The sequence below is a fragment of the Phyllostomus hastatus genome, unplaced genomic scaffold (assembly GCF_019186645.2).
Source record: "Phyllostomus hastatus isolate PE091 unplaced genomic scaffold, TTU_PhHast_1.1 phas_contig_210, whole genome shotgun sequence".
Lineage (NCBI taxonomy): Eukaryota > Metazoa > Chordata > Mammalia > Chiroptera > Phyllostomidae > Phyllostomus > Phyllostomus hastatus.
Genome location: NW_025333737.1, coordinates 3,541,932 through 3,663,827, shown reverse-complemented (window position 1 = coordinate 3,663,827; position 121,896 = coordinate 3,541,932). Strand labels below are relative to the sequence as shown.

General features: G+C 50.1%; 4 protein-coding genes across 13 annotated transcripts; all 4 read right to left on the bottom strand.

Moving 5' to 3' along the window:
* Window positions 1–546: 546 nt before the first annotated feature.
* Window positions 547–17,732, bottom strand: FLOT2 (flotillin 2). 6 transcript variants are annotated; one of them, XM_045836439.1, is made up of 11 exons: window positions 17,536–17,732; window positions 11,043–11,124; window positions 7,972–8,062; window positions 4,272–4,395; window positions 3,714–3,832; window positions 3,482–3,595; window positions 3,261–3,380; window positions 2,962–3,176; window positions 2,377–2,560; window positions 1,948–2,097; window positions 547–1,832 (listed from the first exon to the last, which is right to left on the bottom strand). In XM_045836439.1, exons 1-11 carry the CDS (start codon window positions 17,582–17,584, stop codon window positions 1,794–1,796), a joined length of 1,287 nt encoding a protein of 428 aa, XP_045692395.1. In that variant the 5' UTR covers window positions 17,585–17,732; the 3' UTR covers window positions 547–1,793. The 6 variants fall into 6 exon arrangements, with proteins under 6 accessions (XP_045692395.1, XP_045692394.1, XP_045692396.1 ...); XM_045836438.1 differs by lacking the exon at window positions 7,972–8,062 and adding an exon at window positions 5,396–5,486; XM_045836440.1 differs by lacking the exon at window positions 17,536–17,732 and adding an exon at window positions 5,396–5,486 and having other exon boundaries at window positions 11,043–11,084.
* Window positions 17,733–17,787: 55 nt separating this feature from the next.
* DHRS13 (dehydrogenase/reductase 13) lies at window positions 17,788–22,458 on the bottom strand. Its single transcript, XM_045836444.1, is given in 6 exon segments — window positions 17,788–18,544; window positions 18,546–18,864; window positions 20,168–20,479; window positions 20,667–20,790; window positions 21,936–22,054; window positions 22,145–22,458. Coding segments are annotated over 6 exon segments (1,089 nt in total). The 5' UTR covers window positions 22,272–22,458; the 3' UTR covers window positions 17,788–18,456.
* Window positions 22,459–24,612: 2,154 nt separating this feature from the next.
* PHF12 (PHD finger protein 12) lies at window positions 24,613–66,110 on the bottom strand. Its single transcript, XM_045837107.1, has 15 exons — window positions 65,480–66,110; window positions 64,675–64,856; window positions 43,447–43,519; window positions 40,105–40,498; window positions 38,566–38,686; window positions 37,252–37,384; window positions 35,382–35,546; window positions 32,544–32,702; window positions 31,143–31,938; window positions 29,588–29,713; window positions 28,780–28,923; window positions 27,778–27,876; window positions 26,978–27,060; window positions 26,226–26,364; window positions 24,613–25,864 (listed from the first exon to the last, which is right to left on the bottom strand). The coding sequence occupies exons 1-15, from the start codon at window positions 65,543–65,545 to the stop codon at window positions 25,530–25,532; spliced, it is 3,015 nt and encodes a 1,004-aa protein (XP_045693063.1). The 5' UTR covers window positions 65,546–66,110; the 3' UTR covers window positions 24,613–25,529.
* A 3,486-nt stretch (window positions 66,111–69,596) lies between these two features.
* Window positions 69,597–114,171, bottom strand: SEZ6 (seizure related 6 homolog). 5 transcript variants are annotated; one of them, XM_045837623.1, is made up of 17 exons: window positions 113,968–114,171; window positions 92,884–93,549; window positions 92,286–92,419; window positions 82,197–82,392; window positions 77,763–77,948; window positions 75,113–75,281; window positions 74,816–74,982; window positions 74,054–74,248; window positions 73,680–73,818; window positions 73,372–73,568; window positions 72,568–72,762; window positions 71,985–72,176; window positions 71,687–71,884; window positions 71,377–71,415; window positions 71,011–71,128; window positions 70,825–70,927; window positions 69,597–70,659 (listed from the first exon to the last, which is right to left on the bottom strand). In XM_045837623.1, the coding sequence occupies exons 1-17, from the start codon at window positions 114,020–114,022 to the stop codon at window positions 70,627–70,629; spliced, it is 2,982 nt and encodes a 993-aa protein (XP_045693579.1). In that variant the 5' UTR covers window positions 114,023–114,171; the 3' UTR covers window positions 69,597–70,626. The 5 variants fall into 5 exon arrangements, with proteins under 5 accessions (XP_045693579.1, XP_045693580.1, XP_045693581.1 ...); XM_045837624.1 differs by having other exon boundaries at window positions 69,597–70,643; XM_045837625.1 differs by lacking the exon at window positions 71,377–71,415.
* Between the last annotated feature and the right edge of the window lie 7,725 nt (window positions 114,172–121,896).

The following is a 121,896-nucleotide window of genomic DNA, read 5'->3' as shown; positions in this document are numbered from 1 at the left end:
CAGTTTCCCGCAAGTGTAAGCTCTGAAAGGTATGGATTTGCTCTGTTCGTTGCAATCTCCCCAGCATTTAGGACAATGCCTGGCACATAGCAAGCATTAGATAAATTTGCAAAATGAACAAGAATATTGAAGCCCAGAAAATGAAGTTACTTGTCCAAGACTTCATAGGTAATAAACAATAGAGCTAAAATTTAAACCCAAGCAGACTGAGTCCAGAGTCCATGCTCTTAAACCTGGGAAGTGGACTGTTACTGAATGGGACATAGGATGGGCGAGAGGTGCAGTGAACCTGAGAGCCTGATCCATCTTTGGCCTGCAATGAAGCCAGGTCTTGCAGGGTTCAGGTCTAGCCCCAGCAGCTGGGCCGGTGGCCACCTTGCCCCAGTATACTATTGGAGGCAAAGCCAGTGTGCTGACACCCCCCAGTGGCTAGGGTGGGAAAGACAGGCAAAATGTAGACTTCAGCCTGAAGGGGTATATGGGAGGGAAACCTGGTTGGTTCTTGGTTCCCAGTCTTTCCCCTCACAGAAGATACAACACGGGGTGTAAGCATAACAGATCTTTATTTTACCGGAAGGGACAGGCAGTGGGGCAGTGCAGCATTCAAGCCCCAGACCAAACATGCAGCATCCACATGCAGGAACAGGCTGGGGAAAAGCCCAGGCCTGGGGTGGGGGATTGGGATCAGAGGACAATCAGAGCACCCTTGCCACGATGCTTGGGCCCTGGGCTCGTCTGCCTCCACTAGAGAGAAGAGACAGACGACTGGGCTGCTTCCCCATGGCTGGAATGCTATCATTCCAGCCAGGAAGAAAGGTGGCACAAGGAGTATGGAGTTTGGCCAGTCTATAGCACTCGATTCAACAGGGGGTCGGCACAGCCCTACCCCCTGGCCCAATACCCAGGACACTGCAGCCCTTGCAGGAAGAGGATCTACAGACTTTCTAGTTCCCAACAGAGCTAGACCCCGATCCCAGAAAGACTTAGCAGAGTTGGGACTAAGTCTCACTCCACCCAGTAGGGGCATGTCCATGAAGGGGCTTCCCTGAGCACAGCAGGGGCCTCCTAAGGCAGTAGTAAACTGAGAGCTGCTATAGACAGGAGGCCTTGCTTCTGTGCCCCTGGGGTGGGGGAGAGAGGTAAGGTATGACAGCAGGCCCGGGGCTGAGGAGGAGTGAAGTAAAGGGCAGTGGCCTGGACCTATAGGCCACTGCTACCTAGGCCTAGAGGGGCTAGAGCGGGTGGGGCTGAGGGCTTCCCAAAGTAGGGTTTAGGGCTGGGAAGACCAGGCCAGGAGAGGGGTGGGTGACCATCCCACTCAGACCCCCTGCACCCATGCAGAGGTCTGGCCAGGGCCACAGGGGGGACGGACAGATGCACAGGGAACTTCAAGGCACCAGGATTCTGAAGAGCAGCAGCGCCACCCTCCACAGACAGTGATTACAATAAACATTTTCAGCTTAAACTACATAATATGTGTGGAGGGTGGGTGGCAGGAGAGACAAAAAGAAAAGCACAGACAAAGGAAGAGACATATGGACAGGAAGATGAAGGTGGAAGAAACACACCAGGTGAGTATGGCAGTGAAAGTGAGGGTGCTGTGTAGAGAAGAAGAAGGAGACAGAGACCGGGGAGAAGGGAAGACAGCCAGAGAAGGCCTGAACACGCAGCACTTCTGGTCCCTACAAAATAAGGCACCAGAGTCAGTAACATTCCTGTTGTTCCTGTGGTATCAAAACAGGTGCTGAAGGGTGGAGCGGGTGGCTGCTGAAGGGCGTGGGCCTTCAGGAACCTCACACTTGTGCACCGGTGGCCTTCTTGATCAGGGGTATCTGCAAGGGTGGGAGAAAAGCCATGAGGCCATGGCTCCGGGGCCCACGACTGCTCCACCTGCGTCAGTCCAGTGGGCTACCCAGGCAACCCCACCCGAGCTGGTGAAGTACACACCTTCGATAAGTCCACGCCTGTAAGGGCATGCACAGAGGCAGGCAGCTCGGCCAGCAGTCGATTTACTTCTGATGTCACTTTATTGTTGTCCCCACTGAGGACCACAATCTCATCGACTTTGCTCAGTGGGGCGGCGACTTTGGCAGCAATCTAGGAGGTTGGGTGGGAGAACAGCTTGGTTGATTCTGACTCCATCCCCTTGTCCTGTCCAGGATCTCTCCCTCCCTTCTCTATCTCACCTAAACCCCAAACGGCCTGGGTGGCCCTTACTTGAAAGCCATACTCTGGGTGTCTGTTGCAGGGTTCCTGCCTCCTGCCGAATACTCCCCCATTTAATTCTTCTAGCCAGCCTGTCCCTGTGCTCCTGACAAGGTCCAGAGAAGTTCCTGCATGTGCCTAGCTAGTCCCAGCCTGGGATGGGGGCCTCACCTGGGGCAGGGCCTCCAGCACCAAGGCCATCTTGGCTGAGTCCCCATATTTCTGGTAGGCCTGAGCCTTGAGCTTCATCCGCTCAGCCTCTGCCTTGCCCATCGCCTCGATGACAGCTGCCTCTGCCTCGCCGATTTTTCGGATCTTCTCAGCCTCTGCCTGAGCCAAGAGGACCTGCTTCACTCTGGGGGAAGTCCAGGTAAGTGGAATTAGTGGGAAGTGCCAGGGACCCCTCAGGCCTTGCCTGGGGGGCCAGCAAACCCTTAAGCCCTCTGTTGGGCAGGTGGTGACAGTAGTGGTGGTGGCGGGGCCCTGGCATTCTGGCTCTGGCCAGAGAGGGATTATGGGCTCCCAGATGCAAACTGAAGATGGGATTAACCAGGACGCCCTCTCTACCAAGGGCCATACTAGGCCCTCAAACCTCCTTTATTTAATTCAGTCTTCCTAACAATCCCATGACTTCACAGTAAGTAAGGACGGATGGAGGAGAACGGGCTTCTAAGCTGTGATCAGGAGAGTGGAGGAGTGCAAGCAAGGCAGAGAGCCTGACTGACGCCCCAGCCCCTGGCACCGAGCAGCACTCACTTTTCGCCCTCAGCTATCTCCTGTATGCGGTGTGCCTCTGCCTCAGCGGGGCGGCGCACCGTGGCAATAAGCTCCTTGTCTGTGCGCAGGATCTCCTGCTCCTCCACTGCAATCTGCTTCTTGCGCTGCACGACCTCAATCTCAATCTCTTCTTGCCGGATCTTCTGCTGCTCACGGGCCCCTTGTAGCTCATAGGCCAGCTGGGCCTCAGCTGTCTGTGGCAGAAGTGTCGTCACCATGAGGCTAGTTGCCAAGTCTTAAGCCCTGAGCCCCAACCCGGGTGACCTATGGATTCTCACCTTAATATTGACTTCCTCACTGAAGGCTGACTTTTGCAGCTCAAAGGCTCGCTTTGAGTCAGCGATTTTGGTGTCTGCCATGAATTTCACGTCCAGCATCTCCTTCTTGCACTCAGCTTCCTGGCAGCAGGAGGGGCAGGTGCTGAGGGTCCTCTGAGAAACTGTGGTCCCACCACCCCTGAGTACCCTGTCCCTGGGGGCAAGAAGGAAAGCCCACATACCCGGATACCTGCGTCCCGCTCAGCCTCAGCCACACCAATGTCAGCATCTCTCTGTACCACAGCAGTCTGTGTCTTGCCCAGGGAGCTCAGGTAGTCCACTTTGTCATACACATCCTGGGGAGGGAAGGGGAATCATCCCTAGGAACAATTTTAAGCACAGCGTTTCCCCTCCTGTCAAGCACCCCCACTCCCAGATGGTCACGGGGGGCTATAGCCTTCCCATCAACTGCACCTTGATGGTAAAGCTGAGGATCTCAATGCCCATTCGGCCGACATCAGGGGCTGCTACCTCCCGCACCAGCTTGGCAAACTGGTCCCGGTCCTGATAAATCTGCTCCACAGTCAGGGTTCCTGGGGGCAGAAGGATCATGAGCTGGCTCTCCAGGGACCTAGCCAGTTAGGAAAGGGAGGAGGCATGCAGGTTGAGGTCTGTGTGTATGCAGGGGTTGTGCAGTCTAAGCAGGGTCTTCCTGGCTTCTTACAGTGTTTAGCGTCATGCTTCCTTCTGTAAACTCCAGGCTGAGTGAGAACAGTCTTCCAAACAGCACTAGGTGCCTGACCAGACTACCAGCCCCTCATCCTCCTCCCCAATGCCCTTCCCTTCACTCATGTCACCTGAAGTTCTGCAAGGACAACCTGAAGGAAAATGTTTCAGCTTTCCATCTAGAAACCTCTTTGGGCCTGGAGGACCCCCCTGCCCCATCCTGCCCTCCTCCCTGGCTCTGGCCTGGGGACCCTGTGAGGCTCCTCGAAGGCAACAGAGGGGACCCTTGGTTGGGCAGGGTCTCACCGAGGATGGAACGCAGGTGCCCCTCCAAGGTCTGCAGGACGACATTCTTGATGTCCTGCACATTCTTGCCCAGGAACTGCTCACAGGCTACAGCTAGGAGCTCCTTCTCCGTCATGATCTTCACCTGCCAGTGGGCACAGAGGTGCCTGAGCCAGGCTGGAGGGAGGCAGATGGAGGGCCCAGACCCAGGTGTGGAGGACAGTGTCTATGTCCCTCCCCTCCTCGCTCAGAGCAGAGGCCTAGGGGCTGTGGGAGGGGGTGAAGTCTGTCTGAGGCCTCTAGTGCAGATAGCACACAAGAATTTTCACACTTAGAAGTTTCATCCTCATTGGCAGCTCCAGACCCTGATATGGCCTCTCTCCTGGGCATGTGGGGCTTGCCTCTCCAGCCCATTTGTTATTCCCTCATGAGCCAATTCCTCCCTTGCTGGCTCCCCACAGGTGGGAAACGTGAAGACTGAGGGGCAGAGAATGCAAAAAGGACAATGAGCAATAGGGACAGAGACAGACAGACCAGGAAAGAGCACCTAGGCAGGCAGGGGACAGGTCCAGGGGGTGCCACCCAGGGTGGGTATTCTCTTGCCTTTCCTTCCCGAGGTAGGGGGCCAACAATCTCCACACCAGAGGCCTACAACTTTGTTGAATCTCCTGGCCTGTGAAGTTGACAGGTGCACTAGGGCAGGAAGGCCCTCACCCAGGCACCGAGCTGGGAATATAACACAGTCTCCGACTCTGAAGTCCAGAGTCTGCCTCACATGGCCTCACCCTCTGGTCCCCACACCTCCAGCCCCTGACCCAGGGAATAGGATAGGGCCTGGATTCTGGGGCTTGGCATTTCCGACACCTGCAAAGAATGGGGTTGGGTTAGTGAGACAGGAGCCCCAGCACCGGTTCTGTCCCTCGCGGCCCGCTGAGGAGAAAAGGGGTGTTCTGTTAGTTCTGCTGAGTGGCCAAGCGGCCAAGAGAGCATGTTCCAGTGGTGATGACTCTCTTTTGGAAGGGGGGGTGGGGGCAGTGGTGCTGGAGAGAGACTGCCCCTGGCTGCCGTCCTCTCCTCCCGCCCCAAATCCCAGCACAGGATGAGGCAGCTCAACGGTCATGCGCAGGGCTGCTGAGTTACTATACCTGGGCGACACCCGTCACAGTTAAAGCTACCCCCTCGGCCGTCTCTACGTCCTCGCAGCGGGGCTGTAACGTCATAATCTCTAGGGAAATCCTGCCAAGAAATGCAAAACAGGGGCATAGGTCTGGGGGCCCTAGGGCCTAGGGTGAGAGGAGAGTCCAATACCTCACTGCTGCAGCTGGGATGGGCCAGGGATGTTGTTGCAGAGGAAGGTGGGGAGGATTCCCCAGGGGTTAAAGCTGGGAGTATGTGTGAAGGGGATGGGTGGGAAAGCAAGGCAGAGTGGTGCAGGTGGCTGCAGTGGAAGGAGTGTGAGTGTGCTACCCAAGTGTACACATGTCCTCTGTTGAAACAGCCTGGCTTGAAGAATGGGAAGAAGCAGCGGAGAAGTGTTTATGGTTGTCTGGGCTGCTGGGAGGGTGGGAAGAGTCCAGGAATAGCTGTGTGTGTACGTCATAGCACAGCACGTAAGTGCTGATACTCCAGGCTGTGCTATGTAGACTGCCCAGGGGTGCCATCTGAACCTCCCCGAGGGGCCCTCACCTGTTCCCTGGGTCTGCTCAGTACTCTAGGACACTCCAGCAGGCTACCTAGAAAGCTCTGCCTGGTAGCCTGGCCGGCTGGGAATATACCCTCTGCTGGGCCAAGACGAGGGGATCCTGCATCTGCCCCTTGCTAGGGAAGCCCTGCCTGATCTCTCCACCTGCCAACAAGCTATGAAGTGAAGCCTAATCTCTGGGTTGGGCCTAGGTGGTCAAGTTGGGAATGGGGTCACTGTGGAGCTTCCTGGCCCAGACAATCTGAAGCCTCAAGGGTCCGTATCACCCAGCTTAAAAATGGATCTGGGCATCTGCAGTTATTCCAAGTACAGTAGTGGATTTGGAGGTGCACAGGGCTGCTCTCGGCTGGATGTTGAGGGAGGCCAGGGCCCTCCCCACTCCACATAAAGTGCTCCGAGCTTCTCAGGCCTCTGCACTGAAGCCCACCCTCTCAAAGCTGCAAGGGGCAAATGAGATGGGGTGGTCCCCTTCCTAATCAGAGATGGCAGGATGGGTGAGGAAGGGACTGGTGGTAGTTTTTGCCTGAAAAGGCTGAAGGGCATTGACATGCAGAGGGAAGGGGATGGGCAGGATCACACTTAGGTCTCTTCTAGCCTGGGGACCCAGCAGCATGCAAGCTCTGAGGGAGCAGGGGCTTTGTAATATAAATTTTTTCTTTTTTTTTTTAAAGATTTTATTTATTTTTTAGAGAGAGAAGGGAGAGAGAAAGAGAGGGAGAGAAAGATCGATCAGGTACCTCCTACAAGCCCCCAAATGGAGACCTAGCCCGCAAACCAGACATGTGCCCTCACTGGGAATTGAACTGACAACCTTTTGGTTTGCATGACAGTGCTCAACCCACTAAGCTGCACCAGCCAGGGCTCTTTTTTTCTTTTATAAAATTTTTTTTCTTCAATGAATCTATTAATCTTAGAGAGAGAGGGAGAGGGAGAGAAAGAGAGAGAGAGAGAGAGAAACTTTGATTGCCTTGCGTAAGTGCCCTGACCGAGGATCAAACCCCAACACTTTGGTGTATGAGATAATGCTCCATCTGAGCCACACTGACCAGGGCAGGGGCTTTCTGATAGTCACTGCAGCATTCACAGTGCCTGGAACCAAGAAGGTGCTCAGTAGAGTTGGTGAATGAAGCAATGAAGATGGGAACTTGCACATTACAAAGAGAGCACTTGGAGTTACTAAATGCTCTGGTCTAGGAATGAATTTCATCAGCTACACCCGCATGGTAATAAAGAGTGAGACACCATGTCACTTGCTTTTCAAAGTGAGATTATATTCATAATAAAGCTTGAGTTTCTCTAGCACTTCCTTTCCAAAAATCCCAAAGGGCCATCATACTGTTTTACTTGCCTTTCCAATACCCCTACAAGGCACAGAGAGGGCATGATCCTCTCCATTTCACAGATGGGGAAACTGAAGCCCAGTGACAAGAGATCTGCTCAAAGGCCTTTCAACAAAGAATTAGGGGCAGGAAATGGCCAAGACTCTTTTGCCCAGGCTTGTCAAGGAGATTGAAGGGGACCAAGGGGCTGAGTGAATAGAACTCCCCATGGGACCCATCTTCTGGCTATTCAGGACAGGGGGCTAGGGCTTCATACTAGGGTGTCGGCCTGGAGAAGAGGCTAGCAAGGGGCTTCCTGGACCTGGAGGACTAGGACTTCATCAGCTGTAGATAGGACTGAACCTGCCCCAGCTGTACAACCCAACTCTGTCACCTAAGGGCATGTGTCTCCTGCCTAATTACTCCCACTTTAGGCTTGGAATGTAAGGACACCCACTGGCAGACTTTGGCAGAGCTGCCAGAATCCCTCGCTCTTTTCCCACTAGCAGCCCCAGTGGGTGAGGGCAAGGGAGCTGGGATCTATAGGGACCTATCCTGGCACCCAGGGCAGCAGAGGTGGGAGCAGAGGGGAGAGAGGCACACTCTCAAGAGGGGAGTCCATCCAGTTCCTGCCTGCCAGGCCCCACAGGGCATGAAGAGAGAAAGTTAGACACAGAGGAGGAAGCAGGTGGGTTATTACCTGTGCAACCCCTGTTACGAATAGCGGGACCCCCTCCGACGTCTCAATATTCTCACAGCGACACAGGATGGTCATAACCTCCAGAGACAGTCTGAGGAGCAGCCAGGGGTAGGGAGAGGTAGGGACAGGAAGGGGTAGGAGGGGACACAGCAAACACACACAGTGGTTACCAGATAAGCATGGATGCCTGATGTCTAGGGGCAGGGTTGCTCTCCACACTTCATCCCCCCACTACCAGTTCAGCCTAGAGCTGTAGGAGAGCAGAGACACCCACTTGCTGGCCTGAGGCCTCTGGGTCTCTTCTCTAGCCCCTGCACCCTCCCAAGGAGTTGCTGCTGGGCTGGGGAAAAAGCCTGTTAATGCCCTGGACCTATGATGTAAGGCTTGTGCACAGGACACCCAGTTTGCTCACTACCTGTTCCCCACGAGATTTCTAGCATGATCTGGGAGACTTGGCCTCAGCTCCAAACCCCAAACACAGGCCAACCTGTTTTCCCAGAAATTGGGAGGGGGAGGCCACTCTGGGGATGAATGAGCCACAGCAAATACCAAATCCTGTTTGGGGCGTATGCCCTCAAGGTCTGTGCTACATATCACTAAGAAGGCAATTCAGCGCCAAAAAAGCCCAAAGAAAAATTTGGATTTTCTTATTTGGGGGTGGGGTGGGAGTGTCTAGGAAGGCTGGGGGAGAAAGTATGGCCCTGTCAGAATATTCACAGGGAAAACTAGGAGATGACAGAGCAATTGACTTTGGAAATTTCCAATGCTGGACTTAGGAAGAGAAGAGTCATGGCAAAGAAAACAGGGCACCTGGAAGCTACTTGGCCCACCCTGGCTGGGCCTCCCTGGGGCAGCATGTATGAGAATGTGTGTAGGGCAGTGGTCTAGGCAGAGGCCAGGCTGTGGACAGCGTGGAAGGTTTCCCTCAACCAGAGGAAGGGAGGACAGAGACTGAGGCTGGAGGAGCAGAAGCAGGTGGGCTGGGATGAGGGGTGATGGGGAGCCCCAACCTCAATTCTCACATGCCAGCCCTGGGGGCTCCAGCCATGCAGGTGTGCAAAGGCTGCCTTCTTTCAAGCCCCTACATCCAGCACCCTTGGGCCTGAGAGGACTCTAGACCTGGCTCAGACAGGAACCCACCTAACTCTCTTCTGGGGAAGGAGAAGAGAGGGAGGGAAGGAGGGAGGGGAGGAGGGAGGGAAAGAAGGAGGGAAGGAAGGAGGGAAGGAGGGAGGCTGCAGCTCAGATGCCAGAGTTGGAGGAATTGCTCAGGTAAGGAGAGAGCTGCCTACACTGTGATAGTACAGGAAGTGGCAGCAAAGTGCAGCAAGAGGGACTTTAACTGAGCAGTCTGGAGAAGAAAAGCTGACACTGAGAGTCAGTGACATGTAGGTTGGCTATGGAAAGTACCTTGAAAAGGACACTGAGGATGTAGGCTAGCTTAGAAGTCTGTACTCTGACCTGAGAGGCTCTTGCTGGCCTAGGGAAATAAAGGCCTCATCTTGTAGATGTCCCCCAGGCAGATTAAGGGTCGGGGAAGGGTATGTCTCCAGAACAGGGCCCAAGAAGAGGGGCTGCAGACTCAGACTGCCCAGAAACTGGGACCACAGAGAGGATGCTGAGCCTGGATGTGTGAGATCAGTTTCCTAGGACAAAGTGCAAGGCCCTCCACCCCTTACTTCCAAACCTGCTGTCAGAGAAGCTTGGCCCTGTCTTGGGAAGGGCACCAAGAATGTGGAGAAAGAGCTGCAGAGTTGTTGCCCTAGCAGTGGATGCCCACACAGGACTGGTCTCTGGGCAAGTTGAAATTCTCTGGGTCTGGCTGTACATGGAGGTGTTCAGACAAGATATTCTATTGTCCCAGGACTGCATGGCATATGGGATGGGCTGGCAGTGCCTCTGGAAAGGACAACCCATGTTTTCTGGCAGGCCAGCTGGAAGCCAGTCAAGAGTGCCTAGGAGCCTCCTGAGAGAAAGTTGTGACCAGTATTGACTATTATCTGACACCTTTGGACTTGGGCCAGCAGAGTGCCCCAGGATCCTACCCAGGCAGAGCAAAGTGAGGGGAGAGATGGGAGAGTGGAAGGGGTTACTAGGCAATCACTGAAGTTAAAAAGCTGTGACATGCTTCCCATGCCCCTGACCCTAGCCAACAACCTCAGACTCCCCAGAGCCCTACACACTGATAGCTCGGTGCAGCCACGGGACTTCTCTCTGCTGTCCGGTGGGGCTGGGGTGGAAGGGGATTTCCACTGGAATCTCCATCATTTCCCCTTCAGGATGACACCCCCTGCCCCTACATGCCATACCTTCACAGCTATGCTGCCCTTGTTGCCTGGGTCCTGGCCTGGAAGGATCTGGGCCCCTCCCCCAATCTCCCATAGTCAGAAAGGGTGTGATGGTGGAAAGGCGGCTGGCATGCCTCATCTCCTCCTGGGTCAGCAGTGAGGGTGGCAGGAAAGGTCCAGTCAAATCTGGCCCTGCCAGGGGATCTGGGGGAGCCAGCAGGTGTAGTCTGATGGTGGCCCCTCTGGGGAGCTGAAATATCCCTTCCACACTGATTTAGGAGGGTCTTTCCACAGTGATTTAGGAGGTCCAGACCCGTCTTGCATACCCTGGCACTAATTCCTTGGATCTCCATCCCTCTCTAACCAACAACTGCCTGCACTGTCCTGAGGCCTGCAAAAGTGATGGTGCACGTAAGGGATCTCTTCAGCCTTTCTTCCCTCCATATACCCACTCTGAACAGGGTGTATCATTAAGACTTCACAATTAACTTTGAGCTAGAATCAGGGCATTAGGATTCTTCCTGGGTAGGACCCTGAATTCTCTGGGACAGAAATAATACCTCCATTGGAAAAAAAGCACACCCACTAAGGAAAAGGTACCCACAGACAAAACTCCAGCATCCCCCTGCAACCCATTTTGCCTGTTTCTTAGGAGATCCTCCACCCCCAGAATGAAATGTGGCGTCTGAGTGGTAGATGCCCTAGCTGACCTGTGGGGTGAAAGAGGAAGGCTGGAAAGGCCTTTGTCCACCAGATAGATTCCCTGAGCCCCCAGACCCTTACCTCTGAGTGTCGGAGATACACCACCAGGCCCAGGCCCAGCCGCCAAACACGTACTGCTTATAGTCTGAACCACAACAGCCCCCTGGAGAGCAAAGCAAAACATTGTGGGTCAGCTGGCTCTTGGGTTTGTCTACCCGGCTCTGTCCAACAGCAACCCTGGGCCTTTACCTGCTAGGACACTTAACAAATCCCACTGTTGGATGCCAGATACTGAGGTTACACAAAAAGGGAGATATGCTCTTAAGGGTCTTGGAATCTAGTTTGGCAGACAGGCAATTTGCATAAAAAGGAGGCTACCCAATGAGTAGGTCAGAATGTAAGTGCTTTCAGAGAACTGAAGAGGTCAGTGGGCAGGAGTGAGCAAAAGAAGCCTCCATCTCCCATTCAACCATTCATTTAATAAAGAATGAGAGTATTTTCTGTGCTAAGAGTACAGAAATGAAGATTAGTCCTGTCTTGAAGAAGGTGAGACTAGGAGGGACCTTTTCCTGAGATGACTATAATACCATGCTATTCACCCATTATCAGGGCGAATGCACATGGAGAGGGAACGCAGACCCCAACCCCCGTCCCCCCTACTCCACACACACACACACACACACACACACACACACACTGGGAGAGGGAGGGAGGGAGTCTTGAGCCAAGATGGGAGCCTTGTTCAAGCCTGGCAGACAGATCTCATTGAGGCTGGTCCTCTATTCCCAGAGTTTCAGAGTGACTTTATTCCTCTGTGGGAGCAGATGGGGAAGGCAAGACCTCAAAACAAAGGTATACTCATAATACCAGTGGGAGAAGTGAAGAAAAGGGCAAAGGTCTAAAATAGAAGTAGTTGGCCCTGGCTGATGTGGCTCAGTGGATTGAGCACCACCAGCCTGGAAACCAAAAGGCTGCTGGTTCGATTCCTAGCCAGGGCACATGCCTGGGTTGCAGGCCAGGTCCCCAGCTGGGGGTGTGACAGAGGCAACCAATTGATGTTTCTCTCCCTCTCTTCCTCCTTTCCTCTAGCTCTAAAAAGTAAATAAATAAAATCTGAAAAAAATTTTAAAAAGGAAGTGGTTCCCGGAAACTATGTATCTAGGTATCAACTACAAACAGAATATTGAATCTGGCCTGGATCCAGGTTCTTGCTGCAGACATGTTCGGCATGCTGTCTGTACAGAAGTGAGAAAAATCAATTCCTGAATTCTTGTTGTGAACCCTCTGGCAAATGCCAAAGTTATTCAAGTTCATGAAGACCTTTGTAAAAGCTGGAGGGACAGTTCACTTATAGTGCAAATATATGTACGGGAAACATGACTCACAGGAAATGTGACTTGTATATTTGAAAACAAAACAGTTCTGGCTGGCTGGTGTGGCTCAGTGGATTGAGTGCCAGCCTGCGAACCAAGGGGTTGCTGGTTCTGTTCCAGCTCAGGGCACATGCCTGGGTTCTGAGCCAAGTCCAGCCCCCGTGAGGGGTGGCCTGGAGGAGACCACATATTGATGTTTCTCTCCCTCTCTTCTCCCCCCGCCTCTAAAAATAAATAAATAAAAAATATTTTAAAAAACAAGACCAAAACAAAGGAAATGTGATTTGGGAAAAAGCCAGTGGATGCCATCATTTCCATGTTCACAAACTGGGGCTTTCAGAACAGCCTTACGGTATTGCCCCCCGAGGTCAAAGGTCAAGGATAGTTTCCTGTAGCTGAGTTACAGTGTCTGTGAGGACCCATGGCAAGAGACAAGGTGCTGGCAGGGGAGGGGCAGATCACAGGATCACAATTTTCAGGCCAAGGAAAGCCATGTCTGTGTGTATAAGTATGTGTCTGACAATGCCGGGGGCCACATAGGGATTTAAACCAGGGAGCAACAACACTACATTTGCATTTTAGAAATACTACTTTGCACGAGTAAGATACTGGGGTCAGGGAGACTGAGTAGAAGCCTCTTGCAGTGACCTAGGCAAGACATGGTGGCTGAGGGATAACTTCTAGAGAACTTTCTGTTCAAGTGGAAATGTTCTCCAGCTGTGCTGTGCAATAATGGTAGCCACTAGCCACGGGTGTCTATTGAACACTTGAAATGTGGCTGGTATGACTGAGAAAATGAATTTTAATTTAATTTAAATTGAAGTGGCCACATGTGGCTAGTGGCTACAATTATCAGTAGGGCTCTACAGTCCAGGTTTGGGTGGGTGGTGAAGCCAGAAACCAAAAGGGAACCTCAAACTGCAGAGTTTTGAATGAGTGGAGGCGAAGGAGCAAAGTCCCCAGGAATGCAGAGGGCCTTAGGTTTGAGAACCGGCATCTGGGACATTTCACTGAACAGCCAAATCAGTTTCCTGAGGCTGCTGCTGTGCATAGTGGGGAAGTGGCTGGGCCAGAGGTCCAGGGAGCAAAGATCAGCCCCTGTGTGAGCAAAGGTGGGAAGAGGAGGTCTTAGGTCTCTGTTTCCCTGTGGAGAAAATAACTGGTCACAGGGCTGCTGTTCAATGGAAGCTGTTGCAGTGGGGTACAGGAGCTCTAAGGATAAGCAGTCAGTCTGAAACCTAAACCATGCTGGGATTCAGTGAAACTGGAAGAGGGTCAAAAATCAGTTTGTTTCACTTCTGGCCTGGTGGCGGCTGGGGCCTGCTGCCTCTAGCCAGCTCCAGGGCACTTTTCAATGTGCTGGGGGAAGGAGGTGGTAGTGCTGACCCCTAGTGGGCTAGCGGGATGCCAGGGGTGGAGGTTGGAGGAATGTCCACCCTTTACCTTTAATTTAGTTTTTGACCTTGGGAACAGGCTGCCACAGCTCAAGCTGGGTCTTGGCCAAGGGCAACATGGCTAGGCTCCCAGGGGTAGCAACAACAGGAAGTTGGGATTGCCAGACTGCCCTGCCCCCAGAAGCCTCTTCTTCTGGAAGGCAACTTCCTCCCAGCTTCCTGGTTGCACTGAGCCAGAGCACCACTCCTAATACAGGACATTTAGGTGCCCCTTCCTTGCCTGCTTCAGCTCCCACTCTCTTCAGACCTGAAAGTTTTTCCTAATTTTATCTCACTTTGTCTAAGCCAGCTTGCTTTCTTTTGTCTGTCCTTAACCAAGCTGAAGAATCACAGAATGCCCCTAGATAACCTCTGCTCCACTCTGAGTCCCTCTCCAGACATACTTTGCTTTCTCAGGAAAACTCTCTTCCCCTTCTTGCCATTCCCTTTTCCACTTCCTCTTCTTATTAGTACTCATTCTACGGGGTGGGGGGGGCTTTTTTTGGGCCACAAAAGCCCTCAGTAGTCCAGCAATGCTTGAATGTCTATAAAAGCATTTTATGCTAAGCATTTGTTCTGTATAAGAAACAAATTATATTAAGTTACCAAAATATTAGCCCTGGCTAGTGTGGCTCAGTGGATTGAGTGCCGGCTACAAACCAAAGGGTCGCTGGTTCGATTCCCAGTCAGGGCACATGACTGGGTTTCAGGCCAGGTCCCCAGTTGGGGGTGTACAAGAGGCAACCACACACTGATGTTTCTCTCACTCTTTCTCCCTCCCTTTCCTCTCTCTAAAAATAAATTACTTAAATTTACTACATAGTAATAAATTAAATAATGTCTCCAGTATAAATCCAATGATAGGCTTAATTTCTTTCTTTCCTTTTTTTTTTAAAGATTTTATTTATTTATTTTTAGAGAGGAAAGGGAGGGAGAAAGAGAGAGAGAGAAACATCAATGTGCAGTTGCTGGGGGTCATGGCCTGCAACCCAGGCATGTACCCTGGCTGGGAATTGAACCTGCGACACTTTGGTTCACAGCCTGCGCTCAATCCACTGAGCTACGCCAGCCAGGGTAATAGGCTTAATTTCAAAGTAGTGATGAACATAAAGGATTTTTAAGGTATTATGACATACAGTATGGGAGGAAAATATCTGCTAATACTACCATGGACTGTCACTGACATTCATAATCATTGGACATGCTAAATATAAAGGCACTTTTCTCTGCATCCAAATGCACAGACCTCTCAATTCCATCCACAGTCCCTAGGTTAGGAACCTCTGACCTGACCTGGCCATGGGTCAGTTGGTTGGAGCATTGTCCTGTAAACTGAAAGGTCTTGAGTTCGATTTCTGATCAGGGCACATGCTTAGGTTGTGGGTTCAGTCCCCAGTTGGGGCATTCAAGAGGTAAGCAATTATGTTTCTCTCCCTCCCTCTCTCCCTCCCCTCCCCCTCTCTAAAATCAATATGCATGTCCTCAGGTGAGGATTAAAAGGGAAAAAAAAAAGAACCTATGACCTGTTACAGAAATGAGAAAAAGATGTATGGTATTTGGATTCGCCTTTTAAAATCTGAAAATAGAAATAGAGTGGAGGTTTTACAGAATGGAGGAGGAAGGTTAGACAACCAGAAGGACCTCCAGGCTTCTCTGGTGAGAAAGATGACCATGAGCCCTGGCTGGCATGGCTCAGTGGGTTGGGCATCATCCTGCAAAGTGTTGCTGTTTTGGTTCCCAGTCCTGGTTGGGACACATGCCTGGGTTGCATTACAGGTCTGGTCCCTGGTTCGGGCACATGCAAGAAGCAACTGATATTGATATGTCTCTCTCACATCGATGTTTCCCTTTTTCCCTATCTCCCCCTCTCTCTAAGTAAATAAACAAAATCTTAAAAAAAAAAAGATGACCATGAGATAAATCAGCATCCTTCTTCTGAAATTGGGCTTACTTAGATGCTGTTGGACTTAGATATAGGACCAAGGTAGGGCAGGGCTCTCAGTAGTTGCTCTGCTCCATTGGGAGTCTATCTGCAAGAGGGAGCTGCATCTCACTTTGTTCACCTCAGATCCCAAGGTACTGTTATGTTAGGCATCATCCCTCCCTCTTCCCTTGCACCTTCCTTGACTCCAGAGCCCTCAACTTTCAGCATGGCCTCCTCTCCCCACCCCTAGAACAGCGTCCAAACTAGCACTGCACTGGCCTTTGGCAAGAGGGCCAGGTTTCTGACAACTGTAAGGTACAGGTCCAGGGCAGCCTAGCTCAGGTTTTCCTTTCATCCCTCTCTAAAGATTCTGCAAACCGTGAAAGATCGCCAGTTCAATTCCCAATCAGGGCACATGCCTGGGTGCAGGTTCATACAGAAGGCGACCAATCACTGTTTCTCACTCACACCGATATTTCTCTCCCTCTCTTTCTCCCTTCCTTCCCCTCTCTTTAAAATAAAAAAGTAAATTTAATTTTTAAGAAAGAAAGAAAAACAAAGTGCAGATTCAGTTTCTAAAAGACTGTTTTAGGAGTAGGGGCTGGGAGACTGGTCCAGGTCTTGCAGAGGTAGGTGCAAGTTTGGCCTCAGTGTTCTCTGGGGATCTACCTCCTGATCCCAAGTCAATCCCAAGCATTTAGTAAAGTGAAGTAATCGTATCTCCCACACAGGAGTAAGATCCTGATCAGGGTGAGTGGGTATTTCCCATCCCAGTGGAGAGACTGATTTTGAGATTCAGATTAAGCAAAAGACCATGATCTGGGGTAAAAGTTTCCAAAGGATTTATCAATCCTCCCCAAGGGTGGGCAGCTATAATACATGGTTTAGCCTAGCAGCTTCTACACACTTCTGTAGCAAGCCCTAAAATTCTGCACACAGGCTGAAAACTGGCATTGAGAGTGGAAAGACGCCAGGCCTCCAAGCTGTCAGAAACCACGGAGCCTCCCCAGCACCTGTGAACCAGGGCTGCTGCACAAACTGGTGTCTCGAAAGGCTTCAGCCACCTTCCAAAAAACCCAAACATACAATTAAAAAGGCAGCCTTAAAACAAGATGCCTCTTCCCTCCCCAATACTGCAATCCCTAAGCCCGCACCCAAGCGTACAGAAATTATGGAGCCTGCAGCATTTTGCAACGGGAGTGTCACAACCCAGAACTCGGTTTCTCAACCTTTAGGGGCCGCCCCCGCGTCTCCCGGAACACAAAGCCAGGAAACCCCAGCAACCCCCAGCCTACTGGGGATTAACTGGTCAGACAGGACCCAGAGAAATGGTGTGTCCGTGGGCTCCTCCCACGGTAGGCACTAGCTCTCCAGAGCTGCGCGACCCAACCCCAGTCTCGGGCGCTGGAATTCAGCCAACCCGCCGTTCCACTCCCTCCCGGAATCCCAAGGCTTCAGTTTGGAACCCCCAGGGCCATGTGGGGGGGGGGCACCCTGCCTAGAGGGGAGGCGGAGAAAGAAGGGATAAACATGGGAAAACACGCAGTGAGGGAGGAGCCGCTGGTGGTTGCAGGGAAGCTCGGAGCACACAAAACGTGAGTACGGGGGACCCTCGCGGAAGGGTCTCAGATGCGCCCGGAGCGCGGTAGTCTCAGGCCTGACACTCGGCGACATCTCCACGACACTGCCCTCCAACCTCGGGGCCCTTACCTTGCCTACCCTTCCCCGTTGGCTCCCCAGCCGTGGCCTCCGTCCTCATCCACCTTCCCAGGCACAAACCCCTACCCCCTCCAACACCTTCCGGACTGCGCAGCACCGACCCACCTCCCTTGCTGCCCCCTCACCTGAAACCACCAGCGCCTCATTGGGCCCCACCGTGTGGCAATTGCCCATGGCGTGGGCGGGACGGATGGCCCTCAGAGAACTAGGCAGCGGCGGCAGCAGCAGCAGCAGGCAACCCGCACCAGCCCGCACCGCCAGCCGCGCCCAGCCTATCCCACCACCCCCCGCGGCGCCCCTCCGCGGCCGCAGCCCCGCCGGAAGTGTGGCCGCGGAGGGCGGGGCCCGCACAGTGAGAAAGGCAGCAACGCGCGGGAGCCTCCGCAGTCGACGCGCTTTATTTCACACGGGTCGGGATCGTGGGCCCCAGCCCTAAAGCTCCGCGGAAGGCATCCGTCTGCTCCTACGGGTCGCCTCGAAAACAACCGCCCTACCCTGCCTCACCTCCCAGCACCCATCTTTCAGCAGCCGGCCCAGGAGCCGGACTGTGGGGGTCCGCATCTTCGCTGTGAGACCTTGGGTGAGTCCCTCACTGCTGCCTAACCCTGTTTCTGTAGAACAGGGATAATTTAACTACCTAACTACATGGTTGCAAAGGACCCAGTTTAGTAATTCTCAGTGTTAGCAGTACATCAAATTACCAACTCCCAGGCCTTCATCCAGAGTTGATCGGCATCACTGAGAGTGGGGCCTGGAAATATGAAGAGTGGCATGTTACACACACACACACACACAGACCGTCAAACTTGGCTTACTGTCATTCTCAGCAAGAAATAATCACCCATTATTTCCTTCCACTAGGAAAAAAGCTGTCCCAGTCGTACCTTGAAACCTCAGAAAGTAACTGCAGAGGTAAAAATTGTACACTCCTCAATGGCCATGGACTAGCACACAGCTAAAATTTTCAAGGGCCACCAAGTGCCAAAGAAAGTATCCCAGCCTGGGGGTGAGGAAACCTGGGGCTCAGGTTCAGCTTTAAACCAAGTTCAGTGTGTGACCTTAGACAAGTCTGGTGAGCTCTGAGGGCTAGGGTAGGGTTCAGAAACTGTAGGCTCCTCAGGGTGGGGACTGCTCTGGTGGTGTCCTTGGGTCCTCAGGCTGGGAGTTTTCATCGGATTCAGCATCCTCCCTTGGCCCAAACCCTGCCAGCCTTTTGCTGGCCTCCCACAGCCGGTGAGCTGCCCGGTCGTCTCTGGCAGCTGGAGGCACCTCTTCCACATGGCAGTTGGCAAAGTATCTCCCACTGAGGGGCTCAATGCCCTCCTGCAGAGCACAGTACAGAGGGGTCTGGGCACCCCCTCCTGGTGCCCGGAGCACCAGCCAAGCCAGTGGGCGCAAAAGTGGGCACAGCCATCCAGGAATGTGACGCAGGAACAACTCTGAGTTCACGGGCCCTGTAGACAGGAGAAAGGAAGGAGTGGGGAGAACAGTGGGTGAGGGCCTAGGGTAAGAGCCATGAAAAACGGGCTAGAAGGGAGTGGGGAAACAGAGCCTAGTTTCAGGGAGACCAGGGTAGTATATACTGGGCATATTCAGGGCCCCCAGAAGGTGATTCCACTTGTTTCAACAGAAAGCCTCTTTTTTCTCCATCCAAACTCCTCGTACATCCCCATCTCCCAGATTTTGCTCATGCTGTGTCCCCTGTGTGGTACAATTCTGTCTCTCTGCATCTTCTAGCCAATTCCTCTTTCTTTGTCTAACCAAAAAAGATTCATTAACATATACGGTAGACCAGACTATCTTTTAGACATTACAGATATGGAGTATAATAAAGGCTTGATAAAGATTACTTGTGATTATTATAATTATGGATGAGCCACAGGTAATGACTATCTGAAATATAGTATGGTAACATGGTTAGGGCAGATTTTGTTATCCTGTAGCCTATTCCCTAAAGGCAGGGGTGGGTCTTATGATCCAGCCCATCTCTATACTGCATCTCTTGTCATTTTCCTGGTCTCACTCTGCTCAAGCTACACCAGACTCCCTGGTCTTTCTTAAGCACACTAGACACTTCTGCCTCAGGGCCTTTGTACTTGCTATTTGCTCTGTTCTTTGCACACTTCTCCCCAGAAAGCCACACGGCTCATTCTCTCATTTCCTTTAGGCCTCTATTAAAATGTCACCTTTTCAGAGATGTCTTCCTTCACTGCCATAGAGAAAATGGCACCCCGTCATTTCATATTCCCCTTAACCTATTTTACCTTTCTCCATAGCACTTTATCACCACTTGCTGCTGTGTATTTTTATTAGCAGTCTCTCTCTCCCCTAAACTAGAATGTAAATGTTACAAGGATAGGGTCTTTGTTTTGTTCACTGCTATATTCCTAGCACTGGGATTAATATATGGTACATAGTAGACACTCAGTAAATGCTTCTTGAATGAATAATCATTAGCTATCATCATCATCATCATCATCATATTATAGTCAGTTCAGCCATATGGATGATTCCTTGGGGTGAGAACCTGGGGCTTATTCATGGCCATACCCTACCCATTAGTCAGCATCCAAGCTTGTGGTGGAGGAACAAGAACCCAGACAAAGACAGCCTGGTTCTGGGGTCATGCTTGGACCATGCTTCCTTCCTGCTCTGAGATACTGTAACTCAGTGAGAGGCTAGGGGAGCACAGGATGGGTTAAGGATAAGGGAGAGGGAATCAAAGCAAGGCAGAGCAGACAAAGAGCCAGGACTCACCTGGGTGAGCTGCATAGCAGGTGACGCCAGTGCCCTCAAGCTGAGTGGCGAGCTCCCGGGCAAACAATACATTGGCCAGCTTACTATCAGCATATGCCCGCAGCTCCTGCCGCCAGCCCACCACAGGGCGGTCCAGGTGTGTGAAGTCGAGGTGCCCTCGCCGGTGGGCAGCTGAGGATACCACCACCACACGGCTAGGGGCACATGTCTTCAACCGGGGTAGCAGCAGATGTGTCAGCAGGAAGGGGCCAATGTGGTTCACTCGTAGCAGCAGGTTAAAGGGTTCACGGGTCCGGCCACAGGAACTGATCCCTGGGGCGGGGACTAGGTCTGAGCAATTTCCCTGGAGAGATCCCTGTAGGCCTTGGTGGCCCCATCTGTGATATGGTGGTAGGGGGCATCCTTCCCATTTGTCCACTGGCCCCCAGCAATGCCTGGCTGGAGGGGACGGCTGCCTCTAGCCACCCACCGCCCCCCTGCAGGGCCTGCTGCCCCTCACCGGCATTATGGATGAGGATGTCCAGCCGTGGCTCAGAGCTCAGGAAAGCAGTAGCAAAGGCCCGCACGGAGGCCAGACTGGCCAAGTCCAAGGCCATGAAGATGACCTCATTGTTTCCACTCTCCTGTGGAGTAGCAAGGGCTGGGCTTGTTACCAGACAACTCTCTCCTCTCCCTTCTCCCCAGGCACTAAATTCTAAGGGTCTGCCTCCTACTATTACTAAGATCTGTCTCTATGTATTAGAATGACATGGATAAGAGCCAGGGGTGTCCAATCTTTTGGTGTGTCTGGGCCACACATTAAATACATTGAGACATATAATCACAAAAAGTATCTCATTGTGTTTTAAGTAAATTTACAATTTTGTGTTGGGCCGAATTCATATCCATCACTCTGGTAGACTCTGGATTTAATCTTGACTATGCCTCTTACTAGAGTGTGACCTCGGGCGAGATACTTAATCTCTCTGAGCCTCAGTTCTCTCAATGTAAAATGGGAAGCATAATAATTGTGCCTATCTCATACAGTTGTTGTGAGGATTAAATGAGTTAATATATGTAAAATACTTAGAACATTTCCTGGCATACAGCAGTATGTAGGTACTTGCTATTATTATTACTCTCCCCTCTGCCTTACCCTAAAATCTACAACAGACTTCTCACTAGTCTCCTTTCATCCACTCTTGTTCTCTCCAGTCTAGGCACTGCACAGCCATCAAAGGTTGGCTCCAAAAGGCTATTCTGACAGTCCAGAGCCTGCTGAAGGCCTTTCATTGAATCTCCACTGCCCATCCTATAAAATCCGAGCTCTTCAATAAGGTCTATTAGGGCCTCCTGAACCTGGACCTGGCCCCTTCATTTTGCTTCTTTCCCCCATACTCTGTACTCCAGCCTCATTAAACTCCCCAGTTTCTTAAATCAGACTAGCTTCTCTGTCTCAGGGCTTTTGCGTATGCTGTTTTTCCCCTGCTGTTCCCTTCCCTACTGCCTTTCAATAAGGTGTAACAACTACCGATCCTTAAATGTCTTTAGAACAGCAATTAACTTCTTCAGGGAAGTCCATTCCTCAGCTTGGGTCTGATGCCCCTTCCCTGTGTGGATAGAACAACTGTGCATTCTCTCTTTCATACTTAACGAACTGAGCCGCACTCTCTTCTAAGGGACTCGATCCCCCGGAGACAATGTTCAGCCCTCTGTGTTCCGTTGTCTCTGTCCTCTGTAGTGTCTCTGTCCTCTGTGCACCGTCCCACCCGCCCCTGCCATCCCTCACCTGGCGGAGGTCGAAGGCAGCCGCCTCACCGCGTTCCCGGCTCCTGCAGGCCAGCACCACACGCGCTCCGCGGCGCGCTAGTTCCAGCGCCGTCATCTTCCCGATGCCGCTGTTGGCTCCTGCAGAAGGCGGGCGGGAGCCTAGCTGACACACGGGGGCCACCGCCGCCGCCCTCCAGGCCTCCCCACTACCCGCCCGCCCGCACTCACCCGTGACCACGGCCGTGCGGCCCCGCAGGCTCAAGATGCCGCCGCACCGCGGGGCCTTCACCAGGTTGTAGTAGATTAGCACGTAGGCGCCCAGCAGCAACCCGGCGCTCAGCAGCAGAGTCTCCATGCCGGCCGCGCCTCCGGGTTTCCGCCCAGGCCCGGCGTCGCCCCGGTACCCCGCCCGGCAGCTGCAGATCCGCCCCGCACAGGCCAGGAAGGTTGCAGGGAGCGCCTGGATCTCCGAAAAGTGGAGGTGGAGGCTGAGGCTGGCGGGAGGGACAACAGAGGTGTGTGTGCGTTCGTGTGAGCGTGGGCCCTGCTAGCGCCCCCTAGACGTGCGCCTGCGTCCTCTGGATGTGTGCTTGTGTGAACACCTTCTAGGTGCGTGTACATTTTGGTCCCTGGGAGCGCCCTCTAGGTGTGTGCCTGCGTGAACTCGTTCTAGATGCGTGTATGTGTGCACCAGCACCCCGGGAGTGCCTTCTAGGTCTGTACATGCATTCACATACCTTTTGTGTGAATGATTTTTTTGGTACATAGTGTGTCCATGGGCCCTGGGATCACCCTTCGTGCCTCTGGATCCTGTGTGTGAATCTTACGTGTTTGTGTCCATGTCGCTGAGAGCCCCTCCAGGTGTGTGCATGTATCTGTAGTCTCTGCTTGTATGTTCTTGAGTGAACATCAAATGTACCTGTCCTTTGTGTGGTGCCCTGTAGCCAAGGGCTTGCAGGAGGGGCTAATGAAGGGTGTGTGAGTCCTTTGGGTGTATGCTGCAGTGTCCTTCCTTTATGGAGAGGTGTGTGTACATGAATGCCCTAGTGTCTGAGAGTGAGTTCTGTGCTGGATACTTTGCCCTCCATAAACAAGTCCTTCCATTCCTATCCTCATGACCCGTCCTCAGTTTCTAGGATTCTTCTCTATTCTTTCCATTGAGTCCAAGAAGTGATCCAGTGTGTTCAGCATGGCACCATCCGTTAAGAGCTGTCAGGATTCTTTCCTTAGCTGTTTATATCTCCCTGCCTCTGTTCCTCACCCCCTCCACTTCTGATGGGAAGCAGGAAGAGAGTGTAACATTTATGACTTCCAGGAGGAAATTCTGTGGAATGGTTCTCAGAGGTGATAGAAATGGTGAAGCTCCACCATTCAATGGGAGAAGTGACTATGGGTGGGAACAGCTAGTTAGGCAAGGGTAAGGGTATTCCTGTCCAGGTGATTTGCCAGAAGAAAACAGCCTTGCTTAGGAAATCTGGGACAATTTAGTATCCATTGTTTGGCACTTACAATATGCCCAGCAATGTGGTTAGCCTTGGAAATATGGAGCAGGGCATTCAAGAGGCCCTTAAGGGCAAGGGGAAAGCTAGGAAGATAGGTAGAAGGCAGGGATGGACCTCAGATTCCTGGGGAAGTTCCCTGTTTAGCTCCACTGTAGATTCAGGGTTCAATGGCAGGTACTGTGGGATGAGGCTGGGAACGGAATATATGAAGGAAAGAAATGCATTCTCCACCCCCAAGGCAAAATCCTGACAGGTCAACAGGTACTACCTACTTGAGCAATGCTGGATAGGCAGACAGGCACTCTCTAGCTAATGAGTTGGAGGCAGTCTTTAGGAAGACTTCCAGGGTAGTTTCTCATATAAGGCATTTAAGGAGGAAAGGATGGAATTTGGTTTAATGAGCACTCCCCAAGGCCTTACAAGTAAGGTAATGCACTAGATTTGTCTTCCAAGGAGCAGCTGTTGTAGAGAAGTGGTGACTGAAGTCATATGACCTGTGGCACATCTGGGTCTGAAGACTGGGTTTCCTTTTCTTCGTGATGTTCCCCAGAGGCAATGGAGAAATTGCTCCACACTACATTCTAAGTCCCAGGAAGCAGGGGCCACATATGCCTAGTTGACTGCTAATGGCAAGTCAACAAGATCCAAGTCCTAGGAAGGGCCAGACACAGAGTAGGGTCAAGTGGTACTTGAATAAGTGAATTGCTCCAGTCTCAGTTAAGGCCGACAGGGAAAGGACAAAACCAGGTGGTGTGACTTTCCTCAGAACAGATGAATAAAATAGGATAGCAAATAACCGGAACCAAAGGCAGCTCCAACTACTCAGTTAAAGCTTCTAGACCAGAATGCAGAGACCTCATGCCAGCTCATTTGTGTCTTGATTTTGGAGCCAATAGGAGCGGGGGCCTGCACACCCTTGGAATCTTGTGGACTCTGAACATGTCAAATGCTGATGGCCTCTAAACCCCCTTGAGTCACCTGCAAAGCCATACTGACAGCTCCCCTGAGTGGATGCACCTCCACCCTCCCACTTCCACCCACCCACCTTAGGCTTACTTTTCTCCACCACCTCCCCTCTCCTGATGTCCCTTGGGGCATGTGACTTGTTCAATGAGACTAGGACCAAGACCTTGGGGAATAGTCCCTTTCAAGGGTGATGACAGGTAGGACAGACAGGCAGAAAACATAATTTGAAGTATTTTTGTTTTTTTATATACAGAATACAGGAAAGTTTCTGTAAAGTCTAAAACATTACAATTACTATGTACATTGGTACTAGTTGTGGGGTGGGAGAAGAGGAGGGAATTGGGTGGGAAGAGAAGTGGCAAGAGAACAAAAAAAGGAGACACAACAGGCTTACGACAAAAACGTTTTTGCTACAATAGACAATTTGAAGAAAACGCTCTACCACATGTAGTACTGTACACAGTTTTTAAAAACATTGAAAAAATGTCATCACTAGATGTATTTACACAAAATCCAAATACACTTTTCCTTATTTGAAATAAAATAGATGGACAGCCAGAAAAAGGATTCATTTCTCATTTGTCCATAATACACAGTAGCTACCTGTAGTGCAACCGCTGCAGAAAGGGAAAATAACTTGGAGGGTGGGAACCATGGAAGAAGGGTGGGTAGCGATATTTATATTAAATAAAACAATGATATTGTATAGATTTTGCTGTATGAAAACTGTATTTTTTCTTTTAATATAAAACTATTGTCACTGCCACAAAATAGAACAAGTTTCTGATTATTTTACAACGGCGGGCGAGGGGGAGGGAGCAGGTGGGTGGGGAATGGTTTTGTGTCGGAGGAAGTGTCCAGACCATTGGCCTTCCCCTCCCTGCCCACACTGTTCCTCAGCTCGGGTCTGCCGCTTTCCCGTGAAATGTTGAGTACAAATATATGTGCAAATGCCCCCTAGAACTTGAGAAAAGAAAAAGGATTTTTAAAAAACAGTCAAAAGGTTTTCTTCATGTCATGCAAAGATTGTAGTTGAAGGGTTTCTGGTGGAGTATAGAAAAAACCCGGGCTTGGTTTTTGTACATTTTTGCATTGCAGGAGTCTTGGGTCGAGTGGACAGGCGGGTGATGGGGTGGCCGCCAGTCCTAGGGAACGGAGTTGGAGCGCAGCACAGGGCCCTGGTGGGGCTTGAGAGACAGCTTCTCTGCCAAGACCCCATCTTGCAGCAGGCTGGCATCACCTTTGGGCTGTTTGGTCGCAAACTCAGTGATACTAAAGACAAACTGCAGACACCCCAGCTTGATGTAGCTGCCGTGGTGCAGTAAGGCTGTGCCTTCCCAGCCAGCCCCACTGCCCCCAATCAAGCTTGAGCTGCTGGCTTTGCAGTTGCAGGGTCTTCGCTGTGGCCCCTGGGCCTGGGAACTCATCATGGCTGCCTCCTCACTTGGCTCTTCATTCTGTTTCTGGTGCCGGCGGCGCCCTGGGAAAAAAAAAAAAGATGGTCACTGGAGAGGAATAGTGAGCAGCCCAACCATCTGGGCTGTTTGTCAGATGGGTCTCTGCCCTTCCCCACTTTAAGTGCTGCATAAATGGGGTGAGGGATGCTCACAAAGACTGGTGGAGTTGGAAGTCCCCAAATAGATGTGTACACGTAAGTGGGTGCACAGCACTTGGTTCTCCATGGCCTTCCCTGGACCCAGGAGTAAGAACCTGGCCAACGGGACCAGGAAGGGAAGACACAACATATCACCAGCAGCAAGCCAGAGCCACCCTGACCAGAGCCTTAGAAATGTGCCCCCAAATGGCAAGCTTTGTAGCCAGAAGCCTCTGCTCCAACTTACTGATGACACTCTGCACTTTGGCAACAATACTGCTTGGGGGTGTTGGCGGGGTCTTCTCAGAGAAGTCACATGAATACAGCACATTGTCCACCGTTGTCCCATGCTCACTGTAGTTTAACAGCTCATAATGTTTGGTATTCTGAGGAGGAGGAGGGAAGATAAGATGTGTGGTCTGCTGCGTGGGGCCTGAGGCTAAGGGGAGAGAGGACATATGGAGAAAGCTGTGCTGCTCTACTTGGGGAGCTCTCTTTCTTCCCCAACTGTGTCTCCTTTCTCTGTATCTTTGAATACAGAGAAAGATTCTCTGTAGAATCTTTCTTGAGCCTTTCTCTTGAGAAAGGCTCAAGATTCACCTCCTCATGGAAGCCCTCCTTCTTAGTACTCCCCTCCCCCACTCCTTTATTCTGTCTCCTCTACACTGGCATATGGGATGGTGAAACCCTCAGGGTTGCACTGAGGGCTTGGCTTCCTTCTATGCTGTTCCCCTTCCCTGCTTTAGCCCTCCCCCCACCCACTGAGCCTGTGATCAACCTCAGGAGATATGGCAGCCCTGCTCCTGGGGAGCAGGTAGCCATAGCAGAATGCCCCTTTCACACCAAGACACTCCTCCCCCACCCTGGATGACAGGGAGGGAAGAAAAGGAGAATATCCCCAACCATCTTCCCCTCACCCAGGGCACTGAACAAAAACCTAGTGCCTGTGAGAGGCCTGACGTTGGGCGAGCTCCCTCCCACCCCATCAGCACCCCTCACCTCATCATAGAATATGCAGGCGTGTTTCCCAGACACGTAGTTACAGTGACCATAGTTTGTAAGGCACACGTCCATGTCAGCTCCTGCAAGGTGGCAGGAATAGAGGAAAAGGTGGGCGGAGAACAGACTGTAAGGTGTATGTGCAAGGGAGGTAAGGGGGGAAAAAGTTGGCTTCTGGGCAGGCACTAGGAGACCCCGAGGAACAGGTAGTTCAGGGCCCTCTCCTTGTATTTTTGAACTAATACGGATGTCTTTTCCACCTTCTTGCTAAAGAATAGTTGTTGCCATGAGCTGATCTGCTTTAGCACATGTGGCTGCTGTTCACAGGGGAACAGTGGACTACTGAAGAGGATGGGATATCACCTGAAGGTAAGGAAAATGTCTAGGCTAAGGGCTAATCCCTGTTTGTCCCTCTGTACGAGAGAGAGGGCTAACTAAAGCTCAGGTATATGTGATCCCCATATCTTTTTCAAAGACCTCCAGGGATAAAGCATTTGTTCTCTCCTGGGTAGTTCCTTGCAGTGTTTTAAATGCCTCACTGAGTAGCAACAGAGCTTTGAACTCTTCTGATACCACATTAGACACAAAGCAAAAGGGCCTTAGATACCGAAGACAAGCAGTTGATAGTCTCCTTTCTTAGCCCCTCTGGTTGAGACACCCACTAGGTTAAACCAGTCAGCCTTGGAGAGGACTTCCCTTGCCCCTTTCTAGCCTCTGAGGGTAAGAGTGTTAGTCTTTAGGGCTGAACCTCTCCCAGCTGGCTTAGCACCAGCTCTCAGTACCTTCCCCATCTGGCTCACCTGTCCCGATGTAGAGGGTTCGATAGCACATGTTCACAGCTCCTCCCAACCCTAAGAGTGGGTAGAACACAGCTCGGGCCTGTACCTCCTTCCTTTGTACTATAAGACAAACACAGGGACAGGATCATTCAGAAACTCAGAACCTGGCACTCAAACACAAGCCAACAGAACCTGTGGCTCAAACATTAAAGAGAACCTGGACCTTTGGGTTATGACCTAAAGAATATAATCCCACTGTACGAGTAATTTTTCCAAACTCACACCCAACTCGGCTGCTTCAAGGTGAGGCTCTCTCTCACCCCACCCACAGCATTTCCCACATGGGATAAGAGGGACCAGAGCTTTGACAATGGTCACAGAATTTAAGAATGACAGTACTTTTAAGTTCTTGATGCTGGCTGGTTTGTCAGGGATATATTAGCTGGTACTATAGGGAAGCTGTGCCAAAAAACAAAACACAGACCAATGGTTTTGAACTTTAAGGTGCATATAGATTGCCTAAAGATCTTGTTAGAATGCAGATTATGATTTTGTAGGTCTGAGGTGAGGCTCGAGCTCTGCTTGCGTTATGTCTAATAACTTCTCAGTTAGTGCTAATGTTGCTGGTCTGGAGACCACACTCTTAACAGCTAATGCTCAAAGGGATATCCTAAGCAGAATTAACCTCTTGGGAATAATTTCCAGGGGGTTAGCCTGTTACCCTGTTTCTCAACTTTTGGGAACCTTCTAACTTGAATATTTGAAAACAACTGAACAGAAAGCACTACATATACCAAAGGGCACTTGTAGCTGCTTTCTGTGTCTCAAAGTTGGCACATATGATAGAAAGTTACAGCGGACTTCCGAGAATCTGAGCTGAAAGCTGTGGGTGCCACCTGATTCCTATTTTCTGAAAAAAGAAACAGGATCGAAGTACTGAAAGCTGAGATCTGCATGAAGGGAGATAGCCATTCCCATAGAGAGATCTGATGGCACGGTGTGGTGGCAGATGTGTGTGCGCACCTTCTGTGTGGTGGCCTCCAGAAGCCAGCGGATGTGCCCCAACACTGCCCGGTGAAGTCTGGACCCGGGAGGGGAAAAGCTGATGTATTCTCTGCAAGGCCAGAAACTTGATCAGCTTCTCGTCCAGCATATTTATTTCGATTTCTATTAACCAAAGAGAAAGATTAAAAAAGCAGCTGAGGGGAAATGGGATGCAGAAGTAGGCTAAGGGCATAGAGCAAATAGTTCAGCATTTCTAAAGTCCAGCCAAGTGCTTTTTCTCAAATTGCACAACATAAGAAGTGGTGCAAGAATGTTGGGCTGGGCATCTCACTAGCCATTTGCAGTGAGACAGGCCCCAGTGCAGCCTATGCAGGTACTTCCTGCAGCTCGGAAGCTGGATTTTAGGTGAGATGTCCTAGAAAGGTAGAGTAAGATAAACCACTTGCCTGCATGTGGGGGAGGGCCTGGATGTCTCATACTGGGGATTGATTTCTACCCATCCTCTGTTTACAGAGATGGAGTCTGCCCTGGTTCTCCTTGATTTTGGGAATGAGATTCCTCCTGGTTTTATTCAAGTCCAGGTGATCTGCCTATGGTGATTTTCTTCTCACTGGTCAGCTTGGCTTTGTTCTCCCTTCATCTTTAATTATGTGTATATGCATAAGGCAAAGATAGGAGAAGGAGCTTTCTTTCCTACACTACTCCCTTCCCCAGCCCTCTGAGATCAGGGATCCCTTCTGTCCCTTTTTGAAATGACCTAAATGCTGCAAGGGAACAGCACCTTCACCACAGCAGCTGGTGGTAGAGCAGCAGCTCACTTACTCACCTCCATTGCTGTCCATAAATGCTCGAAGTGAGTTGGTGAGGTCCACCATGGCAGTAGAGTTGGCTGGGAAAGAGGGTACGGTTAAAGCGCTTCCTATGGATAACGTGCCGGGGCTGACCTTGCCATCTGGGGACGGAGCAGGAAGACTGTTACTTACGTTGCCTGAGGGAAACCCACCAGTCCAATCCCTCACTGCCGAGACAGGTCTGGATTTCGGACCCAAGGTGATGTTCCCTTCTTGATTCTCACCCCACAGGCTCTGGAACTCCTAGAGCTAAAAACGTGTGGTGAGGAAGGGCAGATGGAACAACTACGTACCCAGGCATGCAGGAGTCTCCAGTGAACTGAGACCCAGTGAAGTCCACTGCTCTGGGGAACGTGGTGGGGCAGCTTCATTCTCTGGGCCATGACTACCTCCCTGCTGCCTCTACTCTTTGGAGTAAGTGGTGCCTGCCCCTACAACTCCTGACTACTGAAGTTCAACCCACAGAGTGCACAGTCTGCCCAGGATAGTATTAGGACATAAATAGAGATGGGAAACAAGCTGGAGAGGAGGGGTCATCCCAGGACGGGGGGTGCCCATGCAGAGAAGTTGGTCACCTTGTTTCTAAGACAGGAGAGACTACAGAGGGTTTCAGCAGCATCTGAAACCTGGTTCAGATGCCAGGGCCGGCAACCTTGAGGTCTTGAGTGCTGACTGGAAATAGCTGGGAGAGGTCCACACTAGGCCACATAAGACATAAGGGACTGCTTTTTGGCACGTGGCCAGAGGGCAAGCTTTTGGGCCAGAACTACCTCTGTGGGCATCCCACTCTGTAGCTATTCGAAAGGCAGTGTTGCTTTCTAGCCCTGTTTTCCCTGACATGGAGATTCCCTCAAATAGTCTGGCTCCGAGTCTGGATCAGATCTCTGGTATGGATCATGAAACACCGAGGCCATTACCCAGAGCCTCAGGCTGACCAGTGATTCTGGAGCACGTGCTGCCTTGTCTAGCGTGATGGAACAAAACAGGCAGAAGACTAGACTTGGAAGGCGTGGGAAGGAAGAATCAGGAGACCTAGGCTTTAGCTCCAATCCTGCTACTGACTTGGTAGATCACCTTTCCCTTAAGCTTTCAGCCTGAGCAGTCCCACTGATAAAATGAAGACAAGTTAACATGTGCTTGTTCTTCTATCATAGAAAAGGAGGGTGGGGTGGGGGGGGGGCAAATATATTGAGATCAAAATCCTCTAAAGAACAGGTGACAAACACAAGGCCCGTGGGCCAAATTCAGCCCTCCACCTTGTTTTATCCAGCCCGGCACCTTGTTTCTACCCAGCACCAGCGCTGAGCTCTTGCTTAACTGTTAAGGGATAATTAGTTAGTTATACAGTCCTAAAATGACATTTGGCCCTTTGAAGGCAACCTCATGGCTGATGTGGCCCTGGTGACAATGAGTTTTGACACTCCTGCTCTAAAATATTCAGAATGTGTTTTTTTTTTTGAAGCTTAAGTCTTATTTGCTATGAAGAGCATAAAATTACTCCAAATCACCCTAAGGCTGAGCAGCACTCACCTGATGATGGCGCTGGTGAGCAGAATCGTTGGTTGGCTCCTGTGGCCAAGATACCGTCTCCTGCTGCTTGGGGGGGAGTAAGCACCCGGGTGGCATTTGGGGGTGAGCCCAGTGGCCTTGAATCTGTCAATGGAGGTCCTATTTGTGATTGGACAGTCTTTCTTTGCAAAGTGCTGGTGTTCTCGATGCTGGCACAAGAGCTGGGGATGGAAGGGGGCAGGCTTGGGACAGGAACCAAACTCCTCTGGGGACAAGAGCTGGGGCCAGTGGCATTCTCTGTCTTCACAATGATGCCGACGGTGTGGTTCTGAAGCCCCCCAGCCGCTGGTGGTGTGAGGGGCCGGGGCCAGCCTTGCCGGTGTGAGAGGCCTGGTAGGGGGGTGTTGGCGCCTGGAAGTCGCCGGGGGTCCGTGGAATCAGTGGGGCTGCTGTAGAGGTGTGGGCCATTGGCTTTCACCTCTGTGTTCATTGGCCCGTTGGTAGTCCCACAGGGGGCTTTCTTGGATTTTTCCGCACAAGAACTGCAGCTGATGTCCTCTAGCGCTGGGGGTTGGTGGGGTGGAGAGCAGCTCAGGGAATTCTGGGTGCTAATCCCTGAGGGGCAGGACAAGGGATAGTGGGAAGGTGTAGGTGCCTTGTCAGCTGTTTGCAGGGAGGTGGTGATTGAGCTGTCAGTCACAATAACAGGCTTAATATCAGCCTTCTCTGTCTGTTCAGAGTCCCAATGCGAAGGCATCTGCTTAGCAGATAAATGTTTCAATATGCTGCACTGGAGCGCAACAACACTACAGAGCCACTGTAATGGAAGGAGAGGAGAGGAGAGGAGGGTAAGAGGCCTGGGAGGCGCTGGTCCTTTCCTGCCACAGTGGCCAGGGCTACAGCAGAGCTGATAAATACTGTTTCCGAGGTCCCATCACGAATGCCCAGAAAAGGTGTGCTTGACTCCTGATAGGATTCCATTTTCATTCCCAAGCAAGACTTGTTGGTATACTCAGCAGACAACACCCTCGTCAGCAGAGCTTGGGATTCCCATTCTGGCTCTGCCCCTAAGGCTCACCTTGTGACTAATATTCAGCAAGTACACTAAGTATTGGCTGTGTGTCCAGCACTATCACCTAGCCTTTCTATGGGTCTACTGAGCTCTTTCTATAAGACAGTTGTGCCCATCTCATAGCGCACTGGCAGACTGACGGAGAGAAGCAGACTGGTTGACTCTGTAGTTCTCTTACTTGCCTCAAGATCTGAGCCAGAGGTTCTCCCTGAAATATTCAACTCTTGGGGGGTTGTATGTGGGGTGGGGGGTGGACTGTAGAAGATAGGGCTGGGAATGAGGCTACTTCCAATAATAGATGCAGAGAGATGGAAGATTAGATTTGGAATCCCAGCCCTGCCTTCACTCACCTCTTGCTGCTCTGCCTGGGTGGCTAAGTGCTCAGAGTTCAAAAGGTGCATCTGTGATTCCTCAGGGATCCCATTGCAGATCAGCTCCCCATCCCGAATGGCCGCGGGTGCAATGAGTGGGGGTGGAAACTGGTACTGAGATTTTATAGCATCAGGAACCTGTTTAGGACAGACAGAAGGAGGAAGGAGAGGAAGATAGTACCAACATGGCCAGTTGATTCTGCTCTGACAATTATCTTCTGTCCTTGGTGCTAATGCCCATGAGACTGTCATCCCCTATGGGTTTCACTGAGGACAAGGTGGCTCAGTAGGCTACAAGTGCTCTGTGCCGTCATCTCTTTGTCAGACACATACACACACTAGCCTGAGAAGGCACAGAACTGGCCACAGCAGACATGGCCTCCACTTTTCTTCATTAAGGTCTAAGGCCTGAAGAAGCCAGAAATTGTTGCATTCTGCCTCTGCTTTGGTCTAAGAAGTGGAAGACTGACACCAAACAGGGCTCCAGAGTGGTATTCTAGGCTCTTATTGCTTAGGGTCAAGTCTGAGAACTGACTAAACAATATCTGGAAGATAAAACATTAAATGACATCACATTCATGATAGAAATGCTCAGCATGAGGCCTGGCTCCAGATAATCTCTCAGCCAAAGTCAGTTTTCTTCAACCATTCATTCATGACTAATGAAACAATTGAAGACCTCTTTGATACATAGAGAGAAGACACACTTTGAGTCACATCACGTAAGAATGAAATAGCCAAACAAGCAAAGAATCATTCATACATTCAACCAACATTTATTGAGCACTCCTGAGTCTGAGCATTGTGCCAAATCCTAGAGATCCAGAGATGAACAAAACTTATGCCTTGCCCTCAAGGAGCTCACAGTCTAGTAGGGGAGATAAACGCAGAAAAATTACAATAAATGTAATGGATCCTAGAATAAAGGCATGTCTAAGTAGCTATAAAAACATGGAGAAGAGTGCTTATTTTTCTCTGGGGACAGGGGACGGGGCGTTGGATTAGAGATTTTATAGGAAGGCAGTATTTGAGCTGAGACTTGAAGATAAGAAAAAACTTCCAGGCAGCACTGGCTCATGTGGCTCAGTGGACTGAGTGCTGGACTGTAAACTGATAGGTTGTCGGTTCAATTCCCAGTCAGGGCACATGCCTGGGTTGTGGGCCAGGTCCCCAGTGCAGGGCGTGCGAGAGGTAGCCAGATGTTTCTCTTAAACATCGATGTTTCTCTCCCTCTTTCTCTCTCCCTTCCCCCCTCTCTAAAAATAAATTTAAAAAACAAACAAACAAACAAAAAAAACCTTCTAGGCAGACCAAGGAGAAATAGGGTAGGGGAGTAGCACATAAGGCAGAGATGTAAATTTGGAACACATCTGGAGAACCAAGATATTTGGTGACCAGGTCCTTAGGGAGGATAAGGGAAGAAGAGCTGAAAATGGTTCCCAGACCTTATTTCACTCTCAGATTGTCCAAACACAACATGCTTTTCGGATAATTTGTGCCCTTGGATTTTCTTCAAGAACTGGGAAGCATTTTAAAAGGAAGCATCATGTGCTCGCTTCGGTAGCACATATACTAAAAGGAAGCATCATAAAATGACAGGATTTTACCAAGGCCTCCAGGCCCATTCATTTCAGTAGCCAGGCTCTCTGCATACCAACATGGTGAATTGTAAGACTAGATTTATTTTAGTTTTGTTTAATTAAGGTATGAGGCATGGCACCTCTAATATAACCTACCACCAACTGAAAACACCTTAATTTTGGGAAACCGGTGTTTCCACTGATGTATAAATATTTACAGAGTTAAGAGTTTGTTATCTAATTTTCAACAGTTAACATCTTGCTGGTGGTGACACTCAGTGAAAGTGATGCGAGTGGTGTGATTTTAAAGTATGGCTGCCACCAAGTGGCCACATTTCAGAATTGCTGGTTTCTATTGGCACTGAGGACAGTCTGTGAGATTACTTCAAGAGAAAAATCCAGTTTATATATGGGTTTATAGTGTTGGGCTCTCTAAGTGAAATGAATCAGGGGATTGAATGGTTTATAAGAAAATTTTTGTCAAATTTTCTGGACACACTTTAGCAACTGTCAAGTACATAAAACGTATTGGTAATATATTCACAGCAGCCTGGAAAAACAGATTTAACTTTCTTTTTCCTCTTAAGTTTCTCAGTTAGGAGAGCTCCTAACTTTCCATATGGTCTTCTGCTTAATCACCCCCACCTTCACCTCACCAGACAACTCTGGGAAAGGGGCCACCTAACAGGAACACATGGCATGAGTGCCAGGCAAGGGGCAGTGATAGCAGAGCACATCTAAATTAGGTGGGAGGGACTAAAGGGAGTTTATCCTCAGGAGAGCTAGAGACTTGCAGTTTGAAGGCCTATACTTTGGGGTCTGGCACTCATAATCCTGACCACCCTCAAGTATTAAAACATACAGTCATGCCCTGACTGGCCTGGCTCAGTGGGTTGGACATCATCCTGCAAAGCAAAAGATCACTGGTTCTATTCCGGGTTGGGGCACATGCCTGGGTTGCAGGCCAGGTCCCTGGTTGGGGGCATGCAAGGGGCAACTGATTGATGTTTCTCTCCCTCCCTCCCTTCGCCTCTCTCTGGAAGAAAAAAAAAATCTTAAAGAAGAAGAAGAAGAAGAAGAAGAAGAAGAAGACGACTCACATTCATTACTTGCTGAGATACCATGGACAAGTCTCAGGGGCTTCAATCTCCCTATCCGTAAAAGTGCGACCATGACCCTGTATATCCCATGAAGGCAATCCAAATCCACTACCTGCAGGAACCGGAGTGTGACTCACCTTCAAGCTTCTTCTTTTGACCGACTGGAGCACGCGTCGGTTAGGAGGGTGCTTCTTGTGAATTCGGTTCAGGAAGTCCACCTTGACGACATGCTGCGAAATGGTGTCCTGGAAACGGTCAAACACCTGGCACCGGTTACTCAGCGTCATATTCTTCTGGTTCAGCTAGGGACAAAGCAGAAACACCCCTGCGGTGAATCTCAAAAGGCATCCCTCTCCCAACTAACTATTTTCTAAGTTTAATGGACCAAATGAAGTTGTCTGTCAACACTCCTGTTAGAGGGCTGGGAACACGCATGAGACTTTCTCCCTCAGCTCTGCCCAGTACAACAAGGGAAAACTGGTGTGTTCCCATTCCCTGAGAGGCTCAAAGGGAAACAGGGAATTAGCCAAGAAATAGCCTTTCAAATTCAGTCTCTGACAGTCTTCTGTCCAGCTCGGACCACCCTTTGTTAGTGTGTCCTAACAGAGCATAGGTTTTCGAGGAGAGGCAAGCCTTGGCCCCTAAGAGACCCAGACTCCATTCCCAGCAAGAGACTCTCCCACAGGAAGCAGGACTGTTGTCTGTACAGGAGTCTGGCTGACGGTTGGGACAACCCGGACTCCTGTGTGCCCTGCCCTATTCCTTTCCCATGGTACCAGGGAGCATTAGGGAACCCATATGGACATCACAGCCTTGTTCTATAGGAGGCAAAAAAAACCCTTGGACTGCTCTAAAAGGCCAATAATAACAAGTTACCCAATTAACAAATTTGCATCTGCTGGAAAGGTGCTCTTTATGATTCATATTTGGGTTAAACTGCTCATGGTTCACTTTTTCTGGTTCAGTAGGAAGCAAAACAAGGTATTCACACTGAGCCTCAGAGAGAAGCTTACTCCTAGATAAACCTTTCTGAGCGGTATTACTCAAATGAAGAGGGCAAAGCAACTAACCATCTTATTCCACGTGTGCAAGCCTATAACCGAAGTTCTTCTCAGTGTAAAGTAGGGAACACACTGTCACGCTGAGAGCCAATAGTCATTTCATGCTTGTCACCATTTGATGTCTTAATCAGTAACATTTCTTTTTTTTTTTTAATTTGGAAAGGCTGTTTTTATAAGGGAGCTGCTCCTCCTGAAGCCCTCCCCTGTTCAGTCTTGTACGTGACCATTCTAAGTGCCCAAGGTCTTAAACCTCCTTTGGAGATAAATGACAGTTCTGTTCTAGACCTAGGAAGTGGTCTGGAAAGTGTACCCGAGACTCCTGGGAAGTAATACCTTCAAACTGTTCACTCAGCGACTTAACTTACTCAACACCTATAAGTGTTATGACAAGGTGATTGTAAAGAATTAAAGTAAGAGAAGGGAAAAAGAGCCTCATTTGGTACCTAGGACAAATAAGGTGTTCAATAAATGGGTTGCCTGGAGTACCATTATAACCATGTCAATTTTTCCAAAATTACTGAGCAATTAACTAATTCCTAGAATATAAAAATAAATATTTTAGAATTTTGTTAGTTTGTTCTCTCTAAAAACAAGGGGCAGGAAAATATGGAAGCAACTACCATGAGGGCATGTATTTCCCTAAGGTTGTATCTAATACATCCTGTTTTAGGGCTGTAACATCAACTGCTTAATTCACTGCGGAAGAAATTATTCACAAACAACCAAGTCTGCTTGTGCAGCTAAAACAAGGCATTGTGAGAAGGGGCAAAATGCACAGCTGAGACATGTCAAAATAACTGAAATTGAGTAGGATGGTCTGCAGAAACCAGCATCTGAGAGATTATAGTGAATTCTCATACAAAGCTGACCTTACTATGGTTTCTATTGAATGAGTCCATGCTCCAGCTGTGCCCGAAGAGGACGGAAGGGACACTGCTGTTCTTACCACCACATGTTCGATGTGATTCGGACACATCCATCTGCCCAGGGGCATGGCAGTGAGTGGTGGCTCGAGGCAGTCCATGTGGAACAGGAGGGGACAATAGTCACACTGGATGAGAGGGGCCACGCGACAACTCCTGCAAAAAAGAGATGTAGGCCATTTCTGTGGCAAGATGGGAGAATTCAAACCAACTCTGCACTGTGGAACAACCTCCCCTCCTTAATCCTAACAATGTTCTCCCACATCCTCCTCCCCCAGTGATTCAGTTACATTAACGATTAGGAAGATGGATGAAGTTGGGGGCTACCACAGGTTCTCCATTATTCTCTCTTCTAAGAGGGCTGTGACTTGTCAGGAAGTGAATGTTTACTTGGAGTACAGCTAAAGCGGCTGTTAGAGTATGATTGATCAACGTGCAGTACACACTGGGGGAAGATAGCCAACCTACTCTGGTATTTCTAGTCCTTAAAAGAAAACAACTGGTTCATTAAAAAAAATTTCACACACACACACACACACACACACACGCACGCACGCAACCTTTCTAAAACCTACTACAGCAAAAAAATTTTGTTCTGCATGAAGCACCCAGAAAAACTGATAGCCAGAGTGCTGCGCTGGGAAAATGATTTTTTAATGTATTCATGTAGTATAATTAAAGGGAGGGGGCCTAAGTAAATGCCAATTATAATTTTTAACTATGATATTCCTTGGGTCCTCAAGATGCATTAGAGCCACAGTTTGGGCCTGGCTCAGGGTTCTGCTGCTCTATCTAGTCCCCTAGAGCTTTTGCTGAGGAATATTTCTTTTTCATATGTTTTTCTCCTGTTATCTTGCCCTTCTAACACATTTAAACAAGTCCATCTTCAGTAAATGAAGCAGCTGGTGTCTGTCACTGAGGAGATCTTATTTGAAGGAAACCAGTGTCCCACGAAGCTACAACTGGGACAACCTAGAGGCTTTTGGATCACAGGCTGGCACAGAGGCTTTTGACAGTCATCCAGTCTGATGCACATGAGCTACCATGCATACCTGCACTACTTTAAAACTCACCTTTAGTGCTTTAACAATTATTTGCTGTTTCTAGGGACTTGCGTCTCTGCTGGCCAGAATTCTTCCTGATAGCTAGTCTAAATATTTCACACTTCAGTTGAAGTCCAACTCCTCTCATTCTAGCCTCTATAAACACAGTTTACAGTACTTTGGTACTGTGGTTCTTCAGGGAATAACACACGTGGTTTGACAGAGGGGAGGGACAAGAGAAAAATACCATTTGCTGAATATGAGGAAGAGCCCCTTAGTATAGAAGAAAAATACCTGTTACACGTGAAGCAGACTTTGACTGGTAAGGGTACAAGACCATTGTGATCTAACTCATGCTGAGTCTTCTTAACATTTTTCCCTGTGGTTTCCTCCTTTCTTCTTCTCTTGCTAGAACCTAGAAGAGAAGTTGGTGGTGCTAAACTTTCTCTAGGTGCCGTGTTCCTAGCCTGAGACATGGAAACAACAGTAAGGGAAAGAAAGAGATCTCAGTACAAGCAGGTATTATGGCCTAGAGATAGATCTCTTTCTGAGGCCCCCTGGGCTGGTTTCAAGTGAGAAAAAGAATTGGAAGGGAGACTGAGACATAAGTCAGAACTTTGATCAGAAGTCACCCGTTCTGTGGCAGAAACACATGTAATTGTTTTACAAACATAACGTGGCTAGAAGCCTAAGTTAGATACTGGCAACCTAAGAAATATAAATAGGTCAAAAAGCCTGTTCTATGGAAGTAGCTGGGGAAAAAGCTACAATTTCACTGGATTTTAACAGAAATCAGAAAAGCTTTAATCCCATATGTAACCTACAGGCCAGTAGGTTTCTCAAGCCTGCAATTTCACTTTCGCTGGAAGAACCAAATAACATCTAGAAGCTTCATGGTATCAAATAGAAGTCATGACTTGATTTTTTTTAAAAAGGGAAATTTGGTAATATTTATCAACACTATAAATTATAGTTTTGACCCAACAATTCTAATATTAAGAATTTATCGTACAGATACACAATCATGTGTGTACAATGACAGAATTATTTGTTGGAGCACTATCTATAGAAATAAAAGATTAGGAAAAATCAGAATGTCCATTAACAGGAAATTAAATAAATTATGGCATATCTATATAATGGATACAACTATATATGCAACTTTTAAGAGAAACTGAGGAATGTCTATATTAATTTGAAAAGATCTCTATCTACAGGGCATTGTGATATTAAAAAAAAGCAAGGTGTAGAACAGTACACCAAGTACACTATTTAAGGGGGAAATAATGAGCATGCATCTATATTTGCTTATATATGCACAAAGAAATTCTAGAAGGAGATACAGAGGAACAAAACAGTGGTTTATCTGCGAGGAGTAGGAAGGTGCAGGCTTGGCAAATGGCAGACAGGACTGGGAGGGAAATTTTTCATATTTCTTTCTATATATATTCTATATTTATTTATTTATTTCTATATATTTATTTCTATATATATATAGAAATATATATATTTCTATATATTTCTATTTCTATATATATTTCTATATATTTATTTCTATATATATTTCTTTCTTTTTATATTTCTTGATTTTGAATCATGTGAATGTATTACCTATTAATTCTTTAAAAAGTAACCCTGGGAAGGTTGGAAAATAGAAAACTGAACAAGAACTATCAAAGCTAAAACCTCCAAAGATCTCTCTAGGATGAACCATGGACAGCACAAGACAGTAGCTACACAGACAGTGACCTCACACGTAGCACTGCCCCTTGGCTGGACGATAACCCTTCAGGAAAGCTGGGGTGGGAGAGGGGAGGTAATGGTTTGGCTAACCTGGTAGTGCAGTGGTACAAGTCAGTTCATTGGGCAACTGGAATTGGGTGGGGTTCCGCTCCATGGCGGCAGCAATCAGCAGCTCAAAAGGCCGCCTCAGCTGGGGCTGCACATAGTCCGGTTCTGCTGCCACTGGCTCCTCATCCACGTCAATGATGTCCTCGTCAACGTCGTTCTGCTCAGAGGTGGGGGTCTCTGTGCTGGCATTAGATGTGGGTGTGCCAGGCCGGCTGGCTCTCCTCTCCAGGATCCGGGCATGGGCAATGGCCTTGAGTTCGGTTTTGCTAGCTGATCTGTCCAACAAGTCAGTGTCACTGCTGGGGGATGTAGTCCGTTTGCTGGATTTGTCCACCAGTCCATTAACATGGCCCAGCTCCTTTTTCTGCTCTCGCTTCTGTGAAAATGAACAGGTGGGTCCATCACATAAAGTACCACAAAATAGAAAGAAATGGATGCTGCAGAGTCTGGCTAGTAACCAAAATTATTAAAGTCACAGACTCATTCACATGGGAACACATGTCTGTTAAAGTTCACAAAACTATAGCTGAATTGAACTAAAGCTGGCAAAACTACTGCAGCAGAGAATTACCAAAAAGCACAGAAAGTTAGAAACTATATAAATCACACATCATTTACTCTAAGTCATGGGTGTCCAACTTGAGGCCTGTGGGCCACATGTGGCTCAGGATGGCTATAAATGCGGCCCAACACAAAATTGTAAATTTACTTAAAACATGAGATTTTTTGTGATTACATGTCGCAATGTATTTCATGTATGGCCTAAGATAACTCTTCTTCCAGTGTGGCCCAGAAACGCCAAAAGGTTGGACACCCCTGCTCTGATAAGTCATCATATGATACACAGTATCTCTATGCAAAGTAGAGGTGCAAAGGGATGAAAAATTAACACGGTGAGAATAAACCAATGAGATCATGGTAGTCTGCCTTGAAGTGGCATCCTGACCTCCTGAATGGTTTTTTAAAGAACTCTGCTTAAAATAAAATATGCAAAAGCAAAGGTAAGAGGTAAAACAGGCGAGCAGAACTCCCTGTCCAGGGAGATTGGGTGCTGGCCTGGAAGGCAACCAATCACATTACAAAGTGGAAGGGTGGTATGTGAAGGGTAAAAACTCAGCAGTTGTCATGGTGGCTTTCAATGTTTCAAATTTAACTAGTACTCTGAAAGTGACGCTTCTTTGGAAAGGTGAAGAAATGGAAAAAGACTAAGTGTATTCAGTAGGACTAGAAGACTGACAATACACTTCCCTCCATAACTTCAAATATTGTGGTCAAATGAAAGTTCAACACTGGTCTCCAGTCAGGAGGCCTGGGATCTTGTCCCAGTTCTGTCATGACTTCTTAAGACCTTGGGAGACTCAGGTTGTTGGGCAGGAATTTCTCTATCTGTAGAGAGAGTCTAGTAAAACCTTTCCTCTCCACTTCTCAGGGACATGGTGACGATAAAGAGGGTCGTATATATGAAAGGGATGGCTCTGAGTTGGGAGAACCTAACCTCCATTATGAATAGAACCTGAACATCAGAGGTGGATGAGGCTCAGAAGTATCATTTCAATCTACTTCAGTGTCACCACAGGAGGCCAAAGTGGGGAAAAGGCGGTAGTGGTGGAAAAGACAGATTTGGCTCTGGTAGGCAAAGAGGACCATTTGAGAGCAGGTCAGAGTAGCATTTCAGAAAAAGCATACTGTCCTGGCCGGGTAGCTCAGTTGGTTAGAGCATTGTCCCAATAGGCCAAGATTGTGGTCAGGGAACATTTAAGAAGCAACCAATGAATAAATATAAATAAGTGAAACAACAAATCGATGTTTCTCTCTCTCCCTTTCTCTCTCTCAAATCAATAAAAACAAAGAAAAAGCAAAAGCATACTATGTTAGAAAAAGGCATACTATAATCCTCAGCAAGTAGCTGTTTCCAGAAAATTGATGCAGAGCTTCAACTGATAGAGCTTTGGAGTGAAACAGAATTTGATTCAAATCTTGGCTTTGTCAATTCCTCTGAGCTCTTGGAAAAGTTATTCTGCACTTGTGAGCATAAGTTTCTTCCTTCCTAAAATGGAGATACTACCACCAGCACCCACAGATGGCTATACGGAGTAAATGAGATAACATTTGTAAAATACCCAGATGATGGGCACTAAAATAATGCTAGTTTCTTTTCTCCACTCTCTCTTCCTGGCTTCACCTCTTCTCCCTCAGCTGTTCCCAACCCTTTCACGTCCAGCTTTTTTGAATGGTAAATTTCTGAAACGCTTTCTGGCTGGTGTCTCTAATTGGCCCCACTCTAATCTAACTGAGGAAAACAGGAAGAGATCCTGGGAGATGAACAGGCTGGAGGACACCCTGTTTTATAGACCTGAAGAGAAATCAAACTACAGCTGTGGTTAGGAGGCTGAGTCGGCCTTGGCTTGCTTTTTAAAAGGAACCATTGTGAACACACTGAAAAATGTCTGCCTAACTATTTACCTTCTTAAAGGCTGAAAACTGTTACACACAGAAACCACAATCTCTGAATCATCTCATCCTGTTTCTGCAACCACGGAAGTCATCATTCATTGTGACATCATGTTCAGGGGCGAGGAAAACAGAAGTGATGTCACAACAAAGGAAGTTACTTGGTGTATAATCAGTGTGGGGGGAGGGAAGGGGGAGTTTACAATTTGCAGACAAACTGTAATCCACAGCCTATAATTTGAGGATTGACTTCCTCATAATCTGGGTGGAAACACACCTACTTCCTTTTTTGATAAGGAGAATTTAGCTTTTGCATCCCACAGAAGCTCTCTCGAAGTAGAAATAACATTCTAAAAGACAGTGCTGAGTTGTCGAAACTGAGGGAAGGGGAGCTAAAGAGAGATTAGGCAATCCAGGGTACTCGTGGGTTCAAGTCTCCCCTCCCCCACCACAATACACCTGGCTAAGCCTTTGAATACCAGTGTATTATTTGCCTTGGGGTGAGAGAAATCCTTTTTTCATCAAGCTGGAGAAGCAGCCTGTTTTTTCTTCAGCTACTTTCAGCCATGGATATAGCTGCCACATTCAGGCCACTTACAGGAGGTCTACAAGGAGATCAGACCTCTCCTGTCACTATTGAATGAACATGGCTTAGTAAATTAACACACCTCTTCTGCCCATTTCAGCAGCCCATGTTTGGATTTTAGGCCCTACTGGATTCCAAAGAGTCACCATGAGGACAACATGGGTGATTCCAGGGCTGGAAGAGACAAGAAGGGACAGAAATGCCTTCAGGACCAGGCCATCTTAGCTCTAGAATATCAGTGCTCTAGATCCAGCATTCTGAGCAAAGCCTTCGGAAAGCAGCATTACCTTTCGACGAACAGTGCACCGGTGACACATCCACTCCCCAGGAGGCAACATCTCTTCACTCAGTGGAGGGTTACTGTGGGGAAAAGACAAGGGCAAGACTAAGTAACTAACTAACCCTTTGAAGTAGCAGGAAAAGCCTTTTAGCTAGGTCTGGCATAAAGCTGCATGGCTCTCAACTCCTATTTTGGCTAGTGCTGCAGCACCGTTAGGGCTCTCTCATCCTTCGAAACTCTTACTTGGCATCATTTACAATAACCTGAAGACTGAGCAACCTTTCCCACATCTTAGAGAAGCCAAATCCAGAGCTATTATCACTGGGCTTATAGGGAAAGATATAAAGAACTGGTTTGGAACCTTGTGTCATTCCCTAACCATGCACCATGCTAATAAAATCACTGATAGTTCCTCCACACTCTTTTCAGTCTGTTAGTGTAAATCCAAGCTCTTCAACCTGCTGTTCAAAGTCTTCTTAAACATGGTCCCATTTCATCTTCCAGGCCCCTGTTGGGTACCCTTTTCCCCTAGTCAGATTGAAGGCTCGCTATTTCTTCCTCTAGAACACTCTTACCCTAGAAAGTGATGCTTGTCAAAGCCCTAATTATCCTGTAAGGCCTGCCTCAATCAGCCTATGGTAGATTAGAGATGACTGCAAATTCTTTGATACTCCTTCCATCCACAGGTAGTCGATTTCCTTCTTGAATTGGGTTTGTCTTGTGTCTTGTTTTGACCAACAGAATGCAGCAGGGGTGATAATGTAATTTCCAAGGCTGGGTTCTTAAGAAACCTGTAGATTCCATTTTTACATGCTTGGAATGTTCCATCTCAGAGCCCTGCTGTCATGCTGTGACAGGTCACCAGGGGAGACTTAAGACATTCCAATTAACTGCTTCTGCTGTACTCCAAACCAACAGCCAGTGCCACTACTTCTATGTGACCGAGTCATCTTGGACCATGCCAGCTCAGTCAAGCTTCCACATGACTGCAGTACCAGGCAACACACAGAACAGAAAAACCACTCAGCTGAGCCCAGTCAACCCACAGACTTGTGATAATAACTAATATTTGTTTTAAGTCAAGGAGTTTTGGGGTAGTTTGTCATGAAATGATAGATAACTGAGGACGGCCCCTCCATGTGTTCTTCTGGGATTACTCAGACATCCTACACCCTTGGCTGCATGGTTTTAGCTCACTTCTTGCACTTCTCCTGCTTTCCTTGATGTGATAGTTCTCTTATTTCCTTTATTAGAGGTAGTAAGACAAGGAGTATCTTCCTTATTTGTAGCTTTTCTAAGAGGTTACACACAGTAGTCACTCAGTAAGTTAATGGTGAATCAAAATCACAGCTGTGTATGGCTAGCCTTATGGATTTGCCAGATCACTGATTTCCATTAAGGTCACACTAAGAGCCACATGAGACTTTATTAAATCCTTGGGACACTTATAATGTCCATACAGCAGTTGTTCTCAAAGTGTAGTCCACAGAGCAGCAGCAGCATCTGGGAGCTTATTAGAAATGCAAATTCTGAGACCTCACTCCAGGACCTCTGAACCATAAATTTTGGGGACAGGGCTCAGCAATTTATGTCTAACAAATCCTCCAGATGATTATGCTCAACCCCAAAATTTGAAAACCACTGCTATAAAGAGTAAGACCACATTTATTTATGCTTAAGAAATTCCTAAATTTAGCGCTGGCTGGTATGGCTCAGTGGATTAAGTGCTGGCTTGCGAACCAAAGGGTCACTACTTCGATACCTAGTCGGGACACATGCCTGGGTTGCAGGCCAGGGCCCTGGTGGTGGGTATGCAACCACACATTGATGTTTCTCTCCCTCTCTTCTCCCTCCCTTCCCCCCTCTCTAAAAATAAATAAATAAATCTCTTAAAAAAAAAGAGAGATAAAGAAACTCCTACATTTGCCCTGGCTGGTGTGGTTCAGTGGATTGAGAGCAGGCCTGCAAAACAAAAGGTCACCAATTAGATTCCTAGTCACAGGGCACATGCCTGGGTTGCGGGCCAGGTCCCCAGTAGGGGGCGCGTGACAGGCAATCACACACTGATGTTTCTCTCCTACTCTTTCTCCCTCCCTTCCCCCCTCTCTATAAACAAACAAATAAATGAAATTAAAAAAAAAAAAATCCTACATCTGGCCCTGGGGTTATCTTAGAATGGTAAGGATAAAATTTTTCTTAAAAAATATGAGAAAATGCCTTGGCTGGCGTAGCTCAGTGGACTGAGTGCAGGCTGTGAACCAAAGTGTCTCAGGTTCGATTCCCAGTCAGGGTACATGCCTGGGTTGCAGGCCATGACCCCCAGCAACCATACAATGATGTTTCTCTCTCTCTCTCTCTCTTTCTCCTTTCCTTCCCTCTCTAAAAATAAATAAATAAAGTCTTGAAAAAAAAAAAAGAAAGAGAAAACACTAAAAATACACTTGAGTATTGAATATATAAGAATTCTCCTTTAAGTCCCAGGGCTTAATGCTATCCTGCTTTATCATTACTACCTAAAACAGCACTGGGCTGGCAAATTTTCTTAGCTCCACGCTTCCCTGGAGTGTTGAGCATGCATGCCCAGATGCCCAGCAAGCCGTCACAACTCACTGCTCCCTTTCTTCCCTGTTTCCTTGATGGAATCTGAGGAGGATCCTAATTAGGAAGGAGAAAACTGGAGGCAAACTGGCCTGTGAGGATAGGTCTTCAAGCTCTGGAGGACCACAGGCAAATGTCACCTGTAAAGTCTACCTTTGTTCTCTCCAATGTAAATCTGCATAGGCCACGCCCAAACTAATGAAATGCACTCATGTAATTTGCAAAGGCTTACAGACTCTGTTATGCTTCAGCAGCTGTCATATTAAAATTAACTCTGAAAAGGCTGTCACTTCTGATTCTGTTTTTCATCATTTCTTTTCATCTGTCCATTGGCTTTGTACCAAGATATTCTACACCACATGTAAAGCAGAGAAGGGTGAGGCAAGGTGGTACAGGCTTAGATCTTTTACCAAAATGTGAATGGTGGCCTGGCCACCCTGTATGTCTCCCCCAATCTATTCCCAACACTGCTGGCAGGACAATTTATTTAAAACAGTTCTGATCATATCACTCTCCAAATTAATAAAGCACCATCCATTACAGGATAAATTTCAAGCTCACCAGTACTACAGGTAAGACCCCTGTGGCCAGAACCCTGCCACTTTCAACAGCTCCATTAAGCCCAGTGGCTCCCTACGTAGCCCATACTGTTTCTCAACTGTTCACTTCAGAGCCACTATCCACAACCACAAGAACTGAGCCTTCCCCTACTCCTTCACTTGGTGGACTGCTCATATTTTGGGGGCTTAAGTCAGGTGTTACCTCCAGGAAGACTTACTTCTCAGCCCCCATTCTCCTATGGCACTTATGTTGAAACTATATTATGAATCCAAATCCCTTCTCTATGCCTCATTTACCTTTGTACTTCCACACTCTGCACAATGCCTGGCGCAAGGTAGGTACTCAATAAACCCTTAAAGGACTAGGAAATACTAAAAAGAATGGGCTTCTCGGAAGCGAAGGTAACACTTCCTAAATAATGAGGCAAGGCAATACAAATGGGTAAGTGCTTGTTTTGGTGGTTAATCACACATAAAATTACTTCTGTTTTCTAAGTCACAAAACAGTTAAGACATCAAAATCTGTACTTGCAAACCTGAACTTCATACTAAACCAAGACTGCCTACTTATTTAAATTTCCTTTATTAGTTAGTTATAAATCCTCACCTGAGGACATGTTTTCATTGATTTTTTTAAGAGCGAGAGGAAGGGACGGGGAGACATCAGTTTGTTGCCTACCATATGAGCCCCAACTGGGGATCGAACCCACAACCTAGGTATGTGCCCTGACCAGGAATTGAACTGGCATCCCTTCTGTGAATGCAATAATGCTCATAACAACTGAGCCATGCGGCCAAAATGAAATCTCCTTTAAAAAATTTGATTTCTTGTTTCTCTCTTAATATCAAGGTAAAATACTTAACATTTTAATTTTATTTATTTTTTAGATTTTCTTTATTTTTAGAGAGAGGGGAAGGGAGGGAGAAAGAGAGGGAGAGAGACAGATGGTATGAGAGATACATCTATCAGTTGCCTCTCACAGGCCCCCAGCTGGGCACTCAGCCTGCCACCTGGGCATGTGCCCTGACTAGGAATCAAACCAGCGACCCTTTGACTTACAGGTCAGCATTCAACCTACTGAGTCCCACCAGCCAGGGCTAAAATTTTTATTAAGAGGCTCTCAAAAGTAGCTCCTGGTTGGTTTCTAAAGAATCACTTTTACAGATAAGTTGCAGAACACATAGTTTTCAGAATTCTACATTATGGCCACAGGCTTCTCTTGTCTGCCCTGAAGTGTGGGATGAAGGCTGTGAGTTTAGGGTTATCCCCAGCAAGAACACTTAAAAGAGTAAGGCCTTGTTGGGATTTTGCCGCTTTCTTGGAGACAGAAATAAATGTGAAATGTGGTTATCTTGAGAGAAGGCAGTAAAATCTAAGATGAGACTAAAAGGGAAGGAAGGTCTATGTTTCTAGAAAATGATCAGCATAGGCATAGCAAGAACACAGGAGCAGCCCATCATAAAGCTTTCTCATAATGACATTTCCACTTTGCTTCTAGCAATTCCTTTCAAGCAGTTTAGAAGGCAGTTTTTCAACTCAAAAGGGAGCAGATTCATGAAATGCCTCCAGGAAAGACAGACTGTCATTGAGGTAAGAGGCTCAGGAACTGGTTCTTGAAAAAGGATGTTTTGCAAATAGACTAGTTTTGTTCCATATCAAATACTGCCAGCAGGGAAAGGATTCCCAGGAGAAAGGAGATTCTATAGCCTCAGGGGACTCAAGTACAAATCCTGAGGACTTCTCCACCTCAGCAGCCCATCTTAAAGGTCCTCTCCCCCCCCAAAATGATGTACCCATAAGTTTAGTATGCAACTTTGAAATAGCTACCAGCATACCTGAGATATTGCAGGTTCAATTCCAGACCACTGCAATAAAATGAGCATCACAATAGAGAGCGCTGCGCAGATTTTTTGGTTCCCCAGTGCATATAAAAGTTATGTTTATACTATAGTGTAGTCTCTTAAGTGTGCAATAGCACTGTCTAAAAAACAAACTATATATATGTCTTAATTAAAAATACTTTATTGTTAAAAAATGCTAACATCATTTCAGCCTTCAGCAAATTGTTAGGTTTTTGCTACTAGAGGGTCTGACCTCCAATTTGTAAAAAACATTGTCTGTGAAGTGTAATAAAACAAAGTATGCCTGTACATGTATGACAGTCTTTCAAATCATGATATGCCTGTCAAAAAACCCCAAAACAACAACAACAACAGACCAAGGCTCTGTCCCTGCTCATATATCAATGAAGATAGGGTACTGAGGGCCATTCTCTATTAAAGGAAAACATTAAAAGCTAAAAATCAGGTAGTGCTGAAATTATTCTACCTGAGTTTTCATTGCTCAGCACTGGAAACCATGAAGACACTATAATGAGCCGTGCTGCTTGTAAGGACAACAAAGCTTCCTAATCACTAAAGCTTAGAAAGAGCACAGTGATAATCTCATTTTACATCTACATAGTGTATTACAGTTTACAAAGTGTTTTCACAGATGCTCTTATTTGACTTTCACCACCGCACTGTGAGAATTAACTCTTATTCCCATCACATAGGTGAGGAAACTGATTTATATAAAGCCTTGGAGCCGGGAAGTAACAGAATTAGAACCCAAATCAGTTTCTTGGCTCTATCATATCTTGAGTCCAAACTGTTTTTAAAGAACCATTAGTATTATTTCTGGGGAACAGTAGAATATCCATCAGAGTATCTTCCTTAACCTCAAGTTGAGCATTTTCTTCTTCTTCTTCTTCTTTTTTAATTTAAAGATTTTATTGATCCATTTCCAGACAGAGAAAGGGAAGGAGAAAGAGGGAGAGAAACATCAATGTGTAGTTGCCCCTCACACATCCCCACTGGGGACCCGGCCTGCAACCCAGGAATGTACCCTGACTGGGAATCAAACTGGTATCCCTTTCATTTGCAGGCTGGCACTCAATTCACGGGGCCATATCAGCCAGGGCTAAGCATTTTCTTCTTTATTAGTCACTATTTACAGAGCTCCCACTGCTTACTAACTAGACACACAGGAGGTATCACATTGAAGGAGGGACATAAAGTAAACAAAGGTATGATCTACCTCATCAAGAAACATAGCCTTTGGGGAGAGAAGATCAAATTCACCTGTACACTCAAGTACTTATTGGACATTTATTTTATGTTAGGCAGTATACTAAGTGGTAAGATTTCTGACATGGTCCTTACTCTCAGGGATCACAGGCTAGAGATGTGAAAAGGACAGGTAGCAATGAGACCACATACAATTAACTACAAACTAACTCTTGCCATACAAACCTATATAAGACTCAATTGCTCATGGATGCCAAACTCAAAAGCCCCAAAATTTGGTCATTAGGTACCAGAAAGTGACAGTGGCCTTTTCTCTACGCTCTTTTCACAATCCAGAGCTATTCAGCAAATGATAATTCAGCCAGTGATCTTTTATTTATTTATTTAAATATTTTATTTATTTATTTTTAGAGAGGTGAAGGGAGGGAGAAAGAGAGGAAGAGAAACATCAAATGTATGGTTGTCTCTTGAGCACCTCTTACTGGGGACCCCGCCCACAACCCAGGTATGTGCCCTGAGTGAGAACTGAACCAGTGACCCTTTGGTTCACAGGCCGACACTCAATCCAACTGAGCCACACCAGCCAGGGCCCGCCAGTGATCTTTTAAAAATGACACAGTTAAGGATCTCAAGGGATTCAGAAAGAAACTATAGTTTTAATAGAAGCAGGTATATTTCTGCATTTTGAAAAACTACCTGATGAAAGGAAGGTTCTGAGAGTAGGAGACTTTTCCTGGGAATAGATGTTTAAATCTATCTAGCACACAATAGTATTTGAACCTTTAGATTACTTCTAAGAACTGTCCAAGTCCCGAGAAGGCAAGTGAGTCCTAGAATAGTTGTCTTCGGTACATGAGCAGGCTTGTCTTGGGAAACTGGTAGCTCTTTAGCCAACAGGCCAGAGACCTCTGTTTTCTGGCTTCAGAGGAATATGGCTTGTACTACACTTTAGGAAAGGCACTCATTGGGAGTAAAAAAAAGAAAACTGTATTTGAACAATGATTAAAAGAAAAAAAAAGAAAAAGAAAAAAAAAAAAAGAAAGGCACTCTTCTCCATAGCAGAGAGGCGAGTGCCCCGTGAAGATGGAGCCCCTTCTCATCTTTACTGCTTGGGGATACTTCCTTCTAGATTACTTGTTTAAAAGCACTGGGCTGCAATTTCTGGCCACATGTTCACGGCCTTCCAACTTTGTTTGTTTGTTTATATATTTTATTCACTACAATATTTACTCTTAGAAAGAGGGAAAGGGAAGAGAAAAAGGGAGACGAGTTGCCTCTCCAACACACCCCTACTGGGGACCTGCTTGCCATCCAGGCATGTGTCCTGACCAAGAATTGAGCTGGCGACCTTTTGGACTACAGGATGATTCCCAACCAACTAAGCCACGCCCACTGGGGCTCACTGTTTATTTTAACAATTACTTGATCTTAAAAACATTCTGTTAGATAGAAAATGGTTCATAACAATAGAGCTCATCTTCAGAGATTGTACAATTAAAGGATATGTGTCTCCGAGTTTGGCGTGGCTCTCTGTGAGGCCTAACAGGGCCTCTTAACTGTTAATAGTAGTTATCTGTACACAAACCAATTAAAAAGGTGGTCAAGGACATTGACTCTTCAGAACTAAAACTCCTAAGGCCAACCTCTGCAGCAGGACTTCATCATCTAGACGAATCCAAATAACCCATCTCCATTGCTGATGAGAATGTCTACATAGGTCCATTTGGAGAGTTATCAAAGAGAAAACCACAAATACACATCCCTCAACTAACTGTAAAGCCTGTCCTGACAAACCTCTCCATGTCAAATATTCAAAGCCAGGAGCCCGATGATTCCAACTACAGCCAAAAGACAGATCTCAATTTTAAGTCAGAATGCCTCTTTCACAATTCACTAATGAGGCTACAGCTCACCGCAGCTTCCACTGCAGGTGGAAGATATTGGTAGTTGTCATGGTTCTTGGCTCTAATTAAAAGGATCTATTTCAAGCCATACAGTAGCATGGCTGATCAGAGTCTAACCTCACCCGTCTCCCTTGCCTATTAATGCATGTGAACCTGCACAACATTAACATTTACTTCAGATTTAGTCCCCACCAGTGGGACCTGTTGCTCTGCTTTAATTATCCATCTAGTGCAGTTTTTCAATATGGAACTGGAAGGGAAAAGGGGGAGGGGAACAAAAGAACAAAGGGAGGAGGGAAGAGGTGGAAGGAGAGAGGGAAATACGGAAGCAGAAAGACTGCCTTTTATTTCTAAGACCTGTTTTTTACATTGTAACATGCAGATAAAAATGGTGTTTGTGTTCAGGACTTGTTTTTAAAAATATGTTAGGTTACTGATGTATAGCTTACAAGTATCCATCCAGCTAAGTGACACTGACATTTTAAAACTTGAGTCAAAGGCAGCCAGAGAAACATGAAAATATTACTTAGCCAAATTAAAAGCTTTGTTGTATATCTTAGGACAAAAGGAAGCAAGTGGATAAAAAATATTTAAGAAAGAACATACTCCATTTCCTCTTCCTGGACTGACAAAATAGTCTATTTAACACAAACGCTTAATAGGAAAACTATGTAAACAGCATATCTGTACAACAACATACCCACAGCCTTCCATTCGGGTTCTTTTCTAAAAGAGGTCAGTTGCACGAACTGGTAGCATCCTCCTGTCATAACACATCATTCTCCAAGCATCAGATGCTATCTAGCTATACATGGAAGTTTCAGTTGAAATCAAATATCAGCTAGACTAAGAAAGAGCTCACTGGCCCTCTAATATCATCCGTGTATCACTTCCCTTTTTGGGTGGTGGGATATTCAGCAAGCAAATAAATAGCACTGAGCAATTTTGAATTTTAATTTCACAGTTCACAGGTCTCATCCATCTATCTGAGGTCCACTACCAGACAAAAATCCTACAATTATATTTAATGGCATTGTGAAATATCAATTGCAAAAGACAATACATGTTCAGAACAGGAGTACTCCCTCAGACTGGCCCTGCTATCCTTGGCTAGCTCAGGAAATGTGTTGGTACTAGCCAAAATGGGAGTAAAGGTGACTGCTAGTGGGACCACAATCAGGTCTCAGCCTCCCAGCAACCGTCTTGATCTATACAAGGACCTATGAGTACAGAATACAAGCCTTTTATACATTTTTAAAAAATCCTCACCTGAGGATATGTTTCTATTGACTTTTTTTTTGAGAAAGAGAAACATCTAATGTGAGAGATACATCAACTGGTTGCCTCCTGTATATGCCCCAACCAGGGACTGGACCCGCAACTTGTTGGTGTACGGGACGATGCTCCCATTAACTGAACCACCAGCCAGGGCCAGGCCTTTTATAAACTGAAACCAGCTACTGTCCTGGAAAAGCAAAGACATCCGGGGTAAAGTTTAACGTAAAAATATCTTTTAAAATTTAAATTTAAAGCTGTACTAATATACCAAAAGTTAATGGTCTATGTTTCAAGGGAACAAAATCGAATGAAATTTAAATATTAGCGGAAGTAGTTAGCTTCCTCTGGACACTTGTGTGGCCATCAGTTTTTACCTTCAAGTATGACCTACCTTTCAAAGGCAGGGAAAATTGTCATATTGAATATTGGAGAGATGAAAGCATCAAGTTTATGGGGTGGGGGTCCCCTGAACCTTAGTCCTTTACCATCCTTCATCCCAGCTACTGACTCAAATATAGTTAATGCCACAAAGTAAAAAGTACAAGGACTACTGATTTTTTCATGCAAAGCCTCAGTAGCAATGTTAACAAGGAGTCCAATGAAGTGCCAGGCCATTACAAATACCCCATTGAGAAACTTAGCTAGTTGCGTCATTTCCACAGGCATACAATCCTTTCAAACTAGCTGACTGTGCTCCCAAATTTAATGCCTACTAAGTAAAGCTGGCCTGTGCCATCCTCCCAGTGAAGGACACCTGGAGAAGAGGGTTACAAGTTAGTGCAAGGAAAGGAGGAGAGGGGGAGGGTAGAACACCAACAGTTATACCAGGTGTTTGCTTCTGCTAACTTCGCTACAAGCTGAGCCCAGGTGCTACAGGGCCTGACCTATTTACTGGGTTGGCTATTCTCGAAATCCTGGCTTCTCCAGAATGAAAAATGGGCTGGCCACAAACATTTTTTAAGATGGGTTCAATTCATTCACTTCATGATAGATGCAGAAGCCCACCTTTTCTGGAAAAGAGTCAACCTTCTGGCCTCAGCAGTCACTTCTAACACTCCTAGGAAGCATCCCTCTGGGAAGAGGAACCAGCAGTTACAATTGTGTATTCTGGAGGAGTTCAGAAGTATAGAAAACTGCATACTGTTCTGTGGCCAAATTTTAGTGGACTATCAAGAACAAGGTAACAGCCAGACCACACTATTCTTGCAGACACAGCTCAGGAAACCTGGACTAATTTACATCTTATTGATAATGGACCTAAAATTCTATAAAGGCTGGGAAAACTAAAATAATATTAAAAATGTCTTTATTTGAAATCTAACTAAATACAGGATGGGGAAAAAGTAGGTTTACAGTTTTGAGTATGTGAAACAGTTTATTCTTGTATTATTTATTAATGATTCTATTTTCCATATGAACTGTAAACCTACTTTTGCCTCACCCTGTATAAAGAGAGCAGGTTCCTACTTAAGACCCAGCTGTTTTTCCCTAAGGAGGATTTCTGCTTCATTTACCCTCCTCTGACAGGGTCATCTATTTAAAAAAAAAAAAAAAAAGGAAGGAGGGAAAGAATAATGCTCTGAAGAATAGCATAGGTGTTATTTCCTCCTTCTTTTACCCTTACCTTCTCCCCTTCTCCAATTTTACTCATAAACCTCAAAGTCCTGCCCCCTGCCCCCATATGACTGAAGTAATCTCCTGGGCATGCTGTCAAACTGCCGCGGTGGTTTGATGCCACAGCTAAGTGCTGACTTGGGCTCCTGAAGCCTTCCAGTTATACCCTCAGTGACCTATTTAGGAGTTGAACCTACTTCTCAGAGACAGAGTACCAGGATTTTTCCCTTTGGCCCAATTTTTTTCTCAGATGGTCCCTAATCAAACAATGATCGCCCTAAAGACCTGAGTACATGCACATGCACAAAAACAGTAATATTTGAGGAAGGCTTGTATGCAGTAAGGACACAAGTCTTTGAACTGAGCTCTTCCCCATAACTTCAATTGCAGACACTTTTCTTACAATTCAACTTACTTCAACACCTACAACTATAGCCTGCAGTCTGATGTCTGATAACATGGAATTAGGCGTTGGAGTTAAGTTAGAATGGCTAAGTGTCATCTATGCTATGCAAAACCATAAGGACTACAGAGGGATAAAGCAAACAGAAAATAACATTTATCAAAGGACCAAAATTAGTGAAAGAATCCTCCCTAATTTAATATGCTCTTCCAAGAAATGGCAAGCAATATCAAATAAGGTTTAATATAGTAAACCTATGTATAAAACTATGAAAAGTTACAGGTTTACACACATTTAATGATTAGTGGTGTATAATTTTCATAATGTATTTTAACCAATAATTGATGACTGTCAATGGAAAAAGTTCACTATAGCATTTTCCTCTAATGGTTTCAGAGTTTTGTTAAAATCAAGAATCAGTAAAAAGCTACCAGCTCACCACAGGAGCCCACGACTGCTGGAAAGCAGAATAGAATAGCTCCACACTGCCCAGGTTTGTAATGCAGAGACTTATCTAAACTTACTTGAAGTTCTGTACATTTCATTAGATTCTCTGCTTTGTTCTTTGCACAAAGGCAGACAGGAGAAAAACAGTACTCAACATCCTTCTGAATATCACAGCTGGATAAAAGCCTATAAATGTGCTTGTGTTGTCACAAACAGAATTCCAACCTGGAACTCAAGCTTGCTAGTAATTCTGAGAGGTTCCCCCATCCCTGCCTGGCCTAGAGGTGGAGTGATGTCTTTGGGTTACAGTTAAATTCAAGCCTGCAGAGAGTCCTCTCCTGCTCACTAAAGCTTATTTCAAAAAGAGCCTCCTGCAGAGCCCAAATCAGTGGCAAAGACTGATGCTTGGTTCAGGGATGGAGTTTCCCCGCCTTGCAGTTACTCTTTTGTCGTTTCAAGACTGGGAAACATTCTCTGAGAGTCACACTTTACAATTTGTCAGAAAACAGGGGAAGGGCAAAGATTAAACACCAAAGATATTAACATATAGGAAAGCAAATGTAATTAAGGGGTAAAGGAATGGTCACTGTGTGTGTTAACAAAGGTGCCATCCACTTGGAAGAATCCAGGCATAATTTCTGTTCCCCAAACAGTGTTTATCTTTGCACATCTCTCATTAGTAATACCACTAGGTATTATGCAGCGGTGAGCAGAGGAAATAGGTCAGCCTCTGGCTTTCAAGTACAGACGCTCCTTGACTTGATGGAGTTAAATCCCAATAAACCTATAGTAAGCTGAAGAAGATATTTTAAGTCGAAAATGCATTTATTACACCTAACCTACTGAGCATCATAGTTTAGCCTAGCTGATTTCTACTGAATGTGTACTGCTTTTGTACTCTCATCAAGTTAAAAAATCATAAGCTGACCATTGTAAGTCAGGGACTGTAGTTTAGTAAACTTAGAACACTACTGCAAAAGGGAAAGGAGTTCTTTGAATGAGCCAAGTCTTCCATTACTTAGACAATTTTTATCAATCTGCAAGGCATACATGGAATTTGCTTATTGTGAATTCACCAACAGTTCTATGCAATAGCCAAGTTCCTTTTTGCTGATGGGTGAAACTAATAATTTCTCATTTTATCAGTGTCTACTGTACCCCTCAGTGTCTTTTGCCTCCCACATGAATGTGCTAAAACTTCATCTTTGTTCTTATTTGCTAAGACCTAGATTTAGAAATAACCTTAGGCTTAAAGGATGAGAATTCTGATACCCATAAATGGTAAGCAGAAAAAGGAGTTACCTTTTTATTCTTCTTAACTGTTCTTGAGTCATGGGAAAAGCAGTCAGCTAGTGACCTGTGCATGTGTCCTGGGCATAGTGACAAATCCGCAATACCAAAGTGCCTTTCTGAAATTTGGTCTGGGACTTGCACTGAATACAATGTCCTCCTCTTTCAGGAAACTGGCAAGGGGACAGCTGTACTCCTGTCCTGTCTCCTGGGAGGATAGCATTATGCAGAGGTGCTCTTATAAGTGTCACTCATTGAATGGCGATGCAGCTGGCCATGTTGTACTCCCTGGGGACTCTAAGTCAAAGGAAAAGCACAGGGGAGGTGGGAAACCACCCCTCCCATCAGTGACTTAAAACTTTGGCATCTTAAAGGATGCATTTCCAGAAGCTTGTGCCACATTATCAATAATAAGTGCCATCATAAGCTCAACCAGAATCATCCACTAGGGTGGCCTGCTCAGCTAAACACCCAAGGAATTGTTTTTGTGCTAGGGGTGGGATTAAGTTCAGAGATGGATTTCAACATCCTTACCCATAACCAAAAGCAAATAACATTCAGTTTCATCTATATTCTATTACACCATCACTTACAGAAGTAAAGATGTACCCATTTCTGTTAAGAAGTAGGACATCTGCACTTCTAGGTAGCAAAATCCTCTTGGGAGCATTAAAGTATACTGTTTTTACAAGTATACTTGTAGGCAAACATTCTCTGCACTCTTTCCCTATTTACTGCTACCTGGGCTTACATGGACACATATAGCCCTGGCCGGGTGGCTCAGTTGGTTGAAGCGTTGTCCCACACAAAAGGTTGCAGGTTTGATTCCGGTCAGGGCACATACCTAGGTTGCAGGTCCGATCCCCAGTTGGGGTGGGTACAGGAGGCAACCAATCAATGTTTCTCTCTCACACCGATGTTTCTCTCCCTTCCTCTCTCTCTCTCTCTCTCTAAAAAAAAAAAGACATATAAACCAGTGTGTTCACTGCAGTGTACAAAAAAACTTTTTGTCCTTGTTAACCAGTTCAAAAGACAGCTCACTAATTGATCTGGAGTTATTTGTACCCCAAGCTGTTACCAATCAAACCGAGGCAATCAAAGCCTTCCTCCTTAAGCCAGGGGCCCCCAAGTATGAGAAGTGCCTGCATATAGAAATTTTCTGTTGTAGCTGGTGAGTGCTGGGTAGACATCCTGCTTTAAGGCAGGTGGTGGATTTTTTAGTACTTCTTCTAGGGTAACTTGCAGCCTTAGAATTCTTTGCTGAGAAGGGTCACTAAGAAAAGTTGAAATAACAACATACCCAAGCACATTGTAAGGTTCTTTCCACTGAGATGCACCATCCTGACTGGAGTTTTACAGAAGAAACCCTTTACTCACTGTCATTAAATAGATCATATAGGCATAGACATTCAAGTGTGCTTAAATCATCACCTTCTTCTAGGTACGACTGAAAAACTGAAAAATAAAAAGATAAGGAAAGTGAAAAGAAAACCCACAGAATGGAAGAAAGTACTTGCAAATCATGTATCTGACAAAAAATCTGTATCTAGAATGTATAAAGAACTCTTACAGACTGGCTGGCATAGCTCAGTGGATTGAGCGCGGGCTGCGAACCAGTGTCGCAGGTTCGATTCCCAGTCAGGGCACATGCCTGAGTTGTGGGACAGGTCCCCAGTTGGCGGAGCACAAGAGGCAAACCACACATTGATGTTTCTCACCCTCTCTTCTCCTTCCCTTCCCCTCTATAAATAAATAAAATTTTTAAAAACAAAACAAATAAAATTAAAATCGGGCAAAGGATCTGAATAGACATTTCTTCAAGAAAAATATACAACTGGCCAGTAAGTAGATGAAAAGAACATCATTAGCCATTAGGAAAATGCACATCTAAATCTCAACGATATAGTATTTCATGCCTATTGGGTGGCTTTAATCAAGAAAACAGATAATAACAAGTGTTGAAAAAGATGTAGAGAAACTGGAATCCTCATATACTGCTGGTGGGAATGTAAAATGGTGCAAGCACTTTGGAGAATAGTCTGGCAGTTCTTCAAATGTTAAATGTAGGAGTTACCTAGCAATTCCACTCCTAGATATATACCTAAGAGAAATGAAAGCAGATGTTCACACAAAAACTTGCACACCAATGTTTCTAGCATTATTACTCACAACAGCAAAAAGTAGCAACAACCCAAATGTCTACCAACTGATTAATAAATGTATTATATCTATACATGGAATAGTATTCAGCTATAAAAGGTAAGTACTGATAAATCCTATAGGGATGAACCATGAAAACCCACTGGCCCTTTTGTTGTTTTTGAAAAGATTTTATTTATTTTTAGAGAGTCAGGGAAGGAGAAAGAGAGGGAGAGAAACATCATTGGTTGCCTCTCACACAGGTCCCGTGGGGATCAACAGCGGATGGTACCAAGGACTGAACCGCAATCCAGGCATGTGTCCTGAGAATCAAATCAGTGATCCTTCACTTTGCAGGATGTCACCCAACCAAGTGAGCCATGCCAGCCAGGGCTACTGAGCCCTCCTAAATATCATTTGTACTTTCACTCAGAGCTTAATAAAAACCAGTGTTTCATTTAACATAGGAGTGACTATTTGAATACTTTCCCAGGTCAAATTAAATAATTTATCTTTGTGATTTGGCTTTCAAAAAATTCTGTTGGAGACATAGTTGATTTAGGATTTAAAACAAATACGGATCCATCTCCACATTAATAAAGGCTGTACCTAAACATGTCTTTATACATTTACTTATGTAAAAATACACAAGTCATTTACAAAGGCCAAAAATGGTCCTAATACATTAGCACATCTGTAAAGTACTTTGAGAGCCTTAAGCAACAGCAGGAGATCGATGAGGTTACAACTGCATCCTATCTTCAACTGAGTATGGTAATTAATTTTGGGACAGGCCCAAATTGAAAAATTTCACAGAATAGTACCACTAAGTCCCTGCCTTAACAAAAACTGTTACTTTGAGGAGTATTACCTCCTTTTTCACTTTTAATAATTTTCATGCTTCCTTTCTCTCGCTCTCTTTTTAAAAAGATTTTACTTATTTATTCTCAGAGATAAGGGGAGGGAAGGAGAAAGAGAGAGAGTAATGCTTCCTTTCTCAATCAAACCCATTTGGGTCACAACATTTTGTGAGTAATAATTTATACCAAATATTATTATTATATTTCTAAGTGATTATTATTTACCTTTAGATTAAAGCACTGATGTCACAAGAATTAGCCCGTGGGCCCCACTTTAGGTTTACAAAGCATGCATGTGATGCTGAGTTCAAGCTGAAGGGTACTGAATCCTCTCTGTTTGAGTGGGCCCTTAACGGTACCACAAACCCAGCTTCCAAAGCAACACGGCAAATGCAAAAGTAAATATATAAAATCACACAAAACAAAACAAAATTAGGTTTATTGTTCAATCATTTTACTACTGAGAGGGCAAGGTGAGGCAATGCTGTCATGTCCAGTTCTTCAGTGCCAGGCTTCCAAGCACTTCCCATGTCAGATAATGTTAACATTAAATCTATTTTAATTCATCACTTGCCCGACACTATTCCAATGAGGAGCTAAACACAACAAAGTCAGAAAAACCACCTCCTTAAAAGTTTACACGGCGAAGATTTTCTGCAAGGCAGTTTTTCTACTCTACGTGTGAAACCTTTCTTGTTATGACTCACTGAAAATTAAATATGCAAAACTCCAAGCTGAGCTTAGTTTTGCCTGTGCACAGAGACCTTTTTACTCTGATTCTTCGAAAACCTCATTTTGGATCTTGCTGCCAACACCAGTGAGAGGAAAGCCGGCCAACAATTCCAAATATAACATGCGGAGGCAAATGCTACAGAAATCTGTCTGACAGGAAGCAACCATGCTGAGGTCTGCTGAGGTAGACACACTTCTCAATCAGGCCGTTTTGGTCCCTTAGTCTGGAGCAAAATGCCATGAGAAAGCAATCAGAGGAAACCATCCAGTTTCTAGTCAGCCTCATTATCAATGCCCTATCATACCTACTTAATCAGTGAGAACAATTCTATCCATCTCAAGCATAAAGGGTCAGCAGCAACTAGAGCTCTACCAGTCATTCTATTTTTTTAAAAAACTGATTACCATGTGCCTTGACCAGAATCAAACCCACAACCTTTTGGTGTACAGGATGATGCTCTAACCAAATAAGCCATACCAGCCAGCGCTTTACCTGATTTTTTAAGAGACCAGTATTTTGAGAAGGCTCAATTTATGGCATGACAATTATAATAAAAGTCAGATTCACCAGGGAATATTTAAAAACGTCTTTTTCCAATTCTTCAAGGGCAGGTTTAGCAACCCCTGTTTCTACTCTGAATAATGGATAACCAATTAAATTTGGATAAAATGATTATACTATCACTCAAACAAAAGCAAAAACATCATTAGCTCAAGTTTAATTCTTTAGAGGTGATGGTACTGAGCACAGGAAAACTCATTTCCTCACCCAGCTCATTACAGAAAACCCAGAAATAGGACCCCCCAGTCTAATTGGGAAGAGGTCTCCCAATATATAAAGCACATCATATAAAGCACTCACTCCTGAAAAAAGACAAGACAATTAAAAAGCTGATTTGTCCAGTCATTTCCTCCAGTAGTTTATCTTAGAAAACCCCCTGTAGCCCTGGCTGGTGTGGGTCAGTGGACTGAGCGCTGGCCTGGGAACCAAAGGGTCGCTGGTTCGATTCCCAGTCAGGGCACATGCCTGGGTTGTGGACCAGGTCCCCACTAGGGAACACACGAGAGGTGGCCACATTTTGAAGTTTCTCTCACTCTCTCCCCCCCTCCTCCTCTAAAAATAAATAAAGTTAAAAAAAAAAGGAAAAAAAAGAACCCCACCCCCCACCCCCCTGTAGTTATGGATATCACCAAACCCAGGAGGTTTGCCTAGAATCACCTCTGGAACATTTTACTAGATCTGGTTCACTGTGAGGCAAGCTGGCAAGGCACACGAGGGACTGAAAAAGGACTTGTCTCAGAGCTTTGAATGGAGACCCACAGCAGCACTGCAGTTATGACTTCCAGGCTTGTAAAATTCTGTCTTCACTCTTGTGCATTCTGTGTATGAGGAAAATTATCATACTACGCTTATCTAAATAATCCAGTCCTGCCCTGGCTGGCGTAGCTCAGTGGATTGAGCACGGGCTGCAAACCAAAGTGTCGCAGGTTTGATTCCCAGTAGGGTACATGCCTGGGTTGCAGGCCATGACCCCCAGCAACCACACATTGATGTTTCTCTCTCTCTCTCTCTCTTTCTTCCTCCCTTCCCTCTCTACAAATAAATAAATAAAATCTTAAAAAAAAAATAATCCAGTCTTAGCTAGTTAAAAAGGGAAGCAAGAGAAAATACAGCCATACCTTCTAACCTCACTCCCACATGGTACAAGAAAAGTAGTAACAGGACAAATTAACTCGAGCACACTCAGGAATCAAAATTCTCTTAGACAATTAACTGCTTGACTTAGCCACTCGGGTTGAGATGGTTAATGAAGTACTTCACTTGTGCTGGAAAGAGCATAAGGTAGGAGGCAGGAAAGTGGGATAAGCCACACTTGAAAGAAGGCTTCCTGCCTTTGTATCAGTATCTAGAATGTTTTGTGACTTATATAATAACTCAAGATAAGTTAATGGTACATTCAGTACCGGCATCTTCAAAGGGGGAACTGGAGATGTGAAACAAGCCCTGCCTCATTTACTAGGATTCTCAAATCTCCGATTACCAGTTCCCATTCATGGCTTATAAAAAGTATTCAACGAAATGCAGAATCTGAGCAAGCCTGAATCTCACCAACAGCTTAAAAAATAAAAAAGAAAAAATAGTCCCTCCCTCTCTCCTTCCAGCTAAAACGGAAACTGCTAATTGTACAACTTGACAAGACTTAGACTCATCTAATTAAAAGATTCAGAGATTAGATTTTAGAGTTTAAAAGCCCAATGTCAAGCAAAACAGTACACTTTTTCCATGCCTGAAGTTTCTAATAAACATTTTCAGCTTTATTAAACAAATGAGACTAAAAACAATACAGAGCTTATAAAATTACCGCTCAATATGGAACCACTATTCTTGGTTAACACTAACCAAATTGTTACTGTTAGAAAGCAAATATAGGTAAAATATTAACCTATATTTAAAATCAAGCAACCTACAATTCAGTCCTGGAATATGTAGCACATAAGCACAATATAGAAAATGTAAGCAATTGGAAATAACTGCTGAGAAACTCAACATATTCAGGTACAAACTGCTTCCATTCTCAAGAACAGCACAGGAAACTTGCAGAGATATTTTTTTCCAGGTAAATCACACCTTATAGAAAGCAAAGGATAAAATCCACAAACTTTCCTCCTGGTATTAGTCACTTTATAATAAAATTTTTAAAGCTAGCAGCAAAGCTTCCTCCAGGATAGTAATTTTTGTCCCTGCAACATTACAAGCCAACATGGGTGCCCTCCTGGGCAAAAGTATCTTGAGAATGGTAACCAGAGCTTCCTACATAACTTCTGACCACAGACTTAATTTGCCCAGTATCAATCATCTGTTTAATAAGTGCTCCAAAACCTGTAATTAGTACAAATATACAGTAGGCACTATTCCACAAAAGGAGAGACAGAATTTGAATGAGACTGTGTAGAGTGCTCAAGGAAAACCTCACCTTTAAATTTTTTAAACAAAGGGCTAAAAAAGACAACATGAAAAAACGGGTGGGAACAAACCAACTGCCCCTTCTCCTTCCTGCTCTCTGCAGCCTGTCTCCTTTCACAAACTTGCCTCCCTCCCCCCACCAGTCAACTGTTGCTGAAAAACAGAACGAGACCCAATCTGGGTTCTCTGCGCAGATGTGGGATTTCTGTGGAGGGTAGAGGTGGTATTGCTTGACAGAAGCTCGAGCATAAACTCTTCTTGACCGATTGTTCTGGGCTGAGCTGCTGAGGGGGATCAAGCATGGGGCCATCAACCCAGGTCCCTCCCTCTCTCGTCTGTGTCTCCCCTCCCCTCTGGTTCAGTAAGAGAGGGTGGTAACTAACACACACACACACACACACACACACACACACACACACACACGAAAAAACGCACAGCTTTCCAGCTCTCCTCTCCTTAAAAATGCCCTCGCAGAGCCACTGCATACAATCCAGCCCCAGCAGCAAAGAATTTTGCAGCAAAAGGCTCGCCGATCAAGAGCGGATAAGTGAAATCGGCGCCCAAGGGCAATTTTAATTGTCTAACCCGGCCCGATTTCCTAAGAGGCGGCAGCGCGGGGTGGGGAAAGATGAGAGACGCAGCTCCGAGAGGCAACAGGGGGCAGGAGGTGGCAGAGAATGGGGACCAAAGCGGCGAGATCCCAGTGTCCCGGCATCCGAGAAGCTTCTGCAGAAAGGACTCTGGGGCTACCCCCCCAGTTTCCCGGGAGACGTTTGCAAATCATATATGCAGCCAAAATGGCGCTGAGAATAAAAATATAATTTAAAGGCAGGTCGCCATATTGTAAACAGAGAGACAGTGAAGAGGCAGACTCGAGAGACACCCTCCATGATTTCTTCTACAGCCACAAGAGTCCGGGCGCCAGGTCCCTGCGGCCCAGACCAGGGCAGCTCCGGAGGTTGAGGGTTCCCCGCACCCACCCCAGGAGAGCCCAGCCCGGCTGGAGCCCGAAGGCGGCGGGCGCGCGGGTAGGAGAGCGGCACAGGGCCCAGAGCTCCTCCCCTTCCTCCCCCGCCGCCGCCGGCCGTGCCCTGACCGCTCAGTCCCGGCTCCCTGGCGACTTCCAGCCCTAGATGGGGCTCTCCTTAGTCCTCCCAATACCCGCATCGGGGTTCGGACCCATTGCTGCTCCTCCCCACCCCAGTGGCCAGAACCCGGCAGACACCTGGGGGCGGGGAGGCGCTCACCTCAGCGGCTACAGAAAGTCGGCTAGCGGCTGCGAGTGCCCGTTATTTTGGTAGTCAGGGGAAGGCCGGGTGAAGGAATGTGCCGACAAGGTTTCGCCAAGGGGCTCCAAGGGGGCCCGCAGACCTTACCAGCACTGGAGATGGAAGGCGGCAGGGCAATGGTCACAGCACAGGAGATCACCACCTTCTTTGCAGCTATCGCAGCTGTCGTGGTTGGTGGCCCTGCCGCTTCTCCGGGGTTCCTTCTCAGGCTTCCGACTTCGCTTTTCTGTCTCGTCCGTCTTGGGGGGAGCCAGCAGAGCTTGGATTTGCTGCACACACATACAAACGGCATGTGTGCACACTCGGAGCTCCCGGCGCGCCTTCTCCGTCACCCACCCTTCTCCCCCCTTTTGTCCTTCTTCCTCCCATCCAGGCTGCTCCCAGAATCTCTCAGCCCCCGGAACCAGGGGGAGCCCACCCTAACAGTGTTCCTGCAGCACAACAACGAGAACAGCTTCTTCCAAAAGGGGAGAATCAGGGTAGGGGGATGGGGAGAGGGTGCGCGGTTCCCTGCTCGCCACTTCCTTGTATGGACAGTGGGGGACTCCAAAGCCAGGCTCAGGAGAGGCCTGAAGCCCGGTACCCGGACGTGCTGGGGGAAGCACAAAGGGGCCAACAAAAAGGGGGTGGGGAGGCCTGCCGGTGCAACGAGATGGAGTGGGTTGGTGCCTCAGGAGAGCAAATCGAGGGCGGCGGGTAGGTGAAACTAATGCAAACGTCCTCGGAAACTGAGCTTGGCCCCCCCAAATTGCAGAGATGGGAGAGTCTGGGTGAGAAAGAATCCCCCTCCCCCGGCCCTCTTGCGCTGCGAGCTTAGGACCGGCTTTGTGGAGCGGAGGGCGGAGGTTCCCTCCTGGTGTTGGGGGAAGGGGATGAGGAGGGCTACTCTTACCTCCATCAGCCCCCCTGACGTGTCCAAGTCGTACACGATCGTCTTGGTCTCCATTTTCTCCCACATTCATCCACCTCCCGGGCTGGGCGCTTTCTGCTCGGGCCCCCCCAACCCCGGGGGGAGGGGGGGAAGTGGGAGGAGGGGGCGCTCCTGACCCCGGCTCCCCTTCTTTTTTCTCAACACAGGTCCCGACTTCCTCGCCCTGGCTCCCCCCCACCCCCCGGCCCCCAGTCCCCGGGACGGCAGCGTCCTCCCTGCGGGTCGTGAGGGGGGAGCGGCCCCTCAGCCCCGGCCCGGCGGCAGACTGCACGGTGGGTCCCGGCTCCGGGGGTCAGGCCTCGGTGGGGCCTAGTCCCACAAGCTAGAGCCGGTGCTGGCGACCGCTGGTCCGGCAGGGAAGACTGGCGGGCGCTGCCATCCCGGGGTTGAGGGGTTCGGAAGGGGGGTGAGAGGTTAGGTGAGGTTGTGGTACGTGAGGTGACTGCGGGGAGGGTGATGGGGGGGTGGTCCCCGGGCTCCGCCTCTCGCCGCCGCCGCCGTCTGCGTCCCGGCTGCCGCGCACTTGGCGCAAACTTACCGCGAGCGCCCGCAAAGCCACCCGCGCAGGCGCCCGGGGATCGCGGCTCGTCGCGCGCAACCGCAGTGACAGCCGGCCGCCGGGCTCCTGCGCAGCCGCAGTGAGAGGGTACCCCCCAGCGCGCAGCCGCGCTGGCATTCGTCTGAAGCGCCGAAGCCCTGGCCTTTCTGCTGTGCGCCAGCGTACTGAGATAAAGGGGCGGGACCTGAGGTGTTGCGCAGGCGCCCGGTAGAGCTCGTAAGGGTCACGGCGCAGCCGCAAGAACATGGGGCCTCCTCTTTCATTGGTGTTTGTGTATATAGCAAGAATACTGCTCTGGCGCAGGCGTGTTGAAGATGTTCCTCTCCCGCCCTACAACACAGCCGGCTCTCGCGCAAGCGTATTGTCATCTGCATACCCTAAGAAGACTACTTCTCCTTTCGCCATTTTGGTAATGGGATATAGGCTACCTTGTCCTTGGAGTTCTCGGGCATGAACAGGAAGGATTAAAATGTGGTGTTGACTGGAGCTGGTACGCTGTCAGTGACAGCAGTACTCCTAGGGATGTTGTGCTGGACCGTTTGGTTCCAGCGTCAGGTGTGTCTGGACCAGGCGCCATATTGGTAAAGAGAAAAGAAAAGCATTCGCAACAGAAAACGATGCTTTTGGTGTCGGGTAGGATGGCTGCTATTCCTACTTCCCTCCCTTTCCCAACAGTTCATTTGAGCTTCAGCATCTTTGCCTTGAGTAGTGGTGACACTATGGAGAGTTTAGCCTGCATATTATCCTCTTTTGACCACTGTCACTGCTCCTCAAGAGGAAGCCGAAAGCAGAGTTTACGATGTTGACAACGCCCAACTACCTGTCTACAGTGGACTTCAACTCCCAGTTTGCAATGCTCAAAGGGTCCAAAGAGCTAACAGGAGCGCATTGCATCCCGGGAGGAAGAATTGCAATGCGTCTGGAGGATTGTGGGAGCTGTAGTTCCGTGTGCGTGCGAAGAAGTGTGGTAGGATGGCATCGGGGAAGAGTGATTTGCCGGCTAGGAAGAGATTTGAGAGCTGCAGTGCCTTATGCTGGAATTTGTAGCCTGAGGCCTCACCTCGAGTTCTGGAAGGGCCTTCGTGCTACCTCCGCGGCGTCTGCCCCTTCCCTTGATATCACCTTCAGGGATGGCTAGTTGTCTCTGCCTGACTGTAGATGCAGTGAAAAAGGGAATGGCATCATTATGCTCGACACTAGGCGCTTACAGGGCATTGTTACACCAAGTAGCGGTGTCCTGCTCACTTTTGTTTGATGTTAAGGTATACTTAGGATTCTCAGAAGGGTAAAACTGTTAAGGGCTTAAAGACCTGTATTATTACCATCATTTCCAGGGGCACAGAGGGGAATAGTGATTTCCTTAATTCAGTTTTTGGCAGATTTAGGAATTAAACACATTTCCTCTTTTAAATAAGAGATTTCTGAGTTAGCTTTCTTTTTTAAAAGATTTTATTTATTTATTTCTAGAGTGAGAGGAAGAGAGGGAGAAAGGAAGGGAGAGAAACATCTCTCCGACTCCAACTGGAGACCTGGCCTCAACCCAGGCGTGTGCCCTGACTGGGAATCAAACCGGTGACCTTTTGCTTCACAGGCTGATGCTCAATCCACTGAGCCACACCAGCCAGAGCTAAACACATTTCTTGATTCCCAGACCACAGCAATGTTTAAACTGCTTGTGTGGAGTTGCTGTTGCTCATTTTAAAAAAGATTTTATTTATCTATTGTTAGAAGAGGGGAAAAGAGGGAGAAAGAGGGAGAGAGACATGGATGTGCAACAGAAATGTCGATCTCAGTTGCCTCTGGCACACCCCCAACCAGGGACCTGGCCTGCAACCCCGGCCTATGTTCTGACCAGGAATCAAACCGGTGGCCTTTTGGTTTGCAGGATGATGCCCAGCCCACTGGACCACACCTGTCAGAACAGGGATAGTGAGGAGGATGAGTTAGATAGGTAGGTATGGCAGAGTGTGGTTTTTGGTTTCTGATTACCCTCTTGGTGCCTGGGAAGAATTGTAAGGTCATGGGCCTTATTGTTGGGCTGGAAGGGGGCGCTCTCTGCTCTCTACCATCCTTAGCAAACATGAAATTATAGTGAGTGTGGTCCGGAGATGTGGCCCTCAGAGAGGGGACGGCTGAGCTAGAGGTATGGAAGTGGCCAGACTTCATCTTTTCTGGGGCTGTAGTTCATGCCTTCAGAACTTGGAGCCTTGTATGCCCTCTCTTACTGTTCTCCTCATACTGCTCAGGGCTCAGCTGTGTTGCTGTGACAGCTTGAAGGCATTATGGGGCTAAGTAAGCCAGGGGCACAAGCCCAATGAGCAAAGCTTTACTTTCACAACACCATTAATTTCAGTTGAGAATTGGGACAGGCTGCGGGCTAATAAGGGAATTAATACTTGGCTCTGCTGACAAGTGCCAGGAGAACTAATCACTCCACACACCTTTGAACTTGGAGGGTGAGGTCAGCCCAGTGGGGTCAGCAGTTGTTGCCACCTTGGAGAGCTCCAGGCTTGGCTATTCTAGAAGGATTGAGGGGAGAGAGCAGGTGGGATACAGATGCCTTCAGAAGTGACCTCTTGTGGCTAACCTAGGCACTGCACTCTGCCTCGACTGGAACCTCTTCATCCTTCAACGCCGCCTGTAGTAGAGCCAGGAGGTGAGCAGCCATGAGTGTTAAGACCATCCTGCTGGAAGATTGTAGAAGCAGAAGGTGCTGGTTGCTGTTATTTCCTTCAGGGATTTAGTCTTTTGGTTCCTGAGTTCCCATAATTCCCTGTTTCTTATTTTTTGCTCATACTCTGGAGGGCAGCCATGAAGAACACACTCTACGTGTGGATATGCATGCTGGGAATCAAAACTAGCCAAACACTTACATCTCAGGAGGTGCTGGGGGCCATAGAGAATGGACAGGGGTCTGGGAGGGACCAGATTTGGCAAACTTAAGCAGATCCCACACAGCCACCTCTTTCTGGAGTCCACAAATAAGGCTTTTACTGAAGTAGGAGCCAAGCCCTTAAACTTCATTGTCCCTGCTCCTGACAGTTGGAATGTTTTCTGAGGCCAAGACAGCCTAGAGTCTCATGTTTAGGGGATTGTCTCTGATTCCTATTCCAATTTCCTAAGCCTTGTTAGTTGGGAAAGAAAAGGAAGAAGAGATGCACCAGGCTTCCTGGGTCTTGTCAGCCATACAGTGACATTAAGAAGGGCCTTGGAAGTTTGCCATCCTGTAGTTCTGAACCTAGCAAAGAGGGGAAAATGAGGCATTGAGGTGGATGAGTAGTTGGATTCCTGGGCTCCCACACTCCTGTGGCACTAGCCATTTGGACCTCACATTTCACTGCCATCTATTGTACTGAGCTTGCTGGGACAGTGATTTCTGTAGCATCTGTAACTGGTTTTTGATAAAACCTGGGGATTACTAGTTGGTGTGTCCAGCATGCCTCATGGTCCTGAAGCCCACATCCCATTTATCTCCCACCTCTTTTCCCTTGAAGAAAGTACCATCCACCTGGCCAGTGCTTGTTTTTTTTCAAAAACACCATTTTAATAAGGAAACAACAGAAAAAGAAGATTGTTCTCTGGCTGGAGGCCAGATCCCATATAAGACATTACATGTACAAAGTGGCCTGTAGCCAGCTCCTGGGCCTCTCCCTGGGGCTCTCTGATGCCCTGTTTCACGCCAAATTCCTTGACCCTTAGACCTCTGCTCCTCTACAGAATATGAATGCTCACTCCCCTTATCCCAAACAGTGGCCAGGAGGGGAGTCTGGCAAGTGGTTGGGGTTAAAGGAGGAACTAGTGGTAAAGAGGATGTTTGTAATAGCCAAACTGGCAATCAGAAGGAGGACTTTTTCCTTCTCCTCAGGGTGTAGGGGAGCAGTGGGGTTTCCTGCTTTGGCGTGAAGCATGAGTGCCTAGGGAAGCCCAACCTGAGCTTGGGTAGGGTCCCTAAACCCCTTGGATCCCTTAGAATTATTGCCTCCACTGGCAAGGGACAAGAGCAGAACTGTCTATTCCTGGGGCCCTGGAGGACTAGAGACTTCCTCTAGGGGCTGATGTTGGCATGCCAGGACTACCCAGAGGTCACTATTGAGAGCAGTTTTGGCCAGCATTGATGGCCCTGTGAGGAGCACCCTGACGCAGTTTCCACCACCATCAGGTTAGCCCTGCTGCCAGGTACTACATGCCAGGGCTGGATGGTGGTCACATGGAGAAAGGTGTTCCCACTCTGCCTGTGAATTCCAGGATGGAGGCGCAGGGCATGAAGGAGGGTCAGGAGAATGCTCGCTCTTGATGCATATGCTCCAGCTGTGTTCTGCCCAGAGGCAGATGCCCCCTGACTTGGACCCAAGGAGGGGCCCTAAGTGGGCAGTGGTACCAAGAAAACAGGCCCTAGGGGGCACTGCAGGCAGGGAAGGGCACAACTTCTTGAGGGATTAGTGGCATCTCTTCCCAGGTGGTATGTACAGAAGGTGGAGGAACAGCTGGGAGCTTTGCTGCTGGGCTGTGAGGCAGGGCTGAGCTGGCTTTCCCCGCCTAAATGGATACTTCATATTCTTTCATCTCCTGCAAAGGAAAGAGACTGCTGGGAGTTGGAAACTTGTATAAAGTTTGCCAGTCCATAATCCACCTCCCCAAGGAAAAGGGAAAGAGTGAAGAGTGCTTGATAGGGCCCTCAGGGGTACCTCCCAAAGGGAGCACAGAATTGGGTCCTGGATAGGGCTTCAAGGCTGGCATGGGTACTTACTCCAGTCTCGTAAGTTGGATTGTCAAATGCTGACTCCACGGTGATTCGGTCATAGGGGCGGGGTCGTGTTCGAGACAGCTGCAGGGGGCTTTTCCCCTGGAGCCTGTGGGGTAGAGAAGCTTGTGAGTCCGGAGTACTAGGAAGGAGTGGGTCAGGTATGGGGGTAGGAAGAGAGGCCAGGCTCACCTGGAGAAGTAGAGGTACACGCCTCCCACCAAGAGTGTCATCGCCACCAGTGGCAGGAAGATGGCGGCTGTGATGTGGGCAGCATCCAGGGTGCTGGAGGCAGCAGGTGCCTTGGCAACTGAAAACACAGAGGGTGGGATTGGGGCAGAGGTCCTTGTCACTTACAGCCCTCAGCCTCTCACCCCTTCCCAGGGGCATCCAGCCACCAGCTGCTTTTAGTTGGCTGGGGGCAGGGAAAGGGCTTTTGTCCCTGCTCGTCCCAGGCCTCTCTTTCTCTACCCTCCCTCCTTGAGGAACCCATGGCCTGGGAGCAGTGAGAACAAGCGGAAGAGACTACTTCCCTGGCCCTCATGGGTGGGGGCTCACCATCCAGGCTGCGGCTGCTGTAGAACCCATCCAGAGAGGCTGGAACAAGAGGGGAGGGCCAAGGGCAGTGAGTAAGCCCAACAGGCCAAACCACTAAGGCAGGGAGTGGGCTGGTCACGGGAAGGATTTGTCCAAGGAAAGCCCACATTTGTCTTGGTGTCCCCAGCTCAGAAAAATCTGACAGAGAATGGGGAGACCAAGCATAACATGAAAGGGGTGTGGGCAGGGGATTCTGGTTCTCAACGTTTGACATCTTTGCCAGAGCAGTCCTATGGGCCAGGCAGAGGTTTAGGGGTGGCAGAGCACTCACCAGCCCTACAGATGGGTGGAGGGTCACTCCAATGTGAAGGGTGCCCGGGTACACATTTGATGCTAGCCTGGCCCTTCAGCACATAGCCAGGGGCACATGAGAAGTGGACAGTAGTCCCTGCTGGGTGTAGCCGCTTTTCAGGACTGCAGGCACCATTCTCCGGGGCGCTGAGGCCGTGGCATGGCTTGAACTGTTCCACTGCAAAGCAGACAGAGCCCAGTGAAGGTGCCCTTAGCCACCAGAGGCAGCATTCCTTATCTCCTACCAGAGCCTTCCCCTCGGCACATTTGACACTTACAGAGACATTTGGGGACCCGGTCGCTCCACTTGGGGCTGCTAGCTTGGCGGTCATGGCAGGTGAGGATAGCACTACCCGTCAGCACAAAACCCTGGTCACAGATATATTGCACGGTGGCCCCCACAGGAAACTTGGGGCTAGATACGAGGCGTCGGCTGTGCTCCACGTCCCCAGGGTCATGGCAGGAGGTCACTATGGATAGGGAGTGATGAAGAAGAAGTAGCTCAAGTAGAATTCAAGTCAGTCCGCCCTCGTTTTGTCCAGGCAGCCAACATCTTCGTGCCACATAGCTCTACCCTCTAGTTTTCTGTCACTACCATTTTGCTGTGTGTCTCATTTGTCCCCTTCCAAATCCATGGGAGTCAACACACACTAGATGGCCATCTACCAGGAACAAAACACTTGGAATACTTGGCCAGTAACCCTATGGAAAGGTATTGCCCCATTCCACAGATGAGGAAACTGACATTATGACAAGTGAAGGAACTTCAAGGATACCAGCTTATAACAGCTGGTTCATAATCCAAGAGAGAGGCTTGCAGTTTACACTGGCAATGGGAATAGGGGGAACAGGAACACTCACCCCTCTGGCAGAAGGGCAGGTCCTCACTCCAGGTTAGGTCCCACTGGCACATAAGGACACTGGATCCCACCACCTGGTAGCCAGGGTAGCACTGGTAGGTGACAACAGTGCCATGTACCAGCTCAGGCTGTGATGGACTCTTCCAGCCATTGGGAATCTCGGGCAGCTCTGGACATGTGTCATTGCGAGGCACCTCTAGGGGGATGGGGGCAGCAAGATGCAGACCCTCAGCCAACACCAAAGTGACTGTGCTAGCCCCTCTCCCCCTGAGGAAGTTTAACTCTTGCCAGTTTGTTCTGGGCCTGGCTGGGGCAGGCTCAGTGATTTATTCTCCCCATATAAGGGCCCCTCCTTGCTTGTCCCTGATATGACTGTCTCCTAGATTCCTGGTTTATCATCTAGGCTTTTAACTTTATTTCCAAAAACATCTTGGCCAGTTTCTCAGTACTGAGAGGGGGAATGGGTAAAGTGGGGAAAATTGTCACTTCTATCGAAGGTTATCCAAAAGGCATTGTATAATCAAATTCCTTTCCTTAGTTCCCTATGTTTGTTACGAAGTTCTTCCTGCTGCCTACCAAGTCTCTCTTGCTGCAACAGGAGTCTCCCTTTCTTCCACTGGACCCAGGAGGAAGGTGGAGAACAAGACTGGCTTTGGTGATACCAGGAGCATTTCCAGCTTTTCCTTGTCAGATAAGAGCACTCAGGCTCCTCGTTGCCTTGGCCTCTCTGACTTGCTATGTTTGGGGGTCTGCATTCTGGCATCTCTTCTCCCTCGGGCATGGGGTGGGGCAGGGGCAGGCTCACCGAAGAAGTGGATGACGAAGCCCTGCTGGTAGCCCAGCACTGAGGTCCCAGGGTCTGACTGGAACTGGATGGTGACATCGGCCATGGAGGTAAAGAGCTTGAAGTGGCCTCGGGGCCCGGAGTACTGGCCCAGGACTCGGGCTGTCAGGTCGTCCCCATCATAGAAGGTAAGTACATCACCAGGGCCTATGCGCAGTCTGCGTAGGAGGGCTGTCAGTGAGGTCGCGCCTAGGGACCCCAGGATGGGCTGGGCAAGAGATGACTCCATTGCTTAGGAGCTGGCTTGGCCTAGCCCATTGAACACTTACACTCGGATGTCCAGCATGATGCGCTTGTCCTCCTCCACATGCACTCCCCAGATGCAGTCTTGCCCACGGCCGTAGGGCTCCGGCCAGTTGGGGGAAAGCACCACACCGGCTGAGTCTGTGATCTCCCCGCTGCACACAGCTGGAAGGCAGGGGAGACCCGGGAGGAACGTCCCCTCCGTCTTCCCCCCCAGGGCCATGTCCTAGGGCTGCCATCTGCCCACAGGAGTGCCTACCCAATGCTGGGAGTCCCCACCTCTTTCTCAGGGGGAAGCTTGAATGACACATGTCACTGAGGCCACAGGCTCTGCTGCTGGCTCCCTGGTGCCCACCCTCCTCCCTGCCCCTGGTGGGCCCATCTGCTGGTGCCTACTGACCTCGACAGGCTGGTTCCGTCTCATTCCACTGGGGGTCATGGGGGTCAACACACTCAATGATGGTGGAGCCTTGCTCTAGGGTATAGCCAGGGTCGCAGCTGAACTCCACGGTGGTACCCACAGGGTAGGAAGGTGCGCTGCTGCTGAAGTTGCCATATTTGACAAAGGGCTCATAGCAATGGCCCTGCTGGAAGGCTGTAAACCACAGGGCCCAGGCAAGCTCAGCCTTGACCAGGACAAACACAGGGGGAAAATGTCCTCCTCCTATTTCCCTCCCCAGGGCTTTTCTCACCCTGACTGCAAGTGTGTGTCCTGGGCTTGGAGCAAGCAAGGGACAAGAACAGCCCAGAGGACCCATCCCTGTTATGCTCAGGAGGCTGTCTTGATCACCATTGTATTTCTAGCTCCTAGTTTTGTGCTTAGTACATAGAGGGCACTCAGTAAATATTGTTTTGAATGAATTAATGAATTAATGTTTAGCAGCAATTCTCCCTCCCTAGGAATTGGGGTCTTTTTTGTTCTTCAGAATCTAGAGAATTCATTTACTTGGGCCAGAGTGCCTGAATCCAGGCAGGGGTCTCTTGCAAATGGGGTAGGAATCCTAGACTTGGGAGGGATGAAGAGATAGGGCCTCAGTGCAGCTGAGCAAGGGCTGAGCTGGAAGGAGTGATGATGGAACAGAGGGGGACAGTGTGAGAAGACACTCTCGACCCAAGCCCCTGCTCTAGCCCCTCACCCCTGGTTAGGCCCCGTTAGGCTCACCCTCATAGCGCAGGGCCATGCCTGCAGCTGCCCCGCTGCTGTCAGTGCTGAGCTCCACAAAGAAGTGTCGGCCAGAGCTGAGCAGGCCCTCAATGGGCAGGTACTCCACCTCATAGGAATCATACACAGGCGGGGCCTCCACGTTGTCCCCATTTCGGATGATGAGCCTAGATCAGCAGAGCAGCAGCTGCGTGGCTGGTTGCTGACCCAAGAGGTGTGGCCCCATGCTTGTGTACGGCCCCTCTAGCAGGATATTACCAGGTTGGGCACTCCCATCCCAGCAGGACATCTCCTCACCTGTCGTCATCCTCTGCCAGGGAAACCTTCTCAAAGTGCAAGTGCAGCCGCTGGCCCTCAGGAGCCTCAAGCAGCCAGTGACAGGTGAGGTTGTTGCTGTAGTTGCCCGGGAAGCCGGGAGAGACGATGCGACCAGTGGTGGCATTTCGGATCACTCCACCACAGGCAGCTGGAAGACGGGCAGAATTGTGTGCTGGGCCCCTGGCTGGATCCTAGGCAGCCTAACAAGCCTTCCTGCCCTTCACAGCTCTGTACCCTGTGCATGGGGCAACAGGGATCTGCCTTCATGGTGCTGGAGGTCAATCCTTTGCCCCTGTGACCCTGCAGCTCCAGGCAGCCTGGACTGCAGAATCCTACCTCCTAACCTTTCACACCCCTGGGAGTATTCACATGCAGGTCCCCTGACTGGTAGGTCTGCCGAGGCCTTGCTGTGTGGTCCTGGGTGAGTCACGTTCCCTCTCTGCTGCCCCCAGGTGACTTTATTAAAGCCTTCTACCCAGGGCTCCAACTTTCTTGGGTGTATCTGCTACTTCTACCTCATGCCACTTCTGAAAACCAGTTATTGTTTGGATATATCCCTTTAACTAAGGCCCCCTGGGGCAGGGGCTAATCTTTTCAGGCCAGGCACAGAGTTGGCATTCAGTATTTGTTGAATAAAATGATTGAATGAATGTAAAATAGGGTAGGACTAGATTGGGGGTGACATACATGTGGTGTGCGTGCCATTCAACTCCAAATCTTGTGCCCTGAGCAGACATTACTAGCCAGGCAATGGCCTCGAACATTTTCTGAAAAGTGTTCGTCACTGCCACTGTCATTCCTGGGTTGAACCTTTATGGTAGCCTTTCTAGCACTGAATCCTCAGGCCTGGGGCTGTCCTCTTTTTGTAAGGAGAGGCAGAGTGGCTCACTCGTCCCCATCACTGAGGACTGCTGACTTATTTGGCCACAAGCTCCCAGCCGGAAGTAGGGCTGGTGAAGCAGGCTCAGGCAAGAGGAGTGTGCTGGTTCCGGGCAGCACTTTCCTCTCCTGGATGTACAGCTTCGGATCCTGCCAGCTCTCCAAGACCAGCCTGCCAAGACACAGTGTCTTTGTCTCCAAGCGTTCCACACAGCAGAATATTTTAACCTAATGAACCTTCTGGGGAGGTGGTTGTGGTGAGTTTCTTCTCTGCTTCTCTGCAGAGAGGGCAGACCTACCTTTTTGCTTGGTCTCGGAATGGAATCAAGTCTGGTCATGCCCCATCCTACATTTAAATTCCTCAGTAGTTCCCTATGACCCCCCAGATAGAGTCGAAGTTCAAGATGGCATTCAGGGCCTTTTTGGACCTGACTTTTGACTTGGCCTCAGCCTCTCCTCATAACACCCTCTTCTTTAGGCACACCTCACTGTAGCATGCTGCTTCACGCCACCACACCTCTGCATATGCTGTTCCAGGAATCTACTCCACTACTCTGCGTGAACATGCTTGCAGTTCTTTTTTTTTTTTTTTTAATTTTATTTTAATCATTGTTCAAGTAACTTGCAGTTCTTCCATGTCATCTTGGGAAGCTTTCCTTGACTCTTCCCTTATGTTGAAGCAGCTCTTCCTCCCTTGGATCCCCATCACACCCTGAGTTTTTCCCATCACAGCACTATCTGTGCTGATCGTGCTGAGCTGTTTGCTGGTCTCACTAGACAGCTCCCTTAGGGCACAGGCCACATCTGGCTCACTCACCTCTGCTTGTGCCTGGCACTCAGGAAGAGTGTATAGAATGAAATAAGATCCAAAAGCCCAAGCTAAAAAAAGGAAAAAGGAAAAAAGCCCAAGCTGCCTTTCATACTGCAAACTAAGCACTCCATCTTTCTTCTGCCAGCAAGGCCCTGGCAGCAACCCAGATTCCCCGTCACTCATGACCAGGACTTGGGAGTCTGTTTCTGCTCTCCCCCTTTCTCTCATCAGTGTTTCTGGAAACACTTTCTTCCTCTTTATTCCCAAAGTTACTGTCTAAGTTCAAACCCTCTTGCCTGGCTGGCCTCCCAGCTTCCAGACATCACCTGACTGGCTTTCCTGAGGAGTAGTTCTGAGCTCTGCCCTCCTCCTCTTCAAAAATTTCAACAGCGCCCCACCCTAGTTTTTGGCTGATATTCAAGGCCCTCCCCCTCTCCCCTTCCCAAGTCTCAGGCCTCAGCCAAGCCTGGCTGTCTTCTCTGTCCCTAAGTACTCCCTTACTTTGCCTCTGTGTCCTTGCCCACGTTGTAGCTTCCACTGAAATTTCAAACCTCCAGTGCCACTTCCTCCAGGAAGCCTTATAAATGCCCAACTAAGAGAGATTGCTTTCTCCTCCCTGGTTGCTTTAAGTCTCTTCATTGGTACTTTTTACTTCCTGCTGTGAAAGTTGATACTCTAGTGTTTTCTTTTCCCCCCATTTCCTGGAAGGGTGGGCTCTTTGAGGGCACACTCCCTGTTTAATCAGCTCTGTATATCTGTGGTGCCTCCACATAATAGGTGCTCACTAACTGTGAGTTGGATGACTGCCACTGAGGCGGATAGCCATTTTCTGGCTTCTTTCTGGAGAGCCTAGGAAGGTACTACACACAACAGAGAGCAGAGATTAGCCCCCAACCAACTCCCCTGTTCAGCACTACTGAGTCCCCTGGGGCCACTCACCGATGCAGGTAGGCTCTAGGGAATCCCAGAAGGGCTGGGTGGCATTGAGACAGGTAAGGAGCCTGGCGCCCTTCAGCTGGTAGCCAGTGGCACATTGGAAGCGGGCGCTGCCTCCTGGGTGGAGGCTAGTGACAGTCACAGCTCCATAAGTTGGACGTCGGGGAAAGCGGCAGCTCAAGAGATAGGCTGCAGAAAGAAAATGGGTGTTGTGTGTATGTGTTTGTGTTGAGGGGGGTTTTGAGTAATAGCCAGGACAAAAGGGCTCTGCCTTAGCCTGCCTGGAGGTGTCATTTTGGGGCCAGAGGAAACATCAGGAGTACCAGAAAAAAGACTGATTTCTTCCCCAAAATATGCCTGTGACATTTCCAGCAGCCTAGGCTGGGTAGTGAAGCAAACAGAGTCAGAAGTTAGGAGGCTTGGGCTGTAGCCCAAGCTTTCTACCACTTTAGGCAGGTTACTTAGCCTTTCTGTGTCCCGGTTTCTTCATTTGTTAAATGAGTTTTAAAATGCCAGTCCAGCCCTGGCTGGTGTGGCTCAGGTGATTAAAGTGTTGGCCTGTAAATCAAAGGGTCACTGGTTCAATTCCCAATCAGGGTACATGCCTGGGTTGAGGGCCATGTCCCTAGTAGGGGGCACTCAAGAAGTAACCATACATTAATATTTCTTCCCTCTCGTTCTTCCTCCCTCCCTCCAAAAATAAATGAATAAAATCTTTTTTAAAAATGCCAGCCCACCTACAGGGTTATTGTGAGAACAAATAGGATAATGTTTTATTCAGCTTGGTGTCCCTGGAATCCAGCTGATAGTACAAATTCAAAAAATGTTACTGAAAGACTTGTAAGTGTGAAAGCACTTGAAATGGTGAAAAACCTATACTGATGTATTTTTCCCATAGGAGACAAATATGAATTGCAACAGGAAAGATTGAAGCCAGATAGTAGAAGTTTCCCAGTGTTCATTGAGAAATACTGAAAAGCTTGACAGTAAAGGCAGTGGACTTTTTTAAAGACAGTATAGGGCAAGGGTGGGGAAGCAAAGGATGCCTTCAGGAAAGTTTGCGGGGAGGAGGACAAGTTACCCTGGGAAACTTGGTAGCTTTTGAAATTGTCATACCAAATAAATCCGGAAGGTGGCAGCAAATCCTACAAAACAACCTGGCCAGTCCTAACTTGGGGCCAAGCTTAAGTGGTAGCCAAAAGTAGGGGGGTTAGGGCCTGGATCTGAGATGTGAGGAAGAAGACATGGAGGGGTCAAGGAGAGAAGCCAAGAGAAGGCTTGGGCTACAGAGTCTGAAGACCCTTAGGGGTGGTGGGAGGGATGGGGACTGTCTAGACCGAAGAACCGCTCTTGGCTCTTGGGGTAGGGGGTGCAACCCTTACTATTGGTACCAGGTGGATGGAAAGAGAGGGTCAGGCAGGGACTCTGCTAGCCTCTGTGGGCCCTTGTATAAATAGAAAAAGGAGCTGCCTCTGGCCAGACCAGGGTCTAGGATCAAGTTTTGTGATTTTTTTTTTTTTTACCTGTCTTGGCCTTTGTCATTAGGTGTGTGAAAGGGGGAGGATGATACCTACTTTTCCCTTCCTCATAGGGTCCTTAAGAGAATGGCCAAGGAATGGTCACTTGTGATTGACAGGCAGCACAGGGCAGCGTTTAGGATGTGTGCTCTGGGGTCAGATGGTCTGGATTTGAACACAGGCTCCCACACTTGCTGTGGCACCTTGGGCAAGTTACCCAACTTCTCTGTGCCTATTTCCTTGTTTGCCCACCTATCTAGAGTATTGCATACGATGTTGTTACGTGAGAGCACAGATGTGCAGTGCCTAACACAGAGTGAATACTGAATGCACCAGCCTGTTATTATTTGTGATTTTGATGAATAAAAACACCTCACATTGGAACACACCTTCTAGCTTCTAAAATGCCTTCCTACTCTTCTTACATGATGTCTATAATATACTTGGGAGGAATGCAGGCAAGGTAGGGGTTATCAATTCGTTTACAGATGAGGAAAACTAAGGTTTAGAGAGACTGAGGGACTTGTTCTGATCTCACAGCCAGTAAGGGGTAGAGTGGGCCCTTGAAGTTCCTGGCTCTAGAGCCCACTTGCTTTGCATCCCCCCTCTCATCTGCTTCCCCAGGTGAAGTAGAGACCTGGGCTTAGGAATCTGAGAAACCTGGGAGTAGTAGACAAGGTTGACCTGGATGGTTGTTTTGTGGTGGCCACTCACAATGATCTGGGAAGAAACCTTAGGCCAGGCTAGGTTGGGCAAAGGGGTTTGGGGCACTTTACCCAGAGTGGAGGGTGCGATACCCAGAGAGTTCTCAGCTGTGAGCCATATGCCATGCCCATCACTTGCACCTGTATCTTCCCTGTGAGTTCATATCACCGCTCTGGGAAGGGAGGCCCCCTGTTTCACAGATTAGGAAATTGGGCTGGGATAAAGTGAGATCAGGATGCTGGGAGCAGACGACACAGCCCCCAGACTCCATAGTGGGTAAAGTGCCAACTCGCAGGACAAGCTTCATCCTGTTGTCATGACGACCATTCCCGGAGTGCCTGCACCACTGCAATCTGTTGAGCTATTTTCTCCCTGGCATCTGTTTCTGGAGCCAAGTCCAGTGCCAGGCATGCTCAGGAGGGAGGAGGGGGATGCCTGGCAGGGCCCTCTGCCTCCTCACCCTGTCTGAGCCTGTGGGAGGGGAGTTGAAACTTGGTTCTGCAGGTGAGACCCTTGCGGGGCCCCATGCTTGTGATCTCCAGTGTTATCTTGGACAGCTCCAGCAGGAATGTTGGTACTAGGACCCTTACTTCCTCTTCTGGCACTGTCTTTCTCCAGCCCAGGGAGACACGTGTGTGAGCACATGCTCTTCCTGTTCCCATCTCTGGGATCAGGGCTAATTACAGCCTATAATTAGGGGAATTACACTCATTAGGGAAAGAGCTGATCATTGACAAAAACTAGGCTGAGGAGGGAGGGCTTCTGGGAGCTGGACTAGCTCTCCCAACACCCCACCCCCCTTGGGGTCTGCTCTGTGTTTCAGGGCCTCCAACTTGCTGCCTTTCAGCCACCTCTAGCCCAACAGAGAGGAGGTCCCAGGTTTTGTGCAAAGGAATTTGCAGCAAGAGAAGTTACCATGGCGTGAAATTATGCCTGCTGCTTAGGATTGATGGGCCATTAGGGAGGCTGTCTGGGCTGCCACCATTTTCACCCTTCCCTCAGCTCGCCTCTTGCTTCTGCCAAGCCCCTGGCCAGTCCCACCACCATACTCCCTGCTGCCATGCCAGACTGTTCCCCTAATTTGGGTAGTGAGGCCAGGAAGGGGTGAGTGAATTCTCCTTAGTGGGTTCTAAACATCCACATCTTCAGAGGAATGCCTGCCCTCCTCCCTGGGCTATAGCCCCCACTCAGGGCTGAGGAAGTGGTCCGTGACAATTCAAGGCAATCCTGTAGCTGTTCACACCAATTATTTCCCCATTAGCACTCCCAAATCTGAACTGTTACCCTGTTGCAGCAGTGCAAGGGATCAAGAAGACTTTGCCGGGGGTAAGAAGGAAGGCAGGGGGTATGCTGATGGGAAAGGGGCACAGTCCCAAGCCCTTTCTCTTTTCTCCATCCTGCCAGCTCTTTAATACTAATTCCCTTTATGGAGCATGTGCTAAGCACTTGAGGTGCACCATTTTGCTTAATTCTTATGACTTTGTGAAGTGTCTTGGTCTCACAGCAGAGAAAAAGCAGAGTTAGAGAGGTCAAATGATCTGGGCAAGGTTAACAGCCAGTGGGGAGGAGATTCAAACAGAGATTTGCCGAACTTCTGAGTCTGTGATTTTACTATTACGCAATGCCACTTAACTACTTCCAGAGGTGTTCTGAGCTGACTGGAGTCTGAGCCGTATCTGTGATATGTTCAGGAGGCCAGGGTCAGGAAGGCCAGGCTGGTAGCTAGACACCTCTGCATACATGGTCATTGTCAAGCCCCTTGACCTTTACCCCTTTGCATCTGGGGAGAGGGCTTATATCATTATTTCTTGTTTAAGTATCTGCCTCCCCCTAGATTTTGAACTCTTTGAGGGCAAGAACTTGGCTGGTTCATCTTCATATTGCCGGTGTCCAGCACAGGCTCAGCAAAGAGCAGATGCTTAGGAAAAGTGTACTGAATGAATGAATGGCAATAGGCATATCTGGGGGTTACTCAATCCTGTGTAAGTCCCTCTTCGAGACCAGTTCTCTGCAGGGTGGCAGTTGGAAGAGGGAAGAAGGTTCTAGAGGTGTTAGATGTTCAATTCTCACCTCTAGTTGTACACAGCTTCACCAGGCACCTGTGCTGTATGTTACTACCCTCTCCCTCTTCCCCGCCCCCATACCTCAATAGCACCAGACACTCCAGGAGGGCAGCCAGTCTGGGCTGGTTCTTCCCTCGGCTGCCCAGGCCTACCTTGGTAGTGGAAATGGAAGGTGCCAGGCCCTGCAGGTGGTGGGAGGCTCTGGAACCGCAAGGCTGCTTGGTGGGTGGGGCTGCGGATGACTTGGCCCCTCAGCAGGAAAGACTGGTTGGCCAAGGGCAGCGGGTCAGGTCCCCCCAAGCCCTCCACAGTCACCATCTCCCCTTCCCGCAGGCTGATGTTCTGGACCTGCCAGTGGAATAGACAGAGCGAAGCAGAGCAGTCAGACTTTTTCCTGTGGACTGAGCCCCGTGCCCTTAGGTGCCTGCAGGTCCTAGACGTGGCCAGTCCTCAGTGTTCTTTGGGCGTTGGAGCCCCCAGGCCCGGAGCTAGGCACTTCAGTGCAGGAGGAGCTCATTTTACCTTCCCGGTAATCTTGTGAGATAAGACCTGAAGTTAAGAGATAGTAAGTAATGTATACAAGGTCACACAGAGATTAGTAGCAGAAGTGAGATTTGTAAGCATGTCTGTCTCAAAGCTTTTCAACTATACCAGCTGCTTCCTGCTTCCTTCCCCTTCACTTTTCTGGGCTCAGTTTTCTTGTCTATAACAGCAGTCTCCAACCTTTTTGGCATAAGGGACTGGTTTTGTGGAAGACAGTTTTTTCACAGGGGGTGGGGGGTACAGGACAGGAGTTGGAGCTCAGTGGGTCATGTGGGAGAAGCTCTTCTTGCTGGCCCGCCACTCACCTCCTGCTTTACAGCCTGGTTCCTAACAGGCCATGGACTGCTACTGGTGTTGGTCCCTAGCCCCGGGGGTTGGGGACCCCTGATCTATAAAGCGGGGATGCAGTAGGTGAGTTGTGCTAGATGGTGTCCAAAGGCCTGGCCAGCATTATGAGACCTCAATGCATCAGATCCGTGTGCTCAGCTTCCACTAGACACCCCCTGTAAGATGCCTATCAGGCACCCCACATCAGTCTGCCTCATACTGAGTCACCCTCCTCCTGCAACCAGCAGCTCCCCTGGCTCCCCATCTGGGAATAACCTCACCATCCACCTGCATGCCCGAGTCAGAAACTGGCATCTTGCCTCCTCCCTCATACCCCCATCCAGTCAGTCATTCAGTTCTGTGAATTGGACCCCAAATCTGTTCACTGCTCTTCATTCATACTGCCAGTTCCCTGGCACCTCACTATTATTGCTCACCTAGATTTCTGCGGTAGCCTCCTGGCTGGCCTCCCTGCCTGTAGGGCTTAACCCACTCCTCCCTCCACATCAATATTCTCTGAACTACAGCCAGTTCCTAAGCCCCAGCCTGTTGCTGAGCATGGTGCTTCTTTGTTTAAATCCCCTGGTGGCTCTCTGCTGAGCCAACAAAGCCCATAGTATCTGGTTCAGACTTCTTGCTGTGGCCCCTCGAGGCCCTGTTCTACTTGGCCCTTGCTGACTGCTCAGCCTGGCTTTATATCGTGAGCGTCCTGGACATGCTGCCACCATTCTGTTCTCGCTTCTACTCTCAGTAACTTCTTTCCCAATCCTTCCCTTTGGCTGTCATGGGTCCGTCTGCCTCCACCCCAGTCCTCAAACCCTTAATCCCTGGTGCATCCTTCTAGGCTACATGCCTTCATTCAGTTAAACAAGCATTGGACAGCAACAGACTGTACCCAGAGGGGAAATAGTGGTATGTCCTGGTACCAGGAGCACTGGATTGGGAGCCAGAAATCTGGGACCCCTATACATTTGGGCAAGTATGCTGACTCTTTGAGCTTCAGTTTCCTCATCTTATAAAATGCCTTTGCTACTCAAAATGTGGTCCAGCAGCATCTGCATTACCTGAGAGCTTGTAAGAAATGCAGAAGCCCAGACCCCACTCAGATCTATTAAATCATGCTCTGCATTTGAACGAGACCCCAGGCGATTCAGAAGCACCGGTCTACATGATCTCCAGGGCTCCTACCATGTTGCTCTGAGGCAGGGCCTTCGAGGGTTAAGCACCTGGGTGGTTAAATGGCACCCAGTGAGTCACCAAGTCCTTCCCAATGTTACCTCTCAGATATTCCAGCTGGTTCCTCCTCTCTATCCCTTTGTATCTGTCCTGGCTCAGATCTCCCTTGCCTATTGTTTCTCACCTGGAGAATGGCTTCTACACCTCCCAACCCCAACTCATCTCCCAGGTCCCGGCTGTCTCAGATCCTCAGATCTGATCATGCCTTGCTCTCACCCAAATGCTGTTGGTGACTGCAGATTGCCCAGATGACAAGCTCCAAACTTCCCAGCTTGCAGTTGGCCTCAGTGGCTTCGCCAGCCTCATATGCCTGCACAGCAGCCACAGACGTGCCTCACTTCCACCCTCTGGGTATTGACCTATGTGGGACCTTGCACAAGGAATGCCTTCCTCCTGGTGAAACTGGTCACCCTTTCAATCTCAGGACCATCATCCTCTGCCTTCCAAGCCAGGCCAGTCAGTTCTTTGCTTCCGGCTCTCCCTACCTGTCCTCTACCCATCTCTCTATTAAAGCCCAGGGTGGCATTTTGGGTCACAATGCCTTCTTCACTGGCAGTCTCAATGAAGATGTGTGGGGAGAGGAAATGTGTGGGATGCTGGAGGTACAGTCCTCTCCAGATTCCTGTGAGCTGAGAAGCCAGAGGAGACTGAACTCAGCCATGTACTAGGCTCTGGGACCTTTAGACTATGGATGCCAAGAACAGATGTGCCCTGAGGACTCCCCCGACTGGGAGAAAAGACCTGGTGGGTCTTTGGGGCTGAAGAGAAAGCTCAAGAGAGGGTGCTGGGCCAGAAGCACCTCCTCTCTGTGAGGAGCTCTCCACCATGGCATATTTGGGTGGAGGCTGCCTGACCATCTGCTGCTGACATTCTTCGGGGAATTCCTGCTGCAGGCGGAGGCTGGATGAGGTCCCTTCAAACTTGGAGATTCTGTGATTCTAGAGTTGGGCAAACAAGACTCATACACGTGGAATCTGTAATTATCGAGAGATGCCAGGCAGCATATAATTCTGCCGTAAGTGGCACTGAATGCGTGCAGCCGGAATCCTCTAGGGGGAGGTGGAGGGGTTGCAGGCTCAGAAAAAGTGCACAGAGCAGGTGGGCCTGAGAGTGCCTTAAGCAGGCAAGACTGGGAGGAAAAGGAGGAAGTGAGGAAATCCCTGATGAGAAATTACTAAAGAAGCAAAGGCAGAGAAGTAGACATGGATTTAGCATTTTTCTTAGTTCCCATAAACACCCTTTTGACCTCCAGCTTCCAGCTCCCGACCCTGCTGTTCTGCCAGCAGCAGCGGCAGCAGCAGCAGCAGCAGCAGCAGCATTGCAACAACCATTTACAGAGCACCTGTAACTGTTGAGCCAGCCTTGTACTACTTATGGGTATTATTGCATCCTCACCACAATTGTATAAGGCAGGTGGTAAAATCTCCAAAAGTAACCAAAGAAGCTAAGGAGCTTGCAAAAGGTCACACACAGGTGTTAAGTAGCAGAGTCTTGCTTTGCTGGGGGGCAGTGTAGCTCCTTTCCTGTCAACCTCATGGGGCTATCACCTGCAGACTGACAGACTTCCAGACATCTTTATTCCCAGGTCCCAGGCCTGCCACGTGTAGCAAGAAGGTGAATCTTGGCCTGACCTGGCTTTTTCCAAGATGTTGACATTTATGTTCCCACCAGCCATCCTCCCCTCCAAAGCCAGTCAAGGTGGGAAAACTGCGAGTTGATCTGGGGAAGGCAATGCCCCCTTCAGCTAGCCTGGCTCCTAGTCCAGCGTGGTGGTAAGGTTTGTGATGAGCACATGGAATTGAGTGAGCCCGGGTTGCTTAGGGATCACATCCAGAAGGTTCTCTGTTCTTAGCCAGAGACTGGTCCCTTGGGTTTCAGGGATCCACTTGCAGGCCTGCTGCTATAGCTGGAATGTAATTTGTTGCTTGTTTGAGGGCCAAGCCTGACAGCGGCCAGACAGGGCTGGGTGTTGAATAAGGCTGGTGATGAAGTCTTGATGCAATTTGCAGGCACCTGAAGAACTTGGGAGACAGATTGAAATGTCAGCTCTGCTCATGAAGGCTGTCTTCCCACACTCCTAGCCAGTGACAAGAGGGGAGCTGGGGCCAGGCAGGGGGCGGACAGAAGCAGAGGGAGATGAGGACAATTCCCACAGGACTCTGAATTGTCTAACACTAACCATCGGGTCAGTTCAAGGAAGGAAACGTAGCCACTGTGAGGGGACTGACTCCTTCCTGGATGGGAAGTGGGGAGATTTCAGGTTGCCCTCTGCCAACCCCCAGACCATCACACCCTTGACTGGCCTGTCTGTCTCCAAGGAAACTGCCAGTCGGGTCTCTAGAACATGCCCGAATGGTATAACTCATAGGTGGGATAGTGCCACAAGTCTTTGCACACAATTGCCCTAGTACGACCACATACAGCCGTATGAGCTCAAGGATGACTTGTGTGTGAGCCCCACTCTGAGCACCTGAGCTCCCCACCGCTGGAGCTGACCCTGCTCCGTTACCCTTTCCTGGTCACCGGCACACACATGTACTCTGACACAGACCCACTTGCATGCACACAGCTCCCTCAAACACATGTCCTGGCATGAGTGTGTTCTCACATATGTGCGGTCCCTCATATTCATGTGCTCCTTCTTGCCAATAGTAGTATAATCACGATTTTTCCCATGAGGCCCTTTATAGTTTTCAAACTTCTTTCATACCCATTATCCTCTCAGATCTCACAAAATCTCAATAAGGGGTGCAGGGTAGGCTGTGTTTACTTCTGTGTAGATAAGGGAAACAATCAGAGAAGCTGGGATGCCCTCTTTGGGGCACACAGTAGTTCCGAGGCAAAGCCAGGACTCCAGGCTGGAACTCCTGGCTCCCAGTCCAGTGCTTTGCCTTCATGTGCCGCATCCCAGGCCCCGCTCCCAAACTGGGAGAGTTCCACGTGGGTGTCCTACAGGAGCAGGTTGGGCTGGGCCAAGAAAAGGGCGGAGGCAGAGCCCCCCCCACAGTCCTCTCCGGAACTCCCTCTTTGGATTTACCACATCCAGGCTAATCTGGGCCAGGGAAAGGACGACAGGGGCTCTTAGGTCCTAGGATCAAATCCCAGCTCTATCACTGACACGCTGAAAGATCCTTGGGCAAGTCACCTGACTTCTCTGAAACCAGTTTCATCTGTGAAATGGGATAATCATGTTCACTTCATGGGGTTGTGAGGATTAAGTTAGATCCTGCCTGTAAGGGGCTCAGCACAGAGTGGGCACAGCATTAACAGTTCTTTCTTTTTTTAAAAAAAGATTTTATTTCTTTGCTTTTAGAGAGAGGGGGAGGGAGCGAGAAAGAGAGGGAGAGAAACATGCAAGAGAAACAACCATTAATAGGTTGCCTCTCACACAACCCCAACTGGGGACCTGGTCCGCAAGCCACTCATGTGCCCTGACTGGGAATCGAATCAGCGACCTTTCGATTCTCAGGCTGTCACGGAATCCACTGAGCCACACAAGCCAGGGCTTTTTCCCTTTTTTGAGAAGACCTGAGCCCTACCCTGGTAAAACCGTGGCATTTGCCACGGTGAGAGCTGGCTGTGGACCCACCCCACCCTTGGGTCTGCCAGAGCTCTGCCTGGGAAGCACTGTACCTGGGAGCAACCCTCTCCCTGGCCCAGGTTCTGCAGCTGCTAGGACGCAGGAAGCAGGGTCAAGGACCTGATGTGCCACTGCCCAGTCTGACCGATGAGGAAGGTTTCTGAACCAAGAAAAGGAGCCACGCTCAGAAGGACTGGTGGGAGGTGCCTTCTGCATCATCTGGTTCAATCTCCTTTTACAGAGAGGGAAACTGAGGCCCAGAAAACGCCAGAGGCTTAGCCCAGTTGCCAAGAGATGGGCACAGAGCCAGGACTAGAACTTCGGTTCTACATGACAGCCTCTGCGTTGGAGTCTGAACCAATGCTCCTTCACAGAGCCTGATGGGGAGGGTCTGCTTTGAGGATGGGGAGAGGGGCCCAACCAAATACATGGGGTTAGAGCAGCCTGTATCCCGTGAACCCCCTCAGATGGACCTTCTGGGAGCCAAAAAAGAGGGAGTTGCCGGAAATCTCACCTCATTGACTTACCACCCTACTCCTGGTGTCCACATTGGCACCGGCTCTGATCTGACCTAGAAGGGCGGGGTGCTTTGGCTATCAGACTGGCAGCTGACCTGGCATGGGGGAAGTATGTTCGCTCCAATGGGGCCACCTGGGGCACTAGAGCAGGGACGGTGGGCAGCTGTGCCCATGCTCCAGATGGTACAGGGAGCAGCCAAACCAAGATGGGGGCTGGCAGTGGGAAGGCTCTTGGAATGCCAAGCACAGTGAGAGGCATGCACCAGGCCCAGAAAGGCCTGGAGCCCTCAGGGGAGACTGGCTGCCTGGGGAGGGGATGGGACTCGCATGGCCTTGTGCCCACCAGTCCTAAAGGGGCCTCTCTGGATCTCTCAAGAAAGAGCCCAGCCCAGTGCCTGAGCCCCGGCTGGAAGAGGTAAGACTTCTCTGACCCGCTGTCATCACTGCAGGCAGCTCAGACCCTGGGTCTCAAAAAAGCACAAAGAGCTGCAGTAACCTGAAGGGAGGTGGGAGACAGGGGACAAAGCAGGTTATGAGGGGTTGTGGTCCAGAGCTGGGCTGTTAGGGATTCTGGAACCACTGAGGCTGTTCTTCAGGAAAAGGAAATTAAAAGGGTCTTGCCCAGGGCCTCAGACGTTAGCCAAGGCTGTGGTCACATGGCAGGGGCTCAGCATGATGCCAGGCTGGCCTGCACAGGGGTGTGACTTGTGGGTCCTTAGGATAATCCTCTCCTCCCATGGTTCCTCCCATCCCCCTTGCCCAGATTCCATCCCTCGTGCCTATCCTTAGCCACCCTTGTGAGTTCACAGAGGGGCAGGCAGGGACTTACTCAAAATGGGCAGAGGCCACAAGCCTTTCCCCAAGCCTGAAGGAGCAATGGGCTGCCTTCTAGGCCTTCTAGCTGCCTCACCTCTTCCACCTCCAGTGCCCAGGATGGCCTGGACCCTCCACCAGCTCTGACTGGGCAGGAGGACACTGCTCAGGCCTAGCCCCTGGCAGGAGTGTAATCCAGAAGCCCTCACGCCTACTTCCTGCTCCTGTCTAAAACTGCTCTGCAGCCTTCAAGGGCCTGTCTGCCATAGCTGTTGCCTTCCAGCCCAGGCTTGGCTGCTGGCCTCTCTCCTTCAGGTCCTAGAGCAGGTTTTGTCACCTCCTGAAAGCCTTCTTTGACCACCCCCAGGCTGGCAAAGTGTATCCCATTGTGGAATTCCCACAGTCCCCTGTGCTTCCCACCTCCATCCCCATCCCCAGTAGCATGGAGCATTCTGTGGTCATTGTTTACTTCTGTCTCCTCCACTTACTGTGAAGAGCTGTGTTCCCAGCCCCTAGCACAAAGCCTGGCACCTGGTAATTGGTATATTAAGTTATATTTGCAGAATAAATTCATTCATAAAAAACATTAGTCAATGATTAATGGAGTGACCTTGGGCATTCCCCCCCACCACACACACACACACACTTTTCTTTGTTGTTGTTGGCCTTGGTTTTTCCAACTAGCTTTTTGGTATTGGTGTAGAGTGTCACTAATTCTTCAGGTCCCCAAGTGGCCTGTGCGGTGCAGCCGGGAGGCCTAGGTAGGAGTAGAGGTTGCCTGAACTGGCCCTGAAAGAACAACCTTAAATCCTGCTTTGGCCCGGCTGATTCTGTCCTTTCCCCTCCCAGCCCTCCCTGTCTTGGCCTCTGACTCTGTCTCAGGCCACCAAGGCCCACAAGGTCTCCAAAGAATCTGCCCCACGGTGGCGAGGTGGAGGGTGGGGCCAGCTTTGCCTGCCACATTTCTTGACAGCACTCCAGGGCTGTGGCAGGTCTTCCTCTCAGGGTTGCCTGGTAACAGCTTTTGCATTCTGATGATAAAAATGTGGCAGCAGACGACAACAAACATGGCTTACATGAGGCGGTGGGCATCTAAGGTGGGGCTTATGCCCAGGCCAGGGCTGGGGCAGGCACAGCCAACAACTTGCTCCTTTGTGGAAAGCACCAGGACCGAGCCCAGCTTGGCCCAGTGGGTCTCAGTGGGGATGGTAGGCTTAGGGAGGGGCAGGTGGAGCTAGCCTAAGCCTGCAGGGGGGTCACCCAGCCTGGCATCTGCCCCCTCCAACCCCGTTCCCACACCTGCAGCTGGTGCCTTCCACCTGGTGATCCACAGCCTGTGCTACCTCTCATTAGGTGATGATTTTACATTAATTACCTTAATTAAGCATCACTGAGTGCTACTGGCTCAGGGTAGTGGTGGCTGTTCCTAATTACCCTCCCAGTCAGCCTAGAGTGGGGGGCACAGGGCTTGGCAGAGCAGGATCAAACAGTTACAGAAAGAAGAGGGGGGCCCGCTAGTTGTGGGAGAGGGCCCTCCCCTCCACAGGGCCTGGCTCTGAGACCCGGGCCTGACACCCCTGTGGAGAGGCCTGGAGGTGCTGCCCTAGGACAGGAGTAGCTGGTTCTAGGCCCAGACGCAGGGGCTCTGGGACGCGTGGGGAGCTGCTGGGGAATGGGGAACAGGTAGCGCTGCCCTGTTCCCTGGACTCCTCCTCTTTACCTGTGCTCCTCAGTTCCTTCCTTGTTTATCAGCTCTCACCTCCTTCTTTCCTTCCTTCCTGTATTCAACTGTCTGCTTACTCAGTTAGTCTGTGGAGAAACCATTCTGGGCCCCTTATTCCAAGGTACTGCTCAAGGCTCTCACAGCCTAGCTGGGGAGATGGACAGCTATAAACAGATTGACAGGAGGCAGAATAATAAGACCTAGGATGGGGGATGCCCCAGGCTTTGGGGATTAGGAGAGGATTCCCAGAGAAGGTGACGCAAGTGTTCAGTGCTAAGGGAGGGGACAGTAGGATGGCTCTCCCAGGCAGAGGGTCCAGCATGTACAATTGGGGCTTGAGGAGGAAGCGGACTTGGTCCATTCAGTTAGCTGCAAGCAGTTTAGTGCAAAGGTGGAGCAGAGAACAAGGGAAGAAGTGGCTCAAGATGGGCCCAGAGGGACTGGCCTTGGGCGGGGATCAATTTCATTTGAGAAAAATGACTGCAGGGTAGATGAAGGTGGGATAGTAGGAGCATGTGTGCATGGGGTGACCAGGAGGCGGTCACTATGTGATCTGGGGGAGAGATCGTGGAGGCTGGAGGGTGTAGCAGTTGTGGGGATGGAGGGGAGAGGCAGGCAGAGCTGAGTTTAGGGGGGTGTCATGGTGATAGAATGCGGGTGTGAGCTGAGGGGACTGGTGGGGAGAGGGAAGGGCCAAGTCGACCTCATGTTGTGCAGTTCCAGGACGCCATCCACATTGCACTGTGGTGGCCCTACTCTGGGTTTCTGACTGGTTGGGGTCAGTCTCCGAGGGCAGGAGTTGGGTGACAAGCAGGTTGAAGGAACAAAAAGGAAGAGCTAGGTTTGGGGCATGTGGAGGGCGGGGAGCCCATGGCACATCCGAGAGGACCTACAGGACCTACATCCGAGAGGTTTTGGGATTAAGGAAGAGTTTGGGGATTCAAAGGGATGAGGTGGCTGAAGGAGGTGGGGGCAGGAGGCTGGGGCTAGAGGGCTGACACCAGCTGTCACCTCTTTGATGGTGTGGCCATATCTGTCTTCCCCACCTCTGCATCCCAGCAGCCAGCACAGGGCCTGGCCCAGAGGAGCTGCTCAGGGAGTATCTGCTGAAGGAATGACTGAGTGAGTGAGTGAGGGGATGGCCAAGCAGCCCTGTGTTCTCTCTACTCAGTTACATAGATTCAGACACTTACCCAACCCCTGTGCACTGAGATAAGAGCCCCTTCCTCAGGTTCTCCTGAACCCCTGATCAAACCCCTTAGGGAAGAGGACAGGCATGCTGTAGCCCCTCTCAACCTAGGACACTGCTGAGGGGGAGCAGTAGCCTCTTTGCTCTCTGGTCCAGAGTTCAACCATGTTTTAGGCCCATGGCCTAGCCCTGGCCTAAGGCCCCTCTCCAACTGATGCCCCTGAGCATCCCCGTCTCCCCCATAACTGGTACCTTTCTGGAAAGATAATGCGTTAGCTCCTGCTTTGTCCCTGCCAGGTCCAGGTCACTCACCTTAATTTCCACACCGTAGCCAGGGTAGACAGAGATGTAGTAGAAACAGTCCAGGCCGACGTCATGGGGTGAACTGGGGGCTGTAGGGGAGTCCAGAGAGCCCTCTGGGCCTGAGAAGTTCCAGCTACAAGGGCCTGAGAGGCAGGAGGAGACACAAGGCTAAGCCCAGTCCTGGAGAAGTGGGTCCAACTAAGGCTGACTTCTGTGTGTGTATGTGTGCATGCATGTGTGTGTGTGGGGGTGAAGCCCACCTCTTAGGACATCTACTTCCCTGTTGAAAGAAGGGGACCACCTTCTCTTAAGCACCCATTGTGTGCAATCTTATCTCAGTTCTCACAATGGCTCAGTGAGTTAGGTATTCTTATTACCATTTTATAAATGAGGCTCAGAGAGGTTAAGTAAATTCCAAGGGTCTAGCATAGTTGCTTCCAGCTAGGATTTGAACCCAGGTCTATCTGGTTGCAATCCAATGCATCCTGCATTCTGGCCCTTGGTACTGAAGGGCAAGGCCAATGGCACAATGATGGAGAGAGGAATTTAGGGCCCCACAGCCACCCTCCTTCTCATATCTGTATCTGCAAGCCAGCAAGTAGCTGACCTGCTGGCTGGACTGTGGTGATAGTGGTGGTAATGATGGTGGTGGTGGTGGTGGTCTCCTCGTCATCTCCTGAAGCCGTGGGGGTGGCAATGGTCCCCTCGATCCCAAGGCCTGTGGTCTGGGACATGACCTCTGGAGCCCATGGCCGGCCCATGTCTCCAGGACCCTCTTGGGTTGGAGTCCATGTTCTGCTAGGGGGTGTAGTACCGGGCCTCTCCCCAGGGCCTGTGGTGGGCACTGCCATGCTGGGCCCTGGAGGTAGGGGAGCTGTGATGTGAAGCACGGGGGGTTCTGACTCCAGGCTCCAGGGTCCTTCCCTGGACTGGGGCTGAGTGGGTGCTGCAGCTTTGGCTGGAGTAGGACTGGTGAAGACTGGGCGGCTGTCTTGGTTGGCCAGGCGGGAAAGGGGACTTGGGGTATATGGTGTAGGTGGATCAGGCTGAAAAGGCAGAGCTGGCCTCAGCTCCTCGCCTGTCTTTAGCCCCTCCTGTAGGAACTCCTCGAGCAGTGGGTGATGGTTGAGCAGCTTCAGCGTGGGGGCGGTTGTGACGAAGTGGATGCCTCGTTCGGGCTGGTCAGGTGTGGGGGCCGCTGTCAGCTCCCCATACGTCTCCTCCATGCCTGGAGCCTGGCCTTCCACCATGGTTGGGGCCTCTGAGGAGAGACCTGGAATAATAATGGACGATCAGAGATTCCCCACCCACTGCCCCACGGAGCGCAGCATCACACCCAGTCCAGACAGTAGGAGATTCATGTCTTGTTTGACAGACAGCCTTGGGGACTGTGCTCACCGCTGAGTGCCATGGAGCTATAGACTTTCAGAGCTGGAAATGAGATGTTACCATATACTTCAAGGATGGCACATGAGATATCCCTTCCTTACCAGCAGCAGAGTGGACATTACTATCTATGTATTATTGCACTATTTTCTGTTCTCCCCTTCCCCTCGGAATCCTTCTCAGTACAGCATTCCAGGCCGCCATGCCTGGTTCCTCAGGCTGACGACCAATAAATATTTGCCATGCCTAATGTAGATCAAAGGTCTTATTTGTCTGATGCCAAAGAACAGGCCAGAGAAAGGAAGTGACTTTTTCCGAGTCACATGACCAGTTAGTTGACCCTTGGCTAGAGTGCCACTTCCCACCACAGTGACCGTTCTGCCTGAGAAGGGGGTTCGCTTTTTTTTTAAAGATTTTATTTATTTACTTTTAGAGCGGGAAGGGAGGGAGAGAGAGAGAGAGAAAGAGAAACATCAATGTGTGGTTACTGGGGGCTGTGGCCTGAAACCCAGGCATGTGCCCTGACTGGGAATCGAACCTGTGACACTTTGGTTCACAGCCCGCGCTCAATCCACTGAGCTACGCCAGCCAGGGCTTGGGGGTTCATTTTCTGTTCTCAATGAAACTGCTGGTCCTTAGTCTCAGGAAATGCTTCATATATTTGGGATTTTATTTTAGATCCCTTCATGTGTGTGTACACGACATCTTTGTCAGGGTTCCATTATATCTCATTGTCACATTTCTCCTGCTCCTCAATTATTTCTTTGGTGTCTCTGTCTCTCTCTCTTTTTGCTTTGCCCCAGGACAATTGTGTGAGCGGCGTGGGGAGGGCTAAACTCTGGAGTACAGCATGTGTGGCTTCACATCTTGAATCCATGACTATGGGGCTGTGTGATCTCGGGCAAATAGCCTAAACTCTCAACCTTAGTTTTCTCATCTGTAACGTGAGGTTTCTTTTTAGGATTAACTGAGATAATATTACTTCCCTTCACCATTTGATAGGTCTCTCTGAACTCACCATTTGATAAGTCTTTCTGAATTCCCTTTATCTTTCTTGTGACACTAGCCAGGGTCCATCGAGGGCAGGGTCTAAAGCCGGGATAGAATGGTCAACTGGTATGCTACCCACCCACTTTCCGATCCGTAGCAGGCATTGTTAAGCAATTTTGGCTATTTCCTGCTGAGGCCACATGAGACTTCAGAATCCTTCTAAGAATAGGCTTTTCCAGGCAGCCACTGTCAATGTTTCAGATAGGCTATGGAAGATGAAACTTTTTTGCCGTTGCTGGTCTGAGATTGCTCTGCTATTGATTATATTGACTTATTCAACCACATAGCTGGAGAGATGATGCATGTTCTGCTTGTGGCCCACTAGGCTCCCCAGATCCTTAACTACTAGGAAAAGGTCGATGGATGCTGGCTCCAGATTCAGCTCCTATGGAATTTTGCCAGCTCTGAGAAGGCTGGGAGGATATTTTGATTCTAACATCTCTCAAAATGGCTACATGAAGACTTGAAGGGAAACAGCCGGGGTGAGATAAGTTTGCAAGGAGAAGGTCGGTTCCTCTGCGTGCCTGGTGGTGGGTGTCGTTCCACAGGCTCACACCCACCCCATGGATTGGCAGGCGTGAAGAAGCAGCAGATGGCCTACATTCTGTTCAAGAGACTATGGCAGCTCTGATGTGTCAGACAAATGGGAGGAGGGAGGAAACTGGGGTGAGGAAGGTGGATGCAGGTCAGAGAGCTCCCCATTCCTCCAGGTCAGAAGGGATTTGGTGCCTGAAATCCCTGAGAAGCCAGGACCAACCCCCACCTCCTGAGATGCCCACTAAAGCAGGCCATCTGTGCCTTGGCATTCTGTGCCAGACACTCACAACACAGTGCCCACATTAGATGTCCAGCCAGGCCGAGACCCCCTGGAGCAGATGGTTGCCAGTGCCCTGTGTCTTCATCTGAGTCAATGATGGAAGGTCTAGGCAATGCCATGCCAGAACAAGGCTACTGTTTTTATCGGCTCCCTAGATGTCACGTGGTCTCTGCCAGGTGAGCTGAGACTGACCTTAGCATGGCACAAGGAAGAGGAGCCTTTCGCCCAGCCCCTGGGGCTCCTGTGTCCCTTTCCAAGATTGCCCAATAAGAGGTGTGGCCTGTGGCTCCCAGGCTAGGTACCTGTGGGGTTTTTCATTGGGAGAGGGAGTGCAAAGAGATCCTCTTCCCCAGGAAGGGACTATAGCAGGCACAGCTCCTCCTGCTGGCTGCCAGGTGGGTGCTGGGCAATGGAGCCGAGCTAATGGGCACCTCCCATCACTGTCGATTGCACTGATTGTGTTATCTGGGGGGACTGAGTACTTGGTTAAATGGGATCGAGATAGCATATCAAACGAGCAAATTGATTCAGCTGCCACTTGGTCCCAGAGAGTGCCACCCACTGTCAGAAATGGTAAGATAATCTTGGGGAGACAAGCCATTTCTAGGGAGAGGGCATCTTCAGACACCCTGGTTAACTCTGGTGGAAGCCTGAGGCCCTGTAACACTCCCCCGCCACATTCCCTCTGCCTGGGATGACTGAGTTCAAAGGTGCAGAGACCAACAAAGGGGGGAGTGTGTGATGCAGGGGACAGCAGGAGGGGTCAGGGATCCAGATGCCCAGTCGCACCAGGTACCTATTGTGTGCCAGACACTGGGTCAGGCTGTCCCCAGATCTCGTATTATTTGACACTACAACTCTACGAAATGAGAATTCTTATTCTCACATCACAAAGAACCTGAAGCCTAGAGAGGTGAGGTGAAGACTTGCCCAGTGGCATAGTGGTGGAGCTGGGATTTGAACCTACACTGATCTGGCTTCAAAGCTTTAGTCCTTCCACACCAGCCTGCCTTACAAGAGAAGAGACTGGAGCTACCCAGCAGAGAACATTCTAGCCAGTGGAGGAAAAGCCTAGAGAGAGGACCAGACTTGTCCAAGGTCTCATAAAGGTTAGAAGTAGAGCTGGGGCCATCATTTCTGGGATCTTGGACCTGGGTTGAGCCTGAGCCAAGCTGGGTTGAGACCCAGGGAGACCCCACCCCGTGCCCATAGTACATCTGAGTCTGGGACCCAAACCAGAGACCCTGCAACACTGCTCCACAGGGATAGGGCACAGAGTTGCACATACCTGGGTTTGTTCAAATGCCAGCTCTGCCAGTCGAAAACCAGAGAGCCTGGGCAAGTTTTTATGTCATTGGCTGTAAAATGGGTGCCTTAGAGGGGTTCAGTGAGAATCTGAATACTCTAAATAGCAGTTTCATGGGGGCGCTGAGGGAGAGTGGCCATGCTGCAGGCGGGGCAGCCCCATCACTGACAGGCAGGCCTCTGGAGGGGGCGAGGAGGGTGCAGAACCAGGGCGAGGTCTCTTCTCTGGGGACCACGTTCCTTGTGTGACTGAGACGTGGAGGACAGCACTGCACCACCCCTGCAAAATGCAGCCATATTTAAGGCCTGCAGGGCTGCGGCGACCAGGGCCTTGGCCTACAGCAAGACAGTCCCCATGATGATTCCCAACTGCCCAGTCCACCTAGTACCTGAACACAGGAATGTACTCCCCCTATCCTCCTTGCCCCATAGCCTCCTCCCCTACCTAACCCTCCCCCACCTTCAACCCTCACCCTCGCCCCAACCCAAGGCTGCAGCATCCAACAGGGTGGGTCTGGGAAACACCATTCCCCTCCCCCCACGGCCATCAGCACTTCAGAGGCTCGGAGCTTCCCTGCAGCCCCCAGCCCAGGAGTGGCCTCCGCTGCCTGGGCCCTCCCCCCGCATTAGCTCTTAAACTATGCAAATAGACATCGGAGGGAGCCCTGTTTAAAGTGTTTAGACGAAATGAAAAAAGGCTTTCATCGGCACTAATGAGCCATTCAGGATGCCTCCCCGGTGGATTCTCTCCCTCTCCTGCCTCCTGGCCTGTGCCATCCCCCTATTGCCCCTCTTGGGATTGGAGGCCCCCTCCCCCTAGCTCCAGCCTGGGCCTCCCAGGGAAGACCTCCTGCTCTGCCCACCTCCTCACCAGGGCCAGGCTGGGTAAATGTAGAGATGAGGGCCATGTGTCCCATCACTCCCCAGATTGGAATGGGGGGAGGGGTGTCTAGTCAATGTTTAGGGGAAGCCAAAACAACTAGGGACTCTTCTTCAAAGCATCGCACTAGGTTAGATGTTATTGTCCTGGTCTTAAGGATGGGGAAATGAGGCTCCGTGAGGCTCAGGAGGCTGCCTGGGGTCACGGCGCTGTGCAGCCAGAACTGGTCTGTCTGGAGGCAGTGATGAAGGGTGGGGGTCCATCCCCAGGGTCCCCGCCTGGGGGAACTGCTGTACCACGCCGCAGTTTAGGACTCCGGATGCCATCTCAGAGCCAACTGACCTGTCCCCGTGGTGCTGTTTTTCTGCAGATCTTTCTGCACCATACAGCCAGGAAAACCTCAGGTTCCAGTGCTGAATCTATGCCCCACTCGCTGTCCGACGTGCACAGGGGGCTGTGCCCACTCTGGCCTCTGTTTCTTCACCTGTGGATTTGGTGAGGGCCATCTAGACAGGTGTGTGCTCACTCTCATCTGCCATCCCACCCCATCTTCTGCAAGGGACAGGGGGGCTTCCTGTCACTCTGGCAGCCCCTGCAGAGGTGCCAGGCGTTCTCTTTCCAGGGCCTCAGCTGCAAGCCCCTTGGAGGTAGGCACAGGAGGAGAACCCACAATTCCGAGATGTCAGACTTGATTCCCTCCTTGTGACAGCACCAGCTGGGGGGTAGGGGCCGTGCTGACAGCGGGTGGGTACAGGGGGAGCCTCGGGGGGTACCGTGGGCAAGAAGCCCACCCTTCTGGGTTCCGGAGGTTAAGCTGGTCCAGCATAGGGAGAATGAGATTTTAATGGGATCCATTTATTAGTCCATAAAAGTTAATGAGTTTATTCTGGAGGTTCCCTGGCCCCTTTCAAGTTTTAATAGGGGATTAGTGAGGTCCTGGCCCCTGCAGACCCCCATTATCCCACAGCCCAAACTGGGGAGAGGGGCCCCGGGTATGAGAGCGCCTGAGCTCCCCTGAGCCACAGCCTGGTTTCCACAGCGACAGTTCTACTGGGCTGGCCCTGCTTGCTCAGCTGACAGGCCTCTGCTGGAGGCTGGCAGGGTCTGAGAAGATCTCTGAGGCCCTAGGTGAGGTCCAGTTCTAGAGGCTTCCAAATCCATGTGCTACTGAAATAATTAACCCTACAGTGTCCCTGCATTTGAGGTAAGTTTGCTGCTTTCTGACTACTTGTATTAACAAGGAAGGCAATGTAGGGCCCATGTGACAGGTGGGGAAACTGAGACCCAGAGCTGGGATGTGGCTTCTCCAAGGTTACCTACAAGACACAGCAGAGCCATAGTGGACACACTCCTGTGGTCTGGAGACTGGCAGCTGGGGCTGGTAACAGTTGCTGTTACTCAGTGCCAACCGTGTGCCTGTCGTGCACGTAGCACCCTCACATGTCATCTCCTTTCCTCCCCTTACTCCAGGGAGGTTTGGGTTATCATCCCTGGAGATAAAGACACTGGGGGCCGGAATGGTTAATTAACTCGCCCAAGGTTGCGTAGCTAATAAGTGGCAAGCTTGGGAGTAGAACCCAGGGCTGGGCGGCTCCACAGCTCAGCTCTGTCCACTGCTCCCACTGGCTCTCAGCTGCAGCTCCTGGGGCCTCCTGACTATCTCCCCAGCACCATCTGAGGGCATTTGTGCTGGGAGCCCTGTCTCCTGTGTGGTGGAGAAGTCCTGATGGTGTTTCTGGAGGGGCAGTGGTTGGGGTGGGTACAGACACTCACCCAGAGGGATCTCCCCTTCCCCTTTCTGGCCCATTTGCTCACTACTTTATCTCTTTGAACCCTCCCCATCCCAGCAGGCCCAGCTCCTACCCGCTCCGGGGAGCCATCTCTGCCTGGTCCAGTGAGTGACAAGAGCTCCCTCCTCTGACCTCCTGGTGGGACCTCAGCATACCTATAGCTTGAGCTTATGGGCAAGGATCCAGCCCGATGCCCCTCTCTCTTCACAAATGCTGACCCCTGGTGCTAAACACGGTGAAGGGTGGACTCAGGGCACACGTTTTCCAGGCTTGGATTCTGCCCTGTCTGCACACTAGGAAGGCTCTCTGCTCCCCACTGGGCCTGGCCCGTGGCCAGCAGCGGTGGGTAGGGGCAGGCAGGGGCGGGTCCTGCAGGGAAAAGGTGGGCAGCCGACCCTTGGCAGTTTCCCATACAGCCCCACCTGGCAACTGATGAAGAGTGTCTCTCGGCACAAGCTGGTGGGTCTCCTGGCCCCAAACTACTCTCTCTTCCCTTGTCACTGACCACCTCCCATCACTATCCCCTTACCACCCTCTCTTGGTCAGCCCCTGGCAGTCCGGTCAAATCTGCAGTGCAGATAGGAGTGGGGTCATCTCCTCTTCACCAGGCTCCCAGCAAGGAAGTGGTTAATCCCAGAATCTGAATCTTTGTAGCCTTTGTGAGTATCTCATCCCTCCCTCATTTATGCAGGAGGAAACTGAGTCCCAAGTCACACAGCAAACATGGGGCAGTGGGCAGGGCTGGGACTCGGGATGTTGGGACTCGAGAGCATCTGGCCCAACTGCCCTGAAGCATGAGCTCTCCTGTGCTCTGGGCTCTCCACCACCCGTGGGCATGCCTCCAGGGATAGTGTGCCTCCAGGGCTGCTGGGGCAGCCATCTCCCCCACTGTGCTCAGTTGGGGTGGCAGGTGACCCTGGGCCGCTGTGTCTCCAGGGTTGGGGGTCTTCTTGCCAGATGGAGAGAGCATGGTGGGGGTGGGGGCCAGGAAGCGGCCCACTCCCCCTGGTCCTGTGCCTGACAGGCTGGGTCCCTCTGTGCAGATCACTTCCCCAACCCAAGCCCCCATTTCCCCAACAGTGAAATGGAATAAGTTTCTAAGGGTCCTGCCACCTCTCGTATTCCAGGATGCTATGAGCCACAGAGGTCTCTGTGAATAAAAATAACGAATACTACTGTTTATTGAGAAATTACCCCATGCCTAGCACCATTCTACATGTTTTACCAGAACTAACTCAATAAATCCCCACACTATATCTATGAGATATAAGCTTTCTTTGTGAGATATGGACTTTTATTATCCCATTTTATAGATAAAACTGAGACCCAGGGAAGTGCAGTTCTCAGGTTACCAGTTGGGCACATCAGATTCAAACCCAGCAGCCGGCCGGCCCTGGAATGGTGCTGTCTCATAAGACTGTCTGCGATGATGGAAATGTTTTATATTTGTTTGCCCACTATGAGAGCCGGCAGCCACACATGACTACTGAGCATTTGAAATGTGGCTAGTGAGCCTGAGAAACAAATTTAAAATTTTATTTCATGTTAATGATTTACGCTTAAATAGCCACATGTGCTTAGTGGCTCCCGTGGTGGAAAGCTCAGCTCCTTAACAGGACCTCTCTACACCTGTGGTGTTCGCCACCTCTCAGAAGAGCCAGAGTGGGGGGACCCAGAGAAGAGTTAAGGTGGGGTGGCAGTGTCTGCTCCCCTCTTTGGGCCTGGGAAAGATAACAAGGAACTCTGGGACTTCTTCAAGTTTTTCATAAAGGCCCCAGGGGAGCTGGGCCTATCAGCTGCTCAGTCCTCATGGGGCATTAGTGGTGCCCACCAATGACGTTCGCTTCCCAGCCTTGGCTCAGCATTGGTGTCTGAGGGATGGGATATTTGTTGGGCCATTTGGGGGGCTCAGGCAGAGCCAGTTTATGAGGACTTTATGCTTGAAAGACAGCCAGGAAAGCTTGGCCTGGTGTGATCTGGCCCAGCATTGGGCCAGGGGGCATGAATGTTCCTGATGATTCCTGCTGTGTTCTGTGGACTGGCCCCCACATCACTGCCCAGTCAGGGGCACAGGAACCTGATCTGGCCACCACCCCAGGGCTCCTGGGGCAGCTGCCAGGCCTTGGGGCCAGGGAGGACACTCACAGGTCAGGCATGGACCTCCTAGAGAGCTGTCTTCCACCCAGAGCAGCAGGCTTTTGCTCTTGTAATCCATATTTTACATTTTACATGTGAAGGAACTGAGGCTGAGAGGCAACGTTGATCATCCTAGTTCATATAGAAGAAAAATGGCAAATGAGTTTGAACTGGGTCTGCCTGTTTCACAGCCTGGGCTCCAAATTTCTACCACACTGAGTTGCTGCTTCACGTAAGCGTGTGTGTGAGTATGTGGGCCAGTGCATGCACATGTGTGTCCAAGCACATGCATGGGCCACAGGTCATTACCATTTGTCCACGCCCATGTTCACCACACCCTGGAACCTGGCTTCTCACAGTCGTCAAGCCCTGAAGGGCCCTAGCTCCCAGAACGGATGCACTTTTCCCCAAGGCGATTGCTCGGTTTCCTTCTTTTTACTCTGCCACCTTCTTGGACCCTAACCTGACCCTTCCTGGGGCCATGTGGCCTGGACAGCCCCTCAGCTCTGTGTGCATAGAGGGATGGGGAATACAGCTTTGGATTGTGGCTGGGCCTGCCCTCTTCTCCCCGCTGCTCCTCCCTCCCATGAGGCTGCGACCATGGCCCCAGGATAGAGGGAGCTCCCAGCTCACTGCCATGTCCTTCAGTTTCCAATTTAAAATCTAATATGGTCTTGCCACTGCAGAGCTAGGGGCTGGAGAGGTGATTAATGAGGCCTCTGCTACAGCGTCTTCACTCCACACCTTCCCCTGTGGCCCCGTGTTTGTTTCCCCCTCCTGCCCACCTGCTGGCCCCGGGGACCTGGGGGCTCTGGCCCTGCCTGCCCGCACTTCCTGAGGCTGAGCAGGTGGCACAGGAGCTGGAGGCCTGGAATGGGGGTTAGAAGAAAAGGGGTTGGCCTTGGAGGTGGGGACAGTAGAATTGACCCCCACCCCTGGGCAGGCTAGAAGGAGTGAGAGCAACAGCGGAGTCTCCTTTGGCACCACCTCCCTCATTGGCCAGGCAACTAATCAATCTGCCCTACTCCACCAATTATGCCAGCTCTCAGTAGTGTGGCCAGGGCAGGGGAGAGAGAAGGCCCCTGGGCTGGTGCTCAGGTCAGCCCTCCCCTAGCACCAACAGTTCCTATCACCACCTTGTCAGCAGCAGGGACCATATATCCCTGAATGAAAAATCTTGGGAACGTCAGCTGGGATGAGGAAGGCTCTGAGGACAGGACCTGCATTTTCCCTGGAGCTAGTACCAGGGCCAGTTCAGCCCAGCCGAGTGGTAAAGTTGGGGACAGGGGGTGACCTGGGGGGGAGCAGCCATCCCCTCCACCCTCTGTCCCCGCCCAGCTCCAGGCATCTGCCAGTGACAGTCCTTCTCAGCCACTGAGCCCAGAAGACAGGGCCATAAGGTGTTAGGGCCTGAGAGCAGGACCATCCTGGGCCCTTGACCAGCAACATTTCTGGGCTGCTGTCTCCTCTCACCCCCACCCTGGATTTCAAAACCTAATACCACCGAGGTTTTCCCAGCACCTGAGTCCACCTTTGAGATGAATGACCAGTCCAGTAGCCCCAAGATTTTTGTGGTCTTTATTTAGGTCAGATGAAGATGCTTGTTCTGTGCACCAGGGCCAAAGTCATGTCCCTGACCTTATGGCCTTTGCTCTGTGGCTCCTTCATTAGCTGCATTTGGGAGGAGATGGAGTGGGGGAGTTGACTAGGTATGCAGGGGCCCTGAGCCCAGATTCCCAGGCTGCCCTGGTCCTTAATGCTGAAGTGGGCTCTCTCTTCCCTGGAGGTCACTAGAGTGTCCGTCCTCAGCTGCGGAATCCAAGGAGCCTGGCAAGCCTTGTCAGAGCCTTGACTCCTGCGGGACAGCAGGTCTGCCACTGCCAGGCTGTGTGAGCTTGGGCTTCTCTTGCCTTCTCTGGGCCTGCCTGGCGTTTTACTCAGGTTTTTTATAGAAAGTCTTTGTGTGGGTGGAACAGAAAGTCACAGCCCCTCTGTTATCAGCACCCAGCCCCAGGGGCGGATGGAGCCTGGTGGTGAGTAGTACTGAAGGCGGAGGGGGCCTGGCAAGGCAGGGGACTAACTGCTCTCAACGTTGACTTGCTACTTTCCTTCCGTCTGACACCAGACGCCAGTCTCGTCTCCACCTGCTGGTCAGTATTTGCTGAACATCTGGTAGGCTCGTCTGTCTGCATGCATGCATGTCAGTGTGTAAGGGTACCTGTATGTGCATGTGCTTGGGGGTGGCATGACGTGGGAGGTGGGGGATGCAGGTGTGAGAAAAGGAGAGATTTAACATCTTCCAGCACCTACTGTGTGCCAGGCTCTGCTGGCACACTCATCTACACTATCTGGTTAATCTTCCCCATCCCACAGAAAAAGACAGGGTCAGAGAGCTGAGAGAGGGGGTCTACCTGGGCCACCATCAGCCCAGCAGGCTGACCTGGGGCTACCCCTGTCCTGCTGAGCCTAAGAGACAGATAGGAGGACAAATGAAGAAACAAAAGACTTCTGAAAGCAAGGGCAGCCCGAGCCTAGAGGGTAGATGCTGGCTCTGAAGGGGCCAGGGCTGCCTTCCTTCTCGGTCGCTATGTTCAGGCCCCTTGCACTGCTGTACGCTCTCCCTCCCAGCTGGAGTTCGTTTTCAGATAACTGGGACAGTGACTGGGTGGAACCCAGAAGCCTCAAAGGCCTGGAGGGCAAGGGGCTCTAATGGTGGTCTTTGGCAGAGTTGAGCTGTAGCAGGGACATAAAAGCCCTCTGGAAAGTGCCAAGGCAGTACCAGAGGTCCCTGAAGGTGGGGGTCCTCATCCCCATGGATGAAGAACCTCATCCAGGGATGCCTCCCTCCCCCTGACTCCCTGACAATTTGAGCCCCTTTCTGCCTCTCCAGTTTCTATGGGAGAGACCCAGGAGGTCCAGCCTTACTTCCAGATAGCCTGGGGAAGAGCAGGTGGAGGCCTGAGCTCTGCCCTTAGGGTCTTGGAGGGTGCAGAGGGAGGACAGCCTGGGATCTCCTCCCAGCCTCACGCAGTTGGAATGGAGCCTAACCTACCCCAGGGTGTGGGCCTTGCCCTTGTAGACTATCCCAGGCTCCCCTTGCCACCATAGCCTTGTTGGACTGAGGGGAAAGGGCCATACCTGCCCAGCACCCCAGCCTATGAGGCTCCCCAGGCTTGCCCTGTCCCCCCGCCCCACTTCCCCAGCAAGCCTGAATGGGGGAGAGGAGGGGTGCAGAGCTGCTAAAAATAGCAGCTGCAGTTCCAGCTCTGAGTCTCCTTGAGGGGTCAGTAGAGCCCAACAGTGGGGAGGAAGGGAGTAGAGGGGGCTCTGGGAAGGGGAGAGAAAGGCCTGAGCTGGGGTCTGCTGTGCCTACACCAAGGGCCACAGTCCCAGGATACAGAGACAGAGGGCACAGATGTGAAGGGACATATGGACACAGACACTCAGGAATAGATAGACAAATCAGACATGTGCACAGACATGGCTACCTGAACACCTGGGGCTCCTCCTCAGACCCCTGGGACCCCTAGCTGGGCCAGGCTGCGCCTCCGCAACATTTCAGTCTTCTTCCTTTCCCTAACCTTGCTGCGACCTCCAAGGACCCTGCCTGTCTGGGTGTGTGGACACCTTGAGTTGAGAGGCCAAGTCATCTTACCCTGTCCCCTCAATTCCTCTGCTTGAGGCTCAAGGCAGGGAAGAACCAGGGGGCCCAGAGGCAGCATCGGGGATGCAGATGCAACAGAGACTAGACTCAGGGCATCACCTAGGCGGCTGGGACCTTAGGAGTATCACCCCAACCTGAGCAACAAGTCTCTTCCTAGCCTGGGCTGGTGGGCAGCGGGCAAAGGGGGAAGTGGGAGGGAGGTGGCCAGACCCAGTAGGGCGTGGGCAGGGTCTGCCAGGAGATCGGCAAGAACTGAGTGGGCGGTGAGGGAAGGAGGACAAGGGAGGCTGCATAAGCAAAAGCACAAATGATCTCTCTCATGCGTGCCTTGTTTGGTCCCACCTTCACGCCTTTGCCTGGAGATGCCAGGGGCTCTTCCATCCTCAGAAGGTGACTCCTTCATCTCCTCCATTTCCCCTGACCAGCCAGAAAATAGGGCCTTATAGCAAGAGGGCCTGCCAGCTGTCAGACCAGATGTTGCAAAGCACTAACACATCCCCTTGCTGGATGTAAATGATGTCTAAGACAGTGTCCGTCAGAGCAGTGGGCCAGGGTGGAGGCCCTCAGCAGTACCCTGAACCCAGCCTTCATCCCTCTGCACTGCTGGTCTCATCTTCCTGGTCGGACCTGGACCAGCACTCACAGCAGTCCAGCCCCTCAGTGACTACCTGAAAAGCAGCCCCTCCTGGTGCTGGATAGCTCTGGCTCTCGGAGGATCCTCCCCTCAAGCAGGGCTTCTTATTTCTTTCCTGTCACCAACCCCTGTGATTTCCTTTGATCCTGATGCTGTTCTACAAAAGAGGGGGCACAGGTACCATGAATCCCAAGAAAACTGAGGCACAGAAGGTGACACAACTTGCCCAAGGTCACCTAGCCAGCAAGTGCCAACGTTAGGTTTAAACCCTGGGGACCCTGGCTCCCTGACTAGTAGTACTTTTCTAATTATGCTCTTCCTATGGGGCTGCTCTCTCCTCCCTGAGCCACAGTTTGGCTCTCTATACTGCCCCCTCCCAGGCTCTGGGACTCCCTAGGCACCTGCTGGCTGGTGGGACCCAGGCCAGACACTCAGCAGGTGGCTGCTTGGGGGACAAAGGAGCTGGTGCACAGCTGCTGCGGCTGGGAGGGCGGAAGAAGTTATGGAGCGGAGGAGGGCTCTGGACTGGGAGTGAGAAGGGGCAGGGTCTGCTTCTGTGCCTTTAATAAGGAGCCAGCATGCAAAAAGGGGTAAAACAACATGCAAATGAGCATCTGTGGGGGGTGGTAATCTGTGGTTGAGGCACATTTCACAGTTCTGCCCTCCCAGCCCAAAGAACAGCTGGAAGGAGGGTCCTGAGGGTAGAGAGGGGAGCTTGTGGGGAGGGGAGAAGCAGGGTACAGGGGAAGATGCTAAGGTTGATGCTGGTGTGCAGGATTCTGGCTGGGCTCCTGGGGACTACAATGGGGGAAGGGAGAGGCCCACTGCTTGGATTCTGCAAGGTTTGGAGGCAGTAGGGGCCCCGAACCTGTTCTGCCTTGTTGGGAGATTAGAGGGACACGCAGACCCTGCAGAGATGGAAAGAGCTATGATGCAGAGAACCCAGGATATCCTGGTGCAGGGGTCCTAAAGGCTTGCTGGGCCCTCAGAGACCCAAAAGATAAGCCCTGTTGCTACAGATAAAAATCTGAGGCCCAGAGCAGTCCCTGGGCCAGAGATCTCTTGTTCTTAAGATGGAGGATGGTTGGACCATGTAGTGGTTGGCATCTCATTTGAAGCTCATTTAGGTAAAAATCAGACGGTCCCTGGTCTAGCTGGGGAGGCCCTCACAGCTGAGCTTATTAAGAAGGCAAGGCAGCTCCCCCTCGAGTTCCCGAAGGGCAGTGATTATGTTGTATTCCTGCCTGTCAAAGCACCTGATAGGTGCTGAGCAGAATGGAGAGTGGACGGGCGGACGAAGGATGGACGGGCTAAGTTCCTGATGGGAAATATTCAGTGTTCAGAGGACAGAAAACCCCCTCAGGCTGAATGGTCAGGAAAAGAGGGCATGGCTAGAACTGAAATAAGCCGAACAACCCAGGATGGCATTCTAGGTGTGGAAAAATGTCTGAGCAAAAATGATGTATGTAGAACAAATACAGAGGGTCTGGCATTCACTCTAGCATCCTCACCCAGTCTCTTTGTTGCCAGCCATCCCACGCCCACTCAGTTCCTTTAGTCTCCTGGAAGAGCCCCTTGTCCCTGCGGGGACTAGCTGAGACATCCAACCCCCACCCCTCCCGCCAATCCGCCTGCCAGCAAGGCTGCAGACTCTGCAGCCGGAGACCTGGATTGTTGTTGGAGAAGCGGCAGGTTTGTTTGCTCCAGAGCCTGCCGAGAAAGCTCAACAATCAATGGCCAAAAACACTGCTGGCGGCTTCAGCATTGATCAACCCTCCCATCCAGAGCTGGCAGTTGGGTGCAGGTAGGCAGGTGAAGGGAAACTGGGGCAGGCTTGGCTTCCAGGCCGGTCTAGGAGCTGAGCTTCAGGCAAGCTTTGGCCTTCCCACCTGGGGGCTGGGCCTCATGGGTGCTGAGGGGGTGGGGGAGCAGCCCAGGATGCAGAGACTGGAGCGACTGGTCTTGTCATTCACCAAGGCCCCCAGAGGGTGAGAGAAGGAGTCACCCAAGGTCACTGGCCTCTGGGCCAAGATTCAGGGTTCACCTGACTCCTAGCCCTGTGCTCTGCCCTGATATCCAAGTGTCAGAAAGGACATTTTATTCTTTTGTTACTAAGGACTGAGCAAGATAATATGTCTGATCTAGAGCAGTAAGGACTGAGGGTCGACATCAAGAAGAAGAGCCACTGTCATCACCAGAAATGTGCAAGAAGACAGTTAGGGGCCATTTATGACTTGGGTCTGTCTGACAAGATGGGCTTGAACTGGCCTGTGAGAGGCAGATAACAGCTGCCATCTCACAGAGATGGGTTGGGACTAAATGAGCTGATGCATATAAAGTACTCAGTACAGTACCTGGCACACAATTGGTGCCTAATAAATGTTTGCTATTATTGTTGCTACTTTTTTTTGTTGTTACTGTTATTATCAGGGTAGTGATGCTCTCCTGGGTTCCCATTTGCCCCTACTGAAGCTCTGCCTCAGGCTGGGAGAGTGGATATAGTCCGGGCCACAGCCAGGTTTTGCAAAATGGGCAGGCAGTTTGGGGTAGCCTTATAGCTTATTGGCTGTGAAGCCCAGGGTAATTGACTTAATCTCTCTGAAACTCAGTTTCCCCATCTGTAAAGTGGGGATAACTAGTCTCTTGTTATGTTAGATTTAAAAAGCACGTGGAAGACTTGGCCATTGTGGGTTCTGGGCCATGCCTCACACCTGAATACATTTGTGAAATGAATGAATGAACCGTAGATGGGTGTACCCCAGGGACCGCTCCTTCAGGAGTTGTGTAAGATTTGTGGACATGAACTATGGTCCTGGATGATACCTTGGCCCACCTTTCCCTTCATGAGCATGACAGGCTCAGGGCAGTCCCTGAGGTCTCATGTGGGTCTTTCCAAGCTCTGTGAGGATGTCTGAAGCTGAGATAGACTAGGGGGCTGTGAAGCCAGATGGCATGGGGTCGCCTCCTTCTTACCTCGGTCCTTAAGTTCATGCAGGACACCCCTCTCAGCCAGCAGAGGTGGTGGGAAGGTATTAGGGGAGGGAGTCAAGAAGCTGAGGCTCTAGGCTTAACTCCGCCACTGTCAGCCTGTGCACCTCTTGTGAATTTGTTCAACATGTATCGAATGTCTGCCATATGCTAGGGGACTGCCACTGGGGACACAAGCAGTGGTAGCAGTAAGAAGTGGCTGAGAGAGGTTTTAGCTCTCTCAGAGTGACCATCAGCAACCGCCCCCCCACCCACCCGCAAGCCACTTCAGGCTGACAGCATGACAGCTTAATTTGTGGAAGGAAAAAACTAAGAAAAAGCCATAATTTACAGTTGGCATAATTGGCCAACCGTTAGGAAAGGGGAAAAAATCCTAACATACAATCTGTGTAAAAATAGTGTGCTTTTTATGCAAACTCAGCTTCAAGACGCAGTCTCAGCTGCCACGCACCCACCTCTCCTTTCTAAACAGGCAGCTGACCCTAAACTTCTTCCAAATAGGAATTCTGGAGCTGTCCCAAGATAGAGGGTGAGCAGAACAGACTTGGTGGCCTCCTTTGAGTTCAGTCTTGCTTCTGGAGAGGAGCATCGAGCAATCAGGCACTCATGATCCAACAAGACGCACCTTCCTGTGGAAAGCCAGGGGATGGTGGGAGCACAGAAGGGTCCCCTGACCCACAGTGAAGCCAGGTGAGGCTTCCCTTGAGAAACCATATAGCAGATGCCTCATAAATATGTGCTAAAGAATTACATGAAGTGCCAATTAAGCCAAGACCTGACATATGAAGTGGAGTGAGGCAGGTTGGCCCAGCAGGAGGAAAAGATTTCAGGCAGAAGGAATGGCAAGAGCCCAGAGCTGTTGCGAACATGGGCTAGTTTGAGGAACTGCTTGGTCTGGCTGGGTGAGTTGGCTTCCTGCTAGAATTCGTCTGGAAGAGGCCTTGAGGACCTCCTACTCCCTGCTGTCCACCTCACAGCTGATGACCAGGGCTGGCAGAATTTCTTTCTACCTGCCCCTTCCCCTCAGCCTCTTACATACAGATCTTAACCCTTCCTGCATGAGGGGAAGCTGAGGACCCAGAAATCTGCATGGCTTGACAGCCCTTGGAGGCCCTGATGTGGTCTCAGGCTTGGCAACCACCAGCTTGGTGCAACCTTACATTGAATGTTCCAGAAAGTAGAGACCCGGAGAGGACAAGCCAAGCCTGAGGCCACACAAAAAGCCTGGGTTCTTAACCATCTGGCTGAGAATTCCCTTCACTAAAGTGATCCCTACCTGTGGGCCTTTTCCCACACCCTCTTTCTTGTTTGGTGGGTGGGGTGCCTAGCGCTGATAGTTCAGCTCAGGGATGCTGCGCTCTGCCCAGGTGGGGGAGCAGCATCCTTCAGCTGAGCTCAGCTGGGCAAACGGGGACTGAAAAGGGTTTGGAGAGTTGGGAACAAGGAGGGTGGGAGGGGACTGGAAGGATTGGGCATCTAGGGCTGGGTGGAGGGAGGGACTAAGGAAACAGGCTTTCTGATATGCCCGCCACCATTCAGGCAGCCATGTGGGAGGGGTAGGGGAGCTCTAATTAAGCCCAGTTTCTAATTAAGCCCAGCTCCTGTGTCTCCTCGATCCCCATTAGCTCCCTATGGTGTCCCCAAGGCATTTTAAGCTGCCACCCTGCTGAGGACGCTGGGACCGCCGCCAGGACCTGCCAAGCCTGATGAGCTTAGGCCCGTGAGGGGCAAAAAAACCCCAATGCACAATTTCTCACCCATCCATAGCAGTTTCTAAGCCCTCCAGCTTCCTTGGAAGCACAGGGGAGCCTCCTGCCCACCGTGTCAACCTCTCGGGCTCTGAGTGGAATCTAGTTCGGCTGCCATGGAGCCTTGTCCCAGCACTCACCTCCTGACTCTGAAGTGCCAGGCTGGGGGACCGGGGGTGGGGAGGTGGGGCAGGACCTGTTACTAGCTTTGGTTGCAGCCCCCCAGACTCAGAAAACTGCATCCAGAACCCTGCGCCTAGCACAGTCTGTAGGAAGCAGCAATTACCACTTCAGGTTAAGGGTTAAGGCAGTTCGGGTTTGTTAACCCCTATGGCGCTGGGGCTCCTAGAGGCCAAGACCTCTTTCTCCTCCTCCTCTTTTTCCCCTCCTCCTCTCTTTCCCCCTCCGGGCCTTGCCTCCCAGACACCATCCCCTAGCTCTTCGTGGAGTGAGCAACCCCTACCTGCCATCCCTTCCCTCCCTCTTTCCACCATATCCTCAATCAGAGTTCAGAGAGGTGAAGCATCCAGTTTAAGGTCACACAGCCAGGGAGGAAGCCTCTGCCCCTGGGGACTCAACCGCACCCCAGTGTCTGCCACTTCCACCTTCACAGTCTCCCCAGGCCACATTCACACATGCAGAGTTTAATTAACTTTATTGATATTCAGAAATTAGGAGAATGACTAAAGGTAATTGCTCATTAAAAATCATTAAACTGACGCAGCAGGCCCCCGCTCGCGCTGCCCCTCCCACACCGTTTCCCTCCCCACTAGTAGCAGGATCTTCCAGGCTCTTCACAGGTTGGGACTACGACCAGAGGGGCCCCTGGCACCCCTCACGCCTGCGATCAATCAGCCTAGCAGCTGCAGGGCAGGGTGGGGGTGGGGGCAGGGTGGAATAGGGGACTGGATTTGCGGGGTTGAGCCAGGCCCAGTGCAATCTCTCCCTGGCCCCTCAGCCTCCACCTCCCCCCATTCCGGGCTGTTACCGGCTGTATCCCAAGGCCCTCATCTCTGTATGAGCGAAGCTTTGAAGGCCCTTCTGCAGGCCACGAGGCTGCGGAATTCTCTGCTTGGACCGCAAAGTCTCACATCCCCTCCGCCTTTATGGCTTGATGCCTGCCTTCTCTTGGCTGAAGCCCCCAGGAGCCCAGAGATGGCTAAATGCATGGCCTCCCAATGAGTCTGCTCAGTAGCCTACCGACTGGGACCTCGCAGCCCCGCTGGGAGGAAAGAACGTGCCAGGGCAAGCCCAGGTGCAAGCCCTCTCTCCTCAGGCCTGGCGCTGCAGGGCTGCCTGCTCTTTTGCCTTAAGGAGGGAAAATGAAGATCTTCCCCCACAGACATTTTCCTATCCCACATATCCTTTGGTGGGTGACTCCACGGGTGTTGGGGAGGTTGGGGGAGGTCAGGGCAGGACACTGGCAGGCGATACACAGGCCCTTGGCCACAGAGTGTACACTTACATCCTCAGCCCTAGGAGGGCTCCCTGGACTCCTGGACACACCAGTCATCCTCCTAGGGACCTGCCTGCAGTCTCACCCCAGCCCTGCAGGGAGCTCTCTGGCAGAGACTGCACTGTGCACTAGCAGTCTTACACACTCCTCACACCGGCTCACTGCTGAGCTCTCACCTAACATCCAGACCTTCGGAAAAACAGACACACTTGGACCCCTGATTACATTCACACTCAGACTTACACACTCACACACAAGGCTCCAGACTACACAGTGGGGGGTGGGGGTACGGCACACCCAGCCCCTGCGTCCCAGGGGAGCTCTCCAGTGAAAGGTCTGGGCTGGACCCCAAAACAGGTTCCGAACTCCAAGGGACATCCTGGGACACCTGGGCTAGGATGCTGGCTTCCCCTGTCCCACTGCCCCAGGCAGGGTGGGGTTTATGGGACTGCGACCCGCTCGCCACCCCCTCCCCCTGCCCCAGCCAATGAACACAGGATTCTGAGTTCTGGGTACCAAGTATGAACCCAGCGAGGTCAGCCATGAGGTGGGGTAAGGATACCGGGTTGAATGCAACTGGAGCCAGAAGCTCAGAGAAGGGCTTCTGTGCCCCAGGGGAGGCAGAGTGAAGAAAACTGCTGTGCAGGGGCCCATTCTGGCCCCAGCCTCACTACCCTGGCCTCCAACGTGGCTTGGACAGATTGAGCAAGGTTTAGGAGCTTCCACATTCTCACCCTTCCACATCAGGTACTGCAAAGCACGTTGTGAGAGGCAGCGAGCTCCAACTTCCAGCAAGATCCCAGCCACCCCAACGGCCCACCCAGCTGCACTGGAAGGACATGGGCGTCGGTAGCTTTGATGAGTGCCTGTTTGAGCTGGGGCAGCAGGTCCCGCGTAGACTTGGAAACCTTTCTTCCCAAAGGCACAGAACCCCCAACCTCTCCACAATACTCCCTTACTGCCCACTCCAAGGCCTCGGACCGATGAAGTTGGAGATCGGACTGCAAGCAGGGGCCTGGGGTGGAAGGGTGGGTTGCAGGTATTTCCGCGGAGTCTTACCACGTAGGGTGGGAGGGAGCTGAGCAGGAGGACTGGCCCCGAAAAAGGAGCTCTGGACGTGTGTGGTGTGTGTGTGTGCGTGCGCGCGCGCCCGCGCGCGCGCAGGGAAAGGACCTCGGGGAGGACAGAGTATCCCAGGACCTCAGGTGCTGCAGCCTAAGGCAGAGCGAGGAGCCGGATAACCGGTCCCGGAGCCCCTGACTTCCCCCTGGACTTGTACTCTTGGTTCCGATTCCGGCGTGGCAGCGCCAAGACCCAGGGAGGTGAGCGACGTCCCAACTCCGGGTCCAGCCGCCATCCAGCCCCGTTCCTCCGCAATGAGGACGCGAGAGTCCCCGGAACGGGCGGCAAAGTCGAGCGAAGTTTGGAGGGCGGCAGGAAAGGCGGGACCGCCGGCCGCGAGCAGGACGGGCCAGCCAGACTCACCGCCCTATGGCCTCCCTCCCAGGAGTGTGGCGAGGTAGCGCGCGGGTGAGCGGGAGAGTGTGTGCGGGTAGGGGTTGGCGTGATGAATTGCAGCAGAGAAATCCCATTAGATCCGGGGAGATGATTAAAGGCGAGGTCTCGGCCGGGCGCGAATGGCGGGAGCGGCGGCAGCTTCCCGCCCGCGGAGCCCGCGCCCCGCCCGGCTCGGCCGGTGCGGGGGCAGCACAGCCGGCAGAGCGCGGTGCCTGGGCTGGGAAGCCAGCTGCGCGGAGCTGGGCGCCGGGATAGTCTTCCCTTCCCACCGCGGGACCCGCTGTCCCCTGTCTTGCCGCCGGACGCCGGGGTCCCTTACCGTGAGCCAGAAGCGCCAGCAGCGAGGGCAGGAGCAGCAGGGCTGCCGGGAGCATCCTGTTGGTTGTAGCCGCGCCCCGGGTCGGGGCCCGGCGCGAGGGCGGGGGCTGGGTGGGGCGTGGGCACCGGAGGCAGAGCTGGGTCCGGTTGAGGAGAGAGAACGGGGCCGCCGCCGCCGCCAGCGCCTGACAAAATCAGCACCACGGCCAGCGCCTGGCGTCGGCGCCGGGGATCGCCGCGCCGGGCTAGGGGCGGGGGCGCGGGAACGGCTTACCGTAAAGTCTCAAGCAAAGGCGCAGAAGACCCAGCGGCGGGAGCACAAGCTCCCGCGCTGCCGCCTGCTCAGGGAAAGCACTGCCCTGCTAATGTGGGCACACGGCCCCCACCCTTCCGCGCTGCCCACGCCCTGCAAAGCCCAGTCTCTTTTTCCTCATTAGCAGCCTGCCAAGGAGGTGGGATTCTAACCTGATTCTCCATGAGAGAGCAACTGCTCCCCACCCCATCCTGGTACCTGAGGGCGCCAAGGGTGATCTGGGAAGACGTCCGCGAGAGAGGCAGCTGGTGAGGCCCGCGTGCCCTTGTGACAGTCAGTCCTGGGCCAGTAATGAAGATGGGTTTTGAGCGTACAAAGGACAATAAATTATTACTTTGCGCTCAGTAAATGCCAGGGCTCCAGGCAACTGCATCAGCAGCAAACTGTGCTCACAGAAAAGCTTAATTACCTTGATATTATAGTTAAAAGCCAGTGGTACTTGTTTCCTGGGAAGACATTCTTTATTGGGCAGGAGGCAACATGGGCCAAGCTGTGGTGGCTGAAGGTAGTATCCTGAGTGCCCCGCAGCCCTGGATCTCCAGGGCCCTTCCTTGACAACCCTCCACCTCCTCAGGACCAGAGAAGCCACAGTTCCAGTCATTGAGAGCAGAACCTTCATATCTATCCCTGCCCAGGTTCCTAGGGCTATTTTAGATAGAGACGTGAGGGAGGCTGAGGAGAGTAGCTTGGAAGACTGTACCACTCAAGGGCATAGAAAAAATAAGCTTCCAGGGCTCTGCTTGGGCTGAGGAGCCCCAGTGAGTCACAGGACAGCAAAGAGGACAGTCACAGCTGTGTCATCTCAGAGGCTGATGTTTAGACCCACGAGTTTTTAGCTCCATGGATGGGTGCACTCGAAGAACCTCCGTGGGGTTCTTAGGGAGGACGGCTTTCTGTTTAGTTCTATTCACATGCACTTGGCTTCTTCCCAGTTTCCAGACCTCAGTCATTGTCCAAGGCCCTTCCTGACCTCATCCTGGAAGCAGGTGGCAAGTCTTTGGCTCTCAAGTCTCATTCCTCAGAGAGTCTTCTAGTCCTCACCACCTCCACAGTCTTCCAGTTCTGCTCATCAAATTCTCTCTAGATCCTCTCCCTGTGCCAGGCAGCAGGCGGGTGGTGTGGAATTATCTGAGGGAGTCACTGGGAGAGGATTTCTTCACGGTCGTTTCAAGAAGCTGTGAAAAAAGGGCAGTGGCAGAAGGATGGCAGAAGGCGGGGGTGGGGGTGACAAAAGGATCAGCGGAGAGGAGAGGGAGCCAGGAAGGAATGTGCAGCGAGGGAGAAAGCTGCACCAACAGAAGAGGGAGGCGGAAGGTTCTGTGGCCGAGGGGAGTTTGGGGAAATACTGGCAAATGGCATAAGATTCCTCCTTTCTTCCTTAAAGGTTTTCCTGAGCTCCTCCTTGATTCCTGGGCCCCTCTGGCCTAAGCAGCTTGGGCAGAGGGGGGTGTGTCATGACCCAGGGATGAACCTTATATGCCAGGATGATTCTTACATGCCAGGATTTGGAGGCTGGTGGCAGTCTGGAGTCTCCTGGCAGTTGGGCTCCTTGATGGGCTGAGCACTCACAAGAAGGAGAGTGAGAGGAGCCACCCAGGACCTTGCCATATCACCCTCCTTACTGCCCCAACAAATGTAGGCTTTTCGGAGGGGTTCAATGGAAAGTACAAGTCCCAGAATGCGGCACTCTGCCCTGAGCTCAGAGGATGGGATTTTGCTGGATAATGGGAAGAAAAATGCACCTGGGCTGTGCCTTCCTTCTAAAGATGGTCAGTGTGGTTTCCATAGAATGGATTCCCAGTTAGGCTGAGCCAGAGTCTGGACCAAACTGGGAAGCAGTAGAGTTTCTGTCAAGCATCTGTCTCATGCCTCCCAAAGGGTTCATTATGTCCAGACCTAGCATCACCCATAAATTGAGGACAATAAGATGCCCTAGGGGCATTCAACTGTATGCTGCAGGCTTATTGTATACTCAAGTCATATACACATTTGAAAGTGGCAGCCTGGGGAGACTTGTAAGTCTCCCTTCACTGGTGTCATTTCTTCCATTCTCTCTGTGTCTCACAACTGGCTCTTTGCCCTCAGAAGACCCTGCATTTCCCATGTCTATGCAATTGTTTAATATTTTGTCTTCTCTACAAGTTGTCAACTCTGGGAAGGCACAGAGCATGTCTGTCTCCTTCACTCGCAACCTAGTCCACTGCCCAGCACATAGTAGATACTTAATAAGTATTTGTAAATAAATGATGGCATATGGTGTGTGTAAAGCCCAAGGCAGGTCCTTGGTGCCACATGAATGTCGTGAGGTAATGGAGAAGAAGGCAGTTGCTTCTTTCGGAGGTGAGGAGAGCTCATTGAAAGCTTTGTACGGTAGGAAAGCAGGCTGGATTCAAGTCTTAAATATGTTTTAGGTTTCAGTCGGTGGCGAGGAAGAGGGAAGACATCCAAAGTTGAAGGAGCAGCTTGTGCAAAGCAAAGTAGTAGAAAATGCAAGATAGTATGGGGTCAGTGGGAAGGTTGGTTTTAGTAGAGCAGCGAGTCCTGCAAAGATGAAAGAAGAAGGGTTGGAGTAGGCTTTGTGGTCATCCAAGCTGCAGGATATCCTTGGTGGCTATACTGAAGGGGTTACCCCATCATAAAGATATTTGTACTAAAACAAGGGGGTCTGCGATTAAGGTGAATTTCCAAGCACCATGGCAAGTGGTGTAAGAATTGAGGGGTTCATTGCTGACTCAGAAGTGGGGACAGAGTCTGAGTTACAATGGCTGTATTAGGACCAAGAGCCAGAAAGAGGGAAGAAGGGGCTCTCCAACTCCAGGGACCCTCACAGTCTTTGCCCAGACAGTGCCAGACATCCAGCCCACAACCCTGGAGAGGCCAGTCTCACTCTCCCGGTTTGGGACACAGGCTCATAGGTAAGTTATTTTAAAGTCTCTGCTGGGACGACACTTGCTTTCTGAGAGAGAGGAGAAGAAAATTAGTTTTCTCCAAGATTTCAAACCAGAGCTACATCTTCTGTGGAACCAGGGGGATTTGGGGGATTCAGGGAACCAGGGGCTGCTTCACTCCAGAGACCCTCAGGGGCACAGAGCTGCTTACTCATCTCAGTCCACTCTTCAGAGGGGCCTCCCAGACCCTGGAGAACCTGGAACAGCCTGGGGTGCCATGACTCTGGCTACGCTTCTTGGAGTACCCAAAATCAAACCTTTGAATTTAGGGGCAAGAGGAGGGCCCTTCCCTGGCACAGGAGGACTGCTGGCTCCTGAGCATTTGCTCCTGCTCTAGGAGCAGGACCAGAGCTGCTGTAGATGGAGGCAGCAGTAGGAAGTGGTTTGATATGAGCTGCTTTCTATCTCCAAACTGAAGCCTCCAGCCTGCCTACCACCCCCAACCGAGGCCTTTGATCCTCCACAGCTCCATAAATGTTTAATGCCAATGGCTGGGCAGAGATGAGGCACCAGTTGGGTTGGTGGAACAGGGAGACTGGGGATAGGACTTAAGATCCATGATGCTGGCTAGATTATTTTCACGTAGGAGCCCTGGGATGATGGGAAGAGGTCTTCTCCCTTCATGTGACAGGAGAAGTGCCAGGGTTCAAATTTGTGGCACTATTAAAGGAAACTCTGAAAACCACCAAGGGGCTGAAAATAAAACAATAATCAATTGTAGAAGCCCAATACCTGGTTTGATTGAAGGAGAAAGATGAAAGTTAAATGACAATCAAATGCAAATACAGCTCAACAAACACCACAGCAATTACCAGGCACAGGAACCACATGGTGCTTGCAGGCTGCAAGAGGTAGCAGTTTGGAAGCCTGGGCCTATGCAGAGGTGATGGAATGGGGTCACTTTAATGGACAGTTAAATAGATGCCACTCCCCATCCACAATACCCTATACCTACTTTGCATACTTTGCTAATGAGCAGAGAGCCAGAATACTGGCATCCAGAAGGAAGTCATGCCACCTTCTACGGTTGTCATTTTAGAGTAGAAGAGGACCTGAGTGCCTGGGAGGTGAGACCAGAGTGGGATCTTGGACCAGAGGATGTTGAGAGGCTCGTGCTGGCCTCATGGGATTCTTCATGCCAGCTGGTGCTGAAGGGATGAGGGTTAAAGTTGAAGGGAGCCTGTAGGGTCCTCTGGGAAAGGGCTCAAGGTGCTGGCCTTCTAACAGCCCAAAGGCCAGGGTGACAGCAGCCTTCTCTCTAGATTTGCATAACAATTTGCATATCATTTGAATGCTATTAATTTGGTACCAGGCTAGGTTGGCACAGTGTAGGAAAAAGAACAGCTGGCCTTCTCCCTCCCCTCTGTACCCCAAGGCTCATCCTGAGCATAGCCCTCCTTAACTTAGGGAGCATGAGGTGTCCACTTTTACCACTCCCTCAGTGTTTCCCAGCCCTGGGAGAGTCTCTTGGTGAAGCTAGCTCCTAAAAACCAAGGTTGCCTGGGCAGTGGGGCAGAGTTATATGGAAGGAAGAAGAAAGGGTCACCCACAGTTGGTTGCTTTCACCTACCCAGAGAAGACATGGAGGATGCTGGCAGCCATCTCCCCAAGCAATCAGTCGGCTTGGCTTGGAAAGGGTCCAAAGATAATAACCCAGAGAGGGAGGGAACAAAGACAGGCGATAATCCCAGAGAAATATAGAGGGCTCTCAAAATAAAATTCTCTGAACTCAATATTTCCAGTGCTTGAACTTACATAAAATACATTGGTCCAGATGCATTGGGTTTATGGTGGTGTGGGTCTGGGGCTGGGGAGCTTGTAGCAAGATAAAGGCCATGTGGTGAGGGACTAGGTCATCAGGTGGGGTAAGCTCCTGAGGAAGGGGGAGGACCCAGGTGCACCCTATGGGTTATCCCTGGCAGATGTGACTTAGGGGGCCAGAGTGAGCTGGGATGGGGTGGAGTGACCTAGCAAGGGCAAAGCTGGCCAGGCTGGCTCAAAGGCATCTTGGTTCCTTCCTGTGTGGATGCAGCTAGGATGCCCCATTGGCTTCTTGCCTGAGTGGCCTGATCTGGAATCTTGGCCAGTAGGTCTGAGAATATTTATGCATAGGATAAGCAAGGAGGAGCTGCCAATGATCAAAAGCTGGTCTCCTTTTGTCGCAAAGAGCCCCCCCCCCCTACAGGATTCCAGGGCCAATCCGCCCAACTCTGGAGACTAGGGCAGGATGGGAAGGCATGAACACATATCCCAGGCAGATTGAATTCATTCCCCTGTCCCTGATTGTACTCACTCTGACTCAAGCTGTGGCTGGGCAAAAAAAGGTCCCTTCCTTTTTTATGCCTGAGACAAGATCAGGGGATTGCTTTGAATAATGTGAGAGGATAATTGAGTTTTCTCTTTGAGCAAACCCAGACGTAAAACTTCGGAGATGCATGAAAGATGGACACATAGCTGGTTCGTATTTTACAGAAGGGCTTTAAGTATTTCCTTTTGAAAAAGATTACCACATGCATTTAAAGAAGATTCGTAAAAATTTAGTATGTTCTCCATGGTTTTAGAAGTTAGCCCCTGAATCCAGTGGACTGTTCCTGACATTTAAAAATAAGCATAATAGCACCATTTATTATTTACTGTTACTGGGCATTGAGCTGGGGGGTTTAACTACATCCTCACAACAATCCTGTGAGGTAGGTACTGTTACTGTCCCCATTGTACAGATGAGGAAACTGAGGCTGTAGGAGGCTAAGTGATTAGTAGCTAGTTAGTGGTGAAGCCAAGGTATAATACCAAGGCAGAGCAAAAAGGCAGGGGTGCCAGTGGCTCTTTGCAGGAGCAGATGTAGGAGGGATCTCATGTTCCCTGGACCTCTGGCCTCTGCCCTGGATTCACCCCCAGGAGGCCTGTACCCTGATGCTCTCCTCGGGTGCAGTCCACGGAGGGCAGGGTTGGTTACTTATTCAATTATTCACTAGACAAATATTTATTAAGTGTGCTAAGTGCTGGGGTTACAAAGATGAGTGAACACAGACACTGCCCCTACCTGCTCATAGCTCACAGTCTAGAATGGCAGACCTCGTACAGAACTACCTGGCTAAATGCAAAACTGCAATAGAGCAGGTGCTCAGAAAAGATTCACAGAGTTGTGGAGTCCTACACTGGGGATTTGAACTAGTCAGGGAAGGCTTCCTGGAGGAGGTAGTGATTGAGTAGAAAGTCAAATGAGTTATGTGATTGAAGAGGAAGTGAAGTTCACGCCATGCAGAGGGAACAGTGTGTACAAAGACCTGTGGTAGGCAGGACTAAGAGATGATTAATGTGACTGGATCACAAGGAACGAGGCATGGGGTGGGATGCAGGTGGAGAGGTAGGTGGAGGTATAGCTTTAAAGCTCAGGGGGCTGTACATGATCTCTAGGCTCCCCACCTGCCCATCTCTCCATCCGTTCATCGATCCATGCATTCATTCATCCTTCATCCCATCACCTACCCAGTTCATCCCTCACCCTTTTGTTTGTTTACTGAGTGAGGGAACATTTATTGAGCTCCTGGTACGTGCCAGGACCTGAGTGGGGCACCAGAAAGGCAGAGCCCTCAAGGAGCTCCCAGACCAGAAAGGGGAGGTAGAGTAGTACAGTGTATCTGTCACAACAAGGTGCTTAAACAGGGCGATAAAAGCCCTAGAGGCTGAGTCTCCCACGGTTCAAATTTCCCAAGGCAAGGCGACATCATCTCTTCCGGGCCATCATCCAGCCACACGGTTCCCTCTAGCAGCCAGTCTCATTCCTTTCTGCGGCAAAGGTAGCCCACTCCTGACAGCCCCCAAGTGGAGAGTGCTTCTGATATTCCTTTTTTCGTTTGCCTCTTCGGGGGGGTCTCAGAGGCACTCAGTCCCACGAGAACACAGGGAAACTTCGTCAGGTCTCCCTGCGATGTCAGAATCCAGCTCCAGATGTTTCTTTTTCTGGGCATGAAAGTGGGACAGAAATTTCAAATGCCCCTCAGTTGCCTAGCCATGCATTCCCACTCTCCACTCCTCCTTGAACTACTTGTCTTCTGCTGTGACATCACAATGGTATCTATGGCAACTAAATGTGAGGTCACTAATCCTTACAGCAACAGAATCTGTGGGGCCAGACAATGGCCTGGAGGAAAGAGAATGAACGTAAAATGCGGCTTGAGGGAAACCATGTCCCACTGGGTGTGGAGATGGCACTCAAGGCAGATGCCAATTTTAGCCCATCTCCAGAGAGGGGTAAAAACAGCATCTTGGTCTTATCTTTCACTGAAAAGATTCTATGTTGACAATGAACCCCTTCAAGACTGCCTATAAAGGGAGAACCTCATATAATCTGACTCAGAAGGGCTGAGCAGCTTCCTGGGATCACTGACTTGGCCCCATGTACCAGTGGGAAGGGGAGGTAGAAGTGTGGTTTTGGTCCGAGCCCCACCAAGGGCCTGGCCAAGACCTGGCCCATGTTGAAGCCTTGATTTCCCCATCATGGAAGGAGTGTGGGTGTGAAGGTGCTAAGGAGTCTTGTTTCCTGACTATCAGGATAAGCAACAGATTGGCTTGACACTGTTGGGCCTGCCCTATGTCTTCTGTGAATCAGCTGGGAAATTGCCTTGAGTGGGGAAGAGTGGAGCTGGGCACGTGCCAGGTGTCCTTG

Coding starts and splice junctions, on each gene's coding strand:
- PHF12 (XM_045837107.1), bottom strand. CDS start 65,545: ATGTGGGAGAAAATGGAGACCAAGACGATCGTGTACGACTTGGACACG. Junction 43,520..64,674: donor GCCTTCCATCTCCAGTGCTG/GTAAGGTCTGCG, acceptor TTTTCCCCACAG/TAACCCTCCACTGAGTGAAG. Junction 27,877..28,779: donor TGGAGGCCACCACACAGAAG/GTGCGCACACAC, acceptor TTTGTCTTATAG/TACAAAGGAAGGAGGTACAG.
- FLOT2 (XM_045836439.1), bottom strand. CDS start 17,584: ATGGGCAATTGCCACACGGTGGGGCCCAATGAGGCGCTGGTGGTTTCA. Junction 4,396..7,971: donor TCGTAACAGGGGTTGCACAG/GTAATAACCCAC, acceptor GCCCACTGGCAG/GTGAAGATCATGACGGAGAA. Junction 2,098..2,376: donor TGCTGGAGGCCCTGCCCCAG/GTGAGGCCCCCA, acceptor CCAACCTCCTAG/ATTGCTGCCAAAGTCGCCGC.
- SEZ6 (XM_045837622.1), bottom strand. CDS start 114,022: ATGCTCCCGGCAGCCCTGCTGCTCCTGCCCTCGCTGCTGGCGCTTCTG. Junction 92,420..92,883: donor CACCACAGTCCAGCCAGCAG/GTCAGCTACTTG, acceptor CCTGCCTCTCAG/GCCCTTGTAGCTGGAACTTC. Junction 74,249..74,815: donor CATGGCCCTGCGCTATGAGG/GTGAGCCTAACG, acceptor TGTGGTTTACAG/CCTTCCAGCAGGGCCATTGC.